The 144179-nt window shown below is 43.5% G+C and overlaps 3 protein-coding genes, 3 non-coding genes and 2 pseudogenes across 11 annotated transcripts; 7 read left to right on the top strand and 1 right to left on the bottom strand.

The window, feature by feature from the left end:
• The first annotated feature begins 24452 nt into the window (after positions 1 to 24452).
• Positions 24453 to 36632, top strand: LOC129821435 (calcium-binding protein 39-like). The gene is made up of 8 exons (XM_055879107.1): positions 24453 to 24667; positions 29019 to 29193; positions 29482 to 29646; positions 29884 to 30002; positions 32128 to 32296; positions 32516 to 32641; positions 32823 to 32966; positions 33323 to 36632. The coding sequence occupies exons 2-8, from the start codon at positions 29077 to 29079 to the stop codon at positions 33512 to 33514; spliced, it is 1032 nt and encodes a 343-aa protein (XP_055735082.1). The 5' UTR covers positions 24453 to 24667; positions 29019 to 29076; the 3' UTR covers positions 33515 to 36632.
• Positions 36633 to 58653: 22021 nt separating this feature from the next.
• On the bottom strand, positions 58654 to 70439 carry LOC129821436 (P2R1A-PPP2R2A-interacting phosphatase regulator 1-like). Of its 6 annotated transcripts, none has more exons than XM_055879113.1 (11): positions 70227 to 70437; positions 69487 to 69740; positions 68889 to 68967; positions 68723 to 68776; positions 67893 to 67936; positions 67621 to 67699; positions 65132 to 65233; positions 64928 to 65013; positions 64721 to 64785; positions 61086 to 61197; positions 58654 to 60894 (listed from the first exon to the last, which is right to left on the bottom strand). In XM_055879113.1, exons 2-11 carry the CDS (start codon positions 69594 to 69596, stop codon positions 60750 to 60752), a joined length of 876 nt encoding a protein of 291 aa, XP_055735088.1. In that variant the 5' UTR covers positions 69597 to 69740; positions 70227 to 70437; the 3' UTR covers positions 58654 to 60749. The 6 variants fall into 6 exon arrangements, with proteins under 6 accessions (XP_055735088.1, XP_055735089.1, XP_055735085.1 ...); XM_055879114.1 differs by having other exon boundaries at positions 67645 to 67699; positions 70227 to 70436; XM_055879110.1 differs by lacking the exons at positions 58654 to 60894; positions 61086 to 61197 and adding an exon at positions 61204 to 64166 and having other exon boundaries at positions 69487 to 69642; positions 70227 to 70439.
• An 8852-nt stretch (positions 70440 to 79291) lies between these two features.
• Positions 79292 to 84184, top strand: LOC129821438 (ER membrane protein complex subunit 5-like). Its single transcript, XM_055879115.1, has 4 exons — positions 79292 to 79667; positions 82186 to 82238; positions 82356 to 82459; positions 83518 to 84184. Exons 1-4 carry the CDS (start codon positions 79589 to 79591, stop codon positions 83672 to 83674), a joined length of 393 nt encoding a protein of 130 aa, XP_055735090.1. The 5' UTR covers positions 79292 to 79588; the 3' UTR covers positions 83675 to 84184.
• Positions 84185 to 87609: 3425 nt separating this feature from the next.
• LOC129821623 (U2 spliceosomal RNA) lies at positions 87610 to 87719 on the top strand (annotated as a pseudogene).
• A 1882-nt stretch (positions 87720 to 89601) lies between these two features.
• On the top strand, positions 89602 to 89775 carry LOC129821622 (U2 spliceosomal RNA; annotated as a pseudogene).
• Positions 89776 to 90144: 369 nt separating this feature from the next.
• LOC129821626 (U5 spliceosomal RNA) lies at positions 90145 to 90263 on the top strand. Its single transcript, XR_008754383.1, has one exon. It is a non-coding gene; the product is annotated as a U5 spliceosomal RNA (small nuclear RNA).
• Positions 90264 to 98612: 8349 nt separating this feature from the next.
• On the top strand, positions 98613 to 98800 carry LOC129821621 (U2 spliceosomal RNA). Its single transcript, XR_008754381.1, has one exon. It is a non-coding gene; the product is annotated as a U2 spliceosomal RNA (small nuclear RNA).
• Positions 98801 to 99501: 701 nt separating this feature from the next.
• LOC129821625 (U5 spliceosomal RNA) lies at positions 99502 to 99620 on the top strand. The gene has a single exon (XR_008754382.1). It is a non-coding gene; the product is annotated as a U5 spliceosomal RNA (small nuclear RNA).
• Positions 99621 to 144179: the final 44559 nt, after the last annotated feature.

A 144179-nucleotide genomic window follows, 5' to 3' on the forward strand; every position in this document is an offset into this window, starting at 1 on the left:
TCTTCAATTGTTTGTCCTCATGTGTCTGTTTTTCAGCATAAAGTACTCTGTAGCCACTTAGTGTGGATACCAGGTGAGACCACACACACACAATAACAGTCTCTTTCCTTCACTTCATCCCTCTCCCCCTTCTCCCTAAAGTCTCTAGGTTATATCAGCTGTGTTGGTGAACCCATCCCGCATCTGAACTGGCTGCCACAGCAAGATCATAGGTGGGAGGTCAGGTCAACAGGAAGTATTATTAAAGAGATGCTTTACATTGAAATATAGATAGAGATGTAGTAGTCCCAGAGTTAATGATCCAAGGTCAGTTTTGCATTTCACCTCCTGATAATTATGATGACTGACCGTGTTAAACTAAAAAAAAACAAGGCTTACTCATGCTCTCTCTCTATCCATCTGTCTCTCATCTGCAGGTATGTTTTGATGTGAGAGAGGAAGCCAGTCCCATCATCGCCACCTCACCCGCTCTTAAATCCCCGTAGATTGATGAGGAATTGTATGGTTGCATGGTTGAGAGGGATGAGGCAATATAAATTGAAAAATAAGTCTAGCTGCACAACCAATTGGCAAACGTATGGCAAATTGAGAAATCATGTGACTAAACTGAAAAAAAGAAGAAGAAACTACACTATGAAAGATAAATGACATAAAGAATGACAGTGAAAAGCTCTGGAGCACCTTAAATTAAATTCTGGGCAAAAAGGCAAACTCCGCTCCATCATTCATTGAGTAAGATGGCTCATTCATCACAAAACCCACCTAATTTGCCAACTACTTCAATTATTTTTTCATTGGTAAGATTAGCAAATTTAAGCACGACATGCCAGCAACTAACACTGACACTACACATCCAAGTATATTAGACCCAATTAGGAAGACCAGCATTTTCATTTTGAATTCTGTAAAGTGAGTGTGGAAGATGTGAATTTTTTGGGGGGGTCTATCAACAATGACTATCCACCGAGGTCTGCCAACTTGGATGGAAAATTACTGAGGATAAAAGCGGACGATATTGCTGCTCCTATTTGCCATATCTTCAATTTAAGCCTACTAGAAAGTGTGTTCCCTCAGACCTGGAGGGAAGCAAAAGTAATTCCCCTACCAAGAAGAGTAAAGCCCCTTTTACTGGCTCAAATAGCCGACCAATCAGCCTGTTACCAATATTTTGTAAACTTAAAAAAAAAAAAAAATGGTGTTTGACCAAATGCAATGTTATTTTACTTTAAATAAATTGACAAAAGACTTTCAGCACGCTTATAGGGAAGGACATTCAACAAGCACGGCACTTACTGATGACTGATGATTGGCTGAGAGAAATTGATGATAAAAAGATTGTGGGAGCTGTTTTGTTAGACTTCAGTGCAGCTTATGACATTATCTATCATAGTCTGCTACTGGAAAAACGTATGTGTTATGGCTTTACAACCCCTGCTATACTGTGGATAAAGAGTTACCTGTCTAACAGAACACAGAGGGTGTTCTTTAATGGAAACCTCTCCAACATAATCCAGGTCGAATCAGGAATTCACCAGGGCAGCTGTATAGGCCACTTACTTTTTTCAATCTTTACTAATGACATGCCACCAGCTTTGAGTGAAGCCAGTGTGTCTATGTATGCAAATTACTTAACAATATACACGTCAGCTACTACGGCGAGTGAAATTACTGCAACACTTAAAGAGCTGCAGTTAGTTTCAGAATCGGTGGCAAGGAATACGTTAGTCCTAAATATTTCAAAAACTCAAAGCATTGTATTTGAGACAAATCCATCACTAAACCCTAAACCTCAACTAAATCTTGTAATGAAAAATGTAGAAATTGAGCAAGTTGAGGTGACTACACTGCTTGGAGTAACCCTGGATTGTAATCTGTCATGGTCAAAACATGTTGATACAACAGTAGTTTAGTTAGGGAGAAATTTGTCCATAAAAAAAGCGTTCCTCTGCCTTCTTAACAGCACTATCAACAAGGCAAGTCCTACAGGCCCTAGTTTTGTCACACCTGGACTACTGTTCAGTCGTGTGGTCAGGTGCCACAAAGAGGAACCTCGGAAAATTACAATTGACTGGCACCGATGCTGGCACTAAGACCACACTCAATGAGCTCTATTAGAAAACAGGAAAATGCACCACTGCCTGTTCACCCTGCTACCATCCAGAAGCAAGGTCAGTACAGGTGCATCAAAGCTGGGACCGAAAGACTGAAAAACAGCTTCTATCTCAAGCCATCAGACTGTTAAACAGCCATCACTAGCACAGAGAGGCTGCTGCATACCAACTTGAAATCACTCGCCACTTTAATAAATGGAACACTAGTCACTTTAATAATGCCACTTTAATAATGTTTACATATTTTGCATTACTCATCTCACATGAATATACTGTACTCTATACTATCTATTGCATCTTAGCCTATGCCGCTCTGTCATTTCTCATCCATATATTTATATATTCTTATTCTATTACTTTACTTAGATTTGTGTGTATCAGGTATTTGTTGTGGAATTGTTAGATATTACTTGTTAGATATTGCTGCACTGACAGATATTGCTGCACATTTCGCTATGCTCGCAAATTACATCTGCTAACCATGTGTATGTGACCAATACAATTTGATTTGATTTGAAATGCACACCTTCATGTTATCATCTGCCTGAGACGGAGGCTTGTACACTAAATAATGCAAAGCTTTCACAATTTGTAGTTTGGCTTTTCTGACACTACAAAAGAGCACATTTCAACAGTCTTAGCAATTTAAAAGTATCTCATTAATCGTGATTTGAGCCGCCAACCTAGAGCCAGTGGCCTTTATTGCCTTGCACAAAGCAGGCAGGAGGAAAGGAGTGGTCGTGTGGTCGACGAGGCAGGGAAATGATCACAGGCATTTCAAGGCACTAAGTGAAGTCTTATCAACACTGTGGCAAAGAGGAACACTCTTCATCTTCCACCCCCCCAGCCCAGAAGAGGAAGGCAGGGGGAAACAATGACAAAAGAAATTGGGGAGAGATTTTAGGGTTCCATTACTGCACTAGGCAGGGGAGGTGGCTGGGAGTTACTGTCAGCATCCCAAATGGTACCCTATTCCCTTTATAGTGCATTACTTTAGTGTACTATAGTATTACACAGATCTCATTGGCTTATACAACCAACTAACTGCTGAGTCAGATGGGGAGAGTACTATTAGAACCCTTGTCTCCCTCTGAGGCTAGCTGTCATGGAAACGGAGGAGCAGTTGGTAAGTATGGGGCCTTGGTCATGATGACAGCTGAGACTTAGTAAGTGTGATGAACTGGTCCTGCAGCCCGTCACAACAACCCTGATCACCCTCAGGGAGTGCTCTTATCCCTCCCTACACTGTCAGAACAGTCCAGGCAAGAGGGACCTGATAGATGGATGGTAAGGTGTTTTGTAGCAGGCTTCAACCTGGACTTCCCTGTCCTATGTTAACACCAGGTGCAGGTAGAACATTTGTTTTGTGGTCTCTGTGAAAGTGCGGCTCTACAGTAACCTAAGTCAGAAGCAGAAATCTATGGGCTGAGCTGGCGCTTATAACCTGACAGTGTGTGCATGCCAGGCCCAGGGGTAGGCCAGTGCCCAACAGCAACAGCCTGTTTTGACCGACCTGAGCATACACACATATGAAAGAACACACATGCACGCACGTATGCATGCGCACAAACTGACACACAAACACACACACCCCACCTGGTTGATGTGTTTGAGTTTGTCAATTATCTGGCTGATGACCGGTTCAGGGAGTTTGTTCTTAGAATTAGAGCCATGGGAGTGAGGTCGCTTCACACCTGGGACAGGGAACCTGGGATGGATGGAAAAGTAAAATAATACGTTTAGCAAATTTTGTCAATTTTCAAAAGAGCTGCCTTGCTCTTTTTGGTGTTTCATACACCACATGATTAGTACAGTAAACAGAACATTTGACTACACTCCAGAACCCAGCTCCCAGTATGAAGCTCTATGGCCATCTAGTGTTAATAGGATGAGCAACCAATCTTCAGACAAAAATAGAAATGCAACATGTGTCACGTTCCTGACCTGTTTTCCTTTGTTATGTATTTGTTTTAGTTGGTCAGGGCGTGAGTTGGGTGGGTTGGTCTAGGTTTGATTTTCTATGTTGGGATTTTGTGTTCGGCCTGGTATGATTCTCAATCAGAGACAGCTGTGAATCGTTGTCCCTGATTGAGAGGCATACTAAGGCAGGCAGGGTTTCACTTGTGTTTTGTGGGTGTTTGTTCCTGTGTCAGTGTTTGGGCCACACAGGACTGTTTCAGGTTAGTCACGGTTGTTGGTTGTTGTATTTTGTAGTGTTTGTTGTTTTCCCATTAAAACATGAATACTTACCAATCCGCATCTTGGTCCGATCCATGCGCCTCCTCGTCTGAGGAGGAGAACGACTACAACAGCCATTGCAACAATTTCAAAGATTATGCTGCGTACCAGTTCATATAAGGAAATCAGTCTATTGAAATAAATAAATTAGGCTCTAATCTAAAGATTTCACATGACTGGGCAGGGGCGCAGCCATGGGTGGGCCAAGGAGGGCATAGGCCCACCCCCTTGGGATCCAGGCCCAGCCAATCAGAATGAGTTTTTCCCCACAAAAGGGCTTTATTACAAGATATAAATACTCCTCTGCACCCCGCCCTCCCCCCTCTGACGATCCTGCAGGTAAAAATGGTTAATTAACATTAAATTATCTGGAAACAGCTACATGTTGCGTTTATATTTTTGTTCGGCGTAGAAACAAATCACCTATAACTCAATGTTCATGAATTAATAATTTAATATTACGTGTAATATACAATATGATGCATGTTCATACTTTATACCTCATACTTCATACCCCAATCTATCATACAGTCAATCCTACAGAGGTGTAGGCGGAGGTAGGTATGTGTAGGAGGGGAAGAGAAAGGCTATCTCTAACAGTCTGGCTGAGGAGTCACAGCTTTGTCCATGCATGTGGATGTTTTGGGGAGAGAAGGGGGGGAGGATGAGGAGTGAATCTCAAGGTTGGAACTCTCACAAATGGCACCCTATTCCCTTTATAGCGCACTGCTTTTGACCATAGGTTATAGAGTAAAAGTGCCAAAAGTGGTGCAATATAGGGTGTAATTTGGGACATAGCCAAGGTTTGAACTCTTCCTCTGTGTTCTATTGTACTGAAACATTCTCCCAGATGCTGCCGTGTTTTCTGCTACGCGTGGCTTTAACCCTTAAGGACATTTTTATTCCTGAACTAATTTAGCCTTGCCATAACAAAGGGGTTGAATACGTGTTGACTCAAGACATTACAGCTTTCCATTTTTTATTAATTTGTAAACATTCCTAAAACATAATTACACGTTGACATTAATGGGATATTGTGTGTAGGCCAGTGACAAAAAAAATCTAAATGTAATAAATGTTTAATTCAGGAAGTAAAACTAAAAAAAAAATCTGCTGCGCTGTCTTTCGATACATACTTTAGTCTGAGACTGCCATCATTGACGTAATTTGTGCTGACAAGAGGCACGAGTGGTGTTGTACAAATCAAAGTCATCAGCGATTGGATAATCTCTAACCAATCAGAGTATCAAAGCCAATGTCGAATTTTCAAAACGGCACTTTACCCACGAGTGTTCTGGCTCTGGCCCAACCCATCAGTTTCTGGACCAATCAGACAGGCCGCATGTGTTCGCATTCGGTGAAGGGTCGGGGAGGTCCTCAGATCCAAACCACAGGTTATCCATTATATTGACCAGGTACTCTAGTGGCCGCTGTAACAATTAAAATAACTGTTTTCAGAATTGGAAGGCAGTTGGGAGGAGGCAAGATCAGGTTGGACCATTCTAGCCAATGAGAGGACAGATATTGTCCCGTTCGTCGTATGAGTGAGACCAAAGTGCAGCGTGGTAGGCATACATAATTCTATAATAAATGAATGCCCAACAAAAACAACAAAACGAACAACCAAACGAAACGTGAAGCTATACAAAATAGTGCAGACAGGCAACTAAACATAGTCAAGGTCCCACAACTAACAATGGGGAAAATGGCTACCTAAATACGATCCCCAATCAGAGACAACGATAAACATCTGTCTCTGATTGGGAACCATATCAGGCCAACATAGACATACAAAAACCTATATGACCCACCCTAGTCACTATCACGCCCCAACCAACACAGAGAAAAAACAGCTTACTATGGTCAGGGCGTGACAGTACCCCCCCCCCCCCCCCCCCCCCCCAAAAAGGTGCGGATTAAGACCGCAAAACCTGACTCAATAGAGGAGGGTCCGGGTGGGCATCTATGATGGATGACGCAGGGCTTCGGGGGCGGCTCCGGTGCAGGGCGCATCGCTGGAAGCTCCGGACCGTGGGTCGTCGCCGGGGGCCCCGGACCGTGGATCGTCGTCGGAGGCTCCGGACCGTGGATCGTCGCCGGAGAAACCGGACCGTGGATCGTCGCCGGAGGAACCGGACCGTGGATCGTCGCCGGAGAAACCGGACCGTGGATCGTCGCCGGAGGAACCGGACCGTGGATCGTCGCCGGAGGCTCTGGACTGAGAACCCCTGCTGAAGGCTCTGGACCGCCGACCGTCGCTGGAGGTTCCGGACCGTGGACCGTCTCAGGAGGTTCCGGACCGTGGACCGTCTCAGGAGGTTCCGGACCGTGGACCGTCTCAGGAGGTTCCGGACCGTGGACCGTCTCAGGAGGTTCCGGACCGTGGACCGTCTCAGGAGGTTCCGGACCGTGGACCGTCTCAGGAGGTTCCGGACCGTGGACCGTCTCAGGAGGTTCCGGACCGTGGACCGTCTCAGGAGGTTCCGGACCGTGGACCGTCTCTGTAGGTTCCGGACCGTGGAACGTCTCTGTAGGTTCCGGACCGTGGACCGTCTCAGGAGGTTCCGGACTGTGGACCGTCTCAGGAGGTTCCGGGAACCGTCGCCGGAAGCTCCGGACTGGGAACCGTCGCCGGAAGCTCCGGACTGGGAACCGTCGCCGGAAGCTCCGGACTGGGAACCGTCGCCGGAAGCTCCGGACTGGGAACCGTCGCCGGAAGCTCCGGACTGGGAACCGTCGCCGGAAGCTCTGGACTGTGGAGGCGCACTGGAGGCCTGATGCGTGGGACCGGTACAGGTGGCACCGGGCTGATGACACGCACCTCAGGGCGAGTGCGGGGAGGAGGCACAGGACGTACTGGATTGTGGATGCGCACCGGAGACCTGATGCGTGGGACCGGTACAGGTGGCACCGGGCTGATGACACGCACCTCAGGGCGAGTGCGGAGAGGAGGCACAGGACGTACTTTACTGTGGAGACGCACCGGAGACCTGATGCGTGGGACCGGTATAGGTGGCACCGGGCTGTTGACACGCACCTCAGGGCGATTGCGGGGAGGAGGCACAGGACGTACTGGACTGTGGAGACGCACTGAAGACCTGATGCGTGGGACCGGTACAGGTGGCACCGGGCTGATGACACACACCTCAGGGCGAGTGCGGAGAGGAGAGGAGGCACAGGATGTACTGGACTGTGGAGGCCCACTGGAGGTCTAGAGCGCAGAGCTGGTACAACCCTTCCTGACTGGATGCTCACTCCAGCCCGGCAAGTGCGGGAAGCTAGCACAGGACGCACTGGGCTGTGAAGGCGCACTGGAGACCTGATGCGTGGGACCGGTACAGGTGGCACCGGGCTGATGACACGCACCTCAGCACGCCCACTCTGCAGCGCTCTCAATGCCAGATTCCTCTCTCCGGAATCTTGCGTCGAGCTCCTCACTCGACTCCCTGATGGGATCCATGTGCCCCCCCCCCCCAAAAAAAAATAAGTTCTTGGGGTTGCCTCTCGTGCTTGCTTCGTTGAGCTATCTCCTCGTATCGTCGCCGTTCCGCTTTCGCTGCCTCTATCTCCTCAGGACGGCGATACTCCCCGGCCTGCGTCCAGGGTCCTTTTCCATCCAGGATCTCCTCCCAAGTCCACTCCTCCTGTACACGCTGCTTGGTCCATTTTTGGTGGGATCTTCTGTCACGTTCGTCGTATGAGTGAGACCAAGGTGCAGCGTGGTAGGCGTACATTAATATTTAATAAATGAATGCCCAACAAAAACAACAAAACGAACAACCAAACGAAACGTGAAGCTATACAAAATAGTGCAGACAGGCAACTAAATATAGTCAAGATCCCACAACTAACAATGGGGAAAATGGCTACCTAAATACGATCCCCAATCAGAGACAACGATAAACAGCTGTCTCTGATTGGGAACCATATCAGGCCAACATAGACATACAAAAACCTAGATGACCCACCCTAGTCACTATCACGCCCCAACCAACACAGAGAAAAAACAGCTTACTATGATGGTCAGGGCGTGACAGATATACTTGTGAGACCAGTCACAACAGTTTCCACTAGGTACCACAGCCACAAAGTCAAAATTCATGAAAACAAAGATGTGCTCTTTTTTTTTTTACATTTAAGGTTAAGGTTAGACATAAGGTTAGCAGGTTAGGTGTAAAATCACATTTTAAGAAGATAAATTGTAGAATTGGGCGGGGTTTATGACTTTGTGGTAACTAGTGACGACAAAATGTTTTTTCTCTTAGTTGCCGGGATGTCACATGTCCTACTTATATAAGTACATTTGTAACAACCTAATCATTACCAAACTTCTATTCGATTAAATAAGCCACACAGCAAATAAGCAAATACATTTTTTGTTAACCAAATTCGACACACTCTTATTGACCTCCTTGCTTAGTGAGCAAAAAAATGTAAAACGCCACCTGCTGGAGAAGACAGACTTGGGGCCCAGCTATCCCTCTCACTTTGCCTCTTCCTCTCTGACAGGACTGAACAAAAAAATTGTATTGGATAGACAAGCAAGAAAATCCTATCATGAAACCCCAATAAATTTGGTGTAAGCAGTATGGTTATACAATCATGTAGTGAAAATGATAGGCCTATTTTTGGTTTGACTCATTTTTTTTTTTTTTTTATCTTTATACACACAATGACAGGTAAAGGTAGAACTCATTCGAAAGAAAGTGAGGGTAATTGACACATTCTTTACTAAGTTAGATGATATCATTTGCATTATGTTCATTTCTTAGAGAAAACAACTCTAACGCCATCATTGGTGCTAATTTAACATTTAACCCTAATGTTCATCCTACTGTATGAACCAAGGGAATATTTAAGCAATAATGCCCGGGGGGGTGTGGTAAATAGCCAATATACCACATTTAAGGGCTGTTCTTACGCAAGACGCAACGCGGAGTGCCTGGATACAGCCCTTAGCCGTAGTATATGAGCCTTATACCACAAACCCCCGAGACGACTTATTGCTATTATAAACTGGTTAGCAATGTAATTAGAGCAGTAAAAATAAGTGATTTATCATACTCATGGTATATGGTCTGATATACCACGGCTGTCAGCCAATCAGCATTCAGAGCTCGAACAACCCAGTTAATAATAGCTTAATGTATCACAACATCTGCCATGCATGTAGCACCCTTGCAATGCCCCTGGCTGCATTTATACAGCCATTGTTGTTGAGATGAAAATATGAGTTGCGCATGCGAGAAGGACAAGTTTGAAAGAATCAAAAATAAAATAGCACAAACCACATTGTAATAATTTGGAAAAGGTCATTTTACAGGGGCGAACGGCGCGTATATCTGTATAAAAACGAAATTATGACTCCTCTGTCTTTGCCCCGGCAATGTTATACTTACACCAGCTATTTTGAGTGCCTAATATGAACACGATTTGACTTAGCATTTCAATACTTACCATAATACAGGGGCTGCCTGACGCCATGTCCGCAACGTCGTTTTGATCATGACCCGCTTCTTTCCAGACAAAATTCTTGTTTTTCTGCTGTCTGTCACCGAACAAGTTTCACCTCTTTGACCGCACAGCACCTACCTAGCTATGTACAGTAGATTTTTTGTAAAACCTTTCATATAGTCAATGACGTATGTAGCGTCCACATCCTAGTTGGATGGGAAATCCTGATGCACAGCCCATTTTCGATAGAGTCTATCATCGCCATAAAATCAATGCGGACACTGCATGATATTCCCATATCACTATGAATATGGACAATGTCAAAGTCGATTGGACTAAGTCAATACAAATATCGCAGCGAGCAGCAATGAACAGGGTTCATAGGATGACAGAAAGGGCACAAGATCAGTTGGATAACAAAGCAAGCACTCTATAATGGTACCATGGGCCTACATTCCAAATGTGGTGTCATTTGGTCCTATGGATCATGAGAAGAATATTTGTCAAGTATGTGTAGTATATTTTAGCATATATTAGCGTATGTGCTATCTTTGAATGCATCAGTGTTCTTTTTTCAAACTCTTTAGGGACTATTGTGATGAGTCCAAAGATCAAATTTAGAGTAAATCTGACTTTTAGTCCATTAGAATATGTTTTATGATTATTTTAAGCATTAGTGTTACATAGTCAAAAAAGTTAATTGTTAATAGTTTCCATATTTTTAAGATATCAATGCCAAACTTAAAGGTAGACTCAGCGAAATGACGTTGCCACGAGCAGCACTGCAGATATTACGATGAGCGAGATGCAAGACTTTGCTCCCACACAGTTATGATTCATGTGGGGGTTTTATGACACCTCACGTTGATTGTAAATTGTAATGCAGCTCCTTTCTGGTCTCTAGTATGGGTGAATGGAATGTCTCTGTGTTACAGAAGAGTTTGCCGCCCAAAACCTCAACATCCCACAATGAACACTGGGACAATATACACTGCTCAAAAAAATAAAGGGAACACTTAAACAACACAATGTAACTCCAAGTCAATCACACTTCTGTGACATCAAACTGTCCACTTAGGAAGCAACACTGATTGACAATAAATTTCACATGCTGTTGTGCAAATGGAATAGACAACAGGTGGAAATTATAGGCAATTAGCAAGACACCCCCAATAAAGGAGTGGTTCTGCAGGTGGTGACCACAGACCACTTCTCAGTTCCTATGCTTCCTGGCTGATGTTTTGGTCACTTTTGAATGCTGCCGGTGCTTTCACTCTAATGGTAGCATGAGACGGAGTCTACAACCCACACAAGTGGCTCAGGTAGTGCAGCTCATCCAGGATGGCACATCAATGCGAGCTGTGGCAAGAAGGTTTGCTGTGTTTGTCAGTGTAGTGTCCAGAGCATGGAGGCGCTACCAGGAGACAGGCCAGTACATCAGGAGACACGGAGGAGGCCGTAGGAGGGCAACAACCCAGCAGCAGGACCGCTACCTCCGCCTTTGTGCAAGGAGGAGCAGGAGGAGCACTGCCAGAGCCCTGCAAAATGACCTCCAGCAGGCCACAAATGTGCATGTGTCTGCTCAAACGGTCAGAAACAGACTCCATGAGAGTGGTATGAGGGCCCGACGTCCACAGGTGGGGGTTGTGCTTACAGCCCAACACCGTGCAGGACGTTTGGCATTTCCCAGAGAACACCAAGATTGGCAAATTCGCCACTGGCGCCCTGTGCTCTTCACAAATGAAAGCAGGTTCACACTGAGCACGTGACAGACGTGACAGAGTCTGGAGACGCCGTGGAGAACGTTCTGCTGCCTGCAACATCCTCCAGCATGACCGGTTTGGCGGTGGGTCAGTCATGGTGTGGGGTGGCATTTCTTTAGGGTTGGCCCTGGGTTCCTCCTAATGCAAGACGATGCTAGACCTTATGTGGCTGGAGTGTGTCAGCAGTTCCTGCAAGAGGAAGGCATTGATGCTATGGACTGGCCCGCCCGTTCCCCAGACCTGAATCGAATTGAGCACATCTGGGACATCATGTCTCGCTCCATCCACCAACGCCCCGTTACACCACAGACTGTCCAGGAGTAGGGGGATGCTTTAGTCCAGGTCTGGGAGGAGATCCCTCAGGAGACCATCCACCACCTCATCAGGAGCGTGCCCAGGCGTTGTAGGGAGGTCATACAGGCACATGGAAGCCACACACACTACTGAGCTTCATTTTGACTTGTTTTAAGGACATTACATCAAAGTTGGATCAGCCTGTAGTGTGGTTTTCCACTTTAATTTTGAGTGTGACTCCAAATCCAGACCTCCATGGGTTGATAAATTTGATTTCCATTGATAATTTTTGTTTGATTTTGTTGTCAGCACATTCAACTGTGTAAAGAAAAAAGTATTTAATAAGAATATTTCATTCATTCAGATCTAGGATGTGTTATTTTAGTGTTCCCTTTATTTTTTTGAGCAGTGTATTTCAACATTCGATGCAGTGTAGACGACGATGATTTGAAGAGAATACCCGGATGGTCTTCCTTAAATTCATATTCTTAGGCCTCCCGGGTGGCGCAGTGGTCTAGGGCACTGCATCGCAGTGCTAACTGCGCCACCAGAGTCTCTGGGTTTGCCCCCAGGCTCTGTCGCAGCCGGCCGTGACCGGGAGGTCCGTGGGGCGACGCACAATTGGGCTAGCGTCGTCCGGGTTAGGGAGGGTTTGGCCGGTAGGGATTTCCTTGTCTTATCGCGCTCCAGCAACTCCTGTGGCGGGCTGGGTGCAGTGCGCGCTAGCCAAGGGGGCCAGGTGCACGGTGTTTCCTCCGACACATTGGTGCGGCTGGCTTCCGGTTGGAGGCGCGCTGTGTTAAAGAAGCAGTGCGGCTTGGTTGGGTTGTGCTTCAGAGGACGAATGACTTTCGACCTTCGTCTCTCCCGAGCCCGTACGGGAGTTGTAGCGATGAGACAAGATAGTAATTACTAGCGATTGGATACCACGAAAAATTGGGGAGAAAAGGGGAGAAAATTAAAAAAATATATATATATATAAATTCATATTCTTAGATAGGGTACAGCTACTCAACCGTAGCATTGATTGTTAGAGGTTCCTTTGTCTTCTTCAACCCCGTGTTTAGTTCCAGGGTCGTGACTAATGTAGACCTAGCTGCAGCTTGTGGTCCGTTTAGTCTGATATGTTCATTCTTAACTCAAACTTTTATAAGTGGGTGTTTTCATCATGCTGACACGCTCTCTGGGCTCCCTGAGATTAAGAGACATACCATGGGCCTACATGCCAAATATGATGTTATTTGTACTGGTTCATGAGAATTCGTTTTTCAAAGGTTTTCAAAAATATCCAGGATGGAGAAAAATCTATCCTGACGGACCTTATGGTTCCTTGAGGCAAATTTGCTCAGCATGAGGAAAGACACCTACCTACAAAGTTTAAAGTCTTTAGGTCGAATGGGGCTTCAGATATTAAAGTTTAAGTGGGACCGCTTATAACAGCCCCACCTATAGGCCAATCGGTGCCATTCTTTTTGACCAAGTTAGTCATGGCCTTTAGTTTCTGTGTAGCAAATTAGATTTTTTTAACAATCTATGCTTGACCATGTGAAGAAAATGTAAGCTTCGCTGTGAACACCTAGTTAACTAGTGGTTTCTTCAAACCATGCACCCGTACGTATAATGTAGCATACTACCCAGTTTATCAATATGTTGTTGATCAAGATGAAAATTCTAAATAAACAATACCATTTTAAATATAAATACTCCAAAACAATACTACATTTCAAAATATGCAACTGACTGTAGTCCATTTTTATTGCCAATAATTAACATACTTCTAACCTTGACAGGGATCAAGTTTGAACTAAACACAGACGCAACCATTTAGAAGGTTGGCCCCCTGGATTCGTTGTTGATTGGGGTAGTATTGAAGGAGGCCCCACTTCCTGAGGGCCTTCTCCGTGCTCTGGTCAACATCCAGGTATCTGTGACATTCCCCACCCTTTGGCTATAATCCATCTGGCCATAACAAAACTCATCCAACCCCAAAGCTTCCATCAACAACCACTATTTGAGAGGGATCTCACATTGATCTGGCACATGTTTAACAGTAAAAAGTAATCTTTGGAAGACCATAAGAGGAAAAATGAATACTGCCAACTGATGGACAACATCGAAATGTTTTATCTTTTTTTATTTACCCCTTTTTTCTCCTCAATTTCATGATTTCCAATTGGTAGTTACAGTCTTGTCCCATCGCTGCAACTCCCTAACGGACTCGGGAGAGGCAAAGGTCGAGACTAGTGCATCCTCCGAAACACGACCCTGCCAAGCCGCCCTGCTTCTTGATACTGCTCGCTTCACCCGGAACTGCTCGCTTAACCCTGAAGCAAGCAGCACCAATGTGTCAGAGGATTGTAAATTGTCCGATGCCGATTTTATTAATTGTTCACAGGAACAATTAATAAAACGGGACAAGGACAACTCGGCCGGCTAAACCCTCCCGTAACCCGGACGATGCTGGGCCAATTGTGCGTTGCTTCATGGGTCTCCCGGTCGCGATCAGCTGCGACACAGCCCGGGATCAAACCCGGGTCTGTAGTGACGCCGCAAGAGCTGCAGTGCCTGCGCCACTCACGAGGCCCCAAATGTTTTTTCTTAGTTATTTTGGGCAACAACAAAAGAAATGTCTATGTACACTGAACAAAAATATTGTTACATGTAAAGTGTTGGTCCCATGTTTCATGTGCTGAAATAAAAGAACCCAGAAATGTTCCATATGCATAAAAAGCTTATTTCTCTCAAATTTTGTGCACAAATGTGTTTACATCCCTGTTAGTGAGCATTTCTCCAAGATAATCCATCTACCTGACAGGTGGCATATCAAGAAGTTGATTAAACAGCATGTTCATTACACAGGTGCACCTTGTGCTGGGGACAATAAAAGGCATCTGAAATGTGCAGTTTTGTCACTCAACACAATGACAAAGATGTCTCAAGTTTTGGGGGAGTGTGCAATTGGCATACTGAGTACAGGAATGTCCACCAGAGCTGTTTCCAGATAATTTAATATTAATTTCTCTACCATAACCTGCATCCAATGTAATTTTAGAGAATTTGGTAGTGCGTTCAACTGGCCTCACAACTGCAGAGCACGTGTATGGCATCATATGGGTGAGCGGTTTGCTGATGTCAATATTGTGAATTGTGCACCATGGTGCACAATTGGTGGTGGTGGAGTTATGGTATGAGCAGGAATAAGCAACGGGCAATGACCACATTTGCATTTTATCGATGGCAATTTGAATGCACAAAAATACAGTGACGAGGTCCTGAGGCCCATTGTGAGGCCCATTTATTTTAAGGTATCTGTGACCAACAGATGCATACCTGTATTCCCAGTCATGTTAAATCCATATATTGGGACCTAATGAATTTATTTACATTGACTGAGTTCCTAATATGAACTTGAATGCACTGACTGTAAGTCGCTTTGGATAAGATCGTCCGTTAAATGACAAATGACATATAAAAGCAACATGCAACAATTTCTAAGATTTTACTGAGTTAAAACTAAGGTACCGAGTGGCGCAGCGGTCTAAGGCACTGCTACTCAGTGCAAGCGGCGTCACTACAGTCCCGGTTTCGAATCCAGGCTGTATCACATCCGGCCGGGATTGGGAGTCCCATAGGCCCAGCGTCGTCCGGGTTAGGCCAGCATCATTGTAAATTAGAATTTGTTCTTAACCCCCGGGATGGTTGAGCTAATGTGATTAGCATAACATTGTAAGTAACAAGAAAAGTTCCCGGGTCATAGACATATCTGATATGGGAAGAAAGCTTATATTCTTGTTAATCTAACTGCACTGTCCAATTTACAGTCGCTATTACAGTGAAAAAAATACCATTTTTGTTTTTGTTTGAGTAGAGTGCACAGTTATGCACTTGAAAATGTATTAATAAACCAATTAGGCACATTTGGGCAGACTTGATACAACATTTTTGAACAGTAATGTGATGGTTCATTGGATCAGCCTAAAACTTTGCACATGCACTGCTGCCATCTAGTGACCAACATCTAAATTGTGCCTAAACTGCAATAATACATTTTGGCCTTTCTCTTGCATTTCAAAGTTGATGGGGGAAAAAATAATGTTTTTTTCTTTGTATTATCTTTTACCAGATCTAATCTGTTATATTCTCCTAAATTCATATTTAACATTTCCATAAACTTCAGTGTTTCCTTTCAAATGGTACCAAGAATATGCATATCCTTGCTTCAGGGCCTGAGCTACAGGCAGTTAGATTTGGGTATGTCATTTTAGGCAAAACATTTTTAAAAAGGGTCCGATTCTTAATACTAAGTTAAAACTGACTTGCCTAGTTAAATAAAGGTTCATTAAATAAAAATACATTCAAAAAGTATCTGACTGATAAGACAAGAACAGGTCTCTGACATGATACTGGTGACTTTCAAGGAACTCCTCCCATATTCTGTAGAAATTCATAAAATTCTCTACAAATAACATCTAATTAGTTGATAGAGCTAGATACTTGTACCACTTATCCACCCTTTTGTCTTCACATTATTGTACTACAGTACTATTTTCAAGGTTCTCACCATTCTCTTCCCCCTCTTGATTTACCTGATGACTGTTTTGATGTCAAAGTTCACAAATTCAACCCGTGAGTATGTAGTGAGTTGGACGGTTCTCGATGAGAACAGCTGCCAGGGAGAGAAGACAATGTCAGGTGACTGACATAGTAGGAAATAATGAGTACATCAGACAAGACCTATATAACTGATTGCGCTTTTCCAATCTATACATTTTGCACAAGGTAAGGCTTGGACAAGCAATAGTATAAAGACCATCTTCAGCAGAAAATGAGTCCTCTGATGAACATTGATCAACAGCTTAGTACAGACTTATGCGTGATGAGACTTACCGTGCAGTGACCTTTTTTTTTTAACATTATCTGTCCTAATAATGGGCATGCCAAAAGGAACTACAGTGTGTGTGTGGGGTCCTTACATGCGAGGAGCTCTCATCATCTACGCCTTGAGATTGGCCACGGGATCCAACTTTGATTCGCCCTTTCTCAAATCTCTCACAGCCCCTACTCTGCTGAGGGGAGGAGTCTGAGTCATTGGCCACACCTCCCTGTTCCTCCTGATCATCTGAAAAATGTAAATTGGATACGTCAATACGCTGACCTTCAACAACAGTATTGAGTTATCCTCTTGCGGTCTACTTTAAAAGTGTCAAAGCCATCCCTTGTGTGCTGAATATCACGTAAAAGATAAGTTAGATACCTTCACTGGCGTCCTAAAAGGCATCCCGGCATTTGCTACAATACACACTACATCCAGAGACCAACGAATACAGAAATATTAGGATTGTTTTTAACAGAAATTTCCAGCTCCGTTGTAATACGGTTATTTACAAAGGGCACTTACAGGTAGATCTCCTGTGAGGGATTCTCTTTGACCTGGGCCTTATTCCGTATTGCACAGTAGTAGTGATACGTCCACCGGCATGTCTTCACATCACAACCAATAGTGGCACCAGCCCTGTGGCAGGACAAACACATCTGAATGGGAGGAAAAGAGAGCAACTGCCATGTTCGTAAACATAACTGCTACAGTACCCATCTCACAAGCTGAATCTGGCAACTCACTATGGGATGTGTCCAAAATGGCACACTATTCCCTATATGGTGCACTACTTTTGACTAAAGCCCTCTAAGACTTGGTGTAGTTCACTGTCATGATGTAACCTGGGGGGAGGATCCTAGCCCCCTCCTCTCTCTCTCCACAGTTTATGACAGTCGTAAATACTCTGCTTCTGGGTTGCTGGCCTTCTATGCAGACTTCCTCTGTCCAGTGTCTGTTCTTTTGCCCAACAATCATTTATTTTTATTGGCCAGTCTGAGATATGGATTTTTTTTTGCAACTCTGCCTAGAAGGCCAGCATCACGGAGTCACCTCTTCACTGTTGATGTTGAGACTGGTGTTTTGCGGGTACTATTTAATGAAGCTGCAAGTTGAGGACTTGTGAGGCATCTGTTTCGCAAAGTAGACACTCTAATGTACTTGTCCTCTTTCTATTCTGGTTAGAGCCAGTTTGCGCTGTTCTGTGAAGGGAGTAGTACACAGCGTTGTACGAGATCTTCAGTTTCTTGGAAATTTCTCGCATGGAACAGCCTTCATTTCTCAGAACAAGAATAGACCGACGAGTTTCTGGCCATTTTGAGCATGTAATCGAAACCCCAAATGTTGATGCTCCAGATACTCATCTAAAGAAGGCCAGTTTTATTGATCTTTAATCAGGACAACAGTTTTCAACTGTGTTAACATAATTGCAAAGAGTTTACTAATGATCAATTAGCTTTTTAAAATTATAAACTTGGATTAGCTAACACAACATGCCATTGGAACACAGGAGTGATGGTTGCTGATAATGGGCCTCTGTACACCTACGTAGATATTCCATGAATAAATCAGCTGTTTCCATCTACAATAGTCATTTACAACATTAACAATGTCTACACTGTATTTCTGATCAATTTGATGTTATTTTAATGGACAAAAAAAATGTGCTTTTCTTTCAAAAACAAGGACATTTCTAAGTGACCCCAAACTTTTGGAAGATAGTGTACATCAGGGAAGGATGGCCTGCTATGGTGGACAGAGAACTACTGCCATTCTACAGGGTGAGAGATGAGCTCTCATGCTGGAAGTGTGCATCGCCAGAGGACATCGCACACTGATTCGAGAGGTGCATGAGACATAAAGGGCACCTGGGCATCGTTAAGGTAAAGCAACAATGCAGGGACACGGTCTGGTGGCAAAATATTGACAGAGACATTGAGTCCCTTGTGAAGGACTGCACAGCATGCCCGATGAGTTGGAAATCGGGCAGACCCACTCCTGCACCCCTGACACCAGTGGAATGGCTAAAGGTTCCCTGGGACCACCTGGAGGCGGATATCTGTGGAGAGTTGGACTGGGCCCCAGCAAGATACCTACTGGTCATTCATGACTTGCATTCAAAATGGGTAGAAGCCGTGCCATTGTCCACCTCACAGGTGATCATCCAAACACTAGATAAGCTTTTCTGTCAGTGGGGGTTGCCCAGCACCATTTCGACAGACATTGGCCTCCAGTTTGTCTTGAAAGATCTGTCTGTGTACTGTGGCAGACCAGGGAGTTTGGTCAAGACATTTACACAGATCAGACACGGACAGAGTAGGATTAGCTCAGTTTCAAGGGTGTAATTTAAATAATAAATCAAAAAGAAAATGATAGGTCTCCCCCATGAGAGCCTCTCCGGGATACCATCTTCTGGGCTCCGGGTCTTGCTGTATCCTGTCGGGATCAAAACTGCACTCACTCCTGTTACCTCTGTAACCTTCCCCAACTATACAGGAATCCTTTCTTTCCCCCCACTCTCCCTGTGTGCTGCCCTTCTGGAAGCTTTATGGGCCTTGCACAGCTGGTGAGCAATCAGCCCTTGATTACTCACCAACTCCCAATCAGCCCCAATTAGTCCTGGCATGCGAACCCATCGAGACATGGCACGTCCAGCAGATCAGCATAGCCTTGTGATGTATACACCGTCTGTCACCAGGCCTCGACGAGTCTCCCCTTGGTGGCTGACCTGCTGTATGCCACAGTACCTTGAAAATAAATCTTTCAAGCACATCCGGACCAGCTGTGTACCACCGTCAAGCAAATGGGGGGTGGAATGCTTGATCAGGACCCTGAAGGAAGGAATACGGGCCTACTTGGCTAAGGTACAACCTTTGAATGTGCCTTACACTACTCCACATCAGAGCTACCGTTCCGACATAGGCTTGCCTTGCTTGTTGGGCATGCGACAATGTTATTTGCAGAGAATTCTACAGAATACGGGAGGAGTTCCTTGAAAGTCACCAGTGCCATGTCAGAGACCTGTTCTCGTCTTATCAGTCAGATACTTTTTTTGTGTATTTTTATTTAATGAACCTTTATTTAACTAGGCAAGTGGGGTGTCTGCTGCCTCCCTGATGATTGGCAGGGAACTGAAACTCCCTTTGGACTTCCTCTGCCCAAAACAAAAGAACAAGCTTGCTGCAGCAAGGCAAGCCTATGTTGGAGCGGCACAGCAATGGATGAAACGACATGATGAGACTTCTCACAGAGTGAAACAACTAAGCTTGAAGGCCCAGGACTGGGTGCGGATCAGGACTGACAACCGTCGGAACAAGCTCTCCTCATTTTTGTCCAAGCCCCTGAGAGTCGAAAGACAGCTAGGGACTTCAACATTCCAACTTCAGGATGGATCCCGCTGGCATGTACATCGCCTCAGAAAGGTCCATTCGCCAGTGGGGGATCCTTCCCTGACCCGTCTGTCCACAACTCACCATGGGCAGGAACAAGTTCAATGGGCTCACGCACCTCCACCCCTTCACCAGGCTCAGTTCAGGGCCCTTCCACCAGTCAGGCCTCAAATGCCTGCAGTTCCCCTGCCACCAGCCACACCTTTGAACACTGGGAGACCCCAACGGGTCATAGCTCCTCCCTCGTGGCTTAAAGAATATGTGAACTAGAGCAGGAGGGTTGAGGGGTGTTGTGTTCAGTAATATGGTGTCGTAGCTTAGTTGAGTATTGAATACTGTTGCTTTAAGAATGTAACAAGTACGTTGTGTGTAAATGGAGGTGTGAGGATTGGATGAGTGAGTTTTGTACAAGTGGTTAACTTCGGAAGTAAAGACGTTCAGTTTAATTGCACAACAAGCCTCCTTGCAGTTGTAACATAGATGGCACCTGGGTATATGCTCCTAAAAACCAATGAGGAGATGGGAGAGGCCGGACTTGCAGTGAGTTGAGCATCACAAATAGAACCAATTTCTATTTTGACGCCTGGCAACGCAGACGCTCGCTGATGTGTGCGCAGTGTGGGTGCAATGATTGAATAACATGCATGTGTACAGTTATTTTGCAACGCTTGCGCACACGACACAAGCGGTGTGGTCAGCATACACTACTAAACTATGCACGCACATTTTGGTACAAATAATGTACAAAGATAGCACTGATGCCATCGAACAAATAATATTATGCTCTCTATGAGGCCTACAACAAATAGTGCTCATATCTCGCATCAACACCATCGGTTCTACAGATAGGCCTAGTCTATTAGTATGAAGAAAAGGTGGCATAATATGGAAGTATTTGATTTCTGAAATATGTTGGATCACGCCAGGACTAGGCTTGCACATTTTGTTGAATATTCAAAGGTGGAAACTTTCCGTGGGAATTAACGGGAATATATGGGAGTTAACGGGAATATATGGGAATTAATGGAAATATATGCAAATTAATATTAATACCATTTAAATGTAGATGTTTTTTGCATTGGATATATTGACCATATCATATGGAGACAGAAACCTGAACCTTTTAACTTTATCATAAGTAGACATAATTGCAAATGATTAAATCCTTCCAATATACATTTTTAAAAACAATTTAGTTACGAATTGAACTTTAATTCAATGGAGTTGACTCTTCACATGGGATGATTTCACTGAACAACAAAAGAAAGAGAATATTGAATGATCCCCAATGATCCATTGCATCTCCCAAAAACGTTGTCAACGTACATCTGTAAAATGATAGACTAGAAACTAAAGCTTTGGTTTTCCTCCTCTCAGGCTTCCATGCCACCTCCTCAATGTCCACCTCTTGAACATCAGACTCTGAGGCCTCATCTTCACTGTCACTTTCCAACCTTGTTGAGTATGGCTTGTTGTCAGGCTCAAAAAGCCTCAAATTTGCCCAGATGGCCACCAATTTTTCAACCTCTGTATTGGTCAGCCTGTTGCGTGCTTTGGTGTGTGTGTTCCCAAAAAAGGACCAGTTGCGCTCTGAGGCGGCTGATGTTGGTGAGATTTGGAGGACGATGGAAGCAACAGGGGAAAGAGCCTCAGATCCACAAAGTCCCTTCCACCAGGTGGCTGATGAGATATGTTGGCACGACTGCCATATTGCATCTCCATCCCAAAGCCCTTGCTTGGAAGTGTACTTCGCCAGACTTCCAACAACCTTGCCCTCATCCAGGCCAAGGTGGCGAGACACAGTAGGGATGACACCATAAGCCTTGTTGATCTCTGCACCAGACAGGATGATCTTGCCAGCATATTTGGGGTCCAACATGTACGCTGCGGCATGTATGGGCATCAGGCAAAGGTTTCTTCTCCTTGGAGCAACAGTGAAGTGGGCAGGGCAGTTCGGATTTCTTCTTTTACATCTGCAAGCAGAGTCTGAACATCAGACAGGATGGCATTGTCTCCCTCAATCCATGTGATGGCTACTGCTATAGGTTTCAGGAGTTTCAGGCTGCTTACCACTCTCTCCCAAAATACATCATCCAGGAGGATCCTCTTGATGGGGCTGTCCACTTCGGCAGACTGTGATATGGCCATTTCTTGGAGACTCCTTCCCCTCCAGGAGACTGTCAAACATGATGACAACACCACCCCAACATGTGTTGCTGGGCAGCTTCAATGTGGTGCTCTTATTATTGTCACTTTGCTTGGTGAGGTAGATTGCTGCTATAACTTGATGACCCTTCACATACCTAACCATTTCATTGGCTCTCTTGTAGAGTGTATCCATTGTTTTCAGTGCCATGATGTCCTTGAGGAGCAGGTTCAAAGTATGAGCAGCACAGCCAATGGGTGTGACGTGAAGGTTAGACTTCCCCACTATAGACCAAGCTGCCTTCATGCTCTCAGCATTGTCTGTCACCAGTGCAAATACCTTCTGTGGTCCAAGGTCATTGATGACTGCCTTCAGCTCATCTGCAATGTAGAGACCGGTGTGTCTGTTGTCCCTTGTGTCTGTGCTCTTGTAGAATACTGGTTGAGGGGTGGAGATGATGTAGTTAATTATTCCTTGCCCATAAACATTCGACCCCCCCATCAGAGAGGATTGCAATACAGTCTGCTTTCTCTATGATTTGCTTGACCTCACTTGAACTCTGTTGAACTCTGCATCCAGCAAATGAGTAGATAAAGCATGTCTGGTTGGAGGGGTGTATGCTGGGCAAAGAATATTCAGAAATCTCTTCCAATACATATTGCATGTGAGCATCAGAGGTGAACCAGTTGCATACACAGCTCGAGCAAGACATTCATCAGCATCTCTGACTACGTTCCTCCATTGAGTCAAAAAAACTTCTGATTCCAGGAGGACCATGAGACGTTGCTATCGATAAGGTGTCTGATTCATCATTTTCACATCGAATAGAAGTAGAGGGACTTTTGTCAGAGGTTGCTTGTGAGCACTGAGGGAACTTTATATACTTGGCCAGATGATTCTGCATCTTTGTTGCATTCTTCACATATGATTTGGCACAGTATATGCAAATGTACACAACTTTTCCTTCTATGTTAGCTGCAGTGAAATGTCTCCACACATCAGATGTGGCATTTTCCAGTAAAGATTAGAAAAAAAAATGTAAAAAAACACAAATACAATTCCATGTACAGATAAATAGTTAAGCAGTTAGATTAAACAACTCCTTTGTAAGACAAATGTTTTAAAATGAAACATGAATGGAAACAGGTGAATTAACACTCCTCAGTTAGTAGGCTCAAGCAAGCTAACACCCACATGGGAGCAAGAACTAACTAGCAGAAATTGTTAACAAGTTAGAAATGATTTAAACACACTTTGCTGTAAGCTACTATTTACTAGTTAACAAAAAAGCATGTATGTCATATAAAATATATTCACCCCACCCAGTATTGTACTCAAAACGTACCAGAGAGCATGTAGTCCTTGGCTCAGACAGTGCAGTAGTGTGGGCTCAATAGCATCTCATTAGTGTGCAAGATCTTGTAAATCAGCTGTACATGTGATGGAAGAGTGCACTGTGCATGCAGAGGGTTGCAATTCCATTGAATTGGGGATAGTTTAACCAAAATATGCCACAAGACCTAGAATTGCCTTATGTGTATCCTTCAAAAAATGTTCACTGCTATAAGCACATTATTTGATGAATTTAAGCAAAATTCCCAGGCTTAACTTCCCATGGAAAATTTCCGGAAAATTTCTGGAAGTTTACCGGAAAGTTTCCGACCCTTTGCAACCCTAGCCAGGTCTATGGCTATTCAGTCTTCATTATGGCCATTTGCCTAACGTGCAAAAAAAAATCTTAATCCTAAAGAATTTTACAATTAGCATTTCAACCCATGTTGGCCTTATTAGGAAATATAGGGCCTACATGTACAACTGGTCAACCTGGCTGGTGCATCTGAGAAAATGTCAGTAACTGTAAATAATGTTTTGTCAATATGTAGGCCTATAATAACTGGAAAGACTGTGCTTAAAGGTCTACTGTTTGATGCAGTATTTTGATGAGCATTTCAAATAAATTTCCAAGTTGATTGAAACCGGTACACAGGGCTTGCTACAATGTATCCTCAAATAGCTACATCTGTTACTGTAATCTGTAGAAATGATGCTTTTTAATAGATTTAATCATAATGTTTCAATGCAACATTGTTGCAATTTTTTGGTTCAGGGGCGGGGATTAGGGCCGTGTCGTTCCATCATTTAAATTTGATTGGTTTAAAAATTATGTCAATCGAACATCTCAAACATAACATGCACGCCCTCTTCTCCAGAACGAGGAGTTAGGGGAAATTAAGTTGTTTGACAACAACTAGCCAGTAGAAATACTGTTTAGATCACGGGAAAATAATTTTCACGATAGTGATTTAGTTCGTTATTAGGTGTGGTGTATAGGTTTAGTATAAGTATTACACTTCCCACAGGATATTTTGTAAACATTTCGAAGTTACCTTCTGAGCTTGGTGAGTTAAAAAAGCTACTGTAGCATGCTAAACGAGCTAGCTAGCCAGCTGTGCGTTTGCTAATCGTTCGTTGTTTTTAACTAATAGCTACTGTTCGCTTGCTACTAAGATAGCTAGCAACTTTCTGGAAATCGTATTTGACTGTGTTCTTGTGGTTATTTAGTGTGTTGTCACAATTTGATTTAGCTAGCCAAGTTAGCGAGACAAGATTAACATTTGGCTGGCTAGCTAACTAGCTAGCTGTCAGTGTCCTATAGGTTCATGTACAATGTCAACAAACTGTGCTATCTAGCAAGCCAAAATAAAAGTAGCTAGCTAATCAATCATCAGTTCTAACTAATCGTCAACAAACTCATTGCCACGGTCTAACTGAAAGGTAGCATACAATAATAGCGATTTAATCAGCACGTTTGAGTGACACCCGGATATTACTTTGGAAAATCACCAATAACTCAATAGTTTACCATTTGGCTATGGGTGGGGATGGCCCAATACAGATAGATACCTAGCTAACTTCCTAACATGTAGCTCCCAGGGACCCTGCATTAGATTTGACCCAGTTGATTGCTATGATCTGATCATTCTGTTTTCTATTGTCTGACCACAAATATTTTTATTTTATTTCACCTTTATTTAACCAGGTAGGTCAGTTGAGAACACGTTCTCATTTACAATTGTGACCTGGCCAAGATAAAGCAAAGCAGTGCGACAAAAACAACACAGAGTTACATGCACATAAACAAACGTACAGTCAATAGAAAAATCAATATACAGTGTGTGCAAATGTAGAAGATTAGGGAGGTAAGGCAATAAATAGGCCATAGAGGTGAAATAATTACAATTTAGCATTAACGCTGGAGTGATCGATGTGCAGATGATGTGCAAGTAGAGATACAGGGGTGCAAAGGACCAAAAAGATAAATAACATGTGTGGATGTCAATGTAGCCTACAGCTTAGGCTAATTATGGTGATGAGCAAATATGCCATTGTCAGGACATGATTTGATTTGTTAGTTACCATCAGAGCCATATATTAATACACTATATGACCAAAAGTATGTGGACACCTGCTCATTGAACATCTCATTTCAAAATTCTGGGCATTAATATAGAGTTGGTCCCCCCCCTTTGCTGCTATAACAGCCTTCACTCTCCTGGGAAGGCTTTCCACTAGATGTTGGAACATTGCTGCGGGGAATTGCTTCCATTCAGCCACAAGTGCATTATTGAGGTCGGACACTGATGTTGGGTGATTAGGCCTGGCTCGCAGTCGGAGTTCCAATTCATCCCAAAGGTGTTCGATGGGGTTGAGGTCAGGGCTCTGTGCAAGCCAGTCAAGATCTTCCACACCAATCTCAACAAACCATTTTTTGTATGGACCTCGCTTTGTGCATGGAGCCTTCCCCAAACTGTTGCCACAAAGTTGGAAGCACAGAATTGTTTAGAATGTATGCTGTGGCGTTAAGATTTCCCTTCACTGGAAATAAAGGGCCTAGCCCAAACCATAAACAGCCCCAGACCATTATTCCTCTTCCACCAAACTTTACAGTTGGCACTGCATTGGGGCAGGTAGCGATCTACTGGCATCTGCCAAACCCAGATTCGTCTGTCAAACTGCCCGATGGTGAAGCGTGATTCATCACTCTAGAGAACGTGTTTCCACTGCTTTAGAGTATTTGTATTTATTAAGGATCCCCGTTAGCGGTTAATGTTGCTGGACCCCAGGAAGAGTAAGGCAGTAATTTACAATAAAAAATATTAGATGACATTTCATAACAATTTTCACAACACATTAAGTATGTTCCCTCAGGCCACTTCTCTACTATCACATATCTACAATACAAAATCCATGTGTACTTGTCTGTAGAGTGTGTGTCTTATCGTGTGTGTGTCTCTTCACAGTCCCCCCTGTTCCATAAGGTGTATATATATATTTTTAAAATCTGATTCTACTGCATCAGTTACAAAAATAAGTTGTCAAATGGTGGTGAGCTTTACACCACTCCAGCCACGCTTGGCATTGCACATGGTGATCTTAGGCTTGTGTGCAGCTGCTCAGCCATGGAAACCCATTTCATGAAGCTCCCGACAAACAGTTATTGTGCTGACGTTGCTTCCAGAGGCAGTTTGGAACTCGGTAATGAGTGTTGCAATCAAGGACAGATGATTTTTACTCGCTTCAGCACTCGGCGGTCCCGTTCTGTGAGCTTATGTGGCCTATCACTTCGTGGCTGAGCTTTTTTTGCTCCAAGATGTTTCTACTTCACAATAACTTCACTTACAGTGGACCGGGGAAGCTCTAGCAGGGCATAAATTTGAAGAACTAAAATAGCCGAATCCACTAATTTGAAGGGGTGTCCACATACTTTTTTGTGTGTATGTATGTACAGTTGAAGTCAGAAGTTTACATACACCTTAGCCAAATACATTTAAACTCTGTTTTTCACAATTCCTGACATTTAATCCTAGTAAAAATTCACTGTCTTAGGTCAGTTAGGAGCACCGCTTTATTTTAAGAATGTGAAATGTCAGAATAATAGTATAGAGTGATTTATTTTAGCTTTTATTTATTTCATCACATTCCCAGTGGGTCAGAAGTTTACACACACTCAATTAGTATTTGATAGCATTCCCTTTAAATTGTTTAACTTGGGTCAAACATTTCGGGTAACCTTCCACAAGCTTCCCACAATAAGCTGGGTAAATTGGTCCCGTGTGGCTCAGTTGGTAGAGCATGGCGCTTGCAACGCCAGGGTTGTGGGTTCAATTCCCACAGGGGGGACCAGGGTTCAATTCCCACGGGGGGACCAGGATGAATATGTATGAACTTTCCAATTTGTAAGTCGCTCTGGATAAGAGCGTCTGCTAAATGTTTTAAATGTAAATGTAAATGTAAATTTTGGCCCATTCCTCCTGACAGAGCTGATGTAACAGAGTCAGGTTTGTAGGCTTCCTTGCTCGCACACACTTTTTCAGTTTTGCCCACAATTTGTCTATAGGATTGAGGTCAGGGCTTTGTGATGGCCACTCCAATACCTTGACTTTGTTGTCCTTAAGCCATTTTGCCACAACTTTGGAAGTATGTTTGGGGTCATTGTCCATTTGGAAGACCCATTTGCGACCAAGCTTGAACTTCCTGACTGATGTCTTGAGACGTTGCTACAATATATCCACATAATTTTCCACCTCATGATGCCATCTATTTTGTGAAGCGCACCAGTCCCTCCTGCAGCAAAGCACCCCCACAACATGATGCTGCCATCCCTGTGCTTCACGGTTGGGATGATGTTCTTCGGCTTGCAAGCCTACCCCTTTTTCCACCAAACAAACGATGGTCATTATGGCCAAACAGTTCTATTTTTGTTTCATCAGACCAGAGGACATTTCTCCAAAAAGTACGATCTTTGTCCCAATGTGGGGTTGCAAACCGTAGTCTGGCTTTTTTATGGCAGTTTTGGAGCAGTGGCTTCTTCCTTGCTGAGCGGCCTTTCAGGTTATGTTAATATAGGACTCGTTTTACTGTGGATATTGATTATTTTGTACCTGTTTCCTCCAGCATCTTCACAAGGTCCTTTGCTGTTGTTCTGGGATTGATATGCACTTTTTCACCAAAGTACTTTCATTTCTAGGAGACAGAACGTGTCTCCTTGAGCGGTATGACAGCTGCTTGGTCCCATGGTGTTTATACTTGCGTACTATTGTTTGTACATATGAACGTGGTACCTTCAGGCATTTGGAAATTGCTCCCAATGATGAACCAGACTAGTGGAGGTCTACAATTATTTTTTTGAGGTCGTGGCTGATTTCTTTTGATTTTCCCATAATGTCAAGCAAAGAGGCACCGAGTTTGAAGGTGGGCCTTGAAATACATCCACAGGTACACCTCCAATTGACTCAAATTATGTCAATTAGCCTCTCAGAAGCTTCTAAAGCCAAGACATTGTTTTCCTGGAATTATCCAATCTGTTTAAAGGCACAGTCAACTTAGTGTATGTAGACTTCTGACCCACTGGAATTGTGATACAGTTAATTATAAGTAAAATAATATGTCTGTAAACAATTGCTGGAAAAATAACTTGTCATGCACAAAGTAGTTGTCCTCACCGACTTGCCAAAACTATAGTTTGTTAACAAGAAATTTGTGGAGTGGTTGAAAAACGAGTTTTAATGACTCCAACCTATGTGTATGTAAACTTCCGACTTCAACTGTATGTGTGGCTCTGGTTACCATAGTGTACTGTAATGTGCATTTTTCAGTGACGGCATAGGCCCTGATCTCAGTCAGACCATGTGTGCTGCAGTTTGTTTACGTAATAGCTCATCATTCATCTCCAATACATTTTATCCAAAGGGAAAGCGGCGCATTTTTCCCCGTTCTACATCCAGACTCAACTCATCACCTTCTCATCATGCCTTTCCCCTTCGGGAAGTCTCAGAAGAGCCCAGCAGAGATTGTGAAGAGTCTGAAGGAGAACGTGGCTTACTTGGAAAAGCTGGATGCGGCAGAAAGCAAAAAATGTGAAAAGGTCAGGTGGTACTTGTGGACTGCTGTTTTGATAGCACACTAGAAATTGTCTGTTAGCATTTGTTAGTAAAAGTCGGTCTCTAACGTTTGAGCATCATATAGAAATGGCGTGAGAGTCATTGGATGCGTCTGAAATGGCACCCTAATCTCTATATAGTGCATTACTTTTGACCAGAGCCATATATGGGTTTTGGTTAATAGTGCTCTATATTATAGGGAATAAGGTGCCATTTCAGATGCAGCCCCTGATTTAACTAAGTGCTGTTCCCTCACATCTTCTTGTCACCAGGTTGCAGAAGAGGTGTCTAAGAACCTGTCATCGCTGAAAGAGGTGCTGTGTGGTACAGGAGACAAGGAGCCTCAAACGGAGGCAGTTGCCCAACTGGCCCAGGAGCTCTACAACACCAACCTCCTCATTGCTCTCATTGCAAACCTGCAAAGGATTGATTTTGAGGTGGGGGGATGTTCTAGCCATTAGTTTTGTGTGTGTGGGGGGGGGGTGGTGTTTACAGGATACAACGGTAGTCCATAGTGGATGTATGAATGAATACAGAAGAGGGAGGAGCATAAAGCACTGGGGAGTGCCAGTGTGGGCCTCTCATTCCTTTATCTCAGTATTTTTGAACATGCGCACACAGTATCACCCTCCTATTCTTAAGTGAGTGTAATGTTTATCACCATCGTCCAACAGGGAAAGAAGGATGTGGTCCAGCTGTTCAGCAACATTGTACGGCGTCAGATTGGCACCCGTACGCCCACGGTTGAGTATATCTCCTCACACCCGCAGATCCTCTTCATGCTGCTGAAAGGGTGAGTCTCAAAGCTGCCCATCTGCTATCTGTTAGATCAGTAAGCCATGCAAGACATAGCGAGTGGCATGGATTTATTTCTTTTAGTTAGGTTTGTCCCCATTTTAATTGACTTTTTAGGCCTTTAATTCCCCTCTTTGTTCATTTACACATAGGGCTGCTGCGGTGACCGTATTACCGCGGACCGGCAGTCATGAGTCATGACCACAGTAATCTCCTCTTATGCACTCTGGACATGCGTTGGTAGAACCCAACTCGCTAGCGACCGTCAGGTCACTAATGGCCTGGGACTCGGCGCTCCATTGTCCCTCTAACCACTCTGATATTAATAGAAATGCAATCGAAAATGACATCAAAACAGTATCATGCTTTGAAAACTCACCTCACTGTGATCGATCAATTTGAAGAAAGAAGTTCAACAACAGGTTGGAACTGAGTGGAAAACATAGGTCGTTGTGGATGTTTTTTCAAAGCTGAACACAACAAAATGGACAGGGCTTTCTAAGGTGATGATTCATTCAAAACGCCAATATTGTTAGAGCTTACGCATAGGCCTATATAAGAGCCCAAGCTAAAAAATAAATAACTGAATGAAAAATGATTGTGCCATTATATGTATATTACGCACAGCATAAAATATAAAGATTTAAGATTTCTTTGGTACATAATTGGTCTAGCCTATACTAAAAAATGTAACAAATACGAGTAATCGCCTTTGAGTGTGCACTGTATAATGCATACAGGATGGACTGGTTAACGTATGTTACGCTCCAAACTTTCGATCAATGAGTTTGGGAGAGAACGTATAGGCCTAGGCTATGCTATTGGTTCATTGATTGTGGAGAGCGGCTTACAGAGTTAGCCTACAATTTATAGTGAATTCAATTTTGAATAGCCTTGTAATAGGGCATTAAATAAATAAAACAATTTAGGCTGACATTACTTTTAGCTACAGAATATCTCACCACTTTGCGTTTCCTCTTTCTCCTCCATTCCTTTCTCAAGTACGCTGAGAGGGAGGCTATCAACAGTTGAATTAAATATGTTCAGTTGTGAACCTATTACTATCGATGTTCCTTAACAGATTTCACTTAGTTTCCCAAATGAAGCACGGGTTAGTTGCAGGAACAAGGTTGGAGAGCCCATGGGATACAGAGTTTCACCTGTCGTGCAGCAAGAGCCTGCATGCTCCTCAAACAGTGGCTGAAGCGTGTTCTTATAAGCCCAGACATTTCTATATGCAATCCTGTGAAAGCAGAGTTTTGATGGTTGCCACTTAAAAGAGGATCCCAGCTGCAAAGATATTTATTTCTCAGCTGCTCATATTAAGCACATGCCCCGCTCTAAAACCGGAGTAGACTACCAGGCATGATTTTAATCAGTGCACGCTTTTTTGTGTGAGTTTCTCAAATCATCAATAGGCTATAGTTGCATCATGCAGGCCATATTTGTTTTGATTTTTAAGACATTCTATCTTTCATAGCTAAAGTTGCCAAATAACTCTAAATCTAGTCTATAGGACTTTTTTTCTTCAAATTATCACTTTTATGCTCAACATAGCCTCTTCATATGTGCACTCACTCTGGAATGGGAAAAATATCCTTTCTATTTTATTAATTTAAGTAAATTATATTCTTCTTAATATAAAATAACGGCACTTATTAGCATATTGTGTCTGCTAAATGAACTAGCCTATGGAATGCATAACATACAGTTGGCATACATACAGCAGCCAGATAACATACAGTTGGCCAACTCATTCTGTTCTTCTGAAATACACTTTCTTCATATCATAATGTTTCTTTATTTATTTTAGACAGGTTTAATGCATTTGTGATGGTGTATATAAAATGGATTTATTATACTTTAAAAAAAATGTTGATGTTCCAAAGGCTTGTGTGCGTGGAGGCCTGGAGATTCTTAACATGTTTGTTAATTAACGGTCAATTGCCGTGAGACCAGCAGTCAATTTCATGACCGCCATCTCACAAAATGTCATGTCCGCCACATCCCTATTAACAGACCCACGTGCATACAATCTCAGCAGATCCTAAATGAATAATCACCAACGAAACACACCCATGTAGTAGTGTTGAGCACTACTGACATGAATCCCACCTTTGCAGGTACGAGAGTGCGGAAGTGGCTCTGAACTGTGGGATGATGCTAAGGGAGTGCCTGCGTCATGAGCCCCTGGCGCGCAGCGTTCTTTTCTCTGAGGACTTCTACTGCTTCTTTCGCTACGTAGAGCTGTCCACCTTCGACATCGCCTCAGATGCTTTCGCTTCATTCAAGGTACACTGCTGCTTTTCTCACTTCTTTATGGCCTATGTACTCACTGTAACTAAGCCTTGTCCGAGCCAGAAAGGCTCCTGCCCTATGTCCAACCTCCTGTATCGTGAGGCAGCTTGATGCACAATTACATCCCCTGGACAGGACGTTATTAGTGTCTTTAGTATGATCTGTTATTTCTTTATCTAATATCCTGTTCTTTTCTCTCAAATGTGTTGCTAGGATCTTCTCACGAGACATAAGATTATGTGTGCAGATTTTCTGGAGACCAATTATGACAGGGTGTTTACAGAATATGAGAAGCTCCTGCATTCCGAGAATTATGTCACCAAACGGCAGTCCCTGAAGGTACTCTATATCACGTTTGATGCTGCATGGTATCACTTTGTCATAAAACCCAACATTTTAAAGTTTTGACCTCTCACGTGACTCAATTATTACTATCTTCTGTAACTGAAATATCTTACTAACTTATCTTAAAAGCAATGATGACCCTCCTTTTTATATTACTAACCAAACTGTTTTGTAGCTCCTGGGAGAGCTTCTTCTGGACAGACATAACTTCACTGTGATGACCAAGTACATCAGTCGTGCAGAGAACTTGAAGATGATGATGAACATGCTGCGAGACAACAGCCGCAACATCCAGTTTGAGGCCTTCCATGTCTTCAAGGTGTGTAGATATCTTTAATTAAGGGATCAGCCAAAGCTGAGGGTACAGATTCTGGCCTCATTCTCTGCTTGTCCTACTTTCCACCGTTTTGGGTTACTTGACCTAAAATACATGTTATTCACATTTTCATCCCCTAATCTATCATTCTCAGTCTTTATAGAGGATGCAGAAATATGAATGCTGCCTTTAAAAGTTAGTTATAACTTCATACTGTTGTATTATTCTAAATAAATGATTCCATTAACATATACTAAGGTATACATTTACCAGTTAACCAACTAGAATAGATGTCAGGCTATGGCACTCACTCACGCTGTAGAACTATTCAATTCAAAGACTGTCCACTCTGATCCTAGGTGTTTGTGGCCAACCCCAACAAGACTCAGCCTGTGCTGGACATCCTGCTGAAGAACCAGGCCAAGCTGGTGGAATTCCTGAGCCACTTCCAGACGGATCGCTCTGAGGACGAGCAGTTCTGTGACGAGAAGAACTACCTGATCAAGCAGATCCGCGACCTGAAGAGGCCCCCGCCACCAGAGGAGGCGTGAGGGGACAGGCAAGGGGGACGCCAGTTCAGAGGGAGAGAGTGAGAATGATGGTGAGAGCGAGGGAGGGTGTCATGCTTGACTAGAATCTATTACTCTTCCCTTCTCTTAACTTCAAACATAGGAAAATATATATTGTACAAACTCCCTCCTCGTCCCTTTTTATGTTTCTAATGCTCATGTGGGAGCGGAGGTCATTTTTAAGGCACACACAACAAGAGTGACCCAAGAACAGTTATTTAAACCATAGAGCTATTTCAGCCAATTCGTATGAATCAATGCACTTTGTCAGATGATGTTATATTGGACCTTAAACACGCCATTATTCTCTTAAGCACAGTAGCACACCTGAGCAATTTCCTGGGAAATTAGGATACGTGGTCAACATAAAACGGAATAAACTCTCTGTCAACAGGCAAAGTCTCACCAAACTTTACAGGAAATGTCAAATAAATTTGCAAGCTTTTAAAAGGCGATGTCCTATTTGATATTTTAGGACCTAGAATTTTTAAATCAAGATATTCTTTTGCTGGCGTTATTCTATAATAGTTAACATTTTATTTTGTAACTAACACCACACTTAACAAATTCCATAATATCTTGGTTTATTGCTTTATTTAAGAGCTCTTTTAATATGTGGATGACCTTAGTGGTATTATTCTTTGCTTGGGATAGACATTTGGGGCGAAGTAGGTCATTGTAATCTTTAGTTGATAACTACGTAATTATCTTCAGTCCAGCTCCTAACAGCACACAAAGGGACAATGGAAAGCTCAAAGATGCGAGTCCTCTGCATCAGTTGTCCTAATCGAATCCATCAGAGATGGCAGTAAAAAAAAATCTGAAACATGAATCGATGAGATTTGTGAGGTAGGAGCCAGGCTAGTAGACTAAAATAGACTGTCAGATAACGCTGCAGGGTGACCATAGGCAGCCATCCATTCTTTGCTCTGATTGATCCCAATGTTGGCACTCTCTTTTTCCCCCGCCCGGACGCTCGCTAGTTTTCATATGCAGTTAGGAACTGGTGTGAGATAGGAAGATGTTTTTTCGTTCAGAAATGATCACTTAATAATATTGCTTTGCAGACAACTGATAAGATGTATCCTCCCAATAATATTACTAACACATAATATCTTATCGGACAAGAATAATGCAACACAAAGGTAACACTGTAATGTTGCAGTGCAGCAGAACCTGCTCGAGCTCTGATACTCCTAAGATGCTAGTAAGCGTGGGCTTCCATGAGCTGTATGCTGTATTTCAGGCCTCACTCTCATGCAGTTAGACGCACTGGTCAGGAAGCCATTGCAGAGGCCTGTGATTGGACCCTTTTCCCCCCAATTTTCACCTAAATGACATACCCAAATCTAACCGCCTGTAGCGCAGGACCTGAAGCAAGGATATGCATATTCTTGATACCATTTGAAAGGAAACACTTTGAAGTTTGTGGAAATGTGAAATTAATGTCGGAGAATAACACGTTTAGATCTGGTAGAAGATAATACAAAGAAAAAAAACATGCGTTTTTGTTCCATCTTTGAAATGCAAGAGAAAGGCCATAATGTACTATTCCAGGTTAGGCACCATTTAGATTGTGGCCACTAGATGGCAGCTGTGTATGTGAAAAGTTTTAGACGGATTCAATGAACCATTGCATTTCTGTTCAAAATGTTGTAGCAAGACTGCCCAAATGTGCCTAATTGGTTTATTAATACATTTTCAAGTTCATAACTGTGCACTCTCCTCAAACAATAGCATGGTATTCATTCAAGAATGTTAACTTTCTGCCCATATCAGATATGTCTACTGTATGTCCTGGGAAATGTTCTTGTTACTTACCTCATGCTAATCACATTAGCCTACGTTAGCTCAACCGTCCCGTGTGGGGGGGACACTGAACCCGTAGAGGTTAAACATATTAAATGTTCCACATAATAACCTGCATTGTCAAACTTGAATGAGCCAATTGGGATGATTTATGTTGAATCCAAAGCACCTAATTGGCCACATTCTCTTAATGGGGGTTCGCCGCTATCAATAATTACTTTGTATATTGTCCAGATGAACAAAAAAAAGAGTATCTTGAAATGACAGCATTTTTGCCTTACCTGGTGTCACTTAAATTGCATAATAACAGATTACAAAAATATATGGTGTCTGTTTTGCACAACTCTAGTATATACCTCATGGGGTTTTGAGTTCATACGGGCTGTGTTCTCTACTTTCCTTGACAAGATATTTGATTTGATATTTTGGATAAACAGCATTGGTTTGTATTATGCATGCTAAATAAATCAATGTTTTTGTTTGAACTTAAGCAGGGAGTGGCACCTGGTTTTCTCTTAGGGGAAAGACTTCAACTAAATGTATTTGTTGGGTGCCTCATGTCAATTCATAATGAATTACAGGATTGGCCCCACAAAAGTATGAATGTTGCCTTACTTTCAGAATTTTTATTTGATTGTTAAGACCATGTATGTGCTCAATTTTCTTAACCAAAGGTAATTTGAGGTGGAAAATAATGCATTTCAAGTCCCAAACATAACGCCAACTTCACAGGCCCAGATTAAATTCATTTTAATTGGTAATTAATTGCAAATGTGATTTCATGAATCTAGATAAACCTTGAATGGAGTACTTCTGGACTAGAGACGGTATTCTAGGACTTTTGGAAAAAGTGAAATTTAGTACTGTAGGCTTAATCTAGGTCACTATAATCAGCCCACATACTATTATTTATTGGAATTTCAGATCACCTGTTTTGTGATACACCAAGCATTAATCAAAATGTTTTATCACAACTTCAAACTGAATAATTTCTTAGAGGAAATCAAATATAAAGCTAAATGTTTTAGATCATTTTCAGACCTCTGGTTACTTGGCTAGTATAATAACTCAATGGCAATATTATAAAATTCTCAAGGCTAAATAATTGTTGGGTGATTTCAGAATTTTCCTTTTGAACTGTAAAATGTTTATGCTTTACTGTTTTCACCCTGTTTCCCATAGGCTTTGTGTATCTGATTGATTTATTTTTACTGTGGGAAAAGATTAAATGTGTACATAGCTTTATTTTAAAAGGTGAATGTGTGGAAACATATAAAATTTTAAGACACCACTTTGTGTTTTTATTACAAGAAGGTCTCCTCTAGGTCTCTCTGTAGAGCTATAGCACACTCCAACAGAGTCCTTCTGCCTCTGTATCTTAATTGTCAGCTAATTTCCAAGCCTCTTGATATCCAATGTTAGTCTCATTCTCTCTCTCCTGGCTTCCTGTGCTTCTTTCAACACGTTCTTTTCAGTTTCTCACATAGCATCCTCTTCTCCATGGTGTCTTTGGCCTCGGTTGCTTGTGCTTGAAGCTGGACAGATATCTTGTGTTCCTCTGCCTGCAGTACATCCTTATGCAGTGTCCTCCATGCAGCCTCCTGCCTGGCCAGGCCCAGCTGCTCTTCCAGCAGGCCTAGCGGATACTTCCCCCTCCTCCCCCTTCCTCTTGTCCTCCGCCACTGCTTCTCTCAGCCTAGCCCTCATCCTGCATATGTCCTCCTCCACCTCGTGGACCCCAATGTCCTGATTGTTCCAGATACACCTACTGCTCTCCGCCTTTCCGTCCCTGCCTGTGGCCCTCATGCTCAAAGCCGCACTCTCCAAGTCTTCTTTGATGATCCTCTGGAACAGCGTCTCCTTTCTCCTCTGTTTTAGCCGCTGTAGAGTCGCCTTGTAGATGTCCTGTCTATAGAGACTCCTCTGTGTATGGAAAAGGACAATGATGGCTCTGTTACCTTGAGCGCTCCAGCCTTCCCAGACCAACAGATATTGTTCTCCACCAGAATCAACAAGGATGGGCCCCTGATTCACATTACATTTTCTCCCCTTTCTCAACCTTGGCCTCTTAATAATTAGGATCGAAAGATTTATCATATGACTTATGAAGCTGTTATAAATGTTTTAAATCCATATGAATGTGATACTTAATGTTTAGAAATGTTTACAAATAGGCCTAATGAAATAGTCATTCATAGTAAGTAGGCTGTGTAACCTAGGCCTACATTGTTTATATATAGTTTAATATATATTTCATGAATAAATAAGCAAAGTTCTTATTCACAAGTTGATTAGTGGTATTACGGTTGTAGGTCTTCCTTTCTTGGATGAAATAGCCTAATTATTCTGGATGCATTTAAAACTGCGGCCATTAAAGTTAGCTAAAACGCCTACATTTGTCTAAATTATTAAGGCAAAGTGCTAGCTTACTTGAGCTATAATTATTTCATTAACTGTTTTATGTACTGATTATTCAATACAAAATGAAAGGTAATGTTCATAATGTCTTTACTTCAGCATACTTACAGCTTCATTCAGTGCATACAGTGGTTCTTTCTGTAAAAGCTGTATGTCGTACTGCAGCACACCTTGCGGGCTGCCGCAGAATTCTATGGCGCGTTATTTAAGTGTCAGCCATAGTTTCCATTAATACATTAATGCCATTTACAAGCATTTTGCTACACCCGCAATAACATCTGCTAATCACGTGTATGTAACCAATAAACATTTTATTTAATGCTAGTTAGTGTTAGTTTGACCACCAGAGGGCATCTTTGAGAAGCATTTGACTTTTTAAAATATTGGCTGCACTAGAGAATAAGAAATGTAGCTTAATTAACTTGATTAATATGGTGTTTCTATTCCAAGAAAAATGTAATGAAAACCTCAGGGTTTTTCTTAAGAAAATATGGCGCTGTACAACATGACCGGTAGGGAGTAGGCTACAGTACTAAAAGCTAAATAATCCTAACATTTCCACACCCTAATTGTTGTCTAACCAATACCCAAATGATTTATCAAGACTAGTCCCCATGCTTGTCTCAGCAGCATGAAACAGAGCTGAAATAGTTGACCACACGCGGGTAGGCTATTGCTTCAAATCCTATTGCTTCCATCTTCAATAAGCTTTTAATGCCACAATGTCACAATTGATCACACACAATTCTTAAAACTCTGAGAAGGGTAATAGGAGGTGATCTGCACTGCATATTAAACTGCCATTCTTATTGTTATATTCCACGCGTTACTGTGTGTGTTCAATCCTCTTGCTCCCACGCACACGCTGTCTTGAAAAGCCAACTGGCATTTACTCCAAAGGTGCTGACCGGTTGCACCCTCTATAACCACTGTTTATATTATTTGACCCTGCTGGCCATCATTTTTTAAATTGTATTCAATTTCCAGTGAGACTATTCAAGCCATCGATTCACTGATGGTTGAAGATGATGGGCGATCGGCAAATTCAGTCTGGAATCTGCTGGCATCACAGCACAATGTCGCTCTAATCACAGTCAGAAGACAGTTGAAGAAACTTGAGTAGACTTATGAAAAGGCTCTGTAAGACATACATGTGAAATGGCACCGGAGTAGAAGGTACACGTGTTACGTGCCCCCAACCGATTGTGTTTTTTTGTTTGTTTATCTGCGTTGTTTTGTAACTTAGATTTTTTTACTATTTTTGTGCATAATGTTGCCGCTACCATCTCTTATGACCGGAAATAACTTCTAGACATCGGGACTGCGATTACTCACCACGGACTAGCGGAATCATTTTTCTTCTTTCACGACTCTGACGAGCCCGAGGCGAAGGATATACTGCTCCCTCGGGAACAGGCCCCGTCCCCAGTGATCTGCGTTTAGAGGAGGCGGAGAAAGAGAGGCCGGAGAGCGGGCTGCCTTCTGAGGAGTAGGAGGCGATCAATTAAACCCCCACTCCCCTAAATTCTGCTTGCAAACATGCAATCTTTGGACAATAAATGGATGAGTTATTGGGAAGATTAAACTACCAACGGGATATTAAAAACTGTAACATCTTATGCTTCATGGAGTCGTGGCTGAACGATGACAATATCAACATACAGCTGGCTGGTTATACGATGTACCGGCAGGATAGAATAGCGGCGTCTGGTAAGACAAGGGGCAGCGGTCTATGTATTTTTGTAAACAGCTGGTGCACGATATCTAAGGAAGTCTCGAGCTACTGCTTGCTTGAGGTAGAGTTTCTCATGATAAGCTGCAGACCACATTACCTACCGAGAGAGTTTATCGATATTGTTTGTAGCTGTTTACGTGCCACCACAGTCAGAGGCTGGCACTAAAATACCATTGAATGAGCTGTATTCCGCCATAAGCAAACAAGAAAATGCTCACCCAGAGGCGGCGCTCCTAGTAGCCGGGGACTTTAATGCAGGGAAACTTAAATCCGTTATACCAAATTTCTATCAGCATGTTAAATATGCAACCAGAGGGAAAATAACTCTGGACCACCTATACTCCACACACAGAGATGCATGCACAGCTTTCCCTCGCCCTCCATTTGGCAAATCTGACCATAATTCTATCCTCCTGATTCCTGCTTACAAGCAAAAATCAATAAAAGAAGTGGTCAGATGAAGCAGATGCTAAACTACAGGATTGTTTTGCTATCACAGACTGGAATATGTTCTGGGATTCCTCCAATGGCATTGAGGAGTACACCACATCTGTCATTGGCTTCATCAATAAGTGCATCGATGACGTCGTCCCCACAGTGACTGTATGTACATACCCCAACCAGAAGCCATGGATTACAGGCAGCATCCGCACTGAGCTAAAGGCTAGAGCTGCTGCTTTCAAGGAGCGGGACTCTAACCCAGAAGCTTATAAGAAATCCCGCTATGCCCTCCGACGAACCATCAAACAGGCAAAGCTTCAATACAGGACTAAGATCGAGTCTACACCGGTTCTGACGCTCGTCGGATGTGGCAGGGCATGCAAACCATTACAGACTACAAAGGGAAGCACAGCCGAGAGCTGCCCAGTGACACGAACCTACCGGACGAGCTAAACTACTTCTACGCGCGTTGAGGCAAATAACACTGAAACATGCACGAGAGCACCAGCTGTACCGGAAGACTGTGTGATCGCGCTCTCCTCAGCCGACGTAAGACCTTTAGACAGGTCATCATTCACAAGGCCGCAGGGCCAGACGGATTACCAGGACTTGTACTGCAAGCATGCGTTGACCAACTAGCGAGTGTCTTCACTGACATTTTCAATCTCTCCCTGTCCGTGTCTGTAATAGCAACATGTTTTAAGCAGAACACCATTGTACCTGTGCCCAAGAACACCAAGGTAACCTGCCTAAATGATTACTGCCCCGTAGCACTCACGTCTGTAGACATTTAGTGCTTTGAAAGGCTGGTCATGGCTCACAACACCATTATCCCAGAAACCCTAGACACACTCTAATTTGAATACTGCCCCAACAGATCCACAGATGATGCAATCTCTATTGCACTCCACACTGCCCTTTCCCACCTGGACAAAATAAACACCTATGTGAGAATGCTATTCTTTGACTACAGCTCAGCGTTCAACACTATAGTGCCCTCAAAGCTAAACACCTCCCTCTGCAACTGGATCCTGAACATCCTGACGGGCCGCCACCAAGTGGTAAGGGTATGTAACAACACATCTGCCATGCTGATCCTCAACACAGGGGACCCTCAGGGGTGTGTGCTCTGTCCCCTCCTGTACTCCCGGTTCACTCATGACTGCACGGCCAGGCACAACTGCAACACCATCATTAAGTTTGCCGAGGACACAACAGTGGTAGGCCAACGACCTTGCCGTGTGGTGCCAGAACAACAACCTATCCCTTAATCAATCCCATATACTATGTTATTACAAAAAAGGTTTTAAATTCTCTGGTAATGCCAATAAGGAATACTATTAAATGCTTCTCAAAGATGCCCTCTGGTGGTCAAATTAGCAATAAAACGGCTGACAATTAAATGGCGCGACACAGAATGCTGCTGCAGCACCTAAGGTATGCCGCAGTATAACGCAACTTTAAAGGAGGAACCACTGTATATGTCTTAAGCTAAAGTGTACTGTTAGCTAGCTAACGTTAACTGGCTGGCTCCCTAGCGGACGTTATTATTAGTTTCCCAGAGCTGTTTGCTTTTCTAGTCAGAGCCTAGTAAGAGCCACCGTTAGCTCTGACAAATTGAAAATCCTAGTCATTGGCGACTCCATTTCCCGCAGTATTAGACTTAAAAAGAATCATCCAGCGATCATACACTGTTTACCAGTGGGCAGGACTACTGACGTTAAGGCAAATCTGAAGATGGTGCTGGCTAAGGCTAAAACTGGCGAGTGTAGAGAGTATAGGGATATTGTTATCCACGTCGGCACCAACGATGTTAGGATGAAACCAAGGAGGTCACCAAGCGCAACATAACTTCAGCGTGTAAATCAGCTAGAAAGATGTGTCTGCATCGAGTAATTGTCTCTGGCCACATCCCAGTTAGGGGGAGTGATGAGTTTTACAGCAGAGTCTCACAACTCAATGACTGGTTAAACTTTTTCTGGCTCTCTTTCTGGGACTCACCCACAAACAGGACTAAGCCTGGCCTGCTGTGGAGTGACGGACTCCATCCTATCTGGAGGGGTGCTCTCATCTTATCTATGAACATAGACAGGGCTCTAATTCCTTTAGCTCCACAATGAGATAGGGTGCAGGCCAGGCAGCAGGCAGTTAGCCAGCCTGCCAGCTTAGTGGAGTCTGCCACTAGCACAGTTAGTGTACGTAGTCAGCTCAGCTATCCCCATTGAGACTGTGTCTGTGTCTCGATCTAGGTTGGGCAAAACTAAACATGGCGGTGTTCGCTTTAGCAATCTCACTGGAATAAAGACCTCCATTCCTGTCATTATTGAAAGAGATTATGATATCTCACATCTCAAAATAGGGCTACTTAATGTTACATCCTTCACTTCCAAGGCAGTTATAGTCAATTAACTAATCACTGATCATAATCTTGATGTGATTGGCCTGACTGAAATATGGCTTAAGCCTGATGAATTGACTGTGTTAAATAAGGCCTCTCCTGGTTACACTAGTGACCATATCCCCCGCGTATACCGCAAAGGCGGAGGTATTGCTAACATTTACGATAGCAAATTTCAATTTCCATAAATAAATATTGTGGATCTTGATGTTTTTCCTCATAATCCTGGACTATTGGACCACCATTTTATTATGTTTGCAATCACAACAAATAATCTTCTCAGACCCCAATCAAGGACCATCAAAAGCCATGCTATAAATTCTCGGACAACCCAAAGATTCCTAGATGCCCTTCCAGACTCCCACCACCTACCCAAGGATGTCAGAGTACAACAATTTGGTTAACCACCTGAGGAAATAAATGTAACTTTGCGTAATACCCTAGATGCAGTCGCACCCCTAAAAACAAAAAACATTTGTCATAAGAAACTAGCTCCCTGGTATACAGAAAATACCCGAGCCCTGAAGCAAGCTTCCAGAAAATTGGAACGGAAAAGGCACTACACCAAACTGGAAGTCTTCCGATTAGCTTGGAAAGACAGTACCGTGCAGTATCGAAGAGCCCTCACTGCTGCTCGATCATCCTATTTTTCCAACTTAATTGAGGAGAATAAGAACAATCCAAAATTTATTTTTGATATTGTCGCAAAACTAACAAAAAAAAAGCCGAGAGATTATAGATTAATCTCTACCCGAGAGATAATGGCTTTCACTTCAGCAATGATAAATTTATGAACTTCTTTGACGAAAAGATCATGATCATTAGAAAGCAAATTACAGATTCCTATTTAAATCTGCGTATTTCTCCAAACTTAGTTGTCCTGAGTCTACACAACACTGCCAGAACCTAGGATCAAGGGAGACACTCAAATTTGTAATAATAAATTATATCTCTTGACACATTGATGTAAATAATTATGGCTTCTAAACCTTCAAGCTGCATACTGGACCCTATTCCCAACTAAACTACTGGAAGAGCTGCTTCCTGTGCTTGGCCCTCCTATGTTGAAACATAATAAACACCTCCCTATCCACCGGATGTGTACCAAACTCAATAAAAGTGGCAGTAATAAAGCCTCTCTTGAAAAAGCCAAACCTTGACCCAGAAAATATAAAAAAAACTATTGGCCTATATCGAATCTCCCATTCCTCTCAAAAATTGTAGAAAAAGTTGTTGAGCAGCAACTCACTGCCTTCCTGAAGACAATGTATACAAAATGCTTCAGTCTGGTTTTAGACCCCATCATAGCACTAAGACTGTACTCGTGAAGGTGGTAAATTACCTTTTAATGGCGTCAGACCAAGGCTCTGCATCTTTCCTCGTGCTCCTAGATCTTATTGTTGCTTTTGATACCATCGATCACCACATTCTTTTGGAGAGATTGGAAACCCAAATTGGTCTACATGGACAAGTTCTGGCCTGGTTTAGATCTTATCTGTTGGAAAGATATCAGTTTGTCTCTGTGGATGGATTGCCCTCTGACAAAACAACTGTAAATTTCTGTGTTCCTCAAGGTTCCGTTTTTCTATGCGGACGATACACAGCTGTACATTTCGATGAAACATGGTGAAGCCCCAAAATAGCTCTCCCTGGAAGCCTATTTTTCAGACATAAGGAAGTGGATGGCGGCAAATGTTTAGACTCAGACAAAACAGAGATGTTAGTTCTAGGTCCTAAGAAACAAAGAGATCTTCTGTTGGATCTGACAATGAATCTTGATGGTTGTACAGTTGTCTCAAATAAAACTGTGAAGGACCTCGGCGTTACTCTTGACCCCGATCTCTCTTTTGACGAACATATCAAGACTGTTTCAAGGACAGTTACGTAACATTGCAAAAACAGAAACTTTCTGTAAAAAAATTATGCAGAAAAATGTATCCATGCGTTTGTGACTTCTAGATTAGACTACTGCAATGCTCTACTTTCCAGCTACCCGGATAAAGCACTAAATAAACTTCAGGTAGTGCTAAACACGGCTGCTAGAATCTTGACTAGAACCAAAATAATTAATCATATTATTCCAGTGCTAGCCTCTCTACACTGGCTTCCTGTTAAGGCTAGTGCTGATTTCAAGGTTTTACTGCTAACCTACAAAAGCATTACATGGGCTTGCTCCTACCTAAAACCTTCTGATTTGGTCCTACCGTACATACCTACACGTACACTACGGTCACAAGACGCAGGCCTCATTGTTGTCCCTAGAATTTCTAAGCAAACCGCTGGAGGCAGGGCTTTCTTCTATAGAGCTCAATTTTTATCGAATTTTCTGCCTATCCATGTGAGAGATGCAGACTCGGTCTCGACCTTTAAGTCATTATTGAAGACTCATCTCTTCAGTAGGTCCTATGATTGAGTGGAGTCTGGCCCAGGGGTATAAAGGTGAACGGAAAGGCACTGGAGCGACGAACTGCCCTTGCTGTCTCTGCCTGGCCGGTTCCCCTCTCTCCACTGGGATTCTCTGCCTCAAACCCTATTACGGGGGCTGAGTCACTGGCTTACTGGTGCTCTTCCATGCCATCCCTTGGAGGGGTGCGTCACTTGAGTGGGTTGAGTCACTGACGTGATCTTCCTGTCCGGGTTCGTGCCGTGGGGGAGATCTTCGTGGGCTATACTTGGCCTTGTCTCAGGCTAGTAAGTTGGTGGTTTGAAGATATCCCTCTAATGGTGTGTAGGTTGTGCTTTGGCAAAGTGGGTGGGGTTATATCTGTGCCTGGTTGGCCCTGTCCAGGGGTATTGTCAGACGGGGCCACAGTGTCTCCCGACCCCTCCTGTCTCAGCCTCCAGTATTGATGATGCAATAGTTTGTGTCGGGGGGCTAGGATCATTCTGTTATATCTGGAGTATTTCTCCTGTCTTATCCGGTGTCCTGTGTGAATTTAAGCATCCCTCTAACTCTCTCTTTTCTCTCAGAGACCTGAGCCCTAGGACCATGCCTCAGGGCTACATGGCCTGATGACTCCTTGCTTTCCCCAGTTCACCTGGTCATGCTGCTGCTCCAGTTTCAACTGTTCTGCCTGCGGCTATGGAACCCTGACCTGTTCCATAGCCGCTATGAAAAGCCAGCTGACATTTACTCCTGAGGTGCTGACCTGTTGCACCCTCTACAACCACTGTGATTATTATTATTTGACCCTGCTGGTTATCTATGAACGTTTGAACATCTTGGCCATATACTGTTATAATCTCCACCCAGCACAGCCAGAAGAGGACTGGCCACCCCTCAGAGCCTGGTTCCTCTCTAGGTTTCTTCCTAAGTTCCTGCCTTTCTAGGGAGTTTTTCCTAGCCACAGTGCTTCTACATCTGCATTGCTTGCTGCTTGGGTTTTAGGCTGAGTTTCTGAATAGCACTTTGTGACATCGAATGATGTAAAAAGGGCTACAAATAAATTTGATTGAATGTTAGGCATTGTTGGCACTTTGTTCATTGTTGTTTAACCTCTCTGCGCTACGGATCCCTTTAGCGGGATCATTTTCCTAAACAACCGCTGAATTGCAGGGCGCCAAATATTACAAAAAATATTTATAATCATGCAATCACAAGTGAAATATACCAAAACACATTTTAGCTTGTTGTTAATCCACCCATCGTGTCAGATTTTGAAAATATGCTTTACAGCGAAAGCAATCCAAGCTTTTGTGAGTGTATCAATCAATGCTAGAACAGCTAGCCCCAAACTAGCATGGTCACGAAAGTCAGAAAAGCAATAAAATTAATCGCTTACCTTTGATAATCTTCGGATGTTTGCACTCACGAGACTCCCAGTTACACAATGTTATTTTTGTTCGATAAATATTACTTTTATAACAAAAAAACGCCATTTGGGTTGCGCGTTATGTTCAGAAAACCAACAGCCTTTTTCCGTTCGACGAAAATTCCAAGAAGTATCCGTAATGTTCGTAGAAACATGTCAAATGTTTTTTATAATCAATCCTCAGGTTGTTTTTAACATACATAATCGATAATATTTCAACCGGACCGTAACCTATTCAATAAAAGAGAGAAAGAAAATGGAGAGCTACCCCTCTCGCGCGCAGGAAAACTGCAGTGAAACTCTGCAGATTGTTCCACAAATTAGGGGCAAGAAAACAAAACACAGATTTTATCAAATCTGTGGAGACTGAGGGGATCTCTAGTGTTATCCATTCCTGAGAACGGGTTTGGTAACTCATGATTCTTAACTTTAATGAAGTTGCATATGAAGGGAGTTTCTGTAAGATTGCTTTGTAAATAAATAAAAGAGAATGCAGCTCTTTTCTTACAGACAGAGAGGTCCATCCCACATTGTTATACAGACTACAATGATGAGTCCTAAAATTGTCCCCTGTGATAAAACGCATTGTGGAATAGTAGACTGTGTCCAAGGGTTTCAAAACAGAGGTTGCCGCATGCATGTCAACAATATCACCAGAATCCAATACAAGGAGAAGCGTTGTTTGATCAATCTTCCTCCTATTTTCATGAATTATTTCGATATGAAACAAACTATCTTGGATCTTAGTCAGAGTTTTCTTATGTGTTACAAAGGACAACTTATCATCAATTCAGACACCCAAGTACTTATATTGAGAAACAAGCTGAATTTGGGCTCCATTTGTAGCGCAAATATGCAAGTCCTCAGGGTCAACATTTTGTGACCTAGAGAACAGCATGAGCTTGGTTTTACTTGTATTTAGCACCAATTTAAGATCTGTAAGTGATTTTTGAACTGAATCAAAGTCATACTGAAGTTCACGAATGGCCTGTTGCACTGAGGTGGCACGGGAATACAAAACTGTGTCATCTGCATAGAGATGAATGTTACAAGTATTAACACTCTTTCCTCTGTCATTAATATACATTGTGAACAATAAAACGAACGAACTACAAAAATCTCTGAAACTGGAAACACCTATCTCCCTCACTAGCTTTAAGCACCAGCTGTCAGAGCAGCTCATAGATTACTGCACCTGTACATAACCCATCTACAATTTAGCCCAAACAACTACCTCTTTACCTACTGTATTTATTTATTAATTTATTTTGCTCCTTTGCACCCCATTATTTGTCTCTACTTTGCACTTTCTTCCACTGCAAACCAACCATTCCAGTGTTTTTTTAGTTTTTATTTGACTTGCTGTGTTGTACTCACTTCGCCTCCATGGCCTTTTATATTTGTATTTATTTATACATATATTTGTTTGCCTTCACCTCCCTTATCTCACCTCACTTGCTCACATTGTATATAGACTTATTTTTTTTTTCACTGTATTATTGACTATATGTTTGTTTTACTCCATGTGTAACTATGTGTTGTTGTATGTGTCGAACTGCTTTGCTTTATCTTGGCCAGGTCGCAATTGTAAATGAGAACGTGTTCTCAATTTGCCTACCTGGTTAAATAAAGGTTAAATAAATAAATTAAATAAATAAATAAAAATAATGGACCCAAAATTGAACCCGGAGGAACACTGGTGCAACAGTCAAGTGCGGCTTAGATTTGAATAATTTTCATTTAGATTGTTTAAGGTTTATCATATTACAATGATTCTGAGAGACTAAGATATTATAATATATATTTTTAATGATTACATTTTTATTACCAGGATTTTGGAAATTCTCCCACGACCCCATTTTCATATCAAACCACTGTCTTACTTGCCCAGACGGAATTGTTGATATGCTGTAAATCTTTTATTCTACATAACATTTCATTTGGAAAAATGTAGTACACTGAACAAAAATATAAACGCAACATGCAACAATTTCAAAGATTTTACTGAGTTACAGTTCCTATAAGGAAATCAGTCAATTGAAATAAAATCATTAGGCCCTAATCTATGGATATTATAAGACTTGGATTGCAGATATGCATCTGTTGGTCACAGATACCTTAAAAAAAAGGTTGGGGCATGGATCAGAAAACTTGGTGTGACCACTATTTCCCTCATGCAGCGCGACACACCTCCTCGATCAGGCTGTTGATTGTGGCCTACCCATACCATAACCCCACAGCCTCCATGGGGCACGCTCTTCACAACTTTGACATTAACAAACCGCTCGCCCACAGGACACCATATAATGCATATCAGAATAAAAAAATAACATACATTTCTTGTGTTTTTGTACATTTTTGTAAACAATATCCTTCTGCCGGTACAGTTGAAACCAGGATTCATCCATGAAGAGCATACTTCTCCAACGTGCCAGTGGCCATCAAAGGTGAGCATTTGCCCACTGAAGTCGGTTACGACGCCGAACTGCAGTCAGGTCAAGACCGTGGTGAGGATGACGATGCAGATGAGTTTCCCTGAGATGGTTTCTGACAGTTTGTGCAGAAATTCTTTGGTTGTGCAATCCCACAGCTTCATCAGCTGTCCCGTTGGCTGGTCTCAGATGATCCTGCAAGAAGCCGGATGTGGAGGTCCTGACCTGTAGTGGTTACACTTGGTCTGCGTTTGTGAGCCTGGTTGGACATACTGACAAATTCTTTAAAACGTCTTATGGTAGAGAAATTAACATTAAATTCAATGGCAACAGGTCTGGTGGACATTCCTGCAGTCAGCATGCCAATTGCATGCGCCCTCAAAACTTGAGACATCTGTGGCATTGCGTTGTGTGACAAAACTGCACATTTTAGTGGCCTTTTATTGTCCCCAGCACAAGGTGCACTTGTGTAATGATAATGCTGTTTAATCAGCTTCTTGATATGCCACACCTGTCAGGTGGATGGATCATCTTGACAAAGGAAAAATGCTCACTAACAGAGATGTAAACAAAGTTGTACTCAGAATTTCAGAGAAATTAGCTTTTTGTGAGTATGGAAAATTGTGGGGATATTTTATTTCAGCTCTTGAAACATGGGACCAACACTTTACATGTTGCGTTTATTATTTTGTTCAGTGCATTTCACAGATAGAAAGATGAAAAAAGTATTTATCCACAATCTGCTCTGGACATGTCTTTACAAAATGAAACAAAAATATTTAGGCTGACTTCATCCGGGGTTCAGAAAAATGAATGTAATATATTTAATGAGATAGCCTAATTTGCATATTCTAATACAATATTTCAGCTAAATTAGAATTTGCACAATGACCACTTAAATACATTGTTAGTTGTTGGTTGGCTAGCTAGTGAATTTTAGCCATGTTAGCATTGACATGAAATCAGTCAAAATACCTCAAAACAAGATGTGATATCAAGAAAAAGCTGAAATGAGCCTCTAACAATTCCTCACATTGCAGTTTCTTGTCATTCTTGCTAGCAATCTGGCTATCCAGAATCACAACAACACGCTGACCGATGGAAGAGCCCACATCGTTTTTGTTTAGGCTGACTTCATCCGGGGTTCAGAAAAATGAATGTAATATATTTAATGAGATAGCCTAATTTGCATATTCTAATACAATATTTCAGCTAAATTAGAATTTGCACAATGACCACTTAAATACATTGTTAGTTGTTGGTTGGCTAGCTAGTGAATTTTAGCCATGTTAGCATTGACATGAAATCAGTCAAAATACCTCAAAACAAGATGTGATATCAAGAAAAAGCTGAAATGAGCCTCTAACAATTCCTCACATTGCAGTTTCTTGTCATTCTTGCTAGCAATCTGGCTATCCAGAATCACAACAACACGCTGACCGATGGAAGAGCCCACATCGTTTTTGTGACGTTGTCAGCTAACCTATAGCTTGTAACGTTACATTGGACTGGACATTAGAAGAGCTGAGTAGAGCTGAGACTAAATATATTGCACTCTAGCTATAGAGTGGGTTCACTAGAGTGCAATATATTTATTCTCAGCTATTTAGCTCTTATAATGTTCAGTCCAATGTAACATTACCTTTGGATTTGTAAGGTAGCTAAGATTATTGTTTGATATGTTGAAATTCAGCTAACAGTTGCATATTTTGGAACAATAGTTACCGAGAGTAAAGTTTTCGGTGTTAATAAATGTATCACTTAGTGTATCTTTTGTCCTCTGGTGCTTTGTTATTCAAAGGTCAAAGTGATCTACAATTATTGCAAAACCATTTCACACGGGGCTGTGTTTCATCTATTTTTCTAACTCTAGGTGGCATGCTGCCTTCTCCCTACAGTTTTCTGCTATTAGCTTCAACATGGCTGGCTCATGTGAACTACAATGCCAACGCTGTTTTAACATTTAGAAACTTCAATAATCATCCCTTGTGGCTTTCAAAACATATGGCCCTTATCTTTCATCAGCGAGTAGTGTTGCCACAATACCAGAATTTTGACTTCAATAACCAGGTTTACTATCACAATACTCGATACCATCACGCTACTCGATACCAAAACGATACCACAGCAAAAAAATAAGGTATATTTGCCAAAGTCACGGAATTGCACTTTATCCAGACTTTATCGTTGGGCATATTTTGAGGTCAATATCATTACATTAGCATATTTTGAGTTCAATATCATTACATTAGCATACTGTTTTACATCAACAGAGAGGAAGTGGTTCTACAACAGACCCACGTTTGGAACGTCTGTTTAATAATACGATCATCGAGATATTTTCTCTCAAATCCCCCCGTCCTAATGACCAACCTTCCTGCCCACTGGCACAGGAAGTTGAAATGGAAATGTATTCAACTTCTGGCTTCCCTTGGACTGTTTTTGTGCTACCCAATACAATTAAAAGTATGTAAACCTGCGTTGCTAAAAGCAGCTAGGTTTCGTCAAGTTTTGAAATTGTCCCAAGTAAACGAAACATGTTCTCCTGATTAGCCACGTTAAGGCAGAATCAAACTAGGTATGTTATTGAAAGATAATCTGCAGTATGGCCATATGAACGATCGCCCTCCAACACCCACCCTATGACATAGATTGTTGCCATTTTAAATAAAATGAAAATACATTTATGTGACCACACCACAAATCCTTTAATCCTGAGGTGTGCCCATTGTATTGTACACAGGTACTGCTATTGGTACAATGGAATGGCATCGAACCATAAATTAATATTTAAAATCACCCTTATCATAATTCATAACAAGTTAATGAAGCGAAGAAATATGGATAAAAATATATATATTTACCATAACTCACTGTATACACAATTAGTCATTCATCTGTGGTGTACTTGGTTGGAATGAAGTCTCACCACTGAGACTGTTGTTATTTACCAGGGTGCATCGCTACATCATGCTGCTAAGGAGCTGAGAGTGAGTGGGAAGGGTCATCTGCACATGAGGGGAGGTTACACGCCTGCAGAGCTTCAAGAGAGCGGGCCCTGCCAGACACAGAGGACGAGAGAAAGGGACGTGGGAGTGAGCTCAGCTGGAGCCAATGCAGCAGCAGAGTCGACAGCCAGAGATAGTGGAAGGAAGCCTTCCCGTGTTCGTGTTCCCCACAGAGCTCGTCATCTACGCAGATGAGCAGACCTCACACAAGCAGGTGCTCATCCTCTACAATCCCTATGAGTTCGCCCTCAAGTTCAAAGGTAAAAAAAAATAAAACAATTTGGGGTTTCAAGATAAGGTATTTTTATAATCAAGATAAGGTATTTTTATAAGAACCATTTTAGCCATCAATTAAGGAGTGAAGAGAACCAAATTGATACGGTAGTGTTAAGTGTTGATTATACACTGGCTCCCGAGTGGTGCAGTGGTCTAAGGCACTGCATCTCAGTGCAAGAGGCCTCACTTCAGTCCCTGGTTTGATTCCAGGCTGAATCACATCCGGCCGTGATTGGGAGTCCCATAGGACAGCACACAAATGGCCAGCGTCGGCCGGGTTTGGCCGGGGTAGGCCGTCATTGTAAATAATAATTTGTTCTTAACTGACTTGCCTAGTTATAAGTTTGGACACACCTACTCATTCAAGGTTTATTCTTTATTTTCTATAATAGTGAAGACATCAAAACTATGAAATAACACATGGAATCATGTAGTAACCCAAAACGTGTTAAACAAATCAAAATATCTTTTAGATTTTAAATTCTTCAAAGTAGCCACCCTTTGCCTTGATGACAGCTTTGCACACTCTTGGCATTCTCTCAACCAGCTTCACCTGGAATGCTTTTCCAACAGTCTTGAAGGAGTTCCCATATATGCTGAGCACTTGTTGGCTGCTTTTGCTTCACTCTGCGGTCCAACTCATCCCAAACCATCGCAATTGGTTTCAGGTCGGGTGATTGTGGAGGCCAGATCATCTGATGCAGCCCTCCATCACTCTACTTCTTGGTCAAACAGCCTGGAGGTGTGTTGGGTCATTGTCCTGTTAAAAACAAATTATAGTCCCACTAAGCGCAAACCAGATGGGATGGCGTATCGCTGCAGAATGCTGGTTAAGTGTGCCTTTTATTTATTCTAAATAAATCACTGACAGTGTCATCAGCAAAGCACCCCCACACCATCACACCTCCTCCTCCATGCTTCATGGTGGGAACCACACATACAGAGAGAATTAGTTCACCTACTCTGCGTCTCACAAAGACATGGCGGTTGTTTCTTGGCCCAGGCAAGTCTCTTCTTATTATTGGTGTCCTTTAGTAGTGGTTTCTTTGCAGCAATTCGATCATGAAGGCCTGATTCACGCAGTCTCCCCTGAACAGTTGATGTTAAGGTGTGTCTTAAGGTTCCGGCACCTTCGTCCGCGGTGGCTTCCCAATCAAGATCAGATCTGGAGGTACCTACGTCTTCGTCCTCGGCTCTGTCCCCCTCTCCGATGGCTTCTACCTCGGGTTCAGATCATTTAACATTTACATTTAAGTCATTTAGCAGACGCTCTTATCCAGAGCGACTTACAAATTGGTGCATTCACCTAATGACATCCAGTGGAACAGCCACTTTACAATAGTGCATCTAAATCTTTTAAGGGGGGGGGGGGGGGGGCAATCCTCGGAGCTCCCAGCCTCACCAGACTGTGAGGCTGCCTGAGAGACCGGCCCATTCAACATCAACAGCTGTCATCATAGGCAGCTCTATGGTGAGAAACATCTCGGTCCCCAAGGTAAAAAACCCTGTGCTACCCAGGAGCACGAGTACAGGACATAACAAGGCTGCTTCCGACTGTTCTACCACAGATGCCGGGAGCTGACACTGTCGTAGTCCATGTGGGGTCAAATGACATCAGGAGGGCTAGCTCTGGAACATTTGAAAATTGGTTTTAAAGAACGGATTTTAGCATTAAAAGACTCCAAAAAATTGCCAATAATTTCAGATCCAGTACCATCGTTGGGCCACTGGTGTGAAAGATTCAGCAGACTGCTGGCATTACACATCTGGTTAAAAGACTACTGTAGCTCTGCTGGAGTCACTTTTATTGATAACTTTGACACCTTCTGGAAACAGAAGATACTCTACAGGAATGACGGAGTCCATCCAAATCATCTTGGCTCCTGGACTCTGTCCACACATTTCAAGGCTGCGTTGAAACAATGACTGGTAAATGATCCAAGACCAGCTCGGTTAATCCCTACCATTGTGACAATGAGTCGTCATAATGCTGCATCAAATGTACAGGGGCATTGGCAAACACAATGTAAGTAATTTAATTTAAGTACCCCTAATTGCACCGAATACATCTGTTTATCCTACAGCTATTGTGAGCAGTAATCATAAGCCTATAAACCAGAGTTACACTGTTAGCACTGAGGCGGTGTGCAATAGTAGGAGGACCACTTTATGCAGCTCACCCTGCACTATCAGCTCCAATGTAAATAGCATGAGTAAGTCTACCTCTGATAAGCTTCCCAAAAAAGCATTAAAAACAATCAAGCAACCCAGAAAAGTGCTAAAAATAGCCCATACTAAGAAACAAGGTCCATGAACTCAATAACTTGCTTGTAAGAGATGACATTCATATTCTGACTATCTCTGAAACTCACTTAGATAATACCTTTGATCATACAGTGGTAGCAATACATGGTTATAACATCTACCGAAAAGACAGAAATGCCAACGGAGGCAGTGTTGCGGTCTATATTCAGAACCACATTCCTGTAAAGCTTAGAGACGATCTAATGTTAAATACTGTTGAAGTAATATGGCTACAGGTTTATCTGCCTCACCTAAAGCCCATTCTGGTGGGAAGCTGCTATAGACCACTAAGTGCTAACAGTCAGTATCTGGATAATATGAAATCATCAACATGTATTGATTACATCTTCACTAATGCTGCAGAAATGTGATTTAGAGCAGTATCCAAATCCATAGGATGTAGTGATCACAATATAATCTAATATAGTGTATAAGAGGTCATACAAGAAGTTTTGTAGTGATTCATATGTTGATGATGTAAAGAATATTTTCTGGTCTGTGGTGTGTAATGAGGAGCAACCAAACGCTGCACTTGACACATTTATGAAACTACTTATTTTTCAGTTACTTTTCCAGTTACTAATAAGCACGGACCCATTAAGAAAATGACTGTAAAAACTGTTAAATCCCCTTGGATTGACGAGGAATTTAAAAATTGTATGGTTGAGAGGGATGAGGCAAAAGGTATGGCAATTGAGTCGGGCAGCCCAACTGATTGGAAAACGTACTGCAAATTAAGAAATCAGGTGACTAAACTAAATAAAAATAAAAAGAAGAAACTACACTATGAAACAAAGATAAATTATATAAAGAAATTTTGGGGTAAAAAGCCAACTCGGCTTCATTTATTGAATCAGATGGCTCATTCATCACAAAGCCCACTGATATTGCAAACTACTTTAATGACTTTTTCATTGGCAAGATAAGCAAATTTAGGGATGACATGCCAGCAACAAACGCTGACACTACACATCCAAGTATATCGGAACAAATTATGAAAGACAAGAATTGTACTTTGAATTCTGTAAAGTCAGTGTGGAAGAAGTGAAAAAATTATTTTTGTCTATCAACAATGACAAACCACTGGGGTCTGACAAAAGATGATTTTGCCACTCCTATTTGCCACATCTTCAATTTAAGCCTACGAGAGAGTGTGTGCCCTCAGGCCTGGAGGGAAGCTAAAGTCAATCTGCTAACCAAGAATAGTAAAGCCCTCTTTACTGGCTCAAATAGCCGACCAAACAGCCTGTTACCAACCCTTAGTAAACTTCTGGAAAGAAATTGTGTTTGACCAGATACAATGCTATTTTACAGTAAACAAATTGACAACAGAATTTCAGCATGCTTATAGGGAAGGACACTCAACAAGCACTTACACAAATGACTGATAATTGGCTGAGAGAAATTTATGATAAAAGGATTGTGGAGGCTGTCTTGTTATACTTCAGTGCAGCTTTTGACATTATTGATAAAAGTTAGAATCGGGAATTCCCCAGGGTAGCTGTTTAGGCCCCTTGCTTTTCAAAATTTTTACTAACGACATGCCACTGACTTTGAGTAAAGCCAGAGTTTCTATGTAAGCGGATGACTCAACGCTATACACGTCTGCTACTACAGAAACTGAAATGACTGCAACACTCAACAAAGAGCTGCAGTTAGTTTCAGAGTGGCTGGCAAGGAATAAGTTATCCCTAAATATTTCTAAAACTAAAAGCATTGTATTTGAAACAAAACACTCACTAAACCCTAAACCTCAACTAAATCTTGTAATAAATAATGTGGAAATTGAGCAAGTTGTGGCATGTCTTGTGGGGTATGCATGGGTGTCTGAGCTGTGTTCCAGTAGTTTAGACAGACAGCTCGGTGCATTCAACATGGACACACACACATACGATAACATACGCACTATACACACACATAGATTTAGTACTGTAGACATGTGGTAGTGGTGGAGTAGAGGCCTGAGGGCACACAGTGTTTTGTGAAATCTGTGAATGTATTGTAATGTTTAAAAATTGTATAAACTGCCTTAATTTTGCTGGACCCCAGGAAGAGTAGCTGCTGCAGGGGTCCATAATAAATACAAAATACAAATACTTGAACTCTGTGAAGCATTTATTTGGGCTGCAATTTCTGAGGCTGGTAACTCAGATGAACTTATCCTCTGCAGCAGAGGTAACTCTGGGTTTCATCATAGCGCTTGATGGTTTTTGCGACTGCACTTGAAGAAACGTTCAAAGTTCTTGAAATGTTCCGGATTGACTGACCTTCATGTCTTAAAGTAATGATGGACTGTCGATTCTCTTTACTTATTTGACCGGTTCTTGTCATAATACGGACCTGGAATTGGGATTGACATCCAGGTTCTTCACTGGCCATGGCAGAACACTGACATTACTGTTTTGCAGAAAATAACGCACAGAACGAGCAGTATGGCTGGTGGCATTGTCATGCTGGAGGGTCATGTCAGGATGAGCCTGCAGGAACGGTACCACATGAGGGAGGAGGATGTCTTCCCTGTAACGCACAGCATTGAGATTGCCTGCAATGACAACAAGCTCAGTCCGATGATGCTGTGACACACCGCCCCAGACCATGACGGACCCTCCACCTCCAAATCAATCCCGCTCCAGAGTACAGGCCTCGGTGTAACGCTCATTCCTTCGAAGATAAGCGTGAGTCCGACCATCACTCCTAGTGAGACAAAACCGCTACTCGTCAGTGAAGAGCACTTTTTGCCAGTCCTGTCTGGTCCAGCGACAGTGGATTTGTGCCCACAGGCGACATTTTTGCCGGTGATGTTTGGTGAGGACCTGCCTTACAACAGGCCTACAAGCCCTGTCCAGCCTCTCTCAGCCTATTGCGGAGTCTGAGCACTGATGGAGGGATTGTGCGTTCCTGGTGTAACTCAGGCAGTTGTTGTTGCCATCCTGTACCTGTCCCGCAGGTGTGATGTTCGGATGTACCGATCCTGTGCAGGTGTTGTTACACGTGGTCTGCCACTGCGAGGACGATCAGCTGTCCGTCCTGTGTCCCTGTAGCGCTGTCTTAGGCATCTCACAGTACGGACATTGCAATTTATTGCCCTGGCCACATCTGCAGTCCTCATGCCTCCTTGCAGCATGCGTAAGGCACGTTCACGCAGATGAGCAGGGACCCTTGGCATCTTTCTTTTGGTGTTTTTCAGAGTCAGTAGAAAGGTCTCTTTAGTGTCCTACGTTTTTATAACTGTGACCTTATTTGCCTACCGTCTGTAAGCTGTTGGTGTCTTAACGACTGGTGCATGTTCATTAATTGTTTATGGTTCATTGAACAAGCATGGGAAACAGTGCTTAAACCCTTTACAATGAAGATCTGTGAAGTTATTTGGATTTTTACAAATTATCTTTGAAAGACAGGGTCTTGAAAAAGGGACGTTTCTTTTTTTTTTACTGAGTTTACAATAATACAAAAAGGTTTGACATGTGACCAAAAGAAAATGTCCTCTTCCCGTGAAAGACAATGGTTTACTTGCTGTACAATGTCAAGCCATCAAATCAGCACAATATCAGTAGTAAGGCCATGTCCTAAATACTATTCTAAATAGTGATCAGGTCACCTACTCAGCACTTTCCTCTAGCCCAAGACTATGTTCAGTACATTGAGAAAGTATTCAGACCCCTTCACTTTTTCCACATTTTGTTACATTACAGCCTTATTCTAAAATGGATTAAATTGTTTATTTTCCTCAGTCTGGACACTCTACCATAAAGGCCTGATTGGTGGAGTGCTGCAGAGATGGTTGTTCTTCTGTAAGGTTCTCCCATCTCCACAGAAGAACGTTGGAGCTCTGACCATCGGGTTCCTGGTCACCTCCCTGACCAGGGCCCTTCTCTCCCGGTTGCTCAGTTTGGCCGGGCGGCCAGCTCTAGGAAGAGTCTTAATGGTTCCAATCTTCTTTCATTTAAGAATGATGTAGGCCACTGTTCTTGGGACCTTCAATGCTGCAGACATTTTTTGGTACCCTTCCTCAGATCTATGCCTCAACACAATCATGTCTCGGAGCTCTACGGACAATTCCTTCGACCTTAGGGTTTGGTTTTTGTTCTGACATGCACTGTCAACTGTGGGACCTTATATAGACAGATGTGTGCCTTTCCAAATCATGTACAATAAAGTTGTAGAAACATCTCAAGGATGTTCAATGGAAACAGGATGCACCTGAGCTCAATTTAGAGTCTCATAGCAAAGGGGCTGAATACTTAAGCTATTTCTGTTTTTAATAAATTTGCTAAAAATTCTACAAACATGTTTTCCCTTTATGGGGTAGATTGATTTTTATTATTTTTTAAATGTATTTTAGAATAAGGCTGTAAGGTAACAATATGGAAAAAGTGAAGGGGTCTGAATACTTTCCAATTGTACTGTATAGTCAGTTGAGTTGGGACTTGCTACAAGGCCATCAAATGCATTATACTAGATGGGCAGAAACAACTCCACTCTTCCAACCAATTTTCAATCCAATGCTTTATTAAGAGGGCCCAATTATATATATATATATAAAATAAAACATGTAACAAGTCTATCAACAACAAAGCTGAACACCAGTCATTGAATGGAAATATTAGACAAACATATTTACCCTTTCCTGCTTAGATGTCTTTGATATGAAAGGATCACAGGGGAAATGTTTCAGTCCAGCGAGGGCCACGAGCAAAGGGTTGGTGGTCTAACTAGTCTACCACCGTCCCATCACGTACATAAACACTTTGATTTACTCAGCCCATCTCATGCCGTTGACATATTGCAGACATTGAAAAATGAACAGGACAAAATAAAACATGGACAGCAATAAAATCACTCCAATCATATTGACAGCAGGGCAAGCAGACCTGAACGACCGGCTGCCATTTTGCTAAATAAACAAAGGGAAAAAACATTCTGTATTCAAAACTTCATCATTTCAGATTTTTTTTTTTAAATTAATGACTTACTTCCATAAAAAGGATTTACAATCACTCTTGCTTGTATATGACAACGTGGAGTTTCACACTCCCTTTGTACGATGACATACCTTGTATGACAGGAAAAATAACTAAGAAATCAATTTAAGAGACCATTCGTACAGGTTGAACTGAAATGACTTTAGCCCAAATGTTTTACAAATGGTCTAAAAATGCATTTGTGAATCAGTGTACAACTGGATTTTCAGAGAAAACTTAAGTTTTGTCTTTACATTCCCCCTGTTCAATCTTTGGCATTGCTTACGAATGTTCATTGCGCATTTTATTCATAAACAACACATCCAGTGTAACATTATGCACTAAAAGCTATGACAAATGTTGACCACAGTATATGGACACAACACATGTCCCTTTTTAAATATAATGGCATGATTTTGTTCCATGCACCAGTGTGCTTGTCCTAAACCATTCTATTGATTTCATTTCAGGGTAAAAAGGAGAACAGGTTGAGCTATTCTAATATTTAGTATCAACAAATGCAATTATGTAGGCAAAAAAAAATAATCTGTTCAATTTACATAAATGGCTCCAACAAACAAGAAAACAATTTATTTCATAAAAAGGTTCTGAAGTGAAAACTAATTTGGCTGCACGTCTATAGCAATGCCTTGGCAAAGACACAGGATTCAGAGATCGGAGTCTCTCGTGTTCTAATCCTGAGAGCCCCCTCTCGTGCCCTTCCCCTAGTACAATCTGCAAGGACAATGGGTGGACGTGACATTACCCAACTATAGTTGCAGCATGCCAGTGAAGGACTAGATTAAGGGCTAACAAAAAGGTAGAGCATCAACCAGAATGACCGTTCCTTGATCCCCTACATCTAAGTACTACTGAGGATAACCATTTTCTTCTCTTACAGTACAAGGACGAGTAGAGAACGACCATATTCCAACCCCTGGAAGAGTTAAGGGAATAGAATTCCTAATCCGCTGTTTAGAGGGAATTGTCCGTTCACTGTTGAAGCTGTGCGGTTCATACGGGCACAGGGCCAATCACAAACCTATAATAATAAATTGACAATTATGTACATACTTACAAAATTATATAAAGCGGGAAAAACAAGTTTAATCCTTTCATTCATACAATGTCTGCAGACAATTTTGTGCACATTCACCAATAGGCTTGGAGATTTTTTCAGAAAACAGACTTAAATGGAGGTCTTTCTCCATATCCTGGCAGTAATTTTCCACCCAGTACTGTGGCTGGGAGCTGACATGGTGATGTGATGCAGGGTAAAAGACATGCTGGTTCCGACCACTGTTGCTAAGCAGCACCATGTAAAGGACCTATATCTAGCAGCTGGTGTACATAGCATCCACAATCACTCCCTACTCTTACTAGGGCCTACTACAGCATGGTGCGTCCACACAGCACACATCCAAGGCTTTGGTTTCCTTTCAATGCAAACACACACCTTCTCTCCTCCCCTAGCAAACAGCGTAGCGAAAGCAACCATCAGGGGAAGGGAATCCCACATTAACTAAAGAAAAGTGAAAAGGGTGAGTCTGAAGGAAACTCATACAGCCAAGGTGGCTTTTGTGCCTCATCTTCACCCTCGTTTAGAGTCTCATGTTCCCTTGTTTATTTTGGGGAGTGGTCGTGGAGGGGGGTGAAGGGATAGTTGCTGGAGGAAGGACACTCCGAGACTCCCTCCATCTTGGCTGGCGAGCCAGTGGAAGAACCCACACTGCTGAGGCTGCCGTCTAGCACGTCTGGCGGACAGAGACTGGCAAATGGAGAAAATGCATTTCAGCACGCAAACTGTTAGATATTCAATGACAGTGGGTCACATTGTGATTCTGCTCATATGAAAGTGCAGGGTTTAGCCTAATGGCAGAGGGGACTGAAAAGTGTTAAAATTGTGAACCAAATGGCCTAAACATGCAGTGGCTTTTATGAAGTTTGAGGAACAATCACCAGGAGTTGAAGTCTGTCAGTTGGACTTGGGGAGCAGGCAAATCAGAGGACAGCATGGTGGTGGTTCCATGAAAGAGCCTCTTTGGCTGGCTCTCCACCTCCATCATCTCCCCTAGAGAAGGGGAGGCACAGACATTCATCAAGAGAGAACGGACATAAAACACCTCACACAAAATACCCTCTTTCACCAAAACAGGAGTTCAAAGGGGCAAGTGAAGTGGCTCTAGTATAATGTGTGTGTACAAAAACGCAAAACACAACTTCAAAGACTTTACTGAATCACAGTTAAGGAAATCAGTCAATTGAAATAAATAAATTAGTCCCTAATCTATGGATTTCACCTGACTGGGCAGGGGTGCAGCCATAGGTGGACCTTGTAGGGCATAAGTCACCCACTTGGCAGCCAGGCCCAGCCAATCAGAATGAGTATTTCCCCACAAAGGGGCTTTATTGGAGCCAGAAATACTCCTCAGAATCCCCACTCACTCAATTATCTGGCAACAACTCTAGTGGACATACCTACAGTCAGGATGCCAATTGCATGCTCCCTCAACTTGAGACATTTGTGGCATTGTGTTGACAAAACTGCACATTTTAAAGTGGTATTTTTATTGTCCCCAGCACAAGATGCAACTGTGTAATGATCATGCTGTTTAAATCAGCTTCTTGAGAGCCATACCGGTGAGGTCTTGGCAAAGGAGAAATGGTAATTAACAGGGATGTAAACACATTTGTGAGAGGTAAGCTGTTTGTGCGTATGGAACATTTCTGGGAACATTTATTTCAGCTCATGAAACCAACAATTTCCCTGTTGTATTCATATTTTTGCTCATACCAGTCAAACGCTTGGACACCTACTCATTCAAGTAGCCACCCTTTGCCTTGATAAAAGCTTTGCACACTCTTGGCATTCTCTCAACCAGCTTCATGTAGTAGTCACCTGGAATGCATTTCAATTAACAGGGGTGCATTGTTACGTTAATTTGTGGAATTTCTTTCCTTCGTAATGCGTTTGAGCCAATCAGTTGTGTTGTGACATGGTAGGGGTGGTATACAGAAGATGGTATGTTACCAATTAGGTCTAAGTCCATATTAAATGGCAAGAACTGGTCAAATAAGCATAGAGAAATGACAGTCCATCATTGCATTAAGACTTGAAGGGTCAGTCAATCCGGAACATTTCAAGAACTTTAAGTTTCTTCAAGTGCAGTCGCAAAAACCATCAAGCGCTATGATGAAACTGGCTCTCATGAGGACCACCACAGGAATGGAAGACCGAGTTCTCTGCTGCAGAGGGTAAGTTCATTAGAGTTACCAGCCTCAGAAATTGCAGCCCAAATAAATGCTTCAGAGTTCAAGTAACAGACACATCTCAACATCAACTGTTCAGAGGAGACAGTGTGAATCAGGCCTTCATGGTCAAATTGCTGCAAAGAAACCACTACTAAAAGACACCAATAAGAGAATTGCTTGGGCCAAGAAACACAAGCAATGGACATTAGACCGGTGGAAATATGTCCTTTGGTCTGATGAGTCCAAATTTGAGATTTTTGGTTCCAACCGCCGTGTCTTTGTGGGACGCAGAGTAGATGAACGGATGATCTCTGCATGTGTGGTTCCCACCGGGAAGCATGGAGGAGGTGGTGTGATGGTGCTTTGCTGGTTACACTGTCAGTGATTTATTTAGAATTCAAGGCACACTTAACCAGCATGGCGACCACAGCATCCTGCAGAGATACACCATCCCATCTGGTTTGCGCTTAGTGGGACAATCATTTGTTTTTCAGGATAATGTCAACACACCTCCAGGCTGTGTAAGGGCTATTTGACAAAGAAGGAAAGTGATGGAGTGCTGCATCAGATGACCTGGCCTACACAATCACCAGACCTCAATCCAATTTTTTATTGAACTAGTAGGCAAGTCAGTGAAGAACAAATTCTTATTTACAATGACGGCCTACCAAACGGGAAAAGGCCTCCTACATGGACGGGGGCCTGGGAGAAAAAATAAATCCAATATAAATATAGGACAAAACACACCACGACGAGAGAGACAACACTACATAAAGAGAGACCCAAGACAACTACAATTGAAATGGTTTGGAATGAGTTGGACCGCAGAGTGAAGGAAAAGCAGCCAACAAGTGCTCAGCATGTGGGAACTCCTTCAAGAGTGTTGGAAAAAGATTCCAGGTGAAGCTGGTTAAGAGAATGCCAAGAGTGTGCAAAGCTGTCATCAAGGCAAAGGGTGGCTACTTTGAAGAATCTAAAATCAAAATATATTTTGTATTTGATTAACACTTTTTGGGTTACTACATGATTCCATGTGTTACTTCATAGTTTTGATGTCTTAACTATTATTCTACAATGTAGAAAGTAGTAAAAATTAAGAAAAACCCTTGAATGAGTAGGTGTCCAAACTTGACTTGTACATACAGTGTACAAAACATTATGAACACCTGCTCTTTCCATTACAGACTGACCAGGTAAATCCTGGTGAAAGCCATAATCCCTCATTGAGGTCACCTGTTAAATCCACTTCAAATCAGTGTAGATGAAGGTGAGGGAACAGGTTAAAGAAGGATTGTTAAGCCTCAAGATAATTGAGACATGAACTGTGTATGTGTGCCATTCAGAGGGTGAAAGGGCAAGACAAAAGGTAAGTGCCTTTAAACAGGGTATAGTAGGTGCCAGGCACACCAGTTTGGGTGAAGAACTGCAACAGTGCTGGGTTTTCATACTCAGTTTTTTTCCTCCCCAATTTTGTGGTATTCAATTGGTAGTTAGTCTTGTCCCATCGCTGCAACCCCCATACGGACTCAAGAGACGTGAAGGTCGAGAGTCGTACATCCTCCAAAACCGAGCCAAATCGCACTGCTTCTTGACAATGCCCGCTTAACCTGGAAGCCAGCCGCACCAATGTGTCGGAGGACACGCGGTGCACCAATTTAAATTGGCCGATCCCGCATGTGAACAAGCCGGATACGGAGCTCCTAGGTTGGCATGTACTTGTCCTCTTGCTCATTTGTGCACCGGTGCCTCCCACTGTTTCTATTCTGGTTAGAGCCAGTTTGCGCTGTTCTGTGAAGGGAGTAGTACACAGTGTTGAACGAGATCTTCAGTTTCTTGGCAATTTCACACATGGAATAGCATTTGTTTCTCAGAACAAGAATAGACTGACGAGTTTCAGAAGGTCTTTGTTTCTGGCCATTTTGAGCCTGTAATTGAACCCACAAATGCTCATGCTCCAGATACTCAACTAGTCTAAAGAAGGATAGTTTTACTGCTTCTTTAAAATCAGAACAGTTTAACTGTGCTAACATAATTGCAAAAGGGTTTTCTAATGATCAATTAGCCTTTTCAAATGATAAACTTGGATTAGCTAACACAACGTGACATTGGAACACAGGAGTGATGGTTGCTGATAATGGGCCTCTAGATATTCCATAAAATCAGCCATTTCCAGCTACAATAGGCATTTACAACATGAACAATGTCTACACTGTATTTCTGATCAATTTGATGTTATTTTAACCGTAAAAAAAGTGATTTTCTTTCAAAACCAAGGACATGTCTAAGTGACCAAACTTTTGAATGGTAGTGTATATCTAAAAAAAAAAAAAATACAGACCCACCTTTACGTTTGATGGGCCCCAGGATGCTGGGCCTGATGCAGTTAATGGGGCTTTGGCTCCGCCGGCTAGAGACAAGAGAAGACCGACAACGAAGCAACATTTATAGCAGTTACTAAATAAACATTCTGATCATCAGTTGTAGGCAAAAGTGGTGTAGAACTATGAATGGGAGTTGTCAGTGACCAGAGCTACCCTTAGAGCACTCACCTGAAGCGCCGCGTTGGGCTAGGTATAGGGCTGGGGGATAGGCCATTGCTGCTCACCAGAATTTGCAATGAAGGGGAGAAGCACTGCTGCTCATTGGAGGAATGAAATGCATAATTATGAGCCAGGACTCGCTGCCAGAGAAACATTTGTCGTCCTAACTGCCAGGCATCCGTACAAATTGCAGTGGCTACACAATGCACATACCTTCTTCCCTATCCCTCTTGTAGGGGATGGTGCTGGGGACACAGGCACAAAGTCGATGCGCTTTGGGGACGACGATGCCGATTTCTCAAAGTCATTGTCACTCTGTGGGTATCAGCACAAGCAAAACTGTAATCAGCAATAATCAAACTGTAATGTACCACCATCCATTCAACTGTAAGGTGGTGGTGAGCATACAAATCATACCAATGAGGTGGTTGTTGCTAATATACTACTGAATGATTGTTATTTCAATATATAGTTGATTTATTCAGGCGAGACAATATATATAAGATTCATAGACATATACAGCCTAACATAAACCATACTTTCGTCTCCATTTCCACCCACCCCATCCCCTCCAGAGGTAGGCAGGCCTACAGCTTGAAGTCTAACGACCAATGACCAATTTCATAATGTGGCATGTTTTTCTATGTCATGAATTATATTCTCAGATCATTGTGTATCTAAGAACATGGATAACTAGTTAGTAGCCCCACCTGCTGACCACTGCAGCAATGGACCCCATACCCAGTCAGAGCCCTTAAGGGATACTTCATGATTATGGCAATGAGACCCTTTATCTATTTACCAAGAGTCAGATGAACTCAAGATATAATTTGTGTGTCTGTGTCCCATATGAAGGAAGTTAAGAGGTAGTTTCACTAGAAAATGCTAACTACTGTTAGCGCAATGACTGAAAGTTTATGGGTATCTGGTAGCATTGTTGCGTCTACATTTTTATACAATATACATTTATCAGAGCCTCCCGGGACAAGGAAATTGTTGGATTTTCCTGTGCTCCTCTAATCTTAGGGGTCAGGGCAGGGGTTTTCAAACGTTCATTGCCCACGGACGCCCGCAAAGGCAAACTAGCGACCCCCCATCATATGTTAGCAAAAATGTTTTATCTAAGTATTCAACATTTTAGAATGAATAGATTTGGTAGACAGTTTCATTGTTTTGACTTCCTCTTGCCATTGAACTGTGCGGAGGTGTGACATTTTGTTAAATAAAATATAAATACTAATTTTCTCCATATCAAAGGGATAGTTTGAGATTTTTGCAATGAAGCCATTTATGCTAACTGTTCCTGTAAACGTCAAGTCATTGCGCTAATGCTAGTTAGCATTGGCTCGTGAAACTACCTCCAACTTCCTTCATCTGGGATGCAGAGACATAAAAACGGTATCCACAATGGTATTCTGTGCAGCTAGCAATATAAAATACTTCCCATAAAATCCCCCCAAAACATTAAAAAACTGACACCCTCCCGTACTTTGGGGCCACGGACTGCAGTTTGAAAACCTCTGGTATAAGGTTGTCTAAGGTGAAAGCTATAATCCTTTATTGATGTCACCTGTTAAATCCACTTCAATCACTGTAGATAGAGGAGACAGGTTTAAAGGAGAATTTTCAAGCCTTCGAGACAATTAAGACATGGATTGTGTATGTGTGCCATTCAGAGGGGGAAAGGGCCAGATCAAATATTTTAAGTGCCTTTGAAGTGCAACACTGCTGGGTTTTTCACGCTCATCAGGGTCCCGTGTGTAACAAGAATGGTCCACCCCCCAAAGGACATCCAGCCAACTTGACAACAGTGGGAAGCATTGGAGTCAACATCGGCCAGCATCCCTGTGGAAAACTTTCAACGCCTTTAGAGTCCATGCCCTGATGAATTGAGGCTGTTCTGAGGGCAAAAGGGGGGCAACTCAATATTAGGACGGTGCTTCCTAAAGTTTTTCTTCTGATTCAGTTCGAAATAGAGCATCTTCTTTTGTGGTGAAACTTACTCAGCTCATACTGTACTTGCCTCGAATAATCTTACTTAGTGTGGTCCTATCTCTAGAGTGAGCAAAGCTTAGTTCCAATGTCTTAAGATCCTTCACCAGGTTAAAAAATAAATAATCACCAATTCTGGCATAAGTGCCATAACATGCAAAATACATATCATTCAGCCTTAATTCATTGGCACAGATTTGGGGCAAAAGGCTGGATCTGTCAATGTCTTTGTCTGAAATCTGATTAAAGTCACCACATCCCAGTAGGGTTTGTACTATTGCATGAAGAACTCAGGGGAGTCTGCATTTTGAGCATAAATATTGCACAATGTAACCGACACACAAACTGTCCCCTCACCACAATATATATGTCCCCCTGATTCTGTTCTTGAGAGACTGGTGGCCCTGCTAACTCTATGGCAGTTTCTATGACAGAGAGGCTTTCACTGGCCGAGGGACACAAAATGCAAAGTGGAGGCAGACCATCATACCAAATATACAAAGTGAAAGGCTCTACCCCAAATAGCACCCTTTCTGTAGTGCACTACCTTAGTTTTCGGATGATGGCTTAGTAATCTAACATACTAATGCACTGCCAAATTGCATGAACGCTGAAGTGGTAAGAGCCTCCAAAATAGTGGAGTGCGTAAGCCTAATATATATATTTTTTTTGGGGGGGGGGGGGGTATTCATATTCAGGTTTACTGTTACCATGGGAGCATCATCATTTCTCACCAGACTCAGACTCTCCTCCCAGGACTGACTCATCTGCATGGCTGCTTGAACCTCCCTGTGATGAAAACACAGACATCTATGAATATGCTTTTTCCCTCAAAGGGTTGATCCAATGATACGCAACCGCGGTTATTGACATAGTATACAATCACACGACGAGTGAGCGGTTAATAAATTAAATGCTTTAAAGACCAATAAACTGAATTTCATCATGCACCAACTTGTTCCAATCCACGTGCGTCTCTTACCGTTCATGGGCTGTCTCTCTGTTCATCACATCCACACCCTCCTCCTGTAGTACCACAAACAAGTAGCATAGACAATAACTAATAACAAGATACCTCATGTAAAACATACTGAGTCCGTAGAAACGTATATATGTTAAGAACTTTTGTTTAAGAGCAGTTTGAAAGATATGGCAAATAGAAATCAAACCGGGTGGACATCAGAAAGAGATGGGTGAGGTTGAGGGTCGACAGGAGTAAAAACAAATAAAATAGAACTATTGTAAATAGTATAACTATTGTATATAGTATGAATAAGCTGGAAATAAAGGCCAGCATTATTGTTCACTAGTTTACTCCAGTTGGGGGAGGGGTGGTAGGGTTGGAGGGTAATAAAGGAAAATATATATTTTTAAAGAGAGACAGATATGCATGTTCATCACATGTATATACACATTTTTTTGCAAATATAATGGGGTATTGGAAGTAACGCAGACGATGACACTGATGGAAGCAACAACCCATCTGCAATATTAAAGCTGATCTACCCCCCCCATCCCCCCCACCACAATAAACAAGAAGCATAGACATTCAGCTGGTCAGTGCTATTACAGTATCTCGCCTATGGATCAAACGGGCTGACAATCAAGAGTGAAAGTTGTTGGAGAGTACTACCAATAGGTCTGCTCTGGAAAACCGTGAGCTCTGTGTACTATATCGGAAATAGGGTGCCATTTGAGAGGCAGTCTATGGCTCTAGCACGTTTGTCAGTCACGGATGAAGGCCTGAAATGCAAAGCAGCTAAAATCATAGCTTGGTTCCATGACAAGTGTGCGCACTGCAGTCGTACTTACCCGTTTGATCTGATGAAGCCTTGTGCTGGGGACGCGAATGGGCGATGAAGGGACCTGCATGTGTGTGAAGGTGAGCAAGATGAATTAAATGAATCCCCCTGTCTATAAGATATTACTTAGTAGGAGTATTATGCATATTATTTTGATTACACTCCAATTTCCATACCATATTAGGGCGGTTGACAACAGTGGTGCTGTTTCTCCTGCTGCGTAGAATCTCTCTGTGGAAAACCTGGGAATTATCACTAAAAATGGACAGAAAGATTAAGACCACTTTGATGTCTCAAATGGCACCCTATTCCCAATATAGTACACTTATTTTCACCAGGTACCAAAATAGCCCACTATGTAGGCAATAGGGTGCGATAGGGCTCTGGTCAAAAGTAGAATAGGGAATAGGATGACATTTGGAACACATTCTTCGACTACTATGCTCTGAATGTCAGCATTATACTACCGACAGCCTGATCTTGAGAAACTGGTGGCCTTGTTAACTCCGCTGGTCTGCTGTGGCATTACTAAATTGTCCACACTCCTCATATCAGAGAAGGTGTGTGTAATTATTATAGACCCCCTCATTAGCTACTGCAGAGGTCCAGCAAAATGAAGGAACTTCACAAAAAAAATAACTTTACGTTTCACAGCACATTAAAAGCCATGCAGTTTGACTAGATCAACATCTCAAGTCACAAATAATGTGAGGAGCAGTGACCAAAGTGACATTTAAAGTGATACAAGTGAGGTGAAAGACATTTTCTGAAAACCTTAAGCCATTAATCATTGGGGCGCTGTTGGATCGTCTCAGGTGTCCGTCGCTCTGAACTAGTGTTGATGGGATTACGAGATCCAATTCCATCTTCTCTTGTTTGCTCATCCTGGTGTCCTTTCGTTTAGCTGGCTCGAGATGTCTTCAGAAACGCCTGCAACGTTCCAGACCACCAGTATGTGAACCTACATGTTGATGCAAAGCAACGTTCTACGTAGGTAACGTTTGCTACTCCAATGCTGAATGATGGATCTGAAAAATATCAACATGTATAAAGTTATTTTATATTGGCTCAAGTTCCAGCAAGTGACGCTCTTGAAGATTCTTTCTTGGTTCTTTGGCTGAACCGAAGTCATTTTTCCTAATGGGCTAGCAAATCACAGCTCACTCAAAGCCCTGGCCTGTGCTAGTTAGCCTAGCCACACAGGCACAATGCCTAGTCGCTAGCTAGCTACTTGCTAATGAAGCTAGCAAGCGAGCTAACGTTAATGGTCTCGAGCAAGAAAGTGATGCGTAGTCAACTGTTTAGAAAGACCAGTTAGTCAAATGAAAACACTTCGACAATTGACGTCGTGTTAGCTTGTAGTATAGCACAATATTATTAGTTCGCTACTAACTATTACGTGAGTTAGCTCGAATATTATGATTTCAAGCCAGCTGGCTAACACAGGCTAGCTAACGCCGTTATATCAAATGGTTATTGATGAAGGTGCTATGCTAGCTTGAAAGTTTCATTACCATGTTCAGACGATCATCAACCTACATAACTTGTACAGTTCTCCCTCAGCCATATATCGAGCATTTCCCTTCTTCACAATATGTTAACTCTGAGTAAAATGAAATCGTTTAGGTCGCTGAACTCAATGATCAATTGTGTTTATTAATCTGCTACTGGAGCCGCCGAGAACTCTCCAATACCAAACTTCCCGCCCCTTTTGATGCTTGCAGGGTGACCGACAGCAGACGGATCCAATTAAATTGCCTCAATTTGCCGGTGTGCCCGTTTGAAAAGCAGACAAGTGACCAATGGCTGCAGCGGTTGTGAGCTACTTCCTGGTGACGTCATACAGTCAAAATGTCGGTTAACTGATGCTGCTGCTAGGTAAAGGAGCTGAAGGAGGTCTGGAGGTGTTTAATAAAAACAGGTACGGGGAGATAGGACAACATTGCCTAATTCCTCTCTTTAACTCAAATCTAGGTGAGGTGCCATATTTCAATTTGATAGAGCTGTTACCATTTGCATAGAGAGTCTTAACAGCCTTACAGAAAAAATCCCCAAAACCAAGTCTCTCAAGGGAGTGGAAGAGAAACTGATGCTCTAGTCTACTGTGTCAAATGCTTTATAAATATCTAAAAATAATATGAAGCTATCCTCAGTTAAAAACATTGTTTTTAATACTCTCTAAAAAGAATTCAAATAGGAAGAGAGCTACTTGTTCAGACAATAATTTGTAAAATTCTGATGTAATCCATCAACACCTGGTGATGTATTGTTCTTTAGATGTTTGATAGACTCTATAATCTCTTCAACGTTGATGGGTTCATCACACTGTTTAGATTCTATATCACTGATAGAGTGAACATTATTCAGTGAGTTAAAAAACATATCTGTGGATTCCTGACAGTACGTAGAGCTATACAATTTTCTGTAAAAATACATTTTTGGTCATCTGTAATAATGTTGTTTAATGTTTAATTTATGGATAGTGTTCTTTTTAGAGTGACATTTCTCAATTCAAAAGAAATAGGATGAATTCTATTCTCCCTCCTCAATCCATTTTTTTCTAGATCTAATATATTTATTAATCACCAAACTTCTTGCAAATTCTTTAAATAATAGTCCTGTACAAGGTATTTCCATAGCTGGTAAATAAATTATTATAAGCCAGCTGGCTGATGATACTACAGTTTTTCTGAAAGACGCTAACCAACTTCCCATATCGATCAATGTGATACAATCCTTTTCCAAAGCGTCTGGTCTATACCTTAACATTAATAATGTGAACTCATAGCTGTCTGTGTGACACCTTCATATTATGGTATTCCAGTAAAAGAAGAACTTACATATTTAGGAATAACCATTACAAAGGATCAGAAGTCTTACTAAATTTTAACCCTCTTATTAAAGGTACCCAGAAGAAGCTAAATCAATGGCTACAGAGGGACTTGTCTTTAAAAGGAAGAGTCCTAATAACCAAGGCTGAAGGTATCTCTAGGCTAACATATGGCGCTCTATCTTTATATCTTGACAGTAAAATAAGCAAGGAGATAGACCAGATGCTTTTCAACTTTCAGTGGAGAAACCGTACCCATTACATTACGTACCCAAAACTGTTGTAATGAACACTTATGAGAATGGTGAGCTGAATTCTCTGGACTTTACTACTTTAAATAATACTTTTAAGATCAATTGGACAAAACAATTCCTAAGACCCACTTCTATCTGGAATTTTATTCCTCATCATGTCTTCTCTACTTTTGGTGGCCTTAACTTCATGTTGTTTTGCAATTATAATATTGACAAAATTCCAGTGAAACTTTCTGCTTTTCATCGGCAGGTTTTCTTGTCATGGTCCTAAATTGTGTTTATAAATTATTCTCCACACAGATATTATATATGGAATAATCGGGATATATTGTATAAAAATACTTTTTTGTTTTTAGAATATTGGTTCTGAAATAATATCCTATTGGTGAGCCAACTGGTAAATGGAGACGGTCTTTTACTCAGTTATAAGGAATTCTTATCACTTTACAAGGTCCCTGTAACACCTAAAGATTTTGCAATTGTTTTAGATGCCATTCCCACAGGTGTTGCTTTATTATTCAGGAACGTGTCAAGACCTGATCCTCAGAGCCTACCTTCTATTGTCCCTGTTGACTCAGTGGGAAAGATTTGTTTCTCTTTTGGTCCATTTAACAACAGAGCGATACGAACCTTGTTTCAGCAGGATGTTGTATCTATACCTTATGTCATGCGTTATTGGAATGGATTTATTGATAATATCTGTTGGAAAAAAGTTTGGATGTTGCCACACACATACAGTGGGGCAAAAAAGTATTTAGTCAGCCACCAATTGTGCAAGTTCTCCCACTTAAAAAGATGAGAGAGGCCTGTAATTTTCATCATACGTACACTTCAACTATGACAGACAAAACGAGAAAACAAAATCCAGAAAATCACATTGTAGGATCTTTTATGAATTTATTTGCAAATTATGGTGGAAAATAAGTATTTGGTCACCTACAAACAAGCAAGATTTCTGGCTCTCACAGACCTTCTTTAAGAGGCTCCTCTGTCCTCCACTCGTTACCTGTATTAATGGCACCTGTTTGAACTTGTTATCAGTATAAAAGACACCTGTCCACAACCTCAAACAGTCACACTCCAAACTCCACTATGGTCAAGACCAAAGAGCTGTCAAAGGACACCAGAAACAAAATTGTAGACCTGCACCAGGCTGGGAAGACTGAATCTGCAATAGGTAAGCAGCTTGGTTTGAAGAAATCAACTGTGGGAGCAACTATTTGGAAATGGATGACATACAAGACCACTGATAATCTCCCTCGATCTGGGGCTCCACGCACGATCTCACCCTGTGGGGTCAAAATGATCACAAGAACGGTGAGCAAAAATCCCAGAACCACACGGGGGGACCTAGTGAATGACCTGCAGAGAGCTGGGACCAAAGTAACAAAGCCTACCATCAGTAACACACTACGCCGCCAGGGACTCAAATCCTGCAGTGCCAGACGTGTCCTCCTGCTTAAGCCAGTACATGTCCAGGCCCGTCTGAAGTTTGCTAGAGAGCATTTAGATGATCCAGAAGAAGATTGGGAGAATGTCATAAGGTCAGATGAAACCAAAATATAACTTTTTGGTAAAAACTCAACTCGTCGTGTTTGGAGGACAAAGAATGCTGAGTTGCATCCAAAGAACACCATACCTACTGTGAAGCATGGGTGTGGAAACATCATGCTTTGGGGCTGTTTTTCTGCAAAGGGACCAGGACGACTGATCCGTGTAAAGGAAAGAATGAATGGGGCCATGTATCGTGAGATTTTGAGTGAAAACCTCCTTCCATCAGCAAGGGCATTGAAGATGAAACGTGGCAGGGTCTTTCAGCATGACAATGATCCCAAACACACCGCCCGGGCAATGAAGGAGTGGCTTCGTAAGAAGCATTTCAAGGTCCTGGAGTGGCCTAGCCAGTCTCCAGATCTCAACCCCATAGAAAATCTTTGGAGGGAGTTGAAAGTCTGTGTTGCCCAGCAACAGCCCCAAAACATCACTGCTCTAGAGGAGATCTGCATGGAGGAATGGGCCAAAATACCAGCAACAGTGTGTGAAAACCTTGTGAAGACTTACAGAAAACGTTTGACCTCAGTCATTGCCAACGAAGGGTATATAACAAAGTATTGAGATTAAACTTTTGTTATTGACCAAATACTTATTTCCACCATAATTTGCCCCACATCATTTTTTTTTCTCATTTTGTCTGTCATAGTTACATTTACATTTTAGTCATTTAGCAGACACTCTTATCCAGAGCGACTTACAGTAGAGTGCATACATTGTATTACATTTTACATACTGAGACAAGGATATCCCTACCGGCCAAACCCTCCCTAACCCGGACGCCGCTATGCCAATTGTGCGTCGCCCCACGGACCTCCCGGTTGCGGCCGGCTGCGACAGAGCCTGGGCACGAACCCAGAGACTCTGGTGGCGCAGCTAGCACTGCAATGCAGTGCCCTAGACCACTGCGCCACCCGGGAGTTGAATAGTTGAAGTGTACCTTTGATGAAAATTACAGGCCTCTCTCATCTTTTTAAGTGGAAGAACTTGCACAATAGGTGGCTGACTAAATACTTTTTTGCCCCACTGTACCTACTTGTTAACAAAATATATACATGTTTGATGTAGCAATGTAGGGACGGCAGGTAGTAATGTAGGGGCGGCAGGTAGCCTAGTGGTTAGAGCGTTGGGCCGTAACTGAAAGTTTGCTGGATCCAATCCCCGAGCTGACAAGTAAAAGAAATCTGTCTTTCTTCCCCTGAACAAGGCAGGGGCAGAATGGTAGGCTGTCATTGTAAATAATGTTCTTTACTGACTTGCCTCGTTAAATGAAGAAAAATGTAAGTTGTTGATCATTTTGTATTATGTATAAGAAAAATGTAAATGCTGCTGCTAGGGAAAAAACTTTGGCCGGTGGTAAAAGAGTCTAGAAAAGAAGGAAAGAGAGCATCTTTCAGCGGTCCTGGAAAGAAGCTTGATTGCCAGTACGTCAAGTGAATGTTATGAGAGTACTGAATGTTTTAAAAACAGGTATATAGTATGGGGGTATGGGGCCAATTTCACACAATATGTATTGAATTTCAAATAAAATAAATTGTAAACATGAAAAGTTGAAAATTGAAACAGGATATTTGAGGACGGTGAAATAATGGATGTTGAAATCAAAAACCAAACAATTGAAAGCAAAATGTATAGAATTGTTTTTTCCCACCATAAGGTTTCTCATCAACCGAGGATTTAATTTTTTTTATTTTATTTAACTAGGCAAGTCAGTTAAGAACAAATTATTATTTACAATGGCGGCCTACCAAAAGACAAAAGGCCTACTGCGGGGACGGGGCCTTGGATTTAAAAAATGAATGCAATATAAATATAGGACAAAACACACATCATAACAAGAGAGACATCTAAGACAACAACATAACAAGGCAGCAACACATGACAACAACATGGTAGCAACACAACATGGTATCAGCACAAAACATGATACAAACATTCACTGTAAAAAATATTGTGCCCCTTTTACTTAAAAAAATGTAGGTAACTATTTGCATCAGCTTTTTAAGTAAATCCAACAAGGAGGATATTTTAAGTATAATATACTTCACTTTAAGTGTATTACAAACTCAAATATATTAAGTGCAATCAACTAACTGGATCTCAAAAATTCATTTCATTCAACTTAATTTTATCAGGTTCAGATTGTAATTTTTTTTTTTACCTGCTTAAATCCTTCAAGTCCCAGAACTAATGTTATACGTTTGATATACCTAATGTAATCAGTTACAGAACTAATATTGTACGTTTAATTTGCTGAATTTACTCAGTATCGTAATTGATATTCTATGTTTTATCAACAAATGTATTTTGCTCAGTTACTTATGGTACTCAGGTTAGTCAAATGTATTTAAATTGGGTTCCTACTACTCAAATATATACTCACTATACTTAAAAAGCTGATGCAAATAGTTACCTCAATATAATTGGGATAATTTACAAAAAAAGTATTATTTCTATATAAGGGAATATGCAAAAGAAACAACAGTGTTCAACTTCAAACTTCCACACCTTTATTTTGAATATAATAAATGTTATAATTTCTTCAAGCTTCAATCTCAAATTGCCCCTTAAACCCTACTCTTTAAGCAATCATATTTTGTAATCTGTAAGCATTCTGGGTTTAACTACACCTTGCCTCCTTAGGTGCAAGCTATCTGGATGTAACTTTACCTAACTGCAAATACTTTTAGATCTTCACAACTGCATAAAGTTTAGGTGATAGTTTGGGATTAGCACTTTGACCTCACATCTTGTACAGTTTGGCAAGAATTTTCTGGTGGTTTGTGTGCCCCCTTAACAACAAAGAAATATTTGAACAGAAACGTAAATTAACAATTTGTCTTAATAGACATTACACAAAGCACAATATGAATTTTAGCTCAAATACAACCTCATTCAAACTGTTTTAGATTAATCAAAACATGGGTTTTCAAAACATACATTGCACATATTGTTACAAAATATATGCCAAATTGTCCCTTAAACCTGACTCCATGTCTCCATGTCCATGTTTTGACAGGTATAAGCATTCTGGGTATAACTCCACCTTCCCTCCTTAGGTAAAGTTACATCCAGGTGTAACTACATCCAGATAGCTTGCACCTGACAAATAATCTCAGATATCCACTAAAACTAAGTTTTAAACTAAGTTTTTTTTTAAACTAAGTTTTAAAACAAAGCTGTTTTTTTAAACAGAAATTGACAATGTCTCTTATGACTTCACCTGACAAAGAGCATAATGTAAACTGTAGCTCCTATACCACCTAGCAACTAGCTTTTCAGCTTACTGAGCAGGGTTTAGACCACAGTAAGTGGCCCTTTGAGAGTTCTCGTAGGTATCTTTAGATATCTCTGAAAACAAGTAACTTCATTTTTAGAGCTTGGACCCGTGGAGAGGTCCTGAGATCGTCAAGTTCCAAGAATACTTTTTGGAACACCTCAAAGGTATATTTCAGTTCTTTAGGGTACCTTAGATTTATGCCATAGATGAGGCCCATAAGCAAGGTACATGACTGTGTAAGACAGGGAATACCAGCCAGGACCTCTGCTCCTTCAATGCAGATCCCATGCTCTATATTCTGGTGCAGATCCTTTATAAAGGCTCTTAAGACATGTGTACTTTTTTTATCAAAGCTTCTGCAACCTGCCAAATTTGTAGACTTGACGGATAGGCTGTAAACTGGAAAATCCTTTCAGACAGTTTTTCCAGGATGTCTGATTTCACAGGCAGATTGTTGAGTAGTGTTCCATCCTTCATGTGTGCTTCATTAGCTGCCTCAAGAATGAGCTCTGTATCATAAGCAAAGCAAGGAACGTCAAACTCAGATGGCCACGCACCGGAGCGTTGGGAAGAGGTACTTTTGGGAGAGGACCATATCACAGTGTCACGTGATCCACGGGAGCCCCTCTCATCCGATGTCTCTGGAGCGGTTATTGAGATCTTGTACATTTCAAGTAATAAGAGGGGGGTCAAGGTCAACCACTTTGATGGTGTCTTTATCCTTTAGGTCTTCAGTATCAAGCAAAGAAATGAACTGATCTCCAAATTCATGTACTGTACAACAAATCATTTTTGAAGCTGAAATGTCTCTTGCACAATTGTGCCAAGCACAGCCACAGTAGCAGGGATTCCAGAAGGCAATGTTAGCTTACGGATATTTCTGTGTGTTATTATGTCATAATTAAGTCTATGATTTGATAGAGCAGTCTGACTGAGCGATGGTAGGCACCAGCAGGCTCGTAAGCATTCATTCAAAGAGCACTTTCGTGCGTTTTGCCAGCAGCTCTTCGCAATGCTTCAAGCATGGCGCTGTTTATGACTTCAAGCCTATCAACTCTCGAGATTAGGCTGGTGTAACCGATGTGAAATGGCTAGCTAGTTAGCGGGGTGTGCGCTAATAGCGTTTCAAACGTCACTCGCTCTGAGACTTGGAGAAGTTGTTCCCCTTGCTCTGCATGGGTAACACTGCTTCGAGGGTGGCTGTTTTGTCGATGTGTTCCTGGTTCGAGCCCAGGTAGCGGCGAGGAGAGGGATGGAAGCTATACTGTTACACTGGCAATACTAAAGTGCCTATAAGAACATCCAATAGTCAAAGGTATATGAAATACAAATGGTATAGGGAGAAATAGTCCTATAATTCCTATAATAACTACAACCTAAAACTAATTACCTGGGAATATTGAAGACTCATGTTAAAAGGAACCACCAGCTTTCATATGTTCTCATGTTCTGAGCAAGGAACTTAAACGTTTCATTATTTATTTGAGGCTAAATTGATTTGATTGATGTATTATATTACGTTAAAATAAGTGTTCATTCAGTATTGTTGTAATTGGCCGATTAATCGGTATCGGCTTTTTTGGTCCGCCAATAATCGGTATCGGCGTTGAAAAATCATAATCGGTCGACCTCTAGTTTGGAGTCATACCTTGTGGGATTGGTGATAATCTGAGAAAGATTTAGGGAGTCCCATTGCTTTAGGACTTGGTCAGGTGGTTTAAACATGTCCCAGTTTAGGTCACCTAGCAGGACAAATTCAGACCAAGTGTAAGGGGCCAGGAGAGAGCTTAGGGCAGGTATTGTACAGTTTAATGCTTAAAACCAGCAAATCAAATTGCTTAGGGACAGACTTAGTAGAGACAACCGAGCACTGAAGGTGATCCTTGGTAAAGATTGCCACTCCCCCACCTTTGGAAGATGTCTTGCAGAAAAAGGTTATAACCAGAAAGGTTAACATGAGTATTTAAAACACTCTTCCTTAACCACGTCTCAGTAATGACCAACACATCTGGATTGGAGCTGTGAACCCACACTTTCAATTGATCCATTTTAGGTAATAAGCTTCTAGTGTTAACATGCGGAAAACCTAGGCTTTTACAAGAGCAGAAATCAGTGAAGGAGATATCAGAGCACAAGTCAGAATTGGGGATAGCAACAGTAGATGGGCCATGGTGTACATGCACATTTCCAGATATCATCAACAGTAATACAATCAAGGCACAGCATAGTACAGGGAGAGCTCTGCAGTGCTGATTTATGACATCTGAATGTGCATCAGAAGGCAACAAGATCATATTGTACAGCAATTTAATCAGGTAACATGAATACAAAGGACAGTGGGGCGTCAGGTAGCCTAGTAGTTAGTGTTGGGTTAGTAACCGAAAGGTTGCTAGATTGAATCCCTGAGCTGACAAGGTAAAAATCTGTCGTTCTGCCCCTGAACAAGGCAGTTAGCCCACTGTTCTTAGGCCATCATTGTAAATAATAATTTGTTCTTAACGGACTTGCCTAGTTAAATAAAGGTTAAAAAAAACAAAGAATAGTGAAATGCTTCATGTTAAAAAGGTGGGCTTTGTATTTTTTATTAAAATGGTCATAAATTGTACAGCACAAGCGGAGAAGTCGAAGAAAATTGGATGCCGCTGAACGTTTTTTGGTTGTTGTGATTTCACAGCCGAGCCCGTGCAGGAAATCCTGTCAGGGAATGTTCCGCCATCACAGGCCCCTGAGCTTGTGTAGGGGTGTATTTTGCAGTGGACTGTGATTGAATTGCTGGGATGGTTTTTCTTTGTTGACGTGTTTAATTTTGTATGATGTCGTTTTTCCCATTTCCCGCAATGGTTTTTTTGTGTGTCTTATTCAATACCCCGTCCAGCTGGTGGTGGTAATGCAACAATAACATTGGATGCCAACCGCCCTTAAACCCCATCGAAGAAGAAGAATTTATCACTTCTCTTGAACATGGTTTCGTCTTTTTGGAGAGATGTCGTAGGGGGTGGTCTATTTTCCCTGGCTCATGCGGCTTTCTCAGCGGCACAACGTAAGTAAGATACAATAAGATAAACATATCTGTCCTTTTATTTAGCTGTTTAGATCAAAATACACAGTCAGATATCAACCATGCAGTGTACTGCGGCCTGTTAACTAGCGCGAGCTAGCTAACTTTTGTTAAACATAAACAAACCAAAACAGTTTAGCAAGCGAGGAAGAATAATTCTTAAACCAGATGGCTAACTACTAGCTAGCGATTTAGCATGTCATATTATTGGCACAGTAAGCAGCTAGCTGGTACCGTTGGGATAGAACATGTTTTCGTTCACAGACTCACAAAGATGTGTCCCAAAGCTACTGACGTTACAATAGCTAGCTAGCTAGCTAACAATGTCTGCTTGCCAACGCGGTCTGTTAACTGTACGTGACTTTATATTAACGTATTAACGTATTCAATTGAAAACGAGGAATCAAATCAAGGTTTATTGGTCGCGTACACAATTTAGCAGGTGTTTTAGCGGGTGCAGCGAAAAAGTTATGTTACCAGCTCCTAACAATGCAGTAAAATGTCAGACAATTCAAATGTAAGGGGGGAAAAAGACAGTGAATCAAGAACTGCGGGATGAATCTGATTAACACATAGCACGGAGGCAGTAATCCAATGCAATCTACGTATGTACTATGTGAGAATTTACACAAGATAAGCTAGAATTTAATGTAGATAAGTTCATACACTACCGTTCAAAAGCTTGGGTTCACTTAGAAATGTCCTTGTTTTTTTTTAAAGAAAAGCACGTTTTTGTCCGTTTTTAAAATAACATCAAATTGATCAGAAATACAGTGTAGACATTGCCAATGTTGTAAATGACTGTTGTAGCTGGAAACGGCAGATACAATTTTTCATTTTTATGGAATATGTACCCATTGTCAGCCAAGTGATGCTCACTCACACAAAACACAAGCTATCACACACACTACATACTCACAAACACACACACAAAGCCAACGCTATGTCAGGGATACAGTGTGAAATGGGAAATGACAAGGGGTTTAATATCTATAGCGTGGGACAGCGTTGGCTTTGTGTGTGTGTTTGTGAGTATGTAGTGTGTGTTTTGTGTGAGTGAGCATCACTTGGTAGACGGCTAGCGATGGCTGTTCAACAGTCTGATAGCCTGGTAATAGAAGCTGTTTTTTAGCCTCGGTCTGAGCGAAGTTGCACCTGTACTGTCTCTGTCTGTCGGGCGATAGCTGAGTGAACAGTCAGTGGCTCGGGACAGTCGGGTGGCTGAGGTCCTTAATGATCTTCTTGGCCTTCCTTTGACACCATGTGCTGTAGATGTCCAGGAGGGCAGGTAGCGTTGTGATGCGTTGGGCTGCCTGCACCACCATCTGGAGAGCCGTGCGGTTGAGGGCACAGCAGTTGCCGTCCCAGGTGGTGATGCAGCCTGACAGAATGCTCTAATGGTGCAGCTGTAGAGTTCGTGAGGGTCTTAGTGGCAGTGTTGTTCGAGACCACCTAAACTGAGACTGAGCCAAGTCAGGGTGGCGAGGGGTCTGAGACTTCCCCCAGTCACCACTTATTAATAGTGAGCACGCAACTTTCAAACCACTCTTCCCTACCAGCGAATCAAGGATATTCTGATGAACTTGAGGATGTTTTTCAACGAAAGTAAAGGACAGTAATGTTACAAGTAAAGTAGGAAGCCCAGGTTTCAATAGACAATAAGATATTGTGTAGTGAAGGAGTGTGACTACATTTGCCTGGCGAAGCGGTTTTATGGGTTGGCTGAATGGGAGCTGATAATTATGAGTTTTCACTCCACTGGTCTCGGCAAGAAATGACGAGTTGTCATTGTCCGAGACCGAGTCAAGACAGGGTAAAAATGTATCCGACACAGAGACCGGTCTCGAGTACTACAACACTCGTTAGGGGCCATGGCCAATTTCTTTATCTGCCTGAGGTTGTAGAGGCGCTTTTGTGCCTTCACCACAATGTCAGTGTGGCGAGACCATTTCAGGTCCTCAGTGATGTGCGCTCCGAGGAACTTAAAGCTTTTGACCCTATCCACTGCGGCCCCGAGGATGGGGGTGTGATTTCTCTTCTGTCTCCCGTAGTCTAGGATAAGCTCCTTTGTTTTGTTAAGGCAGAGGTTATTTTCCTGGCTCTGACCTACTCCCTGTAGTCTGTCTCGTTGTTAGTAATCAGGCCTACCACTCTTCTGTAGTCAACAAACTTGATTGAGTTGTAGTCGTGCATGGCCACACAGTCATGGGTGAACAGAGAGTACAGGAGGGGGCTAAGCACATCTGTGGGGGGGCTCCGTGTTGAGGATCAGCGTACGGAGTTGTTTCCTACCCTCACCACCTGGTGTCGTCCCGTCAGGAAATCCAGGATCCAGTTGTAAGCTATGCTCCAAAAGCCAAAGTACTAACCGTTATGCAAGTTAGCTTGCCACTTGCAACATCTGCTATGAATGCAGTGAGACTAGCTACCCACTTGATTTTGTCTCAGCTGTAGCCACATTGATTCCGGTGTGATAAATGTTATTCTTTTCCCCCACCAGATCGATCCTACATGCGTCTGACAGAAAAAGAAAATGAAACCCTACCAATAGATGTAAGTTATTTAATGCTAAATAGCTAGTAAGTTATTCCATTCTTTGATGTAGATCCATTCTATTAATTGTACCGTTTTGACTAAACAAAATACATCTATTTTAATTTTGTTTTGCAGATTGTTTTACAGACATTGTTAGCTTTTGTTCTGACCATTTATGGTATAGTCCACATCTCTGGAGAGTTTAAAGATATGGATGCATCCTCAGAGCTGAAAAACAAGTAAGCCTTCATTTCAGTAATTTATATTTATTATGGATCCCCATTAGCTCAGCAGCTACTCTTCCTGGGTCTAGCAAAATTGAGGCAGTTATACAATTTAAAAAAACAACAACATTACAATACATTTCACAACACATCAAGTGTGTGCCCTCAAGCCACACGACTACTCTACTACCACATATGTACAACTCAAAATCCGTGTGTGTGTATGCGTGTGTCTCTCTTCAGTCCCCACTGTTGCTTGCATATTGTGTATTTTTATCTGTTTATCTGATTTTACTGATTGCATTAGTTACTTGAAGTGGAATAGAGTTCCATGTAGCCATGGCTCTATGTAGTACTGTGTGCCTCCCATAGTCTGTTCTGGACTTGGGGACTGTGAATAGACCTCTGGTGACATGTCTTGTGGGGTATGCATGGGTGTCTGAGCTGTGTGCCAGTAGTTTAGACAGCTCGGTGCATTCAACATGTCAATACTTCTCACAAATACAAGTATTGATGAAGTTAATCTCTCCTCTACTTTGAGCCAGGAGAGATTGACATGCATATTTATAATATTAGCTCTCCGTGTGCATTTAACGGACCAGCCGTGCTGTCCTGTTCTGGACCAATTGCAATCTTCCTAAGTCCCTTTTTGTGGCACCTGACCACATGACTGAACAGTAGTCCAGGTGCGACAAAACTAGATCCTGTAGGACCTGCCGTGTTGATAGTGTTATTAAGAAGGTAGAGCAGCGCTTTATAATGGACAGACTTCTCGCCATCTTAGCTTCTGTTGTAGATGCATTACAGTTGAAGAGTTTGGGGTCACTTGGAAGTGTCCTTGAAGAGATGACTCCGGGATGCTGGCCTTCTGGCCACCCATTCTGAAACTGACTGCAGCTCTTTGTTAAGTGTTGCAGGGATTTCACTTGTTGTAACTGACATGTATAGTGTTGTAAATCAGCATAATAATTGACTTGCCTATATGGGTAGCCCTATTGTTATTGACCTATCGCACTGAAAACATAATCATGAGTATAGTTCAAACTACTCACTGCCCTCTTCTCATTTTTTAGGACGTTTGACACATTGAGGAACCACCCGTCTTTCTACATGTTCAATCATCGCGGTAGGGTGCTCTTCTGCTCTCCCAACCGAGAGGTCTCCAACATCCCAAACGCACAGGCCCTGCCCAACCCCCTGCGGCTAAGCAAGCTGAAGCATTTGCACTGACTGAGACTTGCCTTCCTCACCCACATGTCTTTATTTCTGTGCACAGATAAGCTTTATGGTTAGATCCCACAAAGTAATTTCTTCTACTTTTAATTTGCCTTAGTCCATATATTAATATGCTGTACAAATGTGCATCTCCTCCCATATTTAACTCCTGACTGTCAACCAACCCCACATTTTGTTCTGGCAGATTTGTTTGTATATACTTGTAATTGCTTAGAAGTAAAAGGATTTGACACATCTTCCCCTTACTTAGGTAAGATGTATGTGTCAAATCCTTTAAGACTTCTAAGCAGTTGTTGGACAAGGGGCATGATGTTTCGTTTGTCACAATACATGTCTATCTTGCGCAGCTGTCTGGAACTATTTCTTTCTTATCTGCAGATATGAGATTTTGTTTTATCTAGTAAAAAGTCTTCACTTCTGAGAATTTATGACCTGATCTCCTGGGGTTTAAAATGAGGCTTTGGAGCTTATTCTGTATGCAATAAAGTTACCACGGTCATTGAAGTCACGTCTGAAGGATGCAGCATGGAAAGCAATGCTAATGATACTGTGAACACAAAGTAGATACTAATGGTACATTTGTTTGGGCAGTGTTTTTATTTGTCCTTTTAAGATTCAACAGAATGTTTAACCTAAAATCTATGATTTTATCAGTGTGTTCGATGTATTTCTCCATTTATTGGTCAAAGATAACCGAATGCATTTAATGTCTTGCAGATATACGCTACATGACCAAAAATATGTGGACACCTGCTCGTCGAACATCTCATTACAAAATCATGGGTATTAATATGGATTTGTTCCCCCCTTTGCTGCTATGACAGCCTCTACTCTTCTGGGAAGTCTTTCCACTAGATGTTGGAACATTGCTGCGGAGACTTGTTTCCATTCAGCCACAAGCGCATTATTGAGGTCGGACACTGATGTTGGGTGATTAGGCCTGGCTCGCGGTCGGAGTTCTAATTCATCCCAAAGGTGTTCGATGGGGTTGAGGTCAGGGCTCTGTGCAAGCCAGTTTAGTTCTTCCACACCGACTGCTACAAACTATTTCTGTATGGACTTTGCGTTGTGCATGGGGCATTGTCATGCTGAAACAAGTAAGGCCCTTTGCCAAACTTTTGCCAAAACAGAATTGTGTAGAATGTCATTGTATGCTGTACAGTTAAGATTTTCCTTCACTGGAACTAAGGGGGGGCTAGCCCATTATCCCTCCTCAACCAAACTTTACAGTTGACACTAAGCATTGGGGCAGGTAGCATTCTCCTGGCATACGCCAAACCCAGATTTGTCCGTCGGACTGCCGGATGGTGAAGTGTGATTCATCACTCCAGAGAACGCATTTCCACTGCTCCAGTGTCCAATTGCAGCAAGCTTTACACAACTACAGTCGATGCTTGGCATTGCACATAGTGGTCTTAGGCTTGTGTGCGGCTGCTCGGTCATGGAAGCCCCCGAAGAACAGTTTTTGTGCTGATATTGCTTCCAGGGGCAGTTTGGATCTTGGTAGTGAGTGTTGCAACCGAGTACAGAATTTTTACGCGCATCAGCGCGTGGCGGTCCTGTTCTGTTAGCTTGTGTGGCCTACCACTTCGCGGCTGAGCTGTTGTTGCTCCTAAACATTTCCACGTCACAATAACAGCACTTACAGTTGACCGGGGCAGATCTAGCAGGGCAGACATTTTATGAACTGACTTGTTGGAAAGGTGGGATCCTATGACGGTGCCACATTGAAAGTCACTACGTTCTTCAGTAAGGCAATGTTGTGCTATGGAGAATGCATGGCTGTGCTCGTTTTTATACACCTGCCAGCAATAGGTGTGGCTGAAATGGCTAAATTTGAAGAGGCGTCCACATACTTTTGTCTATATATAGTGTATCTGTGGGTTAGGATGCATTAGTTAGGTTTTATAGATTGTGCATACTTGAGTCCCAAATGGCACCCTATCCCTATATAGTGCAATACTTTTGCCATTTGGCACGCACACAATGACTACATCAAAAGCTTGTGTCTTTACAAGCTTATTGGATGCATTTGCAGTATGTTTTGCCCAATATGAACTGAATGGTGAATAATGTCTTGTCACTTTTATTGTAGGAATAGATGTTTCTGAACACTTCTATATCCATGTGGAGCCTACTATGATTATGGATAATCATGAATGAATTGTGGATAATGATGTTTGAGAATGTTAGAGACACAAAGAACATACCTCCCAAAAATGCTACCCTCCCCTGTTATTGGTAGTGTTCCTGAGTGGTGCAGCGCTTTAAGGCACTGCAGCTCAGTGCTAGTTGCGTCACTACAGACACCCTGGTTCGAATCCAGGCTCTATTACAGCCAGGCGTGATTGGGAGTCCCATGGGGGTGGCCCAGTGTAGGCCGTCATTGTCAATAAGAATTTGTTCTTAACTGACTTGCCTAGTTAAATAAAGGTTACATTTAAATTGGTAATGGTGAGAGGTTAGCATGTTTGGTTATAGCCTCTGAACTGCATCTCATGAATGATTTTTTTCATTATTTTTCTTAATCATGGCATAAGGATTAATTGAGAAGTGTTCAGAAACAGGAGTCATTAAGAAAATTACTCAAGTCGTCATTCACCATTCAATTACTATTGGGGGTAAAACGCAACCCAAACAAACTGTAAATGCATCCAATGACTTTAGTCACAAGCTTGATGTAGTCAATGCATGCAAGGAATATGGGACCAAATACTAACCTTTTGACTACTTTAATACACTTCAAGTGTATATGTCAAAATACTTATGAGTTCTTCACATGGGGGGAGGGGGACTAGATACATAGTGGTTTCATTTCTAAACGGTAAAACATTTATGAAAATCCCTCAAAATAGGTGACGTACTCTCAAATCCAAAATGTGGGGTATAGAGACAAATATAAAATCTTAGCTTCACTGTTCAAATACAGTACATATGTGTATGGGGGTGGGTGTACTTGTATATTACACAAAGCAGTGGGCTACAGTAAAATCTAATTTGGAATTTTTAATAAGCAATTGGACATTAAAATCTGTTCGTTTTTTTTTTTAAGAAGCATACAATTTAAAATTGTGAGTTTACAGTTTAATGGGCTTTATACAACTTTTACTTTCAAAATATAGTTTTTTTTAATGTTCTGGTTTGAACACCATCCACAAATATTGTTTTTTTACGTTTCATTTAAAAAATAAACTTGAGGAAAAAGAGAAAATGGGTAACTTGTGTATGTTCTCTGAAAAATTGTTTACCAACGGTGCTACTCCAGATGACTGACGAAGGGGGAGCAGAGATTTTGGTTGAGCACACAGTTCTTCCAGGGGAGAGTCAATGGACACCCAAATACCACCCTATATACAGTACTGCACTACTAGAGAGGGGAGGGAGTTGGCCGAGCTCCAGTTCAAAACCTCAAGATGGGACCCCAACAGCTGGCATCCTCTCAGTCACTGCACCAATGTTTGGTTGCAAGTCCACAGATGTTCCTTAATCTACATGAAGAGCAGTGGAGCCTGCTGATGGGAGGACGGCTCATAATAATGGAGAGAATGGAATAGCATCAAACACATGGAAACCATGTTTGACATATTTGATACTATTCCACTCCAGCCATTGCCACAAGCCCGTCCTCCCCATTTTAAGGTTCCACCAACCTCCGAATACAACAGGTGTAGACCTTAGAGTCAAATGCTTACTTACGAGCCCCTAACTGACAGTGCAGTTTTAAAAAATAAATTAAAGAGGAGCAGTAAAAATTTATATATACCGGCGGGTGCAGAGTCAGTGTGCTTGGTCACCCGTTTCCCTCCATTTTATGGGACTTGCTCCGTAAAGCTCCACGCATCTACCCGGTATTGCAGTACCTCCGGGAACGGTGCAACACTTTTCGTGTCAAGGGAAAAAAACACAAAAGTATGTAAAGAAAGCGGGTTATCGCTTCTCGGCCTTTTGGCTCAGATCAAGTGTAGTATCTGTTATCAGATATCACAACATCATCCAAAAAAATCTGTTCTTATCAGTTTAATATCTGATACGTCCCCCCCAAAAAATGTTGGCCAGGATAGTGTGTGTGTGTGACTGTCTGACTTTTTACCCAGAGCCCTCAAACTTGGCGAGTGGGTTCAGGGACCACCACAGACCCCGCTATCTTGTTTCAAAAGAAATCGACAGAGATGACGCCAAGACTTTTTGCTCAGGCGCGTTTGACTTCAATCTGGCTGACCGGTGTATTTTTCCACCACTCAAAGTAGTCGCTCGGGCAATTGAGTTCAAGCCCCTAGGACTGGCCTATTTGCCAGGCTTTGAACAAATAGTTAGCGTACAGAGCTAGTGACTTAAAGCCGCATTGGCGACTTTAAAAAAAAAACACTTGCCCGTCGCCAGGGAAACGTTGGGTGGGGAGGAGCCAACTTTTGCCAAACCGCCGAGACCCCCGGGTGCCCGGTGGGTGGGGTCCATTTGTGGGTTATCGCTTCTCGGCCTTTTGGCTCAGATCAAGCTTGGTACCGAGGTGCCCCAAAGCCCGCTGAGTCAGAAGGTTGAAGGAAGGCAGGAGGGAAGAAAGGTTATTGTTTTGTTTTGTAGAAATTGGGTTTTAGTATTCTTTTTCTACCAGAGGCTTCTTTTTTTGAAGAGAGCTTGATGCCTGAGAAGATGACGCAAGATGTGCCAAGAAGAGCGGTTCCTGGGATTGGGCTAGCGAATACAGTGAGGTTCGCATGGAGCAACAAGGAGACGGAGCAATTCGGGAGAACAGTCTTGATGGGGACACAAATTGGCAGTTGAAGACGTTTTGTGCCTTCAGGATAACCCGATGGAGAAAGCCTTTGATGTTACGTTTTACACAGAGGAGATGCATGAAGAAATCATGAAGAAGGTGAGGGCTGTGGGAGGTCACAAGTCTGGCCAAGAACAATTTTAGGGCGGTGACAGTGAACAAATAATACCCCACATGTCAAGGACGAGGAGGTAAGGACATTTCTGGGGAGGTTTATGGATAATGTCTCATCGGCGAGGCTCCTCAGGGACTCCCTGGGGTTCTGGAGGAGAGGGTTCCAGGCACTCCTCAGGGAGGATCCAAAGGAGGAAGAGAGAAAAGCGGCACCAGGAGAAGAGAAGGACAAGGAAGACATGGGCGTAGTGGAACCGGAAGGGCAGGAGGCTGAAGGAGAGGAGGAGCAGGTGCAGGAAGGAGACAGGAGAGTGGAGAGGCCAGAGAAGATAGTGGTGGAGAGGATGGAGACAGAGAAGGCATCGGAGAGGGGACCAGAAGGAGAGGGTGTGAAGGACTGGGGGGACAGTAAAGTGGTGAGAGAACGGGTAGAGGAGTTGAGAGATATAGTGGGGGGGCTGATGTAAAAGGATAGGGATGTTCCCTGGCTGCGTCCTCCTCCAACAAAAAGAACAAAGGGGGTGGCAGAGCAGGGGGGAGGGGAGGGAGAGGTTTCAGGGCCCTCGTGGGCCCCCTCTTCTTCTTCTTTCACACCGCTGTCTGAGCTAGACCTCCCAGGCCTGGCCCAGGGTTGGGTGATGGAGGGAGGATCGAGTTTCCTGTTTGGGGAGGTGGGGTCCTCTGTCCAGAGTCCGGAGGAGGGCAGGGTGGTAGACTTGAGCCAGGGGCACATGACGCAGGGGGGGAGTGAGCCGGGCGCTGTCCCTGCATCAAGGGATGGGGGGATGGTGGCCGACGGGGGGAGTCAGGAGTAGAGATGGTGTCCCTGGCAATCGGGATAGAGAAGAGGAGTATTGGATGAGATGTTGGTTTTCCTTTGGTGTGTGTATGGGTAGTTTGTAGGTGGGAAGGGAAAATGCTCCCATGATTAGTGTTTTTGGTTTTGATTATTGTTTATTCGTTTTTGAAATGACAATTTGGAGATTGTTATATAATTGATTCGGTTTGAAGTATTGAATTGATGGTAATAAAGACATTTGTAAAAAAAAAAAAAAACGTCTCTTATCAGTTTAATATCTGATACGTCCCCCTTCGGGGGACTACATATTACATAGATTTTTCGAACAGGGAGTCGGAAATGGGGTTCGCTCCATCCGCTCCAGCATCGAACAGGTATTGCAGTACCTCCGGGAACGGTGCAACACTTTTCGTCCGTTGTCAAGGGGGAAAAACACACAAAGGTATGTAAACAGCTAGCAGAAGAAGAGAGGGGCAGAACAAAGAAGAAATCCAAAGTGAAAGAAGGGCGAAGCGCCCTTCATGGGGTCCCCCGTTTCCCTCGATTTTACTTAAAAATAAATAAAACATTGGCCAGGATAGTGTATGTGTTTTTGACTCTCCCACCCAAAATACAATCACTTCACCAGGATAGTGTATGTGTATGTGTGTGTCTCATTCTGTCTGTCTGTGACTTTTTACCCACAGCCCTCGAAAACTTGGCGAGTGGGTTCAGGGACCACCCGTGAGCACTCAGCCTGTGCACAGTGTGTCTCAGCCCCGACCTCTGACTTCCATGCGACTCTGGTTTCTCTTCATTACGCACAAGCCTTTCGCCTTTTACTAAAGACTTCTGTGGAGAGGAACACAGTTATGAGTTCAACGTATTTTTAGAGTGGCTTTGCTTCTGGCAGAGCCCGCTATCTTGTTTCAAGAGAAATCGACAGAGATGACGCCGAGACTTTTTGCTCAGGCGCGTTTGACTTCAATCCGGCTGACCGGTGTGTTTTTCCACCACTCAAAGTAGGCGCTAGGGCAATTGAGTTTAAGCCCCGACGACTGGCCTATTTGCCGGGCTTTGAACAAATAGTTAGCGTAAAGAGCTGGCGACTTTTGAAAAAAAAACACTTGCCAGGGAAATGTGGGGAGGAGCCAACTTTTGCCAAATCGCTGTGATCTGCCGAGACCCCCGGGTGCAGGGGTCCATTTGTGGGTTATCGCTTCTCAGGCCTTTTGGCTCAGATCAAGCTCGGTACTGCGGTGCCTCAAAGCTCGCTGTGTTAACTTCTTGCGAATATAGGGGGTGCTGTTTCGACTTAGCGTAAATTGGTCTCCAAATTAAACTGCCTAGTACTCAATTCTTGCTCGTACAATATGCATATTATTATTATTATTGGATAGAAAACACTCTCTAGTTTCTATAACCGTTGGAATTATGTCTCTGAGTGAAACAGAACTCATTCTACAGCACTTTTCCTGACAGGGAGTGAGATTTCAGAAATCTTGGCCCCTGTTCCCAGGTCAGTTTTAATGTCCCTGTGAATGCTATGGGGATACAAACACTGCCTACGCCTTCCTCTAGATGTCAGTAAGTGGTGACAATTTGAATGGAGTCGATTGTGCAATCAGGGCCTGTATAAAAGACCAAAGAGCGGAAGTACATGTCTTTTCTTCCCTGCGCTTGGCGCACGATGGACGTCGGACTGGCCTCGTTCCAAGCTTTGGTTTAGCCAGTAATATATCGCCGGTCATGTTTTTACTCGTTATAGGTGTTAAAAACATCATAAGGTAGTTAATTTAAACCGTTTTATAGCAATTTATATCCGTTTAGTGCGATTTTCTGGTATTTCTTTGTGACGCACTCCCAAGAGCTGGGCACTTTTCCAGTACATGCCGAACGTTAGTGGCCATTTCGACAGGACAAGAGGACATCTTTCGACCAAAAGACGATTAGACCGGAGAAAGGATACATTGCCCAAGATTCTGATGGAAGGTCAGCTAATAGTAAGAACTATTTATGATGATAAATCGTTGTTCTGTAGAAAAATGTTAAACGCATATTCCGCCATTTTCTTTGGGGTAGCTTCGCTTTGGCGCACCCTGTATTGCACAGTAAGGATAATTTAAAAAATGTAATTCAGCGATTGCATTAAGAACTAATTTGTCTTTGTATTTTTATTTTACCGTTATTTTACCAGGTAAGTTGACTGAGAACACGTTCTCATTTGCAGCAACGACCTGGGGAATAGTTACAAGGGAGAGGAGGGGGATGAATGAGCCAATTGTAAACTGGGGATTATTAGGTGACCATGATGGTTTGAGGGCCAAATTGGGAATTTAGCCAGGACACCGGGGTTAACACCCCTACTCTTACGATAAGTGCCATGGGATCTTTAATGACCTCAGAGAGTCAGGACACCCGTTTTACGTCCCATCCGAAAGACGGCACCCTACACAGGGCAGTATCCCCAATCACTGCCCTGGGGTATTGGGATATTTTATTAGACCAGAGGAAAGAGTGCCTCCTACTGGCCCTCCAATACCACTTCCAGCAGCATCTGGTCTCCCATCCAAGGACTAACCAGGACCAACCCTGCTTAGCTTCAGAAGCAAGCCAGCAGTGGTATGCAGGGTGGTATGCTGCTGGTCCACCCTGTATTTTTTTGTCAAGTTTATGAATATTTATTCATTAGACTAGATCACTGTCCAATATGGCGCCCGACATTTTCAGGCCAGTTTTGCTACTATTCTCATTGTATAACCACGTTTTTTTGTGGCTAATTATGCACATTTTCGAAAGAACTCTATATGTATGTTGTAATATGATGTTACAGGAGTGTCATCGGAAGAATTCTGAGAAGGTTAGTGAAAAAATTAATACATTTTGGTGGTGATAATGCTATCGTTCTTTTTGCCTTGAATCAATGCTGGGGTAACGTTTGCACATGTGGTATGCTAATATAACGATTTACTGTGTTTTCGCTGTAAGACACTTAGAAAATCTGAAATATTGTCTGGATTCACAGGATCTGTGTCTTTCAATTACTGTACGCTGTGTATTTTTAAGAAATGTTTTATGATTAGTAATTAGGCAGTGGTGGGCCGTCAGGGCCAGTAAGGCCTTCTCTGCTGGCCTAAACATCATCAGAATGTATATATTTTTAAAATGTATTTTCCCACATATGTATTAACTTCTTATGGCTGCAAGGGGCAGCATTGAGTAACCTGGAAAGAGGTGGCCATTTCAAACGGCCTCCTACTCAATTCTTGCTCGTACAATATGCATATTATCATTACTATTGGATAGAAAACACTCTCTAGTTTTTTAAACCGTTTGAATTATTTCTCTAAGTGAACCAGAACTCTTTCTGCAGCCCATTTCCTATCCGGAAGTGAGATTTCCAAAAGCGAGGTTTTTTTTCAAGAGCTTGTCTATAAAAGGGCATGTCACTTGGGACTATAGAAACATGTCATACACCTTCCCTTGGGTGTCATGCGGAAGTGAGAGCAGAAATGACTTGATTATCTCGTTCTGGGATTGAATACAGCCTCTTGGAGTGAGAGGTCCGCCATTATTATTTTTTTCGAAGGCGCGAAGTTGGACCTGGAATTGCCTCCTGGAAAACCGTCGTTATAGGTGAATATGATCTCCGGCTTCGATTTTATTTGATACATGTCACAATATCATCCTAAAGTATGTTTTTTCAATATAGTTTAATTATATTATTGAAATTTATTCGGGACTTTAGACGTGATGCGTTGGAAGAATTTGTTCAAGAAGGAGAGGTTAGCGCCGCACGGCCAGTGTGCTTGCTAATTCAAGAGGGAAATAGTTCGTTCTGGATCCAAACAAAGACGGTTCTGGACAATGGACCCCTTTACAACATTCTGATGGAAGATCAACAAAGATAAGGACCCAATTTGGGATGCTATTTCATATATCTGTCGAGCTGTGCTATCGCTACCGATTACTTGGAATCAATGCTGTTGTGTGTTAGCCATTGCAGTAAGCTAATATAACGATATATTGTGTTTTCGCTGTAAAACACTTAAAAAATCGGAAATATTGTCTGTATTCACAAGATCTTTGTCTTTCATTTTGCTATACACCATATATTTTTCTGAAATGTTTTATGATGAGTAATTGGGTAGTTTTTAGGTAGGAGGTTTTTTCTTGGTTAGTGGCTATCAATATCTTTATTTGGCCGAATTGGTGATAGCTACTGGTGGAGAGAAAAAATGGTGGACAAAGAAAAATGGTGTCTTTTGCCAACGTGGTTAGCTAATAGATTTACATATTGTGTCTTCCCTGTAAAACATTTTACAAATCAGAAATGATTGCTGGATTCACAAGAAGTGGATCTTTCATCTGGTATCTTGGACTTGTGATTGAATGATATTTAGATGCTAGTATTTACTTGTGACGCTATGCTAGCTATGCTATTCAGCTTTTTTACTGGTGGGGGAGGTGGGGGGTGCTCCCGGATCCGGGTTTCTGAGGCGGTAGAAGTTAAAAGCCGATGGCCGGAGGGCAGGATCAACAGTCAGCCAGAGGGGCTGGACTGCGCAATATGTTGCAGTTTGTCTGGAAGAACAAGAGCCAGAAAATTGGGAATAGAGAACGGTTCATCAGGACGGTGATCATTGAAGAGTTAAAGGTGGACCCAGGGCACGTTTACTGATTGCAGCGGAACATGGCGGCAGAGGGCTACGACCTGTCTCTAAATAGCGAGGCCTTGTACAGGCGGTGTATGGACACCTGCAAAGAGAAGGCAGCCATTGTGCCATTCTCAAACATTCAGGTTCTCGTGCCGGTTGGATTTAAAGATCATCACCGTGCACATTTACAACCCCTACGTGGGGGATGACGGCATCGGGGCTTTCCTAGGCCGGTTTGGGAAAGTGAGTCCCGGGGTGCGGTACCTACGGGACGGGTATTGAATCTGGTCAGGGAGGAGACAGTTCCGTGTCGCGCTGAACAGGGATCCGGAAGGAGCCGATAAGTTAGTTCACCCACCAGCCTATTTCTCCATTGGAGCAGACCGGGGGTACCTGTTTTATTCAGGCCAACCAAGTTTTTGTAGACACTGCCGTAGCTTCGGTCATTTGGCCACGGGGTGCAACCTGCTGGAGTGCAGAAACTGTGGGAAACCAGGTCATGGGGCAGCCAACTGCAGTGAGGCTCGAGTCTGCAATGGCTGTGGGAAGCAGGGCCACTTGTTTAAAGACTGTCCAAATAGACAATGGACCTATGCGGAGGCAGCCGGCAATGGCCCCGAGGAAGGTGCTGCGGGCTCTCCCCTCAGGCCAATAGAGGAGGTTTTTGAGGAAATTTGAGTGGCGGCAGCGGAGGTGGCGAAAGCCCCAGGGGAAAGTGCAGTGAAGGGGACTGAGGAGGAGATGGAGATGCTGACGGGAGCATAGTCTGCAGAGTGAGATGTCAGATGATTCGGCTACCCGAACCCCTACGCGGAAGATAAGCTCGTCTTCGGCAGGCGGGTCGACATCTTCAGACATTTGAGAGTCCGGGAAGGTGTACAAGGGGAAAGGGAAGAAAAGGAGGAGGGTCACTGACCGGGTGGCGGTAGAAAAGCATTGGAGGCCATCGGTGGCTACCTCCAACCGGTTTACAGTGCTGAACCCTGATACCGGGGATGAAGGGTCAGATGTGGGGGCTGAGACCCAGGATCCAGTTGTTTTGAAGGCTCCTGCGTCGGTGGCCTCTGAAGCCTTGTTGGGGGGGGGGGGGGGGTCTAGGGGGCTCCTGCGTCGGTGGCCTCTGAAGCCTTGTTGGGGGGGGGGGGTCTAGGGAGCAGGTCCATGGGCCCTGTTTGGTTCCTGCGCTTCCAGGGACAGGCACCTCGGAGATGGACACCAATCCTGAGGAGGCTTCAATGGACTGTGCACAGGTACTGTCCGGGGGAGACCACTCTTCCAGTCCTGGGGAAGCATCGCAGGTCCGTGGACAGGTATCAACCTGTGTGGACTTTTACAGCCCTGAACGCTCTTTCTTGGCGCCAGGCACGCCGAACAGTGACCAATACCTGGAAGGGGTGAGTGGCTTCGGGATGGGGGAGGCTCCTATCTGACAGACTGCATGATCTCCTTTAGTTATTTATTCTTTTGTATGGGCCATTTTACAGTAGTAACAGTGAATGTAAGGGGATTAAGGGATATGGGGAAGAGAGGAGGGGTGTTTCAGTACCTTTCCTGTATCTCCTTCCAGGTTTGTTTTTTACAAGAGGTTCATTTAAAAGACATGGAGGATGTTTCTGTTTTTTCAAGGGGGTTGGCGAAGGGAGAGTCCAGATGGGGGATAGGGGGGTGCACTCCTCTGGGGTGGGGATTTTTGTGTGGTGGGTTCCTTTTCTGTCATAGAGGGGAGGGTTTTAGTGGTTGATGCAGACTGGAGTGGGGCGAAGTTTCGTTTTATTAACATTTATGCACCTGCTGAACCTCGAGGTAGAAAATATATTTTTTTGGCTCTGCCAGATGTTTGTGTTACTAACCGAACTGTGGTTTTGGGCGGGGATTTCAATGTCTCTTTCAAAGGCACTGGGGATTTTAGCCTACCCTATTTGGTTTCTGTGGTTAAAGATTTTTCTTTTAGGGACTCTGGGGTCGCAGACTCTGAAAATGGGGAGGGTATGACATGGGCAAACTCAAGGGGTTCCCGTAGTCGTATATATTAAATTTTTTACCTGTATCTGTGCCAATCTCGCAAGTCACTGTGTCTCCGGTCTGGTTTTCTGACCATTGCCAAGTCCAGGTAGTGTTCTCGGTAGACGTGCCGATATTTGGCAGAGGTTTTTGGAAATTGAACTCCAAAATTTTGGCGGATCTTTCTTTTAGGGAGGCTTTTAATTCCCATTATGAGACATGGGGGGACCTCAAGCCTTTTTTTGGTTCCATAGTTGAATGGTGGGAGTGCGTAAAACGCAATGTGCGTACCCTGGCCATTTCGCACTGTGTCACTAAGGCCCGAGCAGATAGGGAGGTTTTTCAGCGGCTGCAGGGGAGCTGACTGTCTTGGTGTCAGCTGAGAATAAGGGTGAGGGGAGGTATGTGGAGAGGATGGAGGTTTTAAAAAGTAAGTTGGGGCTGCTGTATTTTCAGGGGAAGGCCAGGGACTTTCTCTTTAGGTGTCAAAGAGACAAGTTCGAGTTTGGTGAGGCTAGCAGCTCATATTTTTTTAAACAGGTGAAAGCTGTCCGTGCAAAAGCAGTTATTGCTCAGCTGCGAACAGAAGGGGGGGGGGAATGGTTTCTGACCCAAAGGGGATGGTGGAAGCAGCGTCCTCTTTCTACCAAGAATCCTTCAGGGAGAAGGACATAGATGGTTCGAAAGAGCGTGTTTTTTGGGGGGGTTTGAGGAAAAAGGTTCCCCCGGAGGCAGCCTCTGATCTCGACCGCCCTTTCGAGCTTGCGGAGGTTGAGGCTGCTTTGCAGGGTTTACCAAGCAACAAGGTGCCAGGTTACGATGGGCTTCCTCGGGAGTTTTATGTTACTTTTTGGGAGATTTTGGGCAGAGATTTTCTTTCGGTAATTAAAGCTGTGTATGATTCATGGCTCCTGGGGTCTTCAATGAGGGAGGGGGTTTTGACGCTGCTCTTCAAGAAAGGGGAAAGGGATAACCTGGGGAATTACAGGCCCATTACACTATTGTGTGCAGACTATAAGGTAGTAGCCCGTGTCCTAGCGGGCCGCCTAAGGAAGGTTCTGCCCCATGTCATACATGAGGACCAGACCTGTGGGGTGGAGGGGAGGTCCATACATTGGAACCTGAGTTTGGTGAGAGACTGTATTGCTTGGGCCCAGAACAGAGGGGTGCACCTCACATGGAAAAAGCTTTTGATAAGGTGCACCATGGGTTTCTTTTTTCAGTTTGGAAAGGATGGGTTTTGGGGCTGGGTTCTTGAGGTGGGTGGGGATTCTATATACTACAGTGGGAAGTAGGGTTTTAGTAAATGGGCATGTAGGGGAGGTGGTTCCTCAGCAGACTGGGGTACGTAAAGGCTGCCCTTTGTCTCCACTGCTCTTTGTGTTGTACATGGAGCCTCTGGCAGCAGATTTCCGGGCAGATGCACGTATTTTAGGCCTCCGGCCCCCTGGCAGGGGCTCTTCAGAGGTCAAGATCTCCCAGTATGCGGATGACATGACTCTGTTTCTGACATCCGAGGGGAGTGTCGCAAGGGCGGTGGAGGTCCTGGGGGAGCAGGTTTATTTGGCCTATGTTTTTCCTTTACCTCCTCGTTACAAGAAGGATTTAGTGCGAACAATTTTTTATTTTGTTTGGGGAGGCTATGAGTATGTGAACAGGGACTGGATGGTGCAATCAGTGGAGGAGGGAGGAAGGGGAGTTCCTCTGAAGTTGGACACTATTTTCTTTTCGTCAATATGTAAAAGTCTGGTTAACCCTTGCAACCATGGCTTCAAGGCTTTTGTTTTGTTTTGGCTATCTTTCCCTCTGCGAAGGTTGGTAGCCTGGGACAACTCCCGACCTAGGGCGGGAAACCCTCCCGGCTCATTTCCAACATGCAGTGAAGTGGAGCAGAAGGCACACTGAGTGCAAGGAGGGTCGGCTTTATACAGGACCTTGGTGGATAAGCGTGGTGGCTAAGCGGGGTCCTGTCGGTGTCTATGGGGTGGGGCCGGTGGTGTGGCAGACGATTCAGCAGAAGGGTCTCTCTAACAGGTTGAAGGATCTACATTGGTCGTGTGTACATGGGCGTCTGCCAGTTAGGAAGGTCCTTTACAGGCACGGCCTGTCAAAGGTCCGGGGATGCCCAAGGGAGGGGTGTGAAGGCAAGGAGACGCTCCGTCACACTTTTTGGGAGAGCTCCTTTGCCAGGAGGGTTTGGGGAAATTTGGGCTCTTTCTTCCAAGTACTGGGGATTCTATCTTTTGATGCAGTTATGTTGGGGCGGGGTTTGGGGATCAGGAGCGGGAGGGGATCCTTTTTAATTTGGGGAAGTCGGCTCTGTGCGATTCAAGGGTGGTTTTGGTTAAATCCAATGTGGACTGGGGAGGGGTGGAGTGGTTAGTAGGGTTAGAGCTGATCTGAGGAAAAGGTTTGATTTCGATGTGGACAAATACGGCTTCCATGCCTCTAAGGAACGACGCTGGAAGTACCTTTATGAGTAAGAGGCCTAATTGCAGTGGTTGGGCCAAAGTGTAATTTCTGTATGTTTGTGTTATTTCCATGTCTCGGTTTTTGTTAGCCGGGTCTTGAAATGTCCAGTATTTTGGAAAATGTGAAATGTTTAAAATGAATGGTTTGGTTTAATAAAATAAAATAAATAATCTGTCCCTATCAGTTTAATATCTGATACGTTCTCCATCGGGGGACTACATATTAAATGGATTTTTCGAACAGGGAGTCGGAAATGGGGCTCGCTCCGTCCGCTCCGCCCATCGACCCGGTATTACAGTACCTCCGGGAACGGTGCACCACTTTTCGTCCTTTGTCAAGTGGAAAAAAACACACAAAGGTATGTAAACAGCTAGCAGAAGAAGAGAGGGAAAGAACAAAGAAGAAACATCTAAAGTGAAAGAAGTGTAAAGCGCCCTTCACGGGATCCCCCGTTTCCCTCCATTGGCCAGGATAGGATAGCCTGCCTGCCTGCCTGCCTGGCCTGGCCTGGCCTGGCCTGGCCTGGCCTGGCCTGGCCTGGCCTGGCCTGGCCTGGCCCGGCCCATGTTCCAGTCTGTATTGTACAAAGCCCATGTTCCAGTCTGTATTGTAAACAGTAGATCCACTGTAGATTATTTCACATTGATATCAGAGTAGCTGAGGGTTAAGAACCCATCACACCTACTCCATTTTGAATTTAAATAAGTGATTGATTATCATCATAATTTAGATACATTTGTAAATAGGAGAAATGCACCACAGACTTAAAAAGTCTAAAAACAAAAATGCACACAGGAGGAACTCAAAATCCAAAAACACCTCACGGCCATCGAAAAAAAATAACATGTTAAATTAAGTGCTTAATAAAATAGAGTAAGTAGTATTATATAACACACAGACTGTCTGTCTGTCTGTGACTTTTTACCCACAGCCCTCAAACTTGGCGAGTGGGTTTAGGGACCACCCGTGAGAACTCAGCCTAGAGTGCACAGTGTGTCTCGGGCCCAGACCTCTGACTTCCATACGACTCTGGTTTCTCTTCATTACGCACAAGCCTTTCGCCTTTTACTAAAGACTTCTGTGGAGAGGAACACAGTTATGAGTTTAACTTATTTTTAGAGTGGCTTTGCTTCTGGCAGAGCCCGCTATCTTGTTTCAAGAGAAATCGACAGAGATGACGCCGAGACTTTTTGCTCAGGCGCGTTTGACTTCAATCCGGCTGACCGGTGTATTTTTCCACCACTCAAAGTAGTCGCTCGGGCAATTGAGTTCAAGCCCCGACGACTGGCCTATTTGCCGGGCTTTGAACAAATAGTTAGCGTAAAGAGCTAGTGACTTACCGATGCATTGGCGACTTAAAAAAAAAAAAAACTTGCCCGTCGCCAGGGAAACGTTGGGTGGGGGGGAGACAACTTTTGCCAAACCCCTGATATCTGCCGAGACCCCCAGGTGCCCGGTGGGTGTAGGGGTCCATTTGTGGGTTATCGCTTCTCGACCTTCTGGCTAAGATCAAGCTTGGTACTGCGGTGCCCCAGAGCTCGCTTAGCTGGAAGCCGAAGGCCGGTAAAAAAATTGTTATTTTGGTTATTAAATCTCAACTTTTTTTTGCTTTACTTATTTATTTTTTCCCTTTTCTGGAAGAGAGAGGGAGTGGAGAGGGATCGAGTGCGTCATCCTCCTTGCGGAGATGGCGCAAAATTCTACAAATAGGTCGGTCCCAGGGGTCGGGCTGGCAAATACTATTAGATTCTCATGGAAAGAGAAAGAGATGGAGCCTTTTGGATGTGATACTTTCGGAAGAACCATCTTGATTGGAATACTGAAGCTGACGGTCAAGGACGTTTTTTGCCTACAAGGGAACTCTTTGGAGGGAGTTTGAAGTTGCTTTCTACACAGAGAGTAAACATGACGAGATCCTTAAGAAGGTTAAAGCAGTGGGAGATACGAGGCCGATGTGCCATTACGAGATAAAGAGTTTGGCGAAAAACTATTTTAGAATTGTAACGGTGAACATCTATAACGACTACGTTAAGGATGAGGAGGTGTGGGCCTTTCTGGGGAGATATATGGATAGTGTCTCCTCAGTAAGGCACCTCAAGGATTCTTTGGGGTTTTGGAATGGGAGGAGAGGTTCAGGCCCTCCTCAGAAAGGTCCCCACGGGACTGGGTGGGTACCTTCATCCCCCAGCTATGTTCTCCCTGGGGGCTGACAGGGGAACATTATATTATGCACGTCAGCCCCCATTTTGCTGGCGCTGTATGGCCTATGGACACATCCTGGCCTCGTGCAGCACTAGAAAGTGCAGATTTTGTGGATCTGGGGGCACGAGGCCAAGGACTGTGACGAGCCGAAGGCTTGCCACGGGTGTGGCTCTAAAGAGCACCTGTGGCGGGATTGCCCGGCTCGTCAACGGTCGTACGCGTCTGTGGTTGGAGGGGGAGCAGGAGCAGGGGATGGGGGAAGAAGAGGAGGGGAAGGAAGGCCATCTCAGGCCCAGAGTGCGGGCCCAGAAGGGAAGCCTGCACGGAAAGAAGAGGAGAAAGGAGTGACAGCAGGAGGAGAAGGGGAAAGAGAAGACTTGGGAGCAGAAGAAGGAAAGGAGAATGGAAGCAAAGGAGTGGACGAGCGAGAGAGAACAACAGTGGAGGGAGAGGTGGTGGAGGGGGTGCGAGAGTGGGGGGACAGCATGTCGAGCGCCCTCGTGGAAGAAATGAGGGAAATGGTGGAGGAGCTAGCGGGGAAGGGGGCTGATGTCTCCCCGTTACCTCCAACACTGAAGAAGAAAGGGAAGAGGAGGTGCTCGACAAGCAGTCAGAGGGAGGGGGTGTGGAGGGGGAGGGGGTTGCCAAGCGAGGGATGGTTGAGGGAAAAGTTTTGTTGACCTCGTTGTTTTCCTCAGCCCTTCAGAATTTGGTGGAGGTGGACTCCCAAGACGTTGCTCAGGGCTGATCGTTTGGGGGGGGATCTCAACTCCTCTTTGAGGAGAAGGCGTCCCCTACTCTCAGCCAGGAAGCCTACAGGGAGGGAGGAGTGGAGGGTGTTAGTGGGGAAACCGGGATTGGAGAGATGGAGGAGGACGGGGGGACGGGAGGACGTCAGGAGAGAAGACGTCCTTGCCGGATGAGATGGAGCAGGGGAGCATCGGGTGAGTCTCCTGTTTTTTGTTGGTTTGGGTTTATTTTTGAGGGGTTGATTTTAATTTTAGAATGAACCTTTCTGTTAATTTGTTTAGTTTAAATGTAAGGGGTTTGAGGGACTTTGTTAAGAGGAGGGCGGTTTTTAGTTTTTTTAGAGGGGGTGGGTTTTGATGTCTTGTTTTTTTACAGGAGGTTCACCTGAGGGATGGAGGGGGATGTTGATAGGTTTAGGAAAGAGTGGGATAAGGGGGAGTCAGTTTGGGGTATAGGTGGGGATTTTGTTTGGGAATAGGGAGGTGAAGATAGAGGGCACTTTTGTTGTGATGCAGGGGAGGGTTTTGGGGGTGGATATCACTTTAAGGGATAGTAGGTATAGGTTAGTGGTGGTGTATGGGCCACAGGTGGCGGCAGACAGGAGGTAGGTGGTGGACTGTCTGGCGCCCCTGTGTGTTACAAATAGGCACTTGGTGATAGGAGGGGATTTTAATATAGATTTAGGGATAAGAGGGGATAGCAGTGCAGGCGCTATCACCGGGCTATGGTCTGGTTGATGGTGGCCTGCACACTACTCCGACAATGGTCGGTCCCACATGGCGCAACTACCGGGGGTTGCGCGGAGGCTCGATTACATTTTTGTATCCAGGTCTTTGGGTCAGTTGTCTGGGCGGCTGTTGCCTGTTTTCTTTTCGGACCACGACAGGGTGTTCCTGCAGGTGGGGTCGCCAATCTGGCTCTTCGGTAGGGGGTACTGGAAGCTAGATTGGGATGTGCTGGAGGAGCAAGCTTTCGTTGACGCCTTTTTTGGTTTCTTTCGGGGGCTTGAAAGCCTCCAGTCCATGTGTAAGGGGTGTTAGAGTGGTGGCATTTAGTTAAGGTAAGGATTAGGGCCTTTATAATAGGATCGGCGGGTCGATTGATTGGGAGAGATTCGCAGCCCTGAAGGGAGCTGCAGGAGCGGAAGGCTCAAGCTTTCCTGGAGCGTGCGCATAATGGCTTTATAGAACATAATAAGACTTGTTCCGCTATGTTCTTTAAGTCGGTTAGGGCCAGACAGAGTAGGAAGGTAATGCATGGGGTTGGTAGTATATGGTAGAAAATGGTAGTATAGTTAGAGAACCGGAGGAAATGGTCAGGGTAACAACTGACCATTTCCGAGGTTTATTTAATGAAAGGGAAATAGATGTAGAGCAGGGAAATGTGTTTTTAGAAAACTTGTCCCGGCGATTGCCAGAGGACATTAGAGAAGTGATGGAGGCCCAGATCTCACTAGAAGAGGTTGAGAGCGCTCTTAGGAGGATGGGAAAAGGGAAGGTGCCTGGGATGGATGGGCTGCCGGCCGAGTTTTATCTCAAGTTTTGGGGTATACTTGGACCAGTGGTACTCGAAGTCTTGAAGGCTATCCTTGAGATGGGGGTCCCGGGGGGATCAATGGCTGTTGGTGTGCTGTCACTTCTTTATAAGAAGGGCGAAGCAACAGACCTTGGCAACTGGCGGCCGTTGACCATGCTGTGCGTAGATTACAAGCTACTTGCAAAGGTTTTTGCAGACCGGTTGCGCACAGCCCTTCCCTACGTCGTCCATGAGGATCAGGCTCTATTAGATGGAACCTACAGTTGATCAGGGACTCCATCGCTTGGGTAGAAGATACAGGTCTGCCTTTAATGGTAACAGCGCTAGATCAGGCGAAAGCCTTTGATCGCGTGAATAGATCTTTTCTATTCAGGGTGTTAGGTAGATTAGGATTTGAGGAGAAGTTTATAGGGTGGATCCGTACATTATATGTCGGAGTGGGGTGCCGAGTTAGTGTAAACAGTCACTTGGGTGACGTTTTTGACCTCTCGTCTGGGGTCAGGCAGGGGTGCCCGCTCTCGGCTCTCCTCTTCGTTCTGTACATGGAGCCTCTGGGGGCTGCCATTAGGGCAGACACAGGGGTGGAGGGCTTGCTGATCCCTGGAAGTGGCAGTCTACGTGTCAAGTTGACGCAGTACGCCGATGACACGTCCTTGCTGCTTTGCTAGGACTCGTGCCTGACAAGGTCACTTGCCATTATTGGGGACTTCACCCGAGCGTCGGGAGCGGTTCTGAACCACGCCAAATCTTCCGTCAAGTTTTTCGGAAGATGGCGTGGTAGGACGGATGTGCCCGGGGGGTTCTCTCTCTGTAACGGGGCCCTGAGGATTCTCGGGTCCATTTTGAGACCTCCGGCTCAGCGACGCTGAACTGGAACATGGGTATCGCAGTGGTACGGAGGAAGTTAGCGATGTGGAGGGCAAGGTCTTTGTCATTTATAGGCAAGGTCCTGGTCCTCAAGGTGGATGTATTGCCATCTCTTTTGTATTTGGCTTAGATTAGGTTTAGATCACAGGTACGGGGCCTGGACAACAGTGCCTGCACTCCCTCCCAGACCACTGCCGGGACGCCCACTACAGGCGCCGGACTCCCTGCCTGTCTGACCTCCTCGTACAGGTGCCTGTGATCTAAACCTACTCGGGCAACTTCAACCTCAGGGTGCGCACGCAACCACTTGGCTGCATGGTCAAAGTGCCACGGCAGCTGTTCCGCCCGAGGACCCGTGTTAGACCACACCATTATGCTTCTCGCCTGATATGAGAAGAACACCCGCAGGAGGTAACCGGACGGGTGTATCACCGGATGAGCAAGCTCCGTCAAGAAGAAACAAACAAAAATTGCATCCAGCTTGAGGGGGAGATGTAGTACCCCCCTACCTCCCTCCCCGATGGGACAGAGCATGCGTGCCCTGGCGACCCACTCGTACCTGCCACCCCACATGAACTGAAACACTAGCCTCACTCAGCCTCCTGAGATTGTGCCCTCGTTAACACACAAGCAGGAAAAACATGGGGAAATGCTTGAACCAATTTCTCATCTGTAGTTCTGATTTCTGGGTTGTCTACTACCTATAACACAAGAGTGACGTTACCACTAGAAATATCATTCCCTAGTAGCAATGTGACTCCTTTTACTGGCAGTGTAGATACTACACCAACACGGAAACGTCCTGATACCAAGTCTGACACTAAGTAGACCCGGTGTAGTGGTACAGGTACGGTTTTTGTCTCTATCCCCTGTAATATGACATGCGAGCCACAATACGTTTCAGGAGACCAGGGTAAAGCATCAGTAATGATTACTGACTGTGCCGCCCCGATGTCTCGTAAGATTTTAATGGGCTTTTGATCAGCTTGTTCTCCAGTTAAGGAAACACAACCGGCAGAGAAACGGAGCATAGACAGGATCCGGTTTCTCAAATGCTGAATCAAGAACTCGATCCAATGGACGAGCCAAAGACTTGACTAAACCCAACCTTTTTCTTTTTGGGGACGGTGACTGGGACTGTTTTGGTTTATTTTTCAAAACTGGGCAGTCCGCAATGACGTGACCCTTTTGGTGACAGTAAAAACATTCACGGATTTCATGAAAAGGCTTGTCAGAGGAAAAGCGACCTGAACGAGGCACTGATGACGTAATCAGTCTACCTTCAAAATGAGGTGCACCAAAGACAGTCTTGTGTGTCAAAGCGTACTCATCTGCTAACACTGCTGCCTGGGCCAATGTCACCACTTTCTGTTCATTTAAATGAACTACAATTCTATCAGGGAGGTTGCTTTTAAAATCCTCCAACAGCATCAACTCCCGAATATCAGCAAAGGTGTTGGCTGAACACCATCGATTAAACAGAGACTCTTTGTCCCTTGCAAACTCAACAAAAGTATGGTAAGAGGGTTTCTTGTGGTTCCTGAAGCGCTGTCTATAAGCCTCAGGCACCAACTCATAAGCCCGCAACACGGTAGTTTTAACTGTATCGTAGTGTAAACTGTCTTCCAGCGAGAGAGCAGCTACTACTTCCTGGGCTTTCCCAGACAATTTACATTGCAACAGGAGCGGCCAAACCTCAAGTGGCCAATGCAGCGCAGCGGCCACACGCTCAAACGCAGAGAAATAGGCATCAGCTTCCGACTCTCGGAATGGAGGGACTAAAGCTATGTTTTTACTCACATCAAAGTGGGTTTGATGATGAGCAGCTTGTGGAGTCGCACTGGAGCCAGCTTCTAGCTCCAGTTGTCGGATCCTCACCTTGTCGATTTCCATTTTCCTAATTTCAAGTTCAAAATTCATTTGTCTCTCCTTATCTTGTTGCTCCATTTTTAACCGGGCCAGCCTCACCTTCAGCCTAGGGGTCCCGTCTGAACGACCGGAAGCAGAAGATAAAGGATCGTATCGAGGTAATGTAAAGGAGGTACGAGCAACCCCTTCCTCCGCCCTGTCCTCCGACTTGGCATCGGAAGGTCTACCCGTCTCCTCTCCTTGCAATGAGAGAATTCGTTCTCTCATTAATCCCCCCCTGACTAGCACCAAAAGCTCAGCCTTCAGGGCTTTCTCAGGGATAATGAATCCATAATGGTCAGCTACAGCTAAAAGGTCTACTTTACGAAACCTCACCAAACAATCAATAGAGGGCGCTTCAAAAAACTTGGAGATGGCTGAGGCAGCCATCTTGTACACAACAATCTACTGAACACACAAACTAAACAAGTCATCCAAACTCACAACCTACCATCACACCTCAATCACTAACCACAGAGAGCTCAGTGCAGCAGGGTCCGGTGGGTTTAATGGAATCCCGGATGAGCCCCCATTATGTTACGCACGCCTCTGTGAAGAGGGAACGTAACACCCTGCTACAACTCATCTCTCCGTGAAGCGAAAGAGGTATGGACTGTAGGTGCGAGTAAGGATGACAAAAAAGGCAGAATTGACCACTTACTAGGATTTATTTCCTTTACACGGTATTATGGGGAAAAGGGTCTGGACGGAACCAAAGCAAAGAAAGTAAATATCAAAGCTCCCCCTCTCCTATCTAACCTGCCTACCCACTACTTACCACCACCTGGTGCCCTAACCAAAATACAAGGGGGTGGTCCGCCCAGGTCTTACCTAGTGTGCCTAGACAGTGAATATACTACGGGTATATGTATGCCCGCGGGCCTCTTGCCTAAGCACTCCCTAGGTGCCTTCCCCTTCCCCCCTGGGAACAAATGAAACAGTGCATAGACTTCAGGAAGCGTACAACACCTACCTCTGCAACATCTATCAGAGGCCAGAATATAGAAATTGTAGAGGAATATAAATATCTGGGTGTCTTTTTGGACAGTAAGCTTCAGTGGAGTAAATGTACAGACCAGATCTACAAAAAGAGCCAACAGAGACTGTACTTTCTAAAAAAGTTGGGTTCTTTTAATATAGACTGTACTATATTGACTCTGTTTTACAAATCCTTTATTGAGAGTATTTTAACTTTTTGTATTGTTTGTTGGTTTGGCAATGCCACTGTCAGTCAGAGAAACATGCTGAGAAGGATTATTACCACAGCAAGTAAGGTACTTGGAGTCAAACAGACAGGCCTGGATGAGATCAGAAGGCCCTCCGTAAGGGTTTAGTGATCGCTTTATAAAAAGTGGATCAAGATTTTGTATGTGGGAGCGGGGTGCCGGGTGAGCATTAACAGTCATCTGGGTGACGTGTTTTGCCTCTCCTCAGGGGTCAGGCAGGGATGCCCACTCTCGGCACTCCTTTTACTGCTCTATATGGAGCCCCTGGCGGCTGCCATTAGGGCTGACGTAGGGGTGGAGGGTTTGCTGGTCTCTGGGAGAGGCGGATTGCGTGTTAAGGTGACACAGTACGCCGATGACACCACCTTGCTTTTGTGCAAGGACTCGTGCCTGCTAAGGTCTCTGGCCATAATGGGAGACTTTACCCGCGCGTCGGGAGCGGTCCTTAACCTCGCCAAGTCCTCTTTTAAGTATTTCGGCAGATGGCGGGGCAGGACGGACGTGCACGGAGGGCTCTCTCTGTAATGGGGCCCTGAGGATTCTTGGGGTCCACTTTGAGACCTCCGGCTCCGCGACACTGAACTGGAACATGAGGGTTGCTGTGGTTCAGAGGAAGCTGGCAATGTGGAAGGCCCAGATCCTTGTCTTTCTTGGGCACGGTGCTGGTCCCGAAGGTGGATGTACTGCCTTCCCTTCTGTACCTGGCATACATCTATACATTGCCGGCGAGCATTAGGATGGGGCTAGTAAGGCTCGTGTTTCAGTTCATTCTCAACCATCGCGGAGGGTGGGAGGGGAGTTCCACACTTCCCACTCAAGCTGGACTCGATTTTTGTTTCGTTTTTGTTGAAGGAGCTTGCTAACCCGGTGATTCTTCTTCTCGTACCAGGCGAGAAGCGTAATGGTGTGGTCCAACACAGGTCCTCGGGCTGAACAGCTGCCGTGGCACTTCAGCCATGCGGCGAAATGGCTGCGTGCGCATCCCGAGGTTGAAGTCGCCCGAGTAGGTTTGGATCACAGATACCTGTATGAGGAGGTTAGACGGAACGGTTGTGCGGCCCCTGTGGTGGGTACCCCTGCTGTGGTCTGGGAGAACATACAGGTGCGGCATTTGGACAATCGCCTCAAGGATCTAAACTGGTTAAGCCTCCACAAGTGCTTGCCGGTACGATCCATCATCTACCGGCATAGCTTGGCACGATCCCCTCAGTGTCCAAGACCAACTTGCGTTGGGGAGGAGACGATACGCCACATGTACTGGGACTGTGCCGTCGCTGGAGTAGTGTGGGCCAGGGCACAGTGTTTACTAGGTAGAGTTAAGGGGGGCTTTGTTTTAACATGGGCTAGGGTGGAGAGGAATAGGGAGAGCAGGAGGGGTAAGGAGGGACCGTTTTTTGTTGTGGCTGATCATCAGCCTTTTTAAACAAGGGCTGTGGGATGCCAGGCAAGGTTTGGTTAAGTCGGGGGAAAACTGGGGGGTGGAGGGAATAGTGAGGAGAGTGGAGTGATATTTGAGAGGGAGGATAAGGAGGGAGGAGAGGAAGTGGGGCCACCATGCCGCCCTAGAGCGGTGGAAAGGGGGGTTAGGGCTGGTCAGATAGGTCCTAGAAGGTAGGTTTGGTAGGCTGTTGTCGGATATTGATGTCTTATGTTTATTGATGTATTGTGGTTTTTGTTCACTGCGGTCCCCTGCAAAAGAACGGGGGTCAGGCGCAGGTTGAAGACCAATACCCTGTGTTTATGAGCCATAAAAATAATTTTTCCATATAGCATAAATTGAGAAGGGGGGAATGTCAGTCGGTTGGAAAATGTATTTGACGTGCTGATTTTTCTACTGTGAAATAGATTATGGTGTATGTTTTGATGTGGTGGTACAACGTTTTGAAAACCAGTGGCTTTTTGTTATGAAAACGTTTTGTATGGGTATGTTATAAATGTGTAAACAAACTTTTCGTTCGGTTGTCAAGGGAAAAAATACACACAAAGGTATGTAAACAGCTAGCAGAAGAAGAGAGGGAAAGAAGAAACATCCAAAGTGAAAGAAGGGCGAAGCGCCCTTCACGGGGTCCCCAGTTTCCCTCCATTTTACTTTTTTCTTATTAAAAAAACATTGGCCAGGATAGTTTGTTTGTGTGTTTTTGACACCCCAAAAAAATACAATCACTTCACCAGGATAGTGTTGCCTGTCTGTCTGTGTCTGTGACTTTTTACCCACAGCCTTCGAAAACTTGGCGAGTGGGTTCAGGGACCACCCGCGAGAACTCAGCCTAGAGTGCACAGTGTGTCTCGGGCCCCGACCTCTGACTTCCATACGACTCTGGTTTATTTTTAGAGTGGCTTTGCTTCTGGCAGAGCCTGCTAACTTGTTTCAAGAGAAATCGACAGAGATGACGCCGAGACTTTTTGCCTCAATCCGGCTGACCGGTGTATTTTTCCACTCAAAGTAGTCGCTCGGGCAATTGAGTTCAAGCCCCGACGACTGGCCTATTTGCCGGGCTTTGAACAAATAGTGAGCGTGAAGAGCTAGTGACTTAAAGACGCATTGGCGACTTTAAAAAAAAACACTTGCCCATCGCCAGGGAAACGTTTGGTCGGGAGGAGCCAACTTTTGCCAAACCGCTGAGATCTGCCGAGACCCCCGGGAGCCTGGCAGGTGCAGGGGTCAATTTGTGGGTTATCGCTTCTCGGCTTTTTGGCTCAGATCAAGCTCGGTACTGAGGTGCCCCAGAGCCCGCTGAGTCAAAAGCCGAAGGCCGGAGGGCGTAAGAGGAAGAATACGGTTCTAATTGTTGCGGTGAGAACGTGGATTTACGGCCATTTTCCGTGAGGAGATGGCCAATAATAGCAGCGCTGGGTCGGTCCCCAGGACCGGAAGAATACGTTCCGATTTGCTTGGAAGAAGGAAGAGGAAATGAGAATGCCAAGGGATTCGTTTGCAAGAACCGTACTGATGGGGCCCTGAAGCTAAGAGTGCCTGAAGTGATGTGTCTGCAGGGAAACGCTATGGAAGAGGCATACGACGTAACGTTACACACAGAAGGTATGTGTGACGTCGTAATCGATAGAGTCAAGGTGGCGGCTGAGGAGAGCCCATTGTTCTTTTTTAACATAACATGCCTGGCAAAGACAAACTTCAGGACCATCAATGTACACATGTACAATCCGCATGTTGCGGACATAGCAATAGGAGCTTTCCTGAGTAGGTTTTGTGATGTGAAGTCGGGGGCAAGGTACGTGAAGGACTCGTTGGGGTTCTGGAATGGCCGCCGCCCATTCCAAGTACTGCTGAGGCCAGATAAAGCAGGTTTTGATGCCTTCCTCCATCCCCCAGTGGTCTTTTCACTGGGCTCAGACAGGGGGATGCTATTCTACACCTGTCAACGCCCTTTTTGTAAGAAGTGTACGGAGTATGGGCACGTCACGGCTGCCTGCAGTGCGGGGAAATACCGATTTTGCAAATCGGGGGAGCATAAGGCAAAGGACTGTAGGGAGCCGAAGGAGTGCCACAGGTGTGGTAGTAGGCTGCACCTGTTCCGGGACTGCCCGTCCCATCGGCAGTCGTATGCCGAGGCGACAGCAGGGAGGAGGTTCCTGGGTCTAGAGAGGAGTGCCCAGAGAGGAAAGAGCAGGAGAGGCCATCCCCACCAACACACACTCCAAGTGCCAAGATCAGGAAGGAGTTGGCGTCAGGGCCGCCAGCAGAAGGGAGGAAGGAGTCCGCTATCCAGCAGCCGGAGGTGGAGGAGGTTGGGGGCAGAACGGAGGAGCTGGGGTCTTCACTGGATGAGGTGGAGGGACTAGGGGCCCTAGTAGAGATGGTGGAGAATCTGCCTCCATTATGGCACTCCCGCCCAGGCAGGATGGGGAGGTCTCCGGTTCATGTGCGAGGGGGTGTTAGAGTGGTGGGACTTAGTCAAGGTAAGGATTCGGGTCTTTATTATAGGATATTGTAAGAGGCGAAAAAGGGAGGAAAGGAGGGAGGTGGATCATATCCAAAGGTTGCTCGAGTACGAGGCAGGCAACCTCGGCGGGTCAGGGCAACCACTGCCCTGAAGGCGCAACTCAGGTAGCTGCAGGAGCGGAAGGCTCGTGGTTTCCTGGAGCGTGAGCATAGTGGCTTTTTAGAACATAACGAGACTTGTTCCGCTATGTTCTTTAAGTTGGTTAGGGATAGACAGAGTAGGAAGGTAATGTACGGGGTTAGGGAAGAAAATTCTAGTGTAGATAGAGAGCCGGAGGAGATGGTCAGAGTGACCACTAACCATTTCCAAGGTTTCTTTAACCTGTTAAAGCTGGGGGCGCTGTTGTCACTATTTATGGTAATCGTGTAATTTTTGAAACGACTTCCTACAAAATTCTTGATCATACAATATGCATATTATTATTATTATTGGATAGAAAACAGTCTATAGTTTCTATAGGAGTTGAAATTTTGTCTCTAAGTGGAACAGAACCCATTCTACAGCAATTTCCCTGACATGGAGTCAGATTTCAGAAATGTTGGCCCCTGATCTGGAGTCAGTTAAAAGGCCACAGTTATTGCTATGAGTATACGGACACTGCTTACGTCTTCCCCTGAATGCCTTTACGTGATGACGATTTGAATGGGGTCGATTGCGCGTTCACAGGCACTACAAATTAAAAAACCCTGTAGCTAGTAACTCTTTTGCAGCTGCGTCATGCGCGTGGAGGACACCGACCCGCACCTGTTCCAAGCATTAGTGTTGGGAGTAATCTTTCTCCGGTCATGTTAAGACTCGTTATAGGAGTTAAAAACATCATAAGGTAGTTAATTTAAAGCGTTTTATAGCAATTTATATCCGTTTAGTGCGATTTTGGGACATTTATTTCTGAGACGCTGTGAATCTCTGGGCACGCTTCCAGTTCATCCCGAACGCAGTTGGCATTTCCACATGGCAAGAGGACAGCTTTCCACCAAAAGACGATTAGACCCAAGAAAGGATCCTTTGCCCAAGATACTGATGAAAGAACAGCTCAAAGTAGGAAATTTTTATTATGATAAATCGTGTTTCTGTCAAAAAATGTTAGTGGCTTAGGACGCCATGTTTTTTGACGTAGCTTCGCTTGGCGCAAATTGTATTGAAAAGTAAGGATAATTTAAAAAATGTAATTCCGCGATTGTATTAAGAATTAAATTGTCTATCAATCGCTGTCCACCCTATATTTTTTAGTCACGTTTATGAGTATTTATGTATACGAGTAGATCACTGTCTAATATGGCGCACGGACATTTTCTCACCAGCTGGGCTACATTTCTCATTGTCTAACCATGATTTTGGTGGCTTAATATGCACATTTTCGAACAAACTGTATATGTATGTTGTAATGTGATGTTACAGGGGTGTCATCTGAAGAATTCTGAGAAGGTTAGTGAAAAAAATAATATATTTTGGCGATGTTTACGTTATCGCTCTCTTTGGCTAGAATCAATGCTGGGGTAATGTTTGCACATGTGCTATTGTAATATAACGATTTATTGTATTTTCGCTGTAAGACACTTAGAAAATCTGAAATATTGTCTGTATTCACAGGATCTGTGTCTTTCGATTAGTGTATGCTGTGTATTTTTACGAAATGTTTGATGATTAGTAGTTAGGTAAACACGTTGCTCATTGTAATTATTCTAGTCCATTTGTGACGGTGGGTGCAATTGTAAACTATGCCAGCTACCTGAAATATGCACATTTTTCTAACAAAACCTATCCCATACCATAAATATGTTATCAGACTGTCATCTGATGAGTTTTTTTCTTGGTTAGGGGCTATAAATATCTTAGTTTAGCCGAATTGGTGATAGCTACTGGTGTTGGTGGACAAATAAAAGATGGTGGATTATGCTAATGTGTTTTTAGGTAATAGATTTACATCTTCACATATTGTGTCTTCCCTGTAAAACATTTTAAAAATCGGACATGTTGGCTGGATTCACAAGATCTGTGTCTTTCATTAGCTGTATTGGACTTTAATGTGTGAAAGTTAAATATTTAAAAAATATATTTTTTCTGAATTTCGCGCTCTGCCTTTTCAGTGGAATGTGGGGGGGGTGTGCCGCTAGCGGCACCCTCATCCTAGACAGGTTAAGGAGAGGGAAGTGGATGTAGAGCAGGGAAATGTGTTTTTAGAACACTTGTCCCGGCGATTGCCGGAGGACATTAGAGAAGCGATGGAGGCTCAGATCGCCCTCGAAGAGGTTGAGAGCTCCCTCAGGAGGATGGGAAAAGGGAAGGTGCCTGGGATGGATGGGCTGCCGGCCGAGTTTTACCTCAAGTTTTCGGGGATACTCGGACCGGTGGTCCTCGAAGTCTTGAAGGCCATCCTCGAGACGAGGGCCCGGGGGGGGGATCAATGGCCATCGGTGTGCTGTCACTTCTTTACAAGAAGGGGGATGCCACAGACCTTGGCAACTGGCAGCCATTGACCATGCTGTGTGTTGACTACAAGCTGCTTGCAAAGGTGCTAGCGGATCGGTTGCGCACAGCCCTTCCCTACGTCCTTCATGAAGATCAGACGTGCGGGGTAGAGGGCCGCTCTATTAGGTGGAACCTGCAGTTGATTAGGGACTCCATCGCTTGGGTAGAAGATAGAGGTCTGTCGTTAAGGTGGGTTTCAGAGATTTTCTGAAATAACACACTCATTCAACCTTCTGTAAATTAGTCATTTCGTCACTTAAAGACTTAAAACTCTATTATCTGTAAGAACCTACCCCAAGAAGGATTTTTATTCACTTTCAGCTTCCTGTGTCAACCGGAAGTGCCTTAAATTGGGGTCATAGGGGCTGTTTCGAAGGGTTAAAAAGGTCACAACTTCATATGTGTGATTAGGCAACCCTCATGAACTGTAAATCAGTCATTTCTCCCAACAGATGTCAAAGAAAAAACTCTCACACACACACACACAGCAGGGATGGAGTGACACAGTGCAGTGCTTAAAGACACACAGAGCCTGCAATGGCAGTACCATAATCTCTAGGCTGTGCCGAATTCAAGGAGATGCCCCGCTTGACCGTAGCTCACTCGGTATGAGCGCAGCAACCGTGAAAAAAAGTAGGCCCATAATGAAGCCTGGCTCTAAATCTCAGGTGCTTTTGGGTGACAGCGGGAGAACCGTTAGGGTTAGAAGCACAATTCGACGTCAGGAACGTTCCTGAGGTCCTCCCGATCTGTGCAAGCCTAACCTTGACCGTGTGGCATTAACCCTTAACAGTGAAAAGAAGAACAGTTTGTAATGACTTCTCTCCCCATAGGAATACATTGCCTGTATGAACTGTAAATCAATAATTTCTCCCCAAAAAATGTCAAAAGAAAAACACACACACAGCTAGGATGGAGTGACACAGTGCGGGGCTTAAAGACACACAGAGCCTTCAATGGCATTACCATAATCTCTAGGCCTTGCCGTGTTCAACAAGACGCCCCACTTGACCGAGTGGGCTCCACTTGACCGTAGCTCACTCTGTCTGACCACAGTGACCATGCAAAAAAGTAGTCTCATGTAGCGTGCTCGGTCTGTGTGTAAAAAAGTAATGTCATGTAGCTCACTCGGTCTGACCACAGGGGCCATGTAAAAAGGTAGTCTCATCAATGTGATTGTTTTTAATGGGAAAAGAGAGAACTTGACTATGAGCTTGACAGTATGGGAGTAGTTGGGGGAGTGTTTCCTATAAATAGAATGTATTTGACTACAGGCTGACAAGCAGAGTAGGGGCCTCATCTGTCAGCATTCTTAAATGGAAAAACACGGGGTTTGGGGAGTGTTTAAAATGAGAAGAGTGATCTTTTCTAATAGACTGCATTTCACTTTGGGCTGACAAGCAGAGAAGGAGTGCAGGTAGTGGTAAGGAGGAGATTCTAGAGTGGCGAGGAGTGGTCTCGTGTGTTTATAAGTATCAATTAAGCAGCCTGAAGCATTGTACTTTCTGTATTGCTAAAGGGATTGTGTTAAGGTTTTTATTTACTGTTATTTCACTTTAATAGTATAGATGGCTCCAGTGCGCTCATGTCCACTTTGCTATAAGGTTGTGATTGGCTTCAGTCAGCACCTTAGGTATATACACCATGTGATGAACAGTGAAGAAAGGGTGCTCCTTTGTAATTGGCAGTCGGGCCGTGTCAGTGTGAGAAAGGAGCAGTGTCCAGTGACAGGATGCTCCACACATCTCAGCAGACTAGCCCGGCATATAGACTCCCACACAGAGCACAGAGGAGACAGGTTTTAGAGGACCTTAGGAGACGGCTGACGATGGAGAGGCTGGCGGCGTTGATCCCTGCCATCCCACTGGCGACAGATTTGGATATTGTGGAGACTGTAAGGAAAGAAGAGGAGGAGGAAATGTTATGTTCACCAACAGAAGCAGAGGAGGAAGTGGACTGCAAAGAGGATTCTGCCACTGCCATGCACCAATCCTGAGACTGAAGAAAGCTGTGCAAGAGCGGGATGAGGCGCTGACAATGAGAAGTGAGACCAACCAATCCATTAAAGAGGACAACCTGAAGTTGATCTCTGAGCTGCATAGAGGAAGAAGTACCAGCTGCTGAAAAGGCAGATGGGGATTGTCAGGGTGAGTCCGGCAAAGGCCCTCAACTTTCAGGCAGACACAGACACAAAGCAAGAGGAGCTGCAGCAGGACCAAGCGACAGGTTCAGGGGACCAAAGAGAGGAGCCTACAGTGTCCGGATCTAGCTGTAAACTCATCTTCCCGGGCTCTGCTATGAGTAGGTACTGTTTCTTTAAATAGTGGCAAGAGTTTGTGTTTGAAAATAATATGATAAACCGCCTGACGGATTCATGTAGCCTCATGAGATTGTAATTCTTGTCGAATGTTTTTTTTGTTGATTAGGTGTGTTTATCGGAGGATTCAGGAAGACCTGTGAGGTTCCCAATCCAAATTATAAGCTGAGGGAAAATTATGCCTCAAAGGTCAAGAGGGTGATGCAATTTTTGAACTACATGGCGAAAAATGAGACCTACCAGTCCTCTCATTTTCCTGACAGACCATGATAAAATAAGGAAGTAAGCAGAGTAATTTCTTTCTCTTTAGTATCACAAGCATTAATTAACAATACAGTATTTGATTGTGTGTGTGTGTGTGTGTGTTTTTTAGATGGGTTCAATTCCATCACCACAGTCAACCACTACACCTTGACTATTGGTGCATTTCTTAAATATACCGAGGAGACCCCTCCACCTGGCTGCCGGCTGACCGTACACCAATGGAAGGGGATCAACCAGTTGATGAAGGGCATTAACAAGTCCATGAGATGACCAGTTTCCCTTCACCAGGTAAAGGTGAAAGACAACAAGGAAGGCAAGGTGGTGTCCAAGAAGAGCCTGCTGGAGTGCCAGTCTCTTGCCAAGGCAAAAATCCCTCAAGTGCTGAGTAAGTTTTTCTCAATCTGTGATGTCACTGTTTTTACACACTTATAGACGTCAGAGATGTATAGAGTGCATTATGGAGTGGGATTATGAAGCTGCCTTTTTTATTTTCATGTTCACACAGAAACATTGGAAGAAACAAGGACACAGGAATCAGTACCGTTTTTATGGGTACCTGTGTGCCTACTTTACCTACATATACGGCCACAGACCAGGTCTGTATAAAAACATGTTGGTGAAAGAGGAGAAGGCAAAATGTGCCCAGTCTGGGGTGTATCCGATCAATGTAAGTCTATAAAATACAGCTGGCTGTGTTTGTTTGGTTGGTTATTTTTGGAAACAATTGCAGTCGCCGGAGCGTAATGTGTATTTGTGTTTTTTTCTGTTAAATTTCTATTAGGTGGGGGAACACAAAACGAACAGAGAGTATCGCATGGTCCAGATGTCGCTGACAAAGGAGGAGTACAGTTGGTTTTCAGACTTCCTGAAATTCAAGCACTGTCTCTCAGGGGGAAAGAAGGCCCAGCACTTCTTTTTCAATTCCAATAATACTCAGCTGAAGAACCTGCCTACCTGAGGGAGGTGTGGAAGGAGATGGGTCTGTCTGAAAGTCCTTCCTTCACTGACCTGCGGACCTCCATTGTCACTCATGTAGGTCAGATTAGATAGGAATCTAATTATTGTAAGATCCTATTCTACTGGTGTCTGAAGTACTATCAATAATATCATATCTTTGTGTGTGTGTGTGTGGGTCTTACAGGTAAAAAACATGCTCTAGAAAATTGACAGGGAAATGGTGGCCAACTTCATGTGCCACAACATCCAGACGGCAGACAAATTTCATGCCATCAATATAAATCCATCCCAAGCCAATGAAACCAGGGCACTCTTTGAGGCTGCACTGAAGGGGGAAGATACCATAGTCGCCGCAGAGAACCAGCCCTCCACCTCAGGAAAAAGAAAGTGGAAGGTGAGAGAGGACGCCTCCCTCTCCTAGGGGAGCACCACCCCTGAAGAGACCAAGGTGATGTACCAGGGAGACTGGCACGTCCGCCGGGGACTCGGAGGAAGAGGAACAGACGGCCAGACAACCTCCAGTAAGATCAGCTATTCTGACAGGACACATTCAATTATCAAAATGTACTTGTAAACTATGTAACAGTCAAGTGTGAATTTTGAGATATACCTAATTTCTTGTGTTTGCTCTGTCAGAAGACACCCTTCAAGGTGACCAATCCTCAGATGGAGATGGAACTTACCCCAAAGAGGAAGCAGACGATCTTCAGGCGCCGCATGGTGGTCGCCGTCAGCCCCATGCTAGTCTCACCCCTCAAAGTGAAGATCAAGTCGCCCCACCACTCCCCCATTGTCACATTGAAAGGAATACACCAACTTAACTCAAATAAAGTCAGGCAAAAAATGCCATTGCCTCAAGGAGGTTAAAGCTGCAGGAGAAGGTGCAAAAGGAAGGAGGGTAGCCCTGATGCAGCTCGAAGGAAGGGGAGACGACCAACAACAGGACTTCCTCTTCCGAATACTCATATAGATTGTTATAGACTCTCACATTTACACTGTTCTGATTTTGTATGGTGTGGTTTTCTATTTTGGTGTTCTTGTTTAGATTTTAGAAGTGTAAAATGTGTGTAATTTAGTCTAACTGTCTGTTCAATTTTCTATTTTGGTGTTCTTGTTTAGATTTTAGAAGTGTAAAATGTGTGTAATTTAGTCTAACTGTCTGTTCAATTTTCTATTTTGGTGTTCTTGTTTAGATTTTAGAAGTGTAAAATGTGTGTAATTTAGTCTAACTGTCTGTTCAATTTTCTATTTTGGTGTTCTTGTTCAGATTTTAGAAGTATAACATGTGTTACGTGTTCAATTTTCTATTTTGGTGTGATTCTTTATAATGTAATGGTTTGTTCTGTTTTATTAAATAACTATTTGAGTAATTCTTTGTGTTGTGCTTTTTTAAGGTTTGTATTTAGTTTGTCACTTAATTTGTAAGTGTTGAACTTTCACTGTCTTGTGTTATTGTCTGTGAAGGTTAGAAAAAATATTTTGGCTTTATTGGCATGGGAATCATATGTTAACATTGCCAAAGCAAATGAAGTAGATAATAAACAAAAGTGAAATAAACAATAAAGTCCTGCTGTAGACTGTACTACTGCTGTTCAGGAAGCACAATTTGTACTAGAAACTTACACAGACAGGCTGAAATAAACACTGAAAAATAACAAATGGCATCACCGTAATCTCTAGGCCATGCTGAGTTCAACGAGATGCCCCGCTTGACCGTAGCTCGCTCGGTCTAAGCGCAGCGACCGTGAAAAAAAAGTAGGCCCAAAATGAAGCCTGTCCCTAAATTTCAGGTGCTTTTGGGTGACAGCGGCGGAACCGTTAGGGTTAGAAGCACAATTCAACCTCAGGAACGTTTCTGAGGTCCTCCCGATTTGTGCAAGCCTAACCTTGACCATGTGGCATTAACCCTTAACAGTTAAAATAAGGTGTTTACATCAAACAATTTGTAATGACATCTCTCCCCATAGGAATACATTGCCTGCTCCCCTAAATTCAACCTGAAGCCTATGTGGGTTATGAATGCCTTATGAACCTGTCTTCAATGACAATCCATCAGGCCACTATGAGGTCAACCTGTGCCGATTCTAAGCTTCCTGGAGCAACCGGAAGTGATGTAACCATCCATTTTGATATAACCATCCTGCAGTTTGTGAGAATCACTGCATTCAACCATGTGTAAATCAGTCAGTTCTTTACGTAAAGAATTTTAACTCAGGATTCTGTAAAAGCCTACCCAAATGAGGATATGTGTTTACTTTTAAGATTCCTGTGCAACCGGAAGTGCCTTTAATTGGGGTCATAGGGCCTGTTTCGACCGGTTAAAAAAGTCACATCTTTCCAAAACGGTGAGTTATGTGGCGCTAGAAGGTTCTCAGAATGAGAAACAGCCTCATACATTTGCAATAACTTCAATTCATTTTGATCATCACGAAAATGACGACATTTAGAAAAGTCCGAGTCACAAGACTAGGTGCATTGAAACCGCCTCCGCCCATTGAGACGGACCCCAACGTTTCTGTCCGATAGCTCATTCAAGGACCCCGAAACAGCGCCCGGAAAATGTGGATTTTCAGTATCTATTAAGGTCGTTGCTCGGGCTCCAAATGACCTATCGAGCCAAAACTTGATATTCGGGGTCGCCTCAGCTAGGCCTACACATAATGTCAGAACTGGCTGTCCAGCTAGAACGTAACTATGTGTTTTAGGTTTTTATTATGGTTTAAACTTAAGGCGCTGTGAATTTTGGGCCTGCTCTGAAATATGTGATAGTTGACTTCTAAACGAGTTGGAAAAAGTGGGTGGGGTGTCAGTTTGTATCAGTTGGGTGTCAGAATGATATCTAATTGACTGATGGACGGTGACTTGCTGGCTGACTTTTGTCCATTTGCAATAAGTTTAAACAGTGATAGACCATCACCAAATTGACATTCTGAAATCAACACCAACAAGCGATGGAGAGGAACCAGAATCACTGCCCGGCCATCTCGAGTTCAATGGGCCAGTCAATTTCGCATTTCTGCAGTATTTTTGAGCATGTCAAATTCGTGATGGTAAATGCCCATTGAAACATATTGCAGTGTGCCTGGTGATTGGAACAGGTTACCAGGAGCACATTTTTAATGCTCTTAGGGGGGTGCAAGGGGTCTACGGTTGGGTAGGGAGCACCCCCCACCCATGCCCATACAATACCCCTGGTCATTTGACGTTTAAAAAAAAAAATTAAAAAAAAAAAAAAAACAGTCCCACTTCTCCCTCATCATACATGACAAATATACCATCTAAGTTGAGTCATGGCTTAACATAGTGCTATATATCATTTGGGCAGTATAAATGCCATTTGGACATGGTTGACTGACTTTTGGGTTCGGAAACCGACTTCCTATGATCGTACATGGCAAATGGACATAGCGTCCTGATTTGGCACTTTCAATACTTTCATATTGTATTTGGCAATGGTTCACTGACTTTTGACCTCCTATGAAATCAAATTGCAAATGGACAAAACATATGCCTTATGGACAGGTTTTTTTTTTTTATCTGACAATAAAATCTGACAAAAGTATATTCATACAGTTCTTATACATGTATAATTGACAACATGAATTTCGAAAAACAATCCAGAAAGCACTGATGATAAGGGGGTGATACGTTTTTGGAAAAAAATTCACATTTTCAAAATTTTACAGTTTGATTTCACAGAAGTGTGATTGACTTGGAGTTACATTGTGTTAATTAAGTGTTCCCTTTATTTTTTTGAGCAGTGTATATTGGTGGGGGGGTTTTAACGTTTGTTTGACTAAACTGGACATGCATTGTTGGAGTGCATTGTTGTGCTCTGATCCGTCTAGGCTAGTCTTGCTGGGGGTAATGAAGGATCATTGAGTGATGTATGTCAGGATATGCATCCAGGTGAGAGAGCTTTCTCGAGGAGGCAGGTTGTTTTAAACTGTCTCAGGCAAAGCCACATTGATTAATGTTTAGTGGCTATAAATGTGGTGCAATATGTTCACAAGATTAGGTATGATTTAAATTTAAGTGATCATGCCTCTCTTGGGTTCCTGCTGGGTCATAGTGTGCCTACTAGAGGGGGTGGTGTATGGTGTTTGAATGCTGAGCTACCAAAAGAAGAAAAATATATTGATATGATTGCCGATTGTATTAAACAGAGAAATGTTGAGTGGTTTTAAATGTGTTAATATTGGATTGCGGTGGGAGGATCTAAAAGAGAAGATTAGAGGGTTGAGTGTTGACTATGCAAGACGGAGGATTTTTCTTTTAAAGAGGGAGCGTATAGCTTTGAATAAACAACTTGACATTGAGCTGGAAAAAGTTGATACGGTGGAGGGTTATGATGTGGCAGGCTTTATGTAAGCTCAGGCAGCTGTACATAACTTTGAAAAGAGTGCATGTATGGGGCAATGGGGGGTGGCGATCAAGGCTGTAGTGAGGTGTGAGGTTTTATTGATGCTAAAATATCTGATGCTGAACGAAAAATGTATGACATAGATATGACGATTAAGGAGATACGGGAGACTATCTTGGCCAGCAATAGGGAAAAAAGTCTGGGATCAGATGGGCTGAAAAGTGAGTTTTATCATCAATTTGCGGATATTTTATCACCTGCATTGTTGAAACAGGCACAGGTAGTTCCAGAATTATTGTCCACGGGATTGGTAAATATTATAAAACAAATGGAGCAGGGAGAAGCTGGAAAATGTTAGGCCTTTAACTTGTTTGGGCTGCAGGGGCAGTATTGAGTAGCTGGATAAAAGGTGCCCATGTCAAACGGCCTCGTACTCAATTCTTGCTTGTACAATATGCATATTATTATTACTATTGGATAGAAAACACTCTCTAGTTTCTAAAACCGTTTGAATTATATCTGTGAGTAAAACAGAACTCATTTTGCAGCAAACTTCCTGATAGGAAGTGGAAAATCTGAAATCGATGCTCTGTTCTAGGGCCTGCCTATAAATGTCCTGTATATCAGTATACATGCACTTCATACGTCTTCCACTAGATGTCGACAGGCAGTGAGAGAAGAAATGGAGTGTGTAACTTGATCTGGGGTCGAACAAAAGCTCTTTGTATGACGTGTCACCAGTTTCCTGTTTTCTGGAGAGCGCGTGAAGGGACCTGGTTTTGCCTTCTGTACAGCTGTCGTTATAGACGACTAATATCTCCGGCTTTGATTTTATTTGATACATGTGACAATATCATCGTAAAGTATGTTTTTTCAATATACTTTTATTAGATTATTGAATTTTTTTCGTGACGTTAGGCGTGTTGCGTTGTGTGCCTTTGTTCAGGAAGGAGAGCTTCGAGCCACTTTGCTAGCTTTCCGTGCTAATTGACTGGAGAAGAGGACATTCTAAATCCAAACAACGATTGTTCCCGACAAAGGACCCCTTGTACAACATTCTGATGAAAGATCATCAAAAGTAGGACCCATTTTATGATGCTATTTCATATATCTGTCGAACATGTGAAATAGTTGTTTGCGCCCAGATTTTGGGTACTCTCTCGCTATACCTAAGCTGGATGTCGTAATGAAGTTATTTTTAGAATTCTAACACGGCGATTGCATTAACCTGTCTAGGCTGAGGGTGCCGCTAGCGGCACTCCCCCCCACCCCCACTGAAAAGGCAGAGCCGCGAAATTAATTTTTTTTTTTTTTTTTTAATATTTAACTTTCACACATTAAAGTCCAATACAGCTAATGAAAGACACAGATCTTGTGAATCCAGCCAACATGTCCGATTTTTAAAATGTTTTACAGGGAAGACACAATATGTAAAGATGTAAATCTATTACCTAAAAATACATTAGCATAATCCACCATCTTTTATTTGTCCACCAACACCAGTAGCTATCACCAATTCGGCTAAACTAAGATATTTATAGCCCCTAACCAAGAAAAAAACTCATCAGATGACAGTCTGATAACATATTTATGGTATGGGATAGGTTTTGTTAGAAAAATGTGCATATTTCAGGTAGATGGCATAGGTTACAATTGCACCCACCGTCACAAATGGACTAGAATAACTACATAGAGCAACGTGTTTACCTACTTACTAATCATCAAACATTTCGTAAAAATACACAGCATACACTAATCGAAAGACACAGATCCTGTGAATACAGACAATATTTCAGATTTTCTAAGTGTCTTACAGCGAAAACACAATAAATCGTTATATTAGCATAGCACATGTGCAAACATTACCCCAGCATTAATTCTAGCCAAAGTGAGCGATAACGTAAACATCGCCAAAATATATTATTTTTTCACTAACCTTCTCAGAATTCTTCAGATGACACCCCTGTAACATCACATTACAACATGCATATACAGTTTGTTCGAAAATGTGCATATTTAGCCACCAAAATCATGGTTAGACAATGTGAAATGTAGCCCAGCTGGTGAGAAAATGTCCGTGCGCCATATTAGACAGTGATCTACTCTTATACATAAATACTCATAAACGTGACTAAAAAATATAGGGTGGACATCGATTGATAGACAATTTAATTCTTAATACAATCGCGGAATTACATTTTTTAAATTATCCTTACTTTTCAATACAGTTTGCGCCAAGCGAAGCTACGTCAAAAAACATGGCGTCCTAAGCCACTAACATTTTTCGACAGAAACACGATTTATCATAATAAAAATGTCCTACTTTGAGCTGTTCTTCCATCAGCATCTTGGGAAAAGGATCCTTTCTTGGGTCTAATCGTCTTTTGGTGGAAAGCTGTCCTCTTGCCATGTGGAAATGCCAACTGCGTTCGGGATGAACTGGAAGCGTGCCCAGCGATTCACAGCGTTTCAGAAATAAATGTCCCAAAATCGCACTAAACAGATATAAATTGCTATAAAACGCTTTAAATTAACTACCTTATGATGTTTTTAACTCCTATAACGAGTCTTAACATGACCGGAGAAAGATTACTCCCAACACTAATGCTTGGAACAGGTGCGGGTCGGTGTCCTCCACGCGCATGACGCAGCTGCAAAAGAGTTACTAGCTACAGGGTTTTTTAATTTGTAGTGCCTGTGAACGCGCAATCGACCCCATTCAAATCGTCATCACGTAAAGGCATCCAGGGGAAGACGTAAGCAGTGTCCGTATACTCATAGCAATAACTGTGGCCTTTTAACTGACTCCAGATCAGGGGCCAACATTTCTGAAATCTGACTCCATGTCAGGGAAATTGCTGTAGAATGGGTTCTGTTCCACTTAGAGACAAAATTTCAACTCCTATAGAAACTATAGACTGTTTTCTATCCAATAATAATAATAATATGCATATTGTACGATCAAGAATTTTGTGGGAAGCCGTTTCAAAAATTACACGATTAGCATAAATAGTGACAACAGCGCCCCCAGCCTCAACAGGTTAAGAACTAGTGTATCTATCATTTCCTATAAAACATGTATTTTTTAGTAACGTTTATGTATAGTTATTTGGTCAGAATAGTTGAGTGCCATAAAAATATCCGCACATTCTGGGAAAAAGCTGCTACGTTAGCACAATGTATAACCACTGATTTCAGCTCTAAATATGCACATTTTCGAACAAAACATAAGTGTATGTATAACCTGATGTTATAGTACTGTCATCTGATGAAGCTTATCAAGGTTAGTCAAAAATTATATATCTTTTGCTGGTAATTTCGCTATCGCTAACGTGCCTATTGCTATCGCTAACGTGCCTTGATGAATGAATGCGGTAGTGTGGTAGGCTATTGTAGTAAGCTAATATAATGCTATATTGTGTTTTCGCTGTAAAACACTTTAAAAAATCGGAAATATTGGCTGAATTCACAAGATGTTTGTCTTTAATCTGCTATACACCATCGATTTTTCAGAAATGTTTTATGATGAGTATTTAGGTATTTGACGTTGGTGTCTGTAATTACTCTGGCTGCTTCGGTCCTATTTGTGACGGTAGCTGCAATGTAAAACTGATTTATACCTCAAATATGCACATTTTTCGAACAAAACATAGATTTATTGTATAACATGTTATAAGACTGTCATCTGATGAAGTTGTTTCTTGGTTAGTTTGGTTGGTTCTTGGTTAGTTAGGTTGGCTTTGTGCATGCTACCTGTGCTGTGAAAAATGTCTGTCCTTTTTTGTATTTGGTGGTGAGCTAACATAAATATATGTGGTGTTTTCGCTGTAAAACATTTTAAAAAATCGGACATGTTGGCTGGATTCACAAGATGTTTATCTTTCATATGCTGTATTGGACTTGTTAATGTGTGAAAGTTAAATATTTCTAAAAAATATACACTGCTCAAAAAAATTAAGGGAACACTTAAACAACACAATGTAACTCCAAGTCAATCACACTTCTGTGAAATCAAACTGTCCACTTAGGAAGCAACACTGATTGACAATAAATTTCACATGCTGTTGTGCAAATGGAATAGACAAAAGGTGGAAATTATAGGCAATTAGCAAGACACCCCCCAAAAAGGAGTGATATTGCAGGTGGTGACCACAGACCACTTCTCAGTTCCTATGCTTCCTGGCTGATGTTTTGGTCACTTTTGAATGCTGGCGGTGCTCTCACTCTAGTGGTAGTGTCACGCCCTGGCCTTATTATTCTTTGTTTTCTTTATTATTTTAGTTAGGTCAGGGTGTGACATGGGGAATGTTTATGTTTTGTTGGTTTTGGGTGTTTATTTGGTAAAGGGGTTATGGGGTGTAGTAGATGGTTTTGTGTTGAGTGTATATGTCTAGCGTTGTCTATGTTGGTTAGTTATCTAGGAGAGTCTATGGTTACCTGAATGAGTTCCCAATTAGAGACAGCTGATTTCGGTTGTCTCTGATTGGGAGCCTTATTTAGGGTAGCCATAGGCTCTCATTGGTTGTGGGTAATTGTCTATGTAGAACGTTTGTAGCCTGTATGTATGTGCACAACGTTTGTAGCTTCACGGTCGTTTTGTTGTTTTGTTAGTTTGTATAGAGTTTTGTGTCGTGTTCATCTTCGTGTTATAATAAAAGAAGATGGCTTATTTTCCAAAAGCTGCATTTTGGTCTGTCAATCCGCCACACGATCGTGACAGAATTACCCACCATAGGACCAAGCGGCATGGAAGGCGGCAACAGGACCTACCTACACAGGATCTCTGGAGTTGGGAGGACGAATTGGAAAGAGATGGACCTTGGGCGCAAACTGGAGAATATCGCTGCTCTCGTGTGAAAGGTGAGGCAGCCACAGCCCAGGAGAGGTGGTTTAAGGAGGCAGCTAGGAGACGTGGATGGAAGCCGGAGAATCAAGCTCGAAACCGGAATTATGAGGGGACACGTCTTGCACGGAAGCCCGAAAAGCCCGTGAGTAACTCCCAAAAATTTCTTGGGGGGGGGCTAAGGGGTTGTGGGCCAAGGGCAGGTAGGAGACCTGCGCCCACTTCCCAGGCTAACCGTGGAGAGCGGGAGTACGGGCAGACACCGTGTTACGCAGTAGAGCGCACGGTGTCTCCTGTACGTGTGCATAGTCCGGTGCGGGTTATTCCACCTCCCCGCACTGGTAGGGCTAGATTGGGCATTGAGCCAGGTGTCATGAGGCCGGCTCAACGCGTCTGGTCTCCAGTGCGTCTCCTCAGGCCGGCATACATGGCACCTGCCTTACGCATGGTTTCCCCGGTTCGCCTACATAGCCCGGTGCGGGTTATTCCACCTCCCCGCACTGGTTGGGCGACCGGGAGCATTCAACCAGGTAAGGTTGGGCAGGCTCAATGCTCAAGAGAGCCAGTACGCCTGCACGGTCCGGTATTTCCGGCGCCACCTCCCCGCCCCAACCCAGTACCACCAGTGCCTCCTCCACGCACTAGCCTTATGGTGCGTGTCTCCAGCCCGGTATCACCAATTCCGGCACCACGCACTAAGCCTTTTGTGCGTCTCCAGAGTCCTGTGCATCCTGTTGCTGCTCCCCGCATTAGCCCTGAGATGCGTGTCCCCAGTCCGGTACCACCAGTTCCGGCCCCACGCACTAGGCCTAATGTGCGTCCCCAGGGTCCAGTATGCCCTGTTCCTGCTCCCCGCACTAGCCCTGAGATGCGTGTCCCCAGCCCGGTGCCACCAGTCCCGGCACCACGCACCAGGCCTACAGTGCGCCTCAGCCGGCAGGAGTCTGCCGTCTGCACAGCGTTGACTGAACTGCTCGTCTCCCCAGCGCCATCTGAGCCATCCGTCTCCCCAGCGCCATCTGAGCCATCCGTCTCCCCAGCGCCATCTGAGCCATCCGTCTGCAATGAGCCTGCAAAGCCGCCCGTCTGCCATGAGCCTGCAAAGCCGCCCGTCTGCCATGAGCCCACTGAGCCGTCCGCCAGACAGGAGCCGCTAGAGCCGCCAGCCAGACAGGAGCCGCTAGAGCCGTCCGTCAGACAGGATCTGCCAGAGCCGCCAACCAGACAGGATCTGCCAGAGCCGCCAACCAGACAGGATCTGCCAGAGCCGCCAACCAGACAGGATCTGCCAGATCAGTCAGCCAGCCATGAGCAGCCAGATCCGTCAGCTAGCCATGAGCAGCCAGATCCGTCAGCTAGCCATGAGCAGCCAGATCCGTCAGCTAGCCATGAGCAGCCAGATCCGTCAGCTAGCCATGAGCAGCCAGATCCGTCAGCTAGCCATGAGCAGCCAGATCCGTCAGCTAGCCATGAGCAGCCAGATCCGTCAGCTAGCCATGAGCAGCCAGATCCGTCAGCTAGCCATGAGCAGCCAGATCCGTCAGCTAGCCATGAGCAGCCAGATCCGTCAGCTAGCCATGAGTAGCCAGATCCGTCAGCCAGCCATGAGCAGCCAGATCCGTCAGCCAGCCATGAGCAGCCAGATCCGTCAGCCAGCCATGAGCAGCCAGATCCGTCAGCCAGCCATGAGCAGCCAGATCCGTTAGCCAGCCATGAGCAGCCAGATCCGTTAGCCAGCCATGAGCAGCCAGATCTGTCAGCCAGCCATGGGCCGTCCCTCAGTCCGGAGCTGCAGTCCCTCAGTCCGGAGCTGCAGTCCCTCAGTCCGGAGCTGCCATTCCTCAGTCCGGACCTGCCCCTTACCCTGGAGCTGCCCCTTACCCTGGTGCTGCCCCTTACCCTGGTGCTGCCCCTTACCCTGGTACTGCCCCTTATCCTGGTACTGCCCCTGACCCTGGTACTGCCCCTTACCCTGGTACTGGTCCTTAGTCCGGAGCTGTCCCTTAGTCCGGAACTCCCCCTTAATGCAATGGGGTTAATGTGGAGGGGGGTCGTTTGGAGGAAGCCTAGGAGGTGGTTAGGTACTGTGGTGACGTGGGGACTACGACCAGAGCCGGAGCCGCCACCGTGGAGGGGAGCCCACCCAGACCCTCCCCTAGACTGTGTATGGTGCGCCCGGAGTTTGCGCCTCAAGGGGGGGGTTATGTCACGCCCTGGCCTTATTATTCTTTGTTTTCTTTATTATTTTAGTTAGGTCAGGGTGTGACATGGGGAATGTTTATGTTTTGTTGGTTTTGGGTGTTTATTTGGTAAAGGGGTTATGGGGTGTAGTAGATGGTTTTGTGTTGAGTGTATATGTCTAGCGTTGTCTATGTTGGTTAGTTATCTAGGAGAGTCTATGGTTACCTGAATGAGTTCCCAATTAGAGACAGCTGATTTCGGTTGTCTCTGATTGGGAGCCTTATTTAGGGTAGCCATAGGCTCTCATTGGTTGTGGGTAATTGTCTATGTAGAACGTTTGTAGCCTGTATGTATGTGCACAACGTTTGTAGCTTCACGGTCGTTTTGTTGTTTTGTTAGTTTGTATAGAGTTTTGTGTCGTGTTCATCTTCGTGTTATAATAAAAGAAGATGGCTTATTTTCCAAAAGCTGCATTTTGGTCTGTCAATCCGCCACACGATCGTGACAGGTAGCATGAGACGGAGTCTACAACCCACACAAGTGGCTCAGGTAGTGCAGCTCATCAAGGATGGCACATCAATGCAAGCTGTGGCAAAAAGGTTTGCTGTGTCTGTCAGCGTAGTGTCCAGAGCATGGAGGCGCTACCAGGAGACAGGCCAGTACATCAGGAGACGTGGAGGAGGCCGTAGGAGGGCAACAACCCAGCAGCAGGACCGCTACCTCTGCCTTTGTGCAAGGAGGTGCACTGCCAGCGCCCTGCAAAATGACCTCCAGCAGGCCACAAATCACCCTATTCATAAGACGCTGAAACGTAGCAGGAGTGTTGCGTAGGCCTAAACTCCTGACCGTATAGGAGAAAAGACCTGAAGGAATAATAAAAGCAGATATTTCACGAGCTCTTGATGACAAAGGCACCTGCCAGTAACCCTTCAGCAAATCAAACTTGCTGAAAACCCGGGCAGCACCAACCTGGTAAACACAATCTTCCATCCGTGGGAGTGTGTCACACTAACCTTCCGGTAGTCAGTGCAAAATCTAAGAGAACCATCTGGCTCACCAAGAGACACGGAGAGGCCTAACTGGAGAATGATGGTACAGCGATATCATTAACCAGCATGTACTTGAGGCTAGGCGTCCCGCTAGCGGGACAACTTCCGCTGAAACTGAAGGGCTCACAATTCAAATAAATAATCTTAAAAATTATGGATATTAAACATTTAGGTACATACAAGTGTCTTATAAGCTTAAATTCTTGTTAATCTAACTGCACTGTCCGATTTACAGTAGGCTTTACAGTGAAAGCATGCCATGCGATTGTTTGAGGACGGCGCCCCACATCAACATATTTCTTTCCACCCTCAGGTTTCATAAAATCACAAATACCGATTAAATATTCACTTTTTGAAAATTTTCCTCTGATATGTCATCCAGAGGGTCCCAGCTATAACATGTAGTGCCGTTTTGTTCGATAAAATCCGTCTTCATATCCCAAAAAGTCGATTTAGTTGGTGCCATCGATTTTGAGTAATCCACTCGTTCAACATGCAGAGAAAGGAATCCGAAAATTTACGCTTAAACTTTGTTTCAACAAGTCAAAATACGATTCAATTTATTCCTCAGGTACCCTAAAATGTAATTAAACTATAATATTTCATTCACAGTATGTTCAATATGAAAGCAATATTAGCAGGTGCGCGTCCTCTTCATCGCACGCGCAAACATGGATTTCCAAACTGGTGTCGTTGTACTAAAACTCAAATGTGTTACTCGTTATTCAAGTTACAAGCCTGAAGCCTTGAACAAAGACTGTTAATACCTAGTGGAAGCCAAAGGAATTGCAATATGGGAGCTGGAATTGGATATGCCCCTATGCTTTCCATTTTAAGAGCATGGGCTCTCAAAAACAAAAATGATTCCGGTTGGTTTTTCTTTGGATTTTCTCCTACCATATCTATGTGTCAGCAAAACAAGACTGAAAATCAGTGATCAAATCAATAGCTGCAAGCCCTAAGTCGGGATCAATATGACAACAGCCAGTCCAAGTGCAGGGCGCCAAATTCAAAAGATATTTTTGAGAAATATTTAACTTTCACACATTAACAAGTCCAATACAGCAAATGAAAGATACACATCTTGTGAATCCAGTCAACATGTCCGATTTTTTAAATGTTTTACAGCGAAAACACCACATATATTTATGTTAGCTCACCACCAAATACAAAAAAGGACAGACATTTTTCACAGCACAGGTAGCATGCACAAAGCCAACCTAACTAACCAAGAACCAACCAAACTAACCAAGCAACAACTTCATCAGATGACAGTCTTATAACATGTTATACAATAAATCTATGTTTTGTTCGAAAAATGTGCATTTTTGAGGTATAAATCAGTTTTACATCGCAGCTACCATCACAGCTACCATCAGAAATAGAACCGAAGCAGCCAGAGTAATTACAGACACCAACGTCAAATACCTAAATACTCATCATAAAACATTTCTGAAAAATCGATGGTGTACAGCAAATGAAAGACAAACATCTTGTGAATCCAGCCAATATTTCAGATTTTTTAAGTGTTTTACAGCGAAAACACAATATAGCATTATATTAGCTTACTACAATAGCCTACCACACTACCGCATTCATTCATCAAGGCACGTTAGCGATAGCAATAGGCACGTTAGCGATAGGGAATAAACCAGCAAAATATATTAATTTTCACTAACCTTCCTAAACCTTCATCAGATGACAGTCCTATAACATCAGGTTATACATACACTTATGTTTTGTTCGAAAATGTGCATATTTAGAGCTGAAATCAGTGGTTATACATTGTGCTAACGTAGCATCTTTTTCCCAGAATGTGCGGATATTTTTATGACACTCCAACTATTCTGACCAAATAACTATTCATAAACGTTACTAGAAAATACATGTTGAATAGGAAATGATAGATACACTAGTTCTTAATGCAATCGCCGTGTTAGAATTCTAAAAATAAATTCATTACGACATCCAGCTTAGGTATAGCGAGAGAGTGCCCAAACTCTGGGCGCAAACGACTATTTCACATGTTCGACAGATATATGAAATAGCATCATAAAATGGGTCCTACTTTTGATAATCTTTCATCAGAATGTTGTACAAGGGGTCCTTTGTCGGGAACAATCGTTGTTTGGATTTAGAATGTCCTCTTCTCTAGTCAATTAGCACGGAAAGCTAGCAAAGTGGCGCTAAGCTCTCCTTCCTGAACAAAGGCACACAACGCAACACGCCTAACGTCCCGAATAAATTTCAATAATATAATAAAACTATATTGAAAAAACATACTTTACGATGATATTGTCACATGTATCAAATAAAATCAAAGCCGGAGATATTAGTCGTCCATAACGACAGCTTTACAGAAGGCAATACCAGGTCCCTTCACACGCTCTCCAGAAAACAGGAAACTGGTGACAAGTCATGCCGAGAGCTATTATTCGAGCCCAGATCAAGTTACATACTCCATTTCTTCTCTCACTGCCTGTCGACATCTCGTGGAAGACGTATGAAGTGCATGTATACTGATATATATGAAGGGCATTTATAGGCAGGCCCTAGACACAGAGCATCGATTTCAGATTTTCCACTTCCTGTCAGGAAGTTTGCTGCCAAATGAGTTCTGTTTTACTCACAGATATAATTCAAACGGTTTTAGAAACTAGAGTGTTTTCTATCCAATAGTAATAATAATATGCATATTGTACGAGCAAGAATTGAGTACGAGGCCGTTTAAATTGGGCACGATTTTCCGCCAAAGTGAAAACAGCGCACTCTGTCCTCAACAGGTTAACCAATTCAGAAGACAAACGAGCAGGATACGGCTTTAACAAATTGACATGGCAGAGCTGATTTGCCTTTCTGCGCTCGGGTAGCAATCAGATAGTTCAGATCAGACAATTGGCGAACCACAGTGTATGGGCCGCTGAATGTGGCCTGAAAAAGAGAACCAACAATGGGCAGCAGAGCCAGAACATGGTCCCCTGGACTATTGTCGCGGCTCAGCCCTCCGGTCAAACAACCTTTTCATCCTCACCTGAGAGGAAGCTAGTTTTTCTTTAGCCATTTCACAAGCTACATACAACCGGTGTCAGAAACACTAACATATGACAACAAATTTGGGGGAGGCTCAACCACCTTCCAATCCTCCTTTAATACAGCAAGAGGACCATGCACACTATGACCAAAAACAAGGTCATACATTTTAAAGATTGATTCAATACATCGTTTGACATGTTTCTACGGACTGTTACGGAACTTTTGGACATTTCGTCAGCTTTTAGTGAACGCGCTTCCTGACGTTGGATTTGTTTACCAAACACGCTAACGATTATTTGACGTGGCTCTCTGCAATTTCTCCGGATATTTTGGATGCATTTCTGAACATGGCGCCAATGTAAACTGAGGTTTTTGGATATAAATATGAACTTAATCGAACAAGACATATATGTATTGTGTAACATGAAGTCCTATGAGTGTCATCTGATGAAGATAATCAAAGGTTAGTGATTAATTGTATCTCTATTTGTGCTTTTTGTGACTGCTCTCTTTGGCTGTGTCATTGAAACTCGTTTTTCAACCATTCCACAAATGTCTTGGCTAGTCAGTTAGGACATCTACTTTGTGCATGACTCAAGTAATTTTTGTGCATGACTATTTTTGTGCATGACTCAATAGTTTACAGACAGATTATTTCACTGTCACAATTCCAGTGGATCAGAAGTTTACATACACTACGTTTGACTGTGCCTTTAAACGACTTGGAAAATTATGTCATGGCTTTAGAAGCTTCTGATAGGCTAATTGACATCATTTGAGTCAATTGGTGGTGTACCTGTGGATGTATTTCAAGGCCTACCTTCAAACTCAGTGACTCTTTGCTTGACATCATGGGAAAATCAAAAGAAATCAGCCAAGACCTCAGAAAAAAATTGTAGACCTCCACAAGTCTGGTTCATTCATGGGAGCAATTTCCAAATGCCTGAAGGTACCACGTTCATCTGTATAAACACCATGGGACCACGCAGCCGTCATACCGCTCAGGAAGGAGACGTTTTTTGTCTCCTAGAGATGAACGTACTTTGGTGCGAAAAGTGCAAATCAATCCCAGAACATCAGCAAAGGACCTTGTGAAGTTGCTGGAAGAAACAGGAACAAAATTATCTATATCCACAGTAAAATGAGTCCTATGTCAACATAACCTGAAAGGCCGCTCAGCAAGGAAGAAGCTACCGCTCCAAAACCGCCATAAAAAAGCTAGACTACTGTTGGCAACTGCACATGGTGACAAAGATCGTACTTTTTGAAGAATTGTCCTCTGGTCTGATGAAACAAAAATATAACAGTTTGGCCATAATGACCATCGTTATGTTTGGAGGAATAAGGGGGTAGGCTTGCAAGCCGAAGAACACCATCCCAACCGTGAAGCACGGGGGTGGCAGCATCATGTTGTGGGGGTGCTTTGCTGTTGGAGGAACTGGTGCACTTCACAAAATAGATGGCATCATGAGGAGGAAAATTATGTGGATATATTGAAGCAACATCTGAAGACATCAGTCAGGAAGTTAAAGCTTGGTCACAAATAGGTCTTCCAAATGGACAATGACCCCAAGTATACTTCCAAAGTTGTGGCAAAATGGCTTAAAACCTCTTGAGCCTATGGGGGCACCATTTCGACTTTGTAAAAATGAGTTCCCAAATTAAACTGCCTCGTACTCAATTCTTGCTCGTACAATATGCATATTATTATTGCTATTGGATAGAAAACACTCTCTAGTTTCTAAAACCGTTTGAATTATTTCTCTGAGTGAAACAGAACTCATTCTGCAGCACATTTCCTGTCAGGGAGTGAGATTTCAGAAATCGAGGTCCCTGTTCTGAGGTCAGTTTATAAGTCCCCATGTAAGCCATCGGGCTACATGCACTGCATACGCCTTCCTCTAGATGTCAGTAAGCGGTGAGAATTTGAATGGAGTCGATTGCGCAATCTGGGGCCCTATATAAGACCGTGGAACGGATGTACCGTCCTTTTCAACGGTGCGCCTGGCGCATCAGGGACATCACTATGGCCTCCTGCAAAGCTTTCGTTTTAGCAGTTCTGTATCTCCGGTCATGTTTTTATTCGTTATAGTTGTTAAAGACATCATAAGGTAGTTGATTTAAACCGATTTATAGCAGTTTATAGCAGTTTATATCTGTTTATTGCGATTTTCCTGGATTTCTTTGTCATGCGCTTTCACGAGTTGGACACCTCTCCAGTGGGTGGCTAACGTTAGCGGCTATTTTGACAGGACAAGAGGACATCTTTCAACCAAAAGACGATTGTTCTGGAGAAAGGACACCTTGCCCAAGATTCTGATGGAAGCTCAGCAAATAGTAAGCAGTCTTTATGCTGTTAATTCGTACTTATGTTGACAAATGTCAAATAATAATTCCGCCATGAATTATGGTGCGGTCTCGCTTTAGCGCACGCTGTATTGCGCAATAACGTTAATTTTAAAAATGTAACCCAGCGATTGCATTAAGAACTAATTTGTCTTTCAATTGCTGTCCAACCTGTATTTTTTAGTCAGGTTTTGGAATAGTTACTGATTAGAATAGGTTCCTCTTCAAACATTTCTCCTGACATTTTCTGGGCAGCTTTGCTACTTTTCTCATTGTATAACCACGATTTGTGGCGCTAAATATGCACATTTTCGAACAAACTCTATATGCATTGTGTAATATGATGTTATAGGACTGTCATCTGAAGAATTCTGAGGTTAGTGAAAAAATTATTTTGGTGGTTTATACGTTATCGCTATGTTTGGCTTGAATCATTGCTGTTGTGATGTTTGCTATTGTGGTAAGCTAATATAACGCTATATTGTGTTTTCGCTGTAAAACATAAAAAACGTAAAATATTGTCTGGATTCACAAGATCTGTGTCTTTCATTTGATGTACGCTGTGTATTTTTAAGAAATGTTTTATGATGAGTAATTAGGTAATACACGTTGCTCTCTGTATTCTAGTCGCGTTGGTGAGAGTTGTGATGGTGGCTGCAATGGTAAACTATGATTTATACCTGAAATATGCACATTTTTCTAACAAAACATATGCTATACAATAAATATGTTATCAGACTGTCATCTGATGAAGTTTTTTCTTGGTTAGTGGCTATTTATATCTTTATTTGGTCGAATTTGTGACAGCTACTGATGGAGTAAAGAAATGGTGGAGTAAGAAAGTGGTGTCTTTTGCTAACGTGGTTAGCTAACAGATTTACATATTGTGTCTTCCCTGTAAAACATTTTAAAAATCAGAAATGATGGCTGGATTCACAAGATGTGTATCTTTCATCTGGTGTCTTGGACTTGTGATTTAATGATATTTAGATGCTAGTATTTACTTGTGACGCTATGCTAGGCTATGCTAGTCAGCTTTTTTACTGATGGGGGTGCTCCCGGATCCGGGTTTGGGAGGAACTAGAAGTTAACCCTCCCGTTGTCCTCATATTCTGTATGCACCCCGTGTGCTCCGGATCAAACTGACCGGCCTAAACCCCGAATTAGCACGTGTGACAGTATGCATGTGCAAAGCCTTTGCAGATATATATCTTACACATGCAGCACACAGTATGTGTTTTACAGTCCTTCTTTGGTTGGCAGATCTGACACCTCTTCCTCTTACTTGCCCCAGCTGGGGCAGTGGCTTGGGCAGTGGCTGGGGAATGGCTGGGGCAGTGGATAGTGGCTCCTCAGGTTGATCATGAGATCTAGCCCTCTTAACAGCTTTCAAAACTGCTGCAGATATGTCTGTGTGGGGGAGATGCTCCCTTCTTTCGATGAATGGAGTTACAAGTGCCTTTCCCAGCTGCTCCAGGAACACCCTCCTCTTGTTGCGCTTACGAGGCATCCAGCTAAGGTTGATCTCTCTCCATATCACAAAGGCATTGTAGGAGGAAACATCAATGATGTTGTGGAAGATGACCAGGGGCCAGTGGGCAGTAATCCTTCTGCAGCTATACCTTCCAATCACCTTATCTAGGTTGTCCACACCTCCTTTGTTGCAGTTGTAGTCTAGGATCATGGCTGGCTTCCTGTCATGGCGATTGCTAATTTCAGGCTCTGTGTGCAATGTGCACAGAAGTAACACATTCGTGTTTTTCTTTGGGAGGTAGGAAACTAGAGTGGTGGTGGGCGTGAAGGCAAACTTTGATGAGAAGACCTATCTTTCCTTTGACGCAAACAGTGCAGTTAGGAGCTCAGACTTGTTCTTTCGAACTGTGCCAACCATGGTGATGTTCCTCTTCAGGAGCTGCCGTCCGAGTTCATAAGAGGTGAAGAAATTCGCAGGCCACCCATGACCCATGACCCATATTTTGCTGGCTTGCTGGGCATGTACTGCCGGAAAGGACAGCGATCTTTGGCAAGAAGAGATTAGCAATCATCGGTAATTATTAGTATCGGTGTCACACAGAAACAGTCACAGAAGTCAGTTGTGAAAATCACTTTTATTATATATATATATATACTACCTCTGAATGGAACCAGTTGCTCATCCACTGTCACGTCAGGCCCTGGGTTATAGAGGTATGGCAGCTGCTCCACTCACTTGTCCCAGACCTCTCTTATGGCTGCCAGTTTGTCTGTCGCAGGTCTTGCAGGTCTTGACTCATGGTGATCAAATCGTAGCAGTCTTGAGTAAGTTTGAAATACTTTGAGTGGCGTGGTGGCACGGAAAGTCGCCCTTCCTCTTCCTGCATCCGATAGTCTAGCTGCAGCCTCACCTCGGGACCTGTATACACCTGCTAAGAATAGCAGCCCTATGTAGGCATGCAGGTCAGTCTCAGCCATCCCTTTCCAGCTGTCTCCATATTTTCGAAACCCCTCCAAATTTGTGATGTCCAGCATGATTTTATCTATTGCCGGTGTAATGAACAGGTAGAATGCACATTTGAATGCACATTTGTGGCCTGCTGGAGGTCATTTTGCAGGGCGCTGGCAGTGCACCTCCTTGCACAAAGGCGGAGGTAGCGGTCCTGCTGCTGGGTTGTTGCCCTCCTACGGCCTCCTCCACGTCTCCTGATGTACTGGCCTGTCTCCTGGTAGCGCCTGCATGCTCTGGACACTACGCTGACAGACACAGCAAACCTTTTTGCCACAGTTCGCATTGATGTGCCATCCTGGATGAACTGCACTACCTGAGCCACTTGTGTGGGTTGTAGACTCCGTCTCATGCTACCACTAGCGTGAGAGCACCGCCAGCATTCAAAAGTGACCAAAACATCAGCCAGGAAGCATAGGAACTGAGAAGTGGTCTGTGGTCACCACCTGCAGAATCACTCCTGTTTTGGGGGTGTCTTGCTAATTGCCTATAATTTCCACCTTTTGTCTATTCCATTTGAACAACAGCATGTGAAATTTATTGTCAATCAGTGTTGCTTCCTAAGTGGACAGTTTGATTTCACAGAAGTGTGATTGACTTGGAGTTACATTGTGTTGTTTAAGTGTTCCCTTTATTTTTTTGAGCAGTGTATTATCAAACCCAAAATGAGCTCTCTAGGTAGTTGGGCGACCGAAGTGGAGATTCAAGCAGCAGCAGATTGTTTGGGTGTAAGCATATATACATACTACACCGACCATTGGCTTGAATACAGTTGTAACGGCTTACAGGTGTCTAACAAGGGGATTATTTTTGGAGAATCGTGGGAACCATTATGAGACAGTGGTTTGCGTCAAGAGGCCTCAGATTGTCTTGTTACGGTTACTGCAAATTCGATGCAAGTGGGAAAAGTGTTACACCACAAACATTCAGGGCTTCAGCCTCCAACTCGTCCGATTCCGAGAGAGCTTGGCGAGCAACAAGGTCCAGTGAATACGATGATTGGATGTGTGAGGATGATCCCGTATACTGGCAAGAGGACGATGAGCATGAACACGAAAAGTGGTACCATGATGAGCATGAACACGAAACTCCGGGTGATGACTTGGAGGATACCAGGGACCACGAAGCCGAAACTCGTCACCAATACAATTCCAACAACAACTTTCTGGACGACGACGAGGTTTACGCCGACGACGAGGTTGTCGAGGTTGACGACGCGGTTCGTGCTGAGGAGGATGTGAGACAAAAACAGCAGATGCAACGCAAGCTTATTTGATCACTATTGAACAGATCATGGCTTTAATTTTTAGAATGGCTGGGTGAGCGCTGGTGGGGCTCGGTCTCTGAAGAGCAGATTAGCTCTTTCATGAATACACCGAAGATTTGCGCTGCAGATATTGTCATCGCAGCACACTTTGGTGACATGCCCGGAGGAGTGTGTTCAGTTACGGTGAAGACCATGACGCAGTCGTGACATTTGCTGTGTTCATCCGTCGAGGCAATTACATATGTAACGACTTGGTACAAGGTGAATTTTCAAATCCTATTGACATAATATATCTCGTTTGTAAACTGGGAGAAGGGCACTTGCTGCCTAGACAGAGGAAAATACCTCATAACCCTGACTACTTTTCTGTGACACATATAGTGGAAGAGATGTGTTACATGATAAAGGTGCTGAAAGGTGCATGGTGGGGAGCTTCATACGACAGTTCCGAAAGGTCACCCGAGCACCGTGAAGTGATACAGCATCTACGAATGAAGGAAAAACTGTACGCCGACCCGGATGCAGCAATGCATTATATGGATAACGAGAATTTGGGATACCTGTTCAAGATTGTAACTCCCAAGGGAAAGAGATTCAAGGTGACGTTTGATATGTTGGGGTTTACGCTTGGGACAAGTGCACGCTTCTCCGAGATCACAAGTGTACTGTCCTACATCAACATGGTTGAAAAAGTCACCCTTGCAACTCGACCCTGTTCCGCGATGCAAGCGAACCCGAGCGTTGGGGATGAAGACATGGAAGGTCCACCGCGTGTCACAGAGTCAACAAGAAATCTGTAGATTACTACAGATGGAAGTTGGTAGCATATGTAATATCTGTTCTATCCCTGTTTCACTATGTCATTTCAAAAGTCCTTATTGTAGTCATCAATGCCCATATCAATATGTGAATAAAGACAAAGTATATCTGAAACAGAATGATCATTCACATTTATTGACAGAGTACATTACAAGCATTCACTTTGTCAATAAATCCATACCCAAACCGTCACTGTCCACAACCAGGGAAGCAGGGGCAACATTCATTTCAAAGAACATAAACTTTATTGAGCCCAGAAAGGAATAAAATAGGTTCTTCTCCTTAGTCCTCACTACATGGGAACATCGTCATCCCCCTGCTCTTTCTCATCATCGGCCATGTACTTGAGAGAAAGACAAATAATCACATTACCAAGAGGCCATACATACAAGCAAAGTGTCATCACCTTATACATTTCCAGATCTACCATGCCATCTTCTTTCTGTTCAGCTGGGGAAGAGGAGGCAATGCTGGATGAGGTTGAGGTTGCGCATGGTTGAGGACCTCCGGGGGCAACAGTGGATGCTCTTGTTATACCACTGGGTTTTCAGGTCCCTCTCCGTCAGAGGATAGTATGTAATCGCTCTCCTGAGATGTGTATTATATGCATGGGATAGAAATATCACATAGACATGATATAACAGTGCATGAAACGTGATCGAAATAGTCATTCACAATCTATCTGTGTACCTAAAGAACGGCTCAGGGTCATGGTAGATGCCTGTGGAGTGGAGATTAGCGTCAGAACCGTACAAGATAAAAGATTACAATTAGCATGTTGTATAAACAAGGTGTGTGGAACGTAGGATATAATCATGTGTATCCTACCGTGCTGAGCTCGCTGTTGTCCGTTTCTATACCACTCTCCTCTGACACCATTACAAGTGTGAAATGAACAATGAGTTGAGTCAAAGAGATACAGGTCTACATTTGGCTGGTAGAATGTGACACTTTCACTAGGTGTCACGATCAAACTCCTTCCCACGGTTAGTTTGGGTTAGGGTTAGGCACGTTTTTAAAATGAATTGTTGTGGATGACGGATCTCACGTTGACACGGTCCGGGTTTTCCTTCTCGTGATCTGTCAGGGTCCTATTCTTCAGGAGGAGGCAGTTGTACCAAGCGCCCATTGTGTTAGTCGATTCGGTGGGATCCTGGGGTAGATGGTGGGTTACTAGGGAGGAGAGGATAGGAGGTCTGCTCAGTTATCCGAGGGACTTGGTGAGAACGGGGAGCGAGTTGTCGTCAGAGTGACTCACTGGGCAGTTTGCTGCGCCGAGAGAGTTGTTTCCCCAGCTTCACTTTCTTTACTTCTTTTGCCCTGAGTATGACTTCTGGTATTAAACCATGAGATGGTTTGCTGAGGAAGCTGTTAGCAAATACTGGGATGTGACGGGAGAGGAGAGCTCAGTGACACGCTCTCTCGAGCTTAACCTTTATATAGTTCCTCATGTGGTCCCGGTGACCCTCTTATAGACATCTAGATATTGTGGGCTCTAACTGGTGTAGCCTCCTTCCGAACCATTCGGTGTCGGCTACGACCCGCTTCCAATATGACAAGCCTGACTCCCTTGTTGTTTCTGTCTGTTTTCTTCTTGGTTTTGTTATTTTTCTCATTCACATTCTTCTCAACTCGATCCTCGCTCCGTACCCAGTCACGTCGGTGGTGTCGTGGACGAGTCTGATATAAAGCACCTGAACAGTGATGTGCACTACACTGTGACAGTGCACAAGAGTCGTCAGCTTGATAGGAAGGGTGATTGTAGTGGGAAGTTACCGATATAACACTTATCTATCTCTGAAGCACACATTGTCCTCTCACACTCTCACAACCCCTGTTTTGACTGTATGTCTATTTGATTACATTGTTCATCACAACCATGTTGGATTCAGACTCGGGAAACCATTCATTCTGCTCCTCATATTCCACTGCCGACTCCACTGATAGTCTTGATATGATTCTTTTCTCATTTCTGTGGTACCCAGTTGTCATTTTGAAAGTAATAACGTGCATCTCTGTCATTCGCTAGATGCCTGGTGGGCTGCTGCATTACCCTTTCTTCAAGAATGAGTATCTGGACACAGTCTACCACTGCCCTATCTACAACGCTTCTCTGGTTGTAATAAATAAGTGAAGTGTAGCAGCCATATGGACAACTGTACGCTTTCATATGAACCTAAACCTATGAATATTTTCTATGTTCCTATTCATATTATTTTCTGTTGAACGTGTGTCAATAAAGAGAGACCAGACTCCGAGAAATTGGGTCATTTATTCACATAGATACCACAAGTTGATCCACGACACACACATCTACATCGCTGTGACAAGTGAGAAAACACAAAGGGGGATCGCCCAATCACATAGGAGCCTATTCTGCTATTGGATGATTCGATTGCTTTCGCTGCAAAGCATATTTTCAAAATCTGACACGATAGGTAGATTAACAACAAGCTAAGCTGTATTTTGGTATATTTCAGTTGTGATTGCATGATGATAAATATTTTTAGTAATATTTTTGAATCTGATACGTCTGGGAATTTTCTTCTGCCTTTCAGGACCGGAACGAGGCTGTAGTTTTCTGAACATAAGGCACAACCCAAATGGCGTTTTTTTGTTATACAAGTAATATTTATCGAACCAAAATAACATTTATTGTGTAACTGGGAGTCTCGTGAGTGCAAACATCCGAAGATTTTTCAAAGGTAAGCAATTAATTTTATTGCTTTTCTGACTTTCGTGACCATGTTAATTTGGGGCTAGCTGTTGTAGCATTGATTGATACACACACAAAAGCTTGGGTTGCTTTCGCTGCAAAGCATATTTTCAAAATCTGACACGATAGGTGGATTAACAACAAGCTAAGCTGTGTTTTGGTATATTTCACTTGTGATTGCATGATTATAAATATTTTTTGTAAGATTTTGCACCCTGCAATTCAGCGGTTGTTTTGGAAAATGATCCCGTAAAAGGGATCCGTAGCGCAGAGAAGTTAAACAGATCTTTGCTCGTGGATATCAGAGACTCGAAGCCTCCCAGGCTCGGTTTCTTGCAATTCATATCTCTCGTGGGGGATCCCTGAGTCCTTGTTTCCCCCATTCTGGGTTGTCCTTCCTTTCTTACTCACGTTGGGACACTAGGAGTAACTTAACGGTGCCACTTTCTGTTTCTCTGAAAGGGATCCGGTTATCACAGCAACCTAACCATCCTAGAACATTTAATAAAATGAAGCTCCAAGACTCTGTGATCAAGTTCCGAGGCTCACACGCTGCGCTGTGTGCAAAGTCTACAGCCGACCACCGTTGGTACAAGGTTCAGGGTATCACCAAAAGCCTAGATTCTATCATGTGCTGCAGGAAGCGCTCATCCGGTCACAACATGATAAGCATGGATCTGTTCACGAGGGTTGTCAAGGACCTGACCGCTAACCCGGAGAGCTCTCTCGAGTGGGTCCCTGATTACGTAAGAAACCTGAAAGCGCCCGAGTCCAAGGGCTCGGCGTTCAAGGAAGCGCTGCTGCGACTGTTCAGGTCTACAGCCCTTACTCCAGAAGCCTGCAGACGCCTGTGGGACAGGAGCTGTATGTCCACTGGTGTCGGAAGCAGTTGACCATGAACCATCAGTAAGTCTAGCGCGGGCATGATACACGTGATGCTCCGGTTATAAGAGGGAAGCATAGTCATGGACCGTAGATCGCGGTCCTTATCACCGAGTGCGGTGCGCACCTCATCTGTCAATTCCACGGCGGGAGGTTCTTTCCTGACTGAAACAAACACACAAAAGTACTTTAGTTTAAGAGCGAGTGATGATCCATTCCAGGCCTTGATTTCACTATGCATGTGTTTGTACTCACCAAACTTTCCCTGTGGTCCGTGTGTTTTCAGGTCATCATATAAGAAGGGATTTCTGTAATGTAAAACCTTGAGGAATCTCTCCTCCCGTTCTGAAGTCTTGAGGCAGTGTTCAATGACCTTATGTATCATCTTAACCTCTCTTGGGCACGTGAGACGGTAGCGTCCCACCTCTTCAACAGCCAGTGAAACTGCTGGGCGCCAAATTCAAATACAGAAATACTCATTATAAAAATTCAGAAAACAAAACATATTTTACATAAGTTTAAAGATTAACTTCTTGTGAATCGAACCACGGTGTCAAATTTTTAAAATGCTTTACGGCGAAAGCATACCTTACGATTATTTGAGAACATAGCCCACTAGACAAATCATTACAAACAGTAGCCAGCCAAGTAGAACAGCTACACATGTCAGAAATAGAGATAAAATTAATCCCTTACCTTTGATGATCTTCATATGGTTGCACTCAGCAGACATTAATTTACTCAATAAATGTTCCTTTTGTTCGATAAAGTCTCTTTATGTCCAAAAACCTGCTCAAACGCAGTCAAAACAGGAAGACAAAAAAATCTAAATTGTATCGGTAAAGGTTTGAGGTTCCGTAAACATGTCCGTAAACATGTCAAACAATGTTTATATTCGAACTTAGGTTGTTTTTAGCCTAAATAATGGATAATATTTCAACCGGACAATAACGTCGTCAATTTAAAAGGTAAACAAGAATCGCACTCTCTCGGTTGCGCACATGAAAAAGCTCTGTGACACTTTAGGGTCCACTCATTCAGACTGCTCTTACTTCTTCATTTTTCAGAATACAAGCCTGAAACAATTTCTAAAGACTGTTGACATCTAGTGGAAGGCATGGAAACTGCAATTTGAGTCCTAAGTCAATGGATACTGTAATGGCATTGAATAGAAAACTACAAAACCCCCCAAAAAACTACTTCCTGAATGGATTTTTCTCAGGTTTTTGCCTGCCAAATCAGTTGTGTTATACTCACAGACAC

The sequence above is a fragment of the Salvelinus fontinalis genome, chromosome 23, assembly GCF_029448725.1.
Source record: "Salvelinus fontinalis isolate EN_2023a chromosome 23, ASM2944872v1, whole genome shotgun sequence".
NCBI lineage: Eukaryota > Metazoa > Chordata > Actinopteri > Salmoniformes > Salmonidae > Salvelinus > Salvelinus fontinalis.

Coding starts and splice junctions, on each gene's coding strand:
- LOC129821436 (XM_055879110.1), bottom strand. CDS start 69,596: ATGAGCAAACAAGAGAAGATGGAATTGGATCTCGTAATCCCATCAACA. Junction 67,700..67,892: donor AGAGAGACAGCCCATGAACG/GTAAGAGACGCA, acceptor TTTTCATCACAG/GGAGGTTCAAGCAGCCATGC. Junction 65,014..65,131: donor CAAGAGGGATAGGGAAGAAG/GTATGTGCATTG, acceptor TCCAATGAGCAG/CAGTGCTTCTCCCCTTCATT.
- LOC129821438 (XM_055879115.1), top strand. CDS start 79,589: ATGGTTTCGTCTTTTTGGAGAGATGTCGTAGGGGGTGGTCTATTTTCC. Junction 79,668..82,185: donor GGCTTTCTCAGCGGCACAAC/GTAAGTAAGATA, acceptor TTCCCCCACCAG/ATCGATCCTACATGCGTCTG. Junction 82,460..83,517: donor TCCTCAGAGCTGAAAAACAA/GTAAGCCTTCAT, acceptor CTCATTTTTTAG/GACGTTTGACACATTGAGGA.
- LOC129821435 (XM_055879107.1), top strand. CDS start 29,077: ATGCCTTTCCCCTTCGGGAAGTCTCAGAAGAGCCCAGCAGAGATTGTG. Junction 29,194..29,481: donor AAAGCAAAAAATGTGAAAAG/GTCAGGTGGTAC, acceptor TCTTGTCACCAG/GTTGCAGAAGAGGTGTCTAA. Junction 29,647..29,883: donor TGCAAAGGATTGATTTTGAG/GTGGGGGGATGT, acceptor ATCGTCCAACAG/GGAAAGAAGGATGTGGTCCA.